Source organism: Mustela erminea, chromosome 10 (assembly GCF_009829155.1).
Source record: "Mustela erminea isolate mMusErm1 chromosome 10, mMusErm1.Pri, whole genome shotgun sequence".
Classification (NCBI taxonomy): domain Eukaryota; kingdom Metazoa; phylum Chordata; class Mammalia; order Carnivora; family Mustelidae; genus Mustela; species Mustela erminea.
This window is the reverse complement of record NC_045623.1, coordinates 96,447,182-96,587,858: the sequence shown is the minus strand read 5'-3', so window position 1 is coordinate 96,587,858 and position 140,677 is coordinate 96,447,182. Positions and strand designations below refer to the sequence as shown.

The 140,677-nt window shown below is 56.1% G+C and overlaps 3 protein-coding genes across 4 annotated transcripts; all 3 read right to left on the bottom strand.

Annotated features, from left to right (window-relative positions):
• Positions 1-20,405: 20,405 nt before the first annotated feature.
• Positions 20,406-36,871, bottom strand: TAS1R2 (taste 1 receptor member 2). The gene is made up of 6 exons (XM_032303557.1): positions 36,690-36,871; positions 34,754-35,054; positions 32,563-33,336; positions 28,359-28,568; positions 22,516-22,639; positions 20,406-21,328 (listed from the first exon to the last, which is right to left on the bottom strand). Exons 1-6 carry the CDS (start codon positions 36,869-36,871, stop codon positions 20,406-20,408), a joined length of 2,514 nt encoding a protein of 837 aa, XP_032159448.1.
• Positions 36,872-44,412: 7,541 nt separating this feature from the next.
• ALDH4A1 (aldehyde dehydrogenase 4 family member A1) lies at positions 44,413-71,470 on the bottom strand. The gene is made up of 15 exons (XM_032301995.1): positions 71,325-71,470; positions 61,818-61,914; positions 61,106-61,198; positions 58,683-58,730; positions 57,762-57,917; positions 56,116-56,265; positions 55,962-56,036; positions 54,725-54,912; positions 52,423-52,496; positions 49,981-50,177; positions 49,753-49,800; positions 48,793-48,945; positions 47,982-48,103; positions 47,159-47,277; positions 44,413-46,684 (listed from the first exon to the last, which is right to left on the bottom strand). Exons 1-15 carry the CDS (start codon positions 71,384-71,386, stop codon positions 46,572-46,574), a joined length of 1,695 nt encoding a protein of 564 aa, XP_032157886.1. The 5' UTR covers positions 71,387-71,470; the 3' UTR covers positions 44,413-46,571.
• Positions 71,471-77,429: 5,959 nt separating this feature from the next.
• Positions 77,430-121,147, bottom strand: IFFO2 (intermediate filament family orphan 2). Of its 2 annotated transcripts, XM_032301827.1 has the most exons (9): positions 120,132-121,147; positions 88,496-88,556; positions 86,981-87,076; positions 85,635-85,775; positions 84,246-84,385; positions 80,654-80,774; positions 80,452-80,544; positions 79,467-79,597; positions 77,430-78,261 (listed from the first exon to the last, which is right to left on the bottom strand). In XM_032301827.1, the coding sequence occupies exons 1-9, from the start codon at positions 120,794-120,796 to the stop codon at positions 78,156-78,158; spliced, it is 1,554 nt and encodes a 517-aa protein (XP_032157718.1). In that variant the 5' UTR covers positions 120,797-121,147; the 3' UTR covers positions 77,430-78,155. The 2 variants fall into 2 exon arrangements, with proteins under 2 accessions (XP_032157718.1, XP_032157719.1); XM_032301828.1 differs by lacking the exon at positions 85,635-85,775.
• Positions 121,148-140,677: the final 19,530 nt, after the last annotated feature.

The following is a 140,677-nucleotide window of genomic DNA, read 5'->3' as shown; positions in this document are numbered from 1 at the left end:
TAAGAATTTTTATTTATTCATCAGACATAGAGAGCACAAGCGGGTGGCAGGGAGAGGGAGAGGGACAAGCAGGCTCCCTGCTGAGCAAGGATCCCGACGTGGGGCTCCATCCCAGGACCCTGGGATCATGACCTGAGCCAAAGGCAGATGCTTAGCCAACTGAGCCACCCAGGCGCCCCCAACCCACTCTCTGATCCCATGACCAGCCCTCCTCCCTGCCTCCCGGCCTGAGCTCCCTGGACCCCCGCCAAGAAGTCCCCATCCCCAGGGCCACATCTGAACTGACTTTTAGACTCAGCTCCATTGTGTCCCCCCAAGACCAGGCACACTTGACCTCTGCGCTCTCACAGGCAAAGCATTCAGAGTCAGGCAGACCTGGGTTGGAACCCAGCTCTACCGCTCACCTGCAGGGCACAGGTGGGCGAGTCATTCTCCTCTGCACACTTTACCTTCCCCATCTGTAGCACAGAAGCCACGAGTCCCGCCTTGCTGGGACTGGGTGAGGATTTATGCCACCCTCCACCTAACAGCTACTAATTCCCTGAGGATTCCAGATACAAATGTCTGCAGAGCACCCACCACACAGTAGGAGGTCAACGACGCTGCCTCGCCTGCATTTTTCTACCTCTCTTATCAGGCTCTACATTTCCAGCACCTGGATCTTACTTTTGCTCAATTTTTTTTTTCCACTTCTGGGCCCAGAGGGTCACCTGCAACATCACAAGGAGTCCACGATTTGAATCTTAAGTGAAGAAGCTTGAGTCCCAGTGTGCTAGGATTTGGGCCCGAGTGTCCTTTGCCCTCTGGTTGCAGCAGTGACACAGGGAGAGGGGTCCCAGTTTGGGAGCCAGTGTCAGACAGCAGGTGCACTGATTGGGAGGAAACATACTCTGTCTGAACTCACAACAGCCTGAGTCATGGCGCGTAGTAGGCTGGCGCTTACATAGTGAGCACCTACTAAGTGCTGGGTTTGTCCTAGGAAGTGGGGTCACGGCAGTAAACAAAACAGATGAAGTCCCCGCTCTCAGAACATCTCCATTTTAGCACGGAGAGACAGATCCCAAAGTCAGGAACAAAAGAAATAAGCGAGATGATTTCAGATGCTGGAAAGTGGTAGGGAGAAGGTCAAGCCCCGTGATGCCACCGCCAACCAGCTTTAGCCAGAGCAGTGAGCAAAAGTCAGTGAAACTGGCAAGAAGACAGCCATGCGTAGATGTGGGGGGAAGTGCACCAAGCAGAAGCGGGAGGCGCATGTGCAAAGGCCCTGCGGTGGGAAAAGGCTAGTGGGTTCAAGCAAGAGGAAGGATGATTGTAGGGTCTCGAGCAACAAGGCAGTGAGGAAAGTAGAGGGAGAGCTCTGGGAGATGAGATCAGGGCAGGGCCACGGTGGGGCCTTTGACCTTTCTGGGAAACCTTCCTTCTAGGAAGGAGCGCTTCAGCTCCTTCACTGCTCTGGGCATGACTAAGTAAGTCTCTTCAGCTCTCTGAGCCTCAGTGTCCACATCTGTGGAATGGGAGACCACATACCTTACGCGCAGTACGGTGAGGACCTGATGACATCAAGGATACAGATGGCTCCGGAGGTGGAATAAATGATAAAATCAAAAGCTACAATGTACGGCCAGTGCCATCACCCCCGTACTTAGCGGGGTGGGCACGGGGCCCCGTGCGGGGACACCCACTGCCCGGTAGAACTTCTGCCGTGAGTCAGGATGGAGGGATGGATGGGACACAACCCAGGCCGCCCACTCCTGGCTCAGCCACTGACTTCTGTGTGAGCACCAGCTGATGGCCACCCCCTCCAGGCCTCAGTTTCCCCTTCTGTAAAGCAAGGGGACTGAGCTTGCTGACCTTTGAGGACCCTTCCAGCTGTGACCCTGTTAAAGACCTGTTCTTCCTCCTTTGTGAGGCTCGGGAGTGGAGTCTCCCGAGCCTCCCTGGGCGGGCCGGCTGGCCACACCTGGGGAAGGGCTCCCTGGGGCAGGCTTCCCCGCAGGCCAGTTTCACCCCCAGCCTTCCTCTCCCACCTCCTGGCTCTGGCCCTGCCGAGGTTAATCAGCCAGCAGCCTCTCCCCCACCCCCCTTGCAGGAGAAACAGAGAAGGGGGGTCCAGGTTCCCGGGGCCTCCTTCTACCCTGCCCCCAGCACACCCTGCACAGCTGTCTCCTGCATCCCCGCCCCAGGATTCCCAGGCCCCCCAGGGGCCCAGGAGGAAGTGGATTGCATTCTTGAGGGCCTGTGTCAGGCTCTGGGCTTACCACTCCCCGCCCAGAGCCCCCACCCCAGCCAGTTCGCCAGACCCCCTCCTGCGTGTCCCCCTGCCAAGGCGACTGGGTGGGCATGGGGCCAGCCAGGGCTGGGCACAACCCCTGAGCCTCAGTTTCCTCCCCTGCAACACGGACAATCCCTCCCTCAAGAAGGACATTCAAGAGGCAATTCCGTAGACAGGAAGTGCGGGGTACCTGGGATTAGCCACCGATACCCCTGGCAGCCCTGTCCCCGGGGTGAGATACACACCGACTTAATCCTCACAAGAACCCTGAGGGAGGGTTTCCTCCATTGTAGAGACAAGAAAACCAAAGCACAGAGAGCGTGAGTGGATTGCCTGAGGTCACACAGCTAGCACATGGGATTCAAAGCTGGGATTCAAACCCAGGCCTTTCTGGCCCCAAAGTCCATAGGCTTAATTATCCCTAAAGCGTCTGCTAGGTAAGGGTCAGCTCTGTTTGTCCCTCATGCTCTAGCCTTCACCTGCTGTCCACCTTTGCAGTCTCTTCAGTGTGAGGAGCCCTGAGTAAGATGGGAGTCACAGCCCGGCTCACCCCTGCACTCCTGGGGCTGCCACTCTGCCTCGCCTCGCTGTGCGTTGCTGGGCAAGGCACTGCCCTCTCTGGTCATGACTCACATCTTGGACCCTAACACCAGAAGGGGGTGCTGGGATGGAGGGGCAGGCAGATGGGCTTTTCTGAGCTCCCGTGCATGCGGGGGTCCCAGAGACATGGACAGAGCAAGGAAGGAGGCCGCTCCCCCAAGACACACCCGCAGGCACGTTTTAGACCCACAGGTAGAACAAAGCAGGAGGATGGAGTCCAGAGAAATTCTTCCTCACAAACTGACCCAACCCTGCTGGGACACATACCAGCCCGACACCCCCTAGGCTGCCTTCTCCAAGGTCGCCCCTGCTCTGTCAAGTGAGAGTCCAAACCTACTCCGTGTGCCCATTGTACAGCTGGAGCTAAGTCAAGACCCTCGGAGTCACGGGGAACCCGGGGCCTATTTCCAGGGAAAGCGCGACCCCCAAGGTCACCCAGGGGAGCCGGGCCGTGTGGCAGAGCTGGGACCAGAGCCAGGACCCCAGACTGGAGGTCAGAGTTCCTCATGGGGCACCGGGGACCTCATAGGGACACAGGGCACTATCACCCTTCACACCTGCCATGGCTCCTGTCTCTCTTGATGCTCTGCCTCTTCCTCTCCAGCACCTCTGCTCCCTGCCTCTCCGCTCCCCAGGCCCTTGGAGCATATCTGTGCTCACACCTTTCCTGGAATGCCCAGCCCCAAACCACCTCCCCTGATGTCCGGTCACCTACCATCTTGTTTTCTACTGTGTGTGTGTGTGTGGTGTGAAATTGCTCTTTTACCGGTGATTCCCGAAGATGAAAAACTGTATTTATTTTTGCACAAAACTTTGCTGACACAAAACCCACGCTGGTTGTTTAACGGACAGGTTCACTCTCCCCCGCCACCCCTGCCCCTACTTCACCACCGCCAGTCAGCCGCCTGCGGCAGGAAAGGCACCGGCCCCGCCCCTCCATCACCATCACAGATGCTTACCCATCATCATCCCAAGCCGCGGCAACCGCCCTGAGGCCTTCCTCTTGTCCTCCTTGCAGACCTGTCTCCTCAGCACCTCAGCCGGACCGGACACTGTGCCGGGAGCTTTCCGCACACCCTCTCATTTACTCCTCCCAGCGAGACGGCCCTACCCTGTGGAGGGAGTGTGCTTACCTGCTGTCCCCATTCGACAGATAAAGAAACTGAGACACTGAAGGGTTTCTTTCTTTACGCTTTTTGTTTGTTTATTCATTTGCTTTTTTTTTTTTTTTTTTTTTAGAGTTCACATAGGAGTGAAACCAGACTTGTCTTTCTTAGGCTGACTGGCCTCACTTGGCACCCTGCCCGCTCCGTCCCTCTGTGTTGTCCCTAACGGCAGGCTCTCCTCCTTTGCACGGCTGCATTGTATTCCATCGTCCACGTATATGTACAGATATGTGTACATATACGTATACACAGCCCTTCTTCTCACCCACCCGTCTGCTGAGGGACACCCAGCTTGCTTCCCTGATGGGTTTCTTGAATTCCTAAAGTGATGGAGTCAGGAGAGGAGCCCAGGCCTGTCTGACTCACTTTCTGAAATGCTTTACATCATCTCCCCAAAACCCAGCAAAACGGTCATCACTCTGCATCATCATTCTTCAAAGCCCTCCCAGAGATGTTAGCCCCAGACGGAGGAGCGAGCCTGGACGCTGGCCTCGGGCTCCCAGCCCCGCCTGCCACCACGGCCCCTCCTTCCTCTCCCCAGGTTACCCCCTTGTCCAAAGGCTGCCCAGGAAGGAAATCTTCCGCCCCAAAGGTCAGGCCTCCATGTGAGTGACTGCATTCAATAAGCATTCATTCAATTCAATCTGCATTTATTGAGCACCACTGGCTGAGCCAAAGGGACACAGAAGGAAACAAAAGGGGAAGAGAGGCTACTCAAATGGAATGTGGGGGACAGACTTCAAATCAATCATTCTAGGAGGGACAGAGCAACAAAGAGCGGGGCTGGTTGTAAAAGGAGAGTGGAACGGAACAACCTCACCTAGCCTGGGAAATCCAAGGGAACTTCCTGGAGGAAGACCCAAATGGCAAGTGGGAGTGAGCTTAGGCAAAAAGGAGAGTATGTTGGGGCTACCAGGCAGGAGTTCTGTTGGAGGACACGGGATCTGCAAAGGCCCTGAGGTAGGAAAGACACCTCCTCTTCGAGGAACCAAAGGGAACATCAGGTGATGGTGCAAGTGGACATGGGAAGGTGGGAACAACCAGGAAATTGAGGAAGTCCTACCAGCCTCCTGGAGAGTGGAGGACAGGTGGTGGTGGGGACAGGGGGCAGCTCTCTCTGGCGCTGGGAAAGGGAGTGCCCAGTCCAAGAAGATAGGGTCCAGGCAAGACAGCGTGAGGCCCAGAGCAAGTAGCCGGAAGGGCCGATGGGGCGGAGGAAACGTTATGGATGGCGCTTGGCGATTATGCAGGGTGAATCAATTGCACAGGCTGTTGCCTGCCTGGCACAGGGACACGAACACCGAAATGTCAGGCCTGTGATCTGAGAGCATCGCCCAGCAGCCGGCGAGGGAGTGCACGGCCCCACGGGTGCAGGCAAAGATGGGGAAATGAAAAGAAACCCCAACACCCCCTCATAGAAACGGGGCATCCCAGATGGCGCTGGCGTGGAAGGGCCAGGAGCGTGTGCTTTCCCGAGCTCTTGTGCACGCACTTAGCTCTGTTCCCGGAGACGCGGGCAGGGAGAGAGGGAGGCTGGGCCGGGGACGCAGCGTGAGTCTGCAGATACATTTTAAACAGGCAAATCAGGAGCAGGGAAGAGAGCGGAGAAACTGCCAGTCATCGACTCCCTGGGGGCACACTGCAGGGAGAGGGAGGCCCCTGGAGGGAGGGCCCGACGGGCCTGCCGCACCCCTGTCTCTGCTGCGCTGACCCGGTGCCTGCCTCCTCTCCCTTCCCGAAACGGGTGTGATGTGCAGGGTTGACGCTGCCGTTGGGAAAGGGAAGCAGCCCACGCGGGCCATCTGGGTGTCACAGGAATCACCACCATAGCCCACGGCGAGGGCTTCAGAGCCCTGACGCCAGGCCTGGCACCATCAGGAGCCCTCTCCGGGAGCCAGCACATCTCATCCTCACACCGTCTGGCGCTCCGAGAGGCATCAACATCCCCACTGCACAGACAGGGAAACAGGTTTGCAGGGAAGTAACGTGGCCGAGCCGAGGGTGCAAGTCTATGCCCCCGGATCCACAGCGGCCAAGGAAACACACCAGGCCTAGGAGAACCGGCTCCAGGAAAGAGCTGGAAGCCCCGGACACACAGTCCTGAGAGAAAGAAAGACGCCAAGGGGAAGGCTTGTCCAGGATCCAGATTTCCGAGCCCAGCGGCCCTCGTCTCCTATATCCAAGACCTAGCGGGTTTTCAGGGAGCTCCTGCCTTCGGGGAGACTCTCCTTTTAGGTTTGCTGTCAGGGCTCTGCCTGCTTAGACCTTCCTGTGGGTTTCCCTGTGACCTGGGGATAAAATCCCCAGAGCTCGGTGTGGCCTGGGAGCCCCTGCCCCTCGGCCCTCCTGGGGCACTGGCTGCTCCCACTGCCCCGTTCCCAGCCCCTGGCTGCCCCCTGAGACCCCACCCTGACCCCGCCACTGTCATAATCCCAGTGCTCACCTCTGCCTGACGTGTCTCGTTCAGCTTTCTCTCTTCTCTTTGCTGTCTCTCCTGCATCCTGGAATGTCGGTTCCCGCGTGCAGGGAACACGTGTGTCCTGCTCCCTTCTATGTCTCCAGCATCCAGAAGCGTGCCTGGCGCATAGTAGGTGCTCAATAAACACCTGTTGAAGAACGGAGGTGGGCCGGGCCCAACCAAGTTTCCCGCATGAGGTCAGGGCTCAGCACACAGGGAAACTGAGGCTCCCAGAGGCTGCCCCACGGTGGGACAGGGGCTTGGGGCAGGCTTGCCACAGAGCTGGGATCCTTCCATGCCCCACATGCCTCCTTTCCACGCCACGTGTCACAGCCTCCTCTCCCTCATCCCTTCATCTCCCTTTGCCCTGACACCTGCCCTCCTCACCCACCCCTGCCTCGGCCCAGACACTCCGGGGCATCACGGCCTGCCGGCCACGCTTGCTTGGGGCGGAGGATCTCATGACGAGGTTCAGTGCCGGACCTTTGTTCCAGACCCAGCTGCACCCCTTCCTCGCCGTCTGCTTCCAGGAAGTGCCTCGGCCGCCCTGAGCCTCCATGTCCTCCCCTGGAAGAGGCAGGCTCTGGGAGGTGGGCAGGTGAGAGCAGGAGTCCAGGGCCCGGCTCGGACAGAGAGCACTTCCCCTCAACTCAGAAGGACAATATGCCAGCTCTGCCCCTGCATCCCAGCTCTACATGACTCTTCCGTCCCGCCGGGTCTGGGCCAGGGTCTCGGGGCTCTGGATCCGCCTGCCTCAGCCCCTCTCTCCCAACAAGAGGCTCATTTGTCCTTCCAGCCTGCCCGTCCACACCCTCAGCGTGGCTCAGACCCCGGGTCATTCCTTCCGGGCTCCTTGTCCCTCAGCCCAGCCTGGGGCTTGTGGCCCCCACACTCGCACACGTGCACACAAGTGCATGCATGGGCAGCCGCGGACACACACGTGCACACACACAGCTGCAGAGCTGTGCCCGGGGAGACGCAATGCTGGAGTGCTCACACACACACAACACCCACTCACACGTGTGCACACGCAGACACACCCGTGTGCCCACGCCCACGCACCACACCTCTCACAGGTGCACGCACACATGGACCACAGGCATGAACGTCCACACACGCAAGCTCATCCACAGGAATGCACACACTGGGGCCCTCCTCTGAGGCCTCCTCTCCCCCACACACCACCAGCCCAGCAGACCCTCGTGCACGTCGGTTACAGGGAAGCACACGCGTGATTCGTGAACGCATTCGGCACCACGCAGGTAGAGGTGAGCAGACGTGTGCCCTCCACGTACCCCTGAGGACGCGTGCCCACATGTGCGTCTGCACAACCATGTTCCCCACTCAGCTGCGTGTCCCACAAGGGCCTTCCCCAGCGTGGTGATGGGCCACAGAGGGTGTGCCCAGAGTCTGGGCTGGACTCTGACGAGAGGAGACCCCAAACCCTGCCAGGCCAGACAGCCAGACTGCCTGGAGCCAGGAGCCCCAGAGACCAGCAGCTGGGGTGAGGCCTTCCTTTGCCCAGGACTGGGGTCAACAGCACCATCTGCTGTCGGTTTCTGGAACTGTCCTTCAGGGGGCCTCAGGCTGGCAGGCCCTCAGCTGGCTTTCCTGAAGGACCTGGGTCAGGGTCACGATCCTGAGAACAAGCTGGGGTTGAGGGGACATCCCGATACCAAGGTCTAGAATAAGGCTCATCATCAGAACCTTCCGGGAAGGTTCGTACCCAAACTGGACACCCCTCCACTTTTATGAATGAGGAAACTGGGGCCTACATCAGGGAGTCACGAGATCACTGGTTATCCTGGGAAGAAAGGCACAGCGCTGTCTTTCTTTCTTTTCTTTTCTTTTTTTTTATTTTACAGAGGGTGGGGGAACACAAGCAGAGGAAGAGGTAGAGGGAGAAGCAGGCTTCCTGACGAGTACAGACCCAATGTGGGGCTCGATCCCATGACCCTGGGATCATGACCTGAGCTGAAGGCAGACGTTTAATGCCTGAGCCACCCAGGCGCCCCTAGACAATTTCACCAATGGAGTGCTTTCTCAAATTCCTCATTTTGTCTCCCATCTTAAGACTGGGTTCAACCGACTCCATTGGAGGAGCCATGTAATGAAGCCAGCAGGCTGCGGTGAGGCAGCGGGGGACACACTGGGCCCTGCCCTCGCCAGGAAGGCCGACGGTGGTCTCACCCAAATGGTGCACACACACTTGACCCCTGTGAAAGGAGCCGCTGAGGTGGGGGGCCCGGGCAGGAAACCGCGGAGGGACCAGAGATGTGACGAAGACCAGGCCACAGTCCCATGGCTCAGGACCCTGGCCCAGTGCAGGAGGCAATGTGGTCCCCCACTCGGCAGACGGGGAGCCTGAGACTCATACGGTGGAGTCGTTCCCAAGGTCACGGCAACCAATGGCCAGCTGGGAATTGGTCCAGTTCCTCTGACCCCTGGCCTAGAGCTCTTGCTTTCCACATGACTGGCCCCCTCCTTCCTTTGGGCTCAGAATCATCCATTCCAGGGATGGGCAGCTCTTTCCGCATCCCTGGCAGCCATGGCTGCATGAGGCCCTGGGAGGGTCTGGCCAGCCTCCCTCCTAGACCAGAGGGCTTTAATGAGCTTCACGGTGCAGAGGGCCTAGAGACACGGTGGCCTTGAGTAGGTTTCTAAGCCAAGCCCTAGGCCAACCCATATCCCTGTCCCTGGTGGCCTCCTATGAAGTGGTCAATGTCACGGACTCTCAGGGGCTCAGGGATTCTGAACATCGGTGGTTAGATCACGGTAGCTACTGGTTATCAGGGAGTGTGGGGTCATCTTCCCACATGTGCACCCTTCTATCCCACTTACAGACCAGGAAAGCAAGCCATGGGAGCTCCAGGAGCCCCCCACCTGCACCAGGACTCAGGGCTGGGACCCTTGCCCCAAGTCCAAGCCCCCCTCCCCGGCCCCCTGTGCCAGACCCAGGCCAGGGCCATGCTTGCTTCTTTGAATCCATTCAGTGGTGTGGATGCCCCACTGCCACATGGGTATGCAAACACAGAGAAGTTCATTAGCAAGTAGTTATTAAGCACCTGCTGTATACCCGACACAGTCCCACATGCTACGGATACAGCAGAGAAGTAAACCAATGAAACTCTCTTCTACTGGGAGACAGACATGCAAGATGAATCAGTGAAAGACATGCCCCATGGTGATACAGACCGTAGAGCAAAGCAGAGCATGGAGGCAGGAAAAGGGGCCCGTATATGGGGTATGGCTGTGACCCTACACAGGAGGAGGCTCAGGGTGGTGCAACTGAGAAGGGACTGTTGGAGCAGGGACCCGAGGGGGGTGAAGGAACCAGCCCGGCAGACGTGACTTCCAGGCTGAGGACCTAGCATGTGCAAAGGCCCTGAGGTGGGAGAGCATGTGTGGTTAATGTGCTCAAGAAACATCAAGGGGGCCAGTGTGGCCAGAGCAGAGTGAGCAGAGGGGAGAACAGGATGGAGTGAGAGCACGGGGAGCAGGTAGAGTCTTGTGGGCCCTCATGAGGACTCTGGCTTCCACCCTGATGGGATGGGGAGCCATTCTGAGCAGGGCAAGGGTAAGATCTAACTTGGGTTTCAAAGGCTCTTTGATATTATGTGCATAACAGACTGTAGAGGGAACACAGGTAGAAACACAGGTAGGAGGAGACCGGTGAGGGGCCGCCCAGAAATCCAGGGGAGAGATAAGATCATATTCTGAAGGTAGACACACACACACACACACACACACACACACACACACACACTCATAGGGGAAGGCATGAATGAAATCACCCTCAGCCCTAAAGGAACCAGCTATACCAAACCAGTCACTCTATCTCACATGGTCCTCATGTGATCAAACTGCACCAGGACAGAGACCCAGCCAGGCAAGCTGATGGCGAGGCCAGACGGGGTTACCAAGGGACCCCAATGTGGACTTCCTGGATTACTGTTGCCCCAGAGGCAACAGAAACAACTTAAACCTTCAGCTCTTGTCCCATCCCCTCATTACCTAAGTGGGGAAACAGGCACAGAACGGCAAAGGGATCTGCCAGTCATTCAGGGAATCAGAACCAGGACACAGTCTCCTGGCTCCTCGTCCAGTGCTCTCTCTCTCTCTCTCTCTCTCTCTGTGCTGTGAGCCCAAGGTCTGCCCCAAGGACTATGGTGACAGAGGTCAGGGTCTTGTTCAGGCCTGCCCATCCTTTTTCACAGAAGAAGATTGAGGTGAGGAGTGAAAAGGAACATAGCTTTGTCCACCAGAGTTCACCCCCATTCTACACCATCCATGGTTTTCAGCCCAGCCAGAATCTGGATGGATCTTCTAATGACCTAGATCTGACAAAGAGCGAAGTCTACTCCCTGCTGGTGTAAGCAAAAACAAAGAAGTGACCTTGGACTTTGGCCCCTAAATCAAAGGCTTAATGAAGGCATTCAGCCAGAAAGAAAAGGATCAGCATTAACGTGGTCTTCACTGTCACCACCACCACCACCACTGCCACCATCACCAACATCACCAGGTTAATCACTGACATCACCAATTCAACTAACCCATCACCACCACCACTACCATCACCAACATCACCAACACACCCAGCCGATCACCATCACCAAGACCAACACAACCACCACCACCACCATCACCAATACAACCAGCCCATCATCATCATCACCAATACCAATAGAATCACCATCACTATCACTGATATCAACATCACCAACAACCATCACCATCACCACCAACACCAATACAATCACCACCACCATTACCAACATCACCAAAACAACCAACCCATCACCATTATCATCACCACCACCAACATCAATACAACCAATACCAACACCACCAATACAACCAACCCATCACCATCCCCCAACACCAACACCAATTACAACCACCACCACAACCACCACCACGACCATTACCAATATCACCAGAACAATCACTGACATCACCAATACAGCTAACCATCACCACCACTACCATCATCATCACCATCACCAATACAACCACGACCACCATCACCAACACAACCAGCTCCTCACCATCACCACACCAATACAACCACCACCACCACCAACATCACCAATACAACTAACCCATCACCATCACCACCACCATCAGCAACATCACCAACACAACCAGCCCATCACCATCACTACCAATAGCACGACCACCAGCATAAACACTGTCAACACAGCCATCACTGCTACCACCACCTTCACCCCCAGCATAAACACCATCATGATAGTCATCTTCATCCTCATCACTATCCACACCTTCCCACCATCATTACTGAGTAGACCCGAGTTGGGTTGCACCATGGAGCTGAGGGAGCCCCCTGCAGGTGACATTGAACCCAGAAATCTAGCTGGAGAAGTGAGAGGGCTGAGATCCTGCCCCCCACCCCCAACCAGGGAGGGCCAGATGGCCTGATTAGTGGGAAAGAAAATGGAGCTGGGAAAACTGGAAGAGCTTAGTGCTGGAACTGAAGAGTAGAAGAAGACAGAACCTCTCCAGTGCAGGTGTCTGGCTGACCACAAGGAGGAAGAACTAGGCGTCTGAGGTACTAGAAAGCAGGTGACAGTGGTTCTGATGGAGAGAGGAGACCAGCCCCCCCGGAGCCTGCTCACGAGGCAGGGACTCAGAGTGAATGGCTACTCAGTTAGGGTTCAGTGGGCAGGTAAGCCTATGCCAGGGGAGCGAATACCAACCTTGAATGATCGTGGCTTTCTACTCCTATCATGGCCATAACCAGCACCATCACAATAAGTGGCCTTGTGACAGAGCAGCATTATCTCATTACCCTGCTGTGAAGCCCTAAGCTGGTTGCTACTGCCTATCTGTGGCCGTTCTCCCTTCTTCCCTTAATGTACTGGATGGATGCCTTTCCAGATTCTTCTCCCCAGAAGCAGAGCCTGAGATGCACATAAAAGGGCATGTTTATTGGGCAAAGGAGTGGGGTTGTGCCCAAGGAGAGACCAGGCTACAATGCTGGCTCAACAAAGGTCTTGGCAGACCCCCACGAGGACCTCTTCACAGCAGTCCTGCATTGTACCTAGGAGACTTGGCCTTGATGTTCCTTGGTATTCCCACAGCATCTAGTCCCAGCATGCAAGCTGCTCTGTGGGGAGGCAGCTCTCCAGCCCGGAACCATTCTGGAGAGGGCTGACTATCGGCCAGCAGCCCTCCCAGCAGCTGCAGAAAGAAGTTCTTCAGTCCTTAAGGGGAATCTGGATGACGCATTATAACGTCCACCACAGATGCCCACTAAATATTACATTCCCACCTTCCCTCGCAGCTGGGTGTACTTAGGTGAATAAACTCTAGTCAATGGCATGTGAGAGAAAATTCTGTGTGTCCCTTCTAGGTTGTGCTTGAAAGGGAATTGTCATGTACTGCCCTTCCTCCTCTCCTGCTCCCTGGCTGGGATGCAACTGTGAGGGTGGGAGCTAGAGCAGCCACTTTGGGCCCAGACAGTTGCTACATGTAGAGGGTAGCAGAGTCACCCATCAGTTCTCCACTGCACACCTCCACATTGTTACCTATAAGAGAAATAACTTCTGTTGTGTTTAAGCATTTGAGGGGGTGTCTCTTTGTTGTAGTCTGTTGTAGTAGCCTCCCTTACCCTGTTTAAGCAGCCACCACGTACATCATGATAGTATGACGTGTGTTATAATGTGGCCATAAGGATAAAACAAAATCGTAAACAGATGACAGGATCAGAAAGTGTTGCCCTCCCTCATTCCTCCCCACCCTGGGGTCCGCTGTCTCCTCCGTGGTGGCTGTTGCTGTGGGGACTTTACCACGTTGCGTGTTGCCACTGCATCACTAGGAGGGCCACTCCATGGGTATCCCCACCCTGGTAACTAGAAGGATCACTGCTCCTTTCATGTGGTCACACCTAGATCCATCACCCCACAGGGACCCAGGACATCCCTGAGCCTCAGTCCTCTCATCCGCAAAGGGGGGATAAGAACCCCCCAGTGGGAGGCTATGAGATTAAACGGGATGATGTGGGCGAGATGCTAGACGCAGCCCCGGCTCTCGGGACACACTCATTAATGGCGCCCACCACTATTGTCGTGGCTCCTTCCCGCCCCCAGAACACTTGCGTCGATCAACATGGGAAAGCCGTCCCTCAGCATCTCGTTGGGCCTTGGAAATGTGCCTGGGGAGGCGGAGCGGGGGCCCGAAGTCCCACAGCTGGAGCCCACGCCTTTGTGTCGTGTGACACTCCCCCCCGGGGGTCCCCCAGGGAGTGAGAACAGAGGTCCCCCCTCCACCGCACTGAGAATCTCTCTGACTCTTGGATGTCCCAGCCACAGCCACGGCCACCAGGAAGCCGCCCGCCCGAGCACTCCTCCTTCCTTCCAAGTCGGAGCTCGTGTGGGGAGCGCCGGGCCCCCCTCGTTGGTGCAGGGGGCAGAGGCAGAGCCGCATCTGCCAGAGCTTCAAAGGTCTTTGACACTTGTTAATGTCTTGCCGCTTCTGTGCAAGAGGGTCTGGTTCGCATTAGCACCCTGGGCCCCGCGGTGGTCGGATGCAGGGCTTGGGCTCCGTCCAGAGAGTGTCAGACTCTGCGGGGGCTCCTCTGACTACTTATCTAACACGGAACATCGAATGGTTTGATCTGCCAATTAGGCTCACCCAGAGCTGCTAACTGGAAGCAGATGGGTCTATACGTTACTGTATGGAAGCCTCGCATCTCCCTCTCCCCTGCAGTAGCCCTTCTCCGCCCGCCCACCCTGCATACACCCCCGGACAGCAGCAGGTCTGAGGGCCTCCTGGGGGGGGGGGGTTTCTGGGGTGGGACATCTGACCGGGGAGGGTCGGCCTCGTCGGCTGGTCCCAGAGCTGGAGGATGCTGTGGTTGCTGGACGGGGAGTGAACCGGGATGAGAACCCACCCACGTGGCCCCCAATTCCCAGAAAAGCTACAAGCAGCTGCCGGTTCCCTCCTCCTAGGGCTTTAGGGAGCAGATCAGCCCTGACCACGGGGTTGGGCACTGACTGCAAAGAGGCAGCGGTGGTATGAATGAAGGGGACCCCCCGTGGTCCAAACCCACCCCACAGATCACTTCTCCGGCTGCTCCTACCCACTCCAGGATCCCTCGAGGGCCCACCTGTCACCAAGGAGCACTGACACCCCAAGTCCATGGCACCATGGGTCCAGGCCACCGTCCTTGCTCAGCTGGACCCGGTGGCTGAGCCCCAAGGGGCCTCCTGCCTCCTGCCTCAGACCCATGCTCTTCAGTCGTTTCTCGTGGGATAAAGTCCAAGTTCCTGACAATGATTGGAGCTAACACGTGACGCTCGCTCTGGGCCAGGCATCTTGTGTTTCCGTGGGTCGCTTGTGTGCGACTTGGGGGGTGGGCACCATGAGCATCACCCCATTCCACAGAGGAGAAAACTACAACCCAGGGCGGGGAGGGGTGTCCAGTGAACTCCAGAGTCACGCAGCCGGACGCCCCTCCCTCCCGCTTCTGTCTCTGTCTCTCTCTGCCCCCTCTGTCTCCTTCCCTCCCCCCCCCTTTCTCTCTTTCCCCCTCATATCCCTCCACCTCTTCTAATCTCTCCCTTCATCTTCCTCCTTTTGGTGTCCCAAGTCCTCCACTGGGCACAGGGACCATCCTCTTGGGCGACACTGTATGCTCCACGCTGCAGGGGCCTAGTAGGGCTCATGACCCTAGTAGGGCTCATGAACCACTAGCTGAGTGAATGAACTAATGAGTGAGGGAATGAATGCCCCTTCCAGCACCCTTCCCTTGCTTGCGGACCTAGGCCACTCACCTTGACCGTGACCTCCCTCCCCTCCCGACCTATGCCTGGTTCTCCTGGCTTCTGTCCACACAATCTGTTAACAGTTCTGGCCCATTTGTTGATTCCTGTACTCAACCAGCATTTGCAGAGAGCCTTCTCGGTGCCGGGCACTTTTCTAGGTGCTCGGACTGCATCGGTGAACAAAACAGACAAAATTCCCAGCCCTCAAGGAGCTTATGGTCTACTAGGCGAGGAAAACAACACACAAGCCAAAGAAGTAAAATGTATAGCGTATTAGTGGTGAGAGTTAAGGGAAAAGGCTAAGCAGGAGGAACCAGCCCCGTGACAATCTGAGGAAGAGCATTTCAAGAAGAGGGAACAGCCAGTGCAAAGGTCCTGGGGCATATACATGGCACATTTGGGGATGGTGAGGAAGCCACCGTGGCTGCAGAGGTGTGTGTGTGGGTGTGTCCATAGCAAAGTGGGAGAGGTGGCAGGGAGCCCTGTGGGTCTGATGCCAGCACAAGGACCACAGATCTTCATCTGAGACAGATGGGGAGCCTGGGCACTGGGCAAAGGAGGGATAAGAAGTGACTTAGGTTGTCAAAGGAACAGCCTGCATATTGTGGGGGGCAGGACAGAAGGGAGAGCAGCTAGGAGGCTGTTGCTGGAAGGCAGGCTTACCCTGGGATAGGGGTCTCCTCTGAAGGAAGTGCCAGCCATGTTGCTGACAGGCAGGACACAGGATGAGCGAGAGGAGTCAGGTGTGACTGAAGTTTCTGGTCGGAGCAGTGGAGAGGCTATCAAGTCTGCTCCAAACCTGTCTTTGCCTGGGAGGCCCAGCTCCAGCTTTCTGCCTTCCCTTGGTCACCCTCTCCATTCCCCCAGCCACCAGGGAAAGCACATGTAGCCTGGCCCGGGGCGCTGGACCCCAGACCGTAGCCAGCTGCCATCAGCTCCTACCAGCTCCCACCAGCTCCCTCCAGCTTGGTGCCAGCCCTGCAAACGGCCAGGCCACCAAGTACCCAGCACCTCAAGCAGCAAATACGTAGGAGGGGACATGACTGGTGAAACAAAGGCCACACAGAGCACAGCCTGCCCCTGACTCAGGTGGCCCCAGACCAGAAAGGCACATCAGCAGGACGAACGGGAGTTAAATTCAAGCAGTTCCTGGAGTACCAAGGATTTCCTCTGCCCCAAGACCGGCAACCCTTCCTCGGGGAGGAAGCACTGAAACTGGGCGTTGAGGGACCCGTGTGAGGCCAGCAGAGAGAAGCGAGAAGGGACAGCTTGAGCACAGGGGTGAAGCCAGGCAGGAGCCACCGGGAGGAAGAGTCAGGCGCCCACCTGAGCCCCGGGCAGTGAGGCTGGAGAGGCCAGCATGAGCCGGGTTTCGAACCACCTAAGCGGCATGCGAAGGAGGCCCCGGGGTGTTGTGTAGGCAATGGGAAGCCACCGAAGGGGTCAGAGCTGGGAGAGCCTGTGGCTGGGCGGGGTTCAGGGGACATTGCTCTGCTGGCCTGGTGTGGGGAGAGGGTTAGGGGCCCAGGAGGGGGAAGCTCGGGAGAGGTTTACAGGTCAGAGTGTGCCCCAAAGAGAGGACTAAGATGGCACCCAAAATCGGGTCCTAAGAGCAACTGATGACCTTCAGACCGAAAAGAGATGATCTGAGAACACAAAACCATACCCCCCCATTCTCCAATTCCCAGCTCCTGACTTACAAGCTGGGTGACCCTGAGTAAGGGCATCAGCCTCTCTGAGCTTCCGTTTCCTCCTCAGCAGGATAAAGATGTGTTGGGCTGCCAGGGACAGAAGACCCAACTCCAACTACCAGAAGCAGTCACACACGGGAAGGGACCCAGGAAGACTTCAGCGGGGTTGCTGGCTTCAGGCAGGATCCGTCAGCTCCAGAGCTTCCAAGGACCCAGCTTCTCCACCATCCCACTTTACCTTCTGCAGAGTCCAGCTCCCCTCCACGGCTGACTTGCCCTGTGGCCTCACAGGAGCTGCTGTGTCTCAGCCTCACTAGTTCCTACAGAAAGATTCCCCGTCCCAGAAGTCCTGAGACTCCCTCTGCTTAGAGCCAACCCCTGCCTGGGTCGTCCGCTGTACCCCCAGGAGCCAGGACAGAGTCAGCTTCCCCAGAACAATGTAGATCTCTTTCGGGAGGACAGGGGAGGTCACGTAGGATGGGAGAGAGGAGGGTGCATCAGCATGTGGCCACGGATGGGCCCAGGTACCCATCGGGCAGGGGCGACTCGGGGAATAGAGCTCGCGGTGCGAGGCACCTGTCACAGGGTCGGCAACCCTGGAGAGGCAATCATTCTTGTTGCCACTACGTACAAAAGACCATCATGGGAAAGAGGAATGAGATTGAATTTGTGGTCCCCAAAGATGAAACTAGGTCCATAAATAGAAATCCCAAAGAGACGGGTTTGATTCCATCTAACAAAAATGTCGAGCAGCTGTCGTTGGCCTCTGTGAGCCTCCCGTCACTGGAGGGGAACAAGACGGATGCGGAGCTCAGCTCAGGCAGCGGTAGAATGAGGCGTGGAGCCGTTCTCTGAGGTCGGCAGGATTCCGGGATTCTCGCTCTAAGGGAGGTCCGCAAGGCAGAACCAGGAAAAGGAGGTCATTATCTCTTAAAAAAAAAAATTTTAACCAAGGCCTCAGAAGCATGTAAGAAAAGAGAATTAAGAGCTTAAAAGTCCCTGAGCCTGACAATCTGGTCCCGAGGGCGAGGGGGACGAGACACAGACACATCCAAGAGCAGACGGCAGAGCGGCTCGCTGCAAGCTTGGGGCTGGGTGAGGTCTCCTCCTGGGACCCAGGAGCAGGGGACGGAGGAGGGATGGGCACACACCGCGGCCCATCCTGGGGGGCTTCCCCTGCAGTCTCTAGCCGGGAAGCCAGGCCAGAGCTCAGGACTGTGGGAAGAGGACAGAGGTGAGGAACAGCCAGGAACAGCCTCTTGGGGGACCCAGGACATCGTCCTGTGTGCACAGACGCTGGCGGTGGGCACCAGGAAGACAAGGTCAGATGCCCATTCAGGGTCCCCAACATCTAGCCACAGTTAGCTTTCCAAGCCTGGTTCTCACACCAGCACCCTCAGCCCCCAGCCTCCTGGCACCCCTCCTTTGTCCCGCTGTCTCCACGAGCTTTCCCCACACTCAGACTCCTTGACTTCCGGGAACTTCTCTGCCCTTCATTGCTTTTTCCAGATGCCAGCTTTCCCCCAGGGTCTTCCCCGGGCACCACATCCACCAGCCGTCTCCCTAAAATCGGAGGCTCCCCAGCACACCATAACGCCTGGTGGAGAGACTGCGTCCCCCCTAAATGTGATTACGGCCCCCCTCCCCTGCACCAACTCCCCAAGCAGAGTGTCTGGATCTTACTCCACAGCAGGTCATGGCTCCAGGAATGGGCTGGGAAGGGCTGGGGAAGTTACGTGACCTCCTGGAGGGCCCTTCTCTCCCCATCTACAAAACAAGGACTCTAACGGTATGGGATGGATGGAGTTTGGTGAGGAAAGAGAATGATGTAGCAAAGCCCGCAGGGAGGGTGATTCACGCTCACTGCTGTCCTCAATGATGAGCACGAGTGTTTGTTCTGCATTTCTCAGAGCCGCTCCGGCACCCAAGGCCGTGAGAGATGCATGGAATTTACGATGCCGTGGCTGCGGGGAGCGGTGGAGGAGAAGGGCAGGGAGACGAGTGATTTAGCTGCTCCCTCAATACGCACGGAGCCCCTGCTACGGGCCAGCTCTGGCGAAAGAAACGGGGACTGTCCCCACCGTGATGGAGAAGCAGCCCCACAACGTGAAGGCGGTTCCCCCAAACTCCAAGGAGTTCAAACCAGGATCCCACCACCCACCTCCTTGAAGCATGAGAGAGGTAAATTCGGGACAAGAAGAAGATGGCCCTGCCCTCCCGGCTGCAAATGAGCTTCCAGAAGTTGCTCCTGCCAGGGATGGTGTGGGGTCAGTCCAGAAACTGCACCCGGGGGAGTTCTGAGACAGTCACAAGGCCACCCCAGTCACTGAGTCTTCAGGAAGCCTGAGGCTCTGACACTCCGGCTCCCACCTTCTGGCTGGCCGCCCCTGAGCCGGTCACTCAGCCTCTCTGGGCAGCAGCTTAGAAGCCTCAGCCCTGACATTCTGGCTCCCTGGGGAGCCTGGGAGGCAGAAAATTTGGGGCTCCTCCTGCCGTTGCGGGTGATGGGCATAGGCACAGCCACACCCAGAATGGCACCTTCTCCAAGCTTCGGCAGTGCCGAGATGCCACTGCCATGGCCCACCCTGGCTCCGGAGCACACGTGAGACCCAAGCACCCGCTAAACACCCAGAATTCGCTGGGGGCCAAGCTAGTTTCCAACAGAGGCTGGTACCATAGACTAGAGTGTGTTCCATGGACATCTGTGTGTAAAAAGGAAACACAGCCTTCTTTTGACCCTGATCGTTCAAGGGACATTGGATTTGCAGTGGTTGGCATTTATTGAGGACACAGCTCAGAAGTGGCAATGCTGGGATAGAAACTGAAGGAAATCTTCTTTCTTGGAGGACCTCTGGAAATGAGAGGGAAACTCATTCACTTCACCCAAGTGTGTTTTATTCCCACACATTTATGAAGCGGCCCCAGTGTCCAGCCGTTACTCAGAGAAGCTGGGTCCCGAGCTCTGAGGGAGTCTGGGCGGTGAGGCACAGACCTGTGGGCAGACCTGACTGCCCTCCCCCCTCCTATCGGGGAAGACATCCCTCCACACCAGCCTCAGCCCAGCCCTCTCCAGGGTGTCCTTCCCTCACTATGCAAACAGGACGGAAGGGGAAGGAGCCTGAACCCACAGACACCAACTGTGACCACCAGATGGCGACTGTCAGCTGCCTAAATGCATCTCTGCCTTGGAGACCAACAGGTCACCCTGGGTGGTTTTCCTAGAATGGGGAAGAGCTATAGGGAAAGCGGGTAAACGTGGCCAGGATGCAGAGAACCTGAGGGGAGGAGGTCAAATCAAAGCAGGGTGAAGAGGTGACTGTTAGAGACGGTGTCCCTGTGCCCAGCTGGGTTTGAATAAGCAAGCCCCCAAACCACAAGCTCCATCACCCGAGGCTAAAGCCTCCAGCCTCCTGGGCAGCTCCACAGTTGGAGCTAGTCCTTCCCCATGGTGTAGCCCTGAATCATGCTGCTGAAATAGACTTGTGTGTTGCGCTCCGGGTAGAAGAGGACCATGTAGCATTTGGGACCAAAGTAGCCCAAGCTGATGCCCAGAAGGTTGAGCACGGTGAACAAGAGGTCCAGGATGGTCACCAAGACCCCCTCGTAGACAGACATGAAGGTGCAGAGGGAGATGGAGGAGGTGAAGTAGAAGGTCATGCAGAAAGTGATGAACTTGGCCTCGTTGTAGTTGGTGGGCAGCTCCTTGCCCATGTAGGCGAAGCTGAAGCCAGCCACGGACAGGAGCAGGTCCAGGCTGGTGTTGAACAGCAGCGCCTTGCGGTAGTTGCAGGACAGAACCATGATCTTGGGGTCATCGGGGTCGGGGCGGGCGGTAGGGTTGGCGCTCATGACCAACACGTTGCCCACCGTGATGACCACCTTGAGTGCTGTGAAGGACGCCACGAAGACATAGGGCCCGTGGTAGCGCACCCAGTAACCGTAGGCGCGCGGGAGGCGCCGGGCCATCTTGAAAATGCAGACAATCTGGAATGAGCGCACAGTGATGCAGGAGATGCAGATGGTGAAGCAGAGGGTGAAGAAGGTCTGGCGGCAGAGGCACGTGAAGAACGTGGGCTGCCCTACGTACGTGGGGACCATGGTGTAGGCCAGCAGCAGCGGCACCAACATCAGGAAGCACATGGGACCCCCGGCGGAGCGAACCATGGGTGTGTGCAGGTGTCTCCAGAAGACCACCATGATGGCCAGCGTGCTGAGGAAGCCCAGGAAGGACAGCATGGCCACGATGATGGTGGAGGCCTCATGCCATTCGAGGAAGGCCAGCCGCCGCTTGAAGCAAGACGTGTCATTCCTATGGGACCACTCGTAACTTGGGCAGGACTGGCAGTCATATTCATCTGCAAAAGCCCAGGGAAGCTTCCTTCAGCCACACCCACCTTGCTGACAGCCACGTCCTCTGCACCTGCACCAGGTCAGGCCTCAGGGATGGGGGCTCGGGGGTGGGCAAGCAAAGGGCAATGCCTACAGTCCTAGCCACCCCTCTCTGCGTCCCTTACATCCACTAGCCCATCCACTCCTCACTGCGAGCCCATTCCACAGATGAGGAACCTGAGGCTCATCCAGGCAGCCACAAAAGCTGTAAGTTACAGCCGGTAAGTTACAGAGGCAAGATTTGAACTGAGGTTCCCTTGACTCCGATCCTAACAAATGCAATTCCTTCCTTCCAGGACCGTACCCTATGGTGGGATAGACATTTGCACTTGGGCAAAGAATTCATTCAACCAATGCTTTCCCGAGCACGCTCCACGGTGATGAGCGCCTGAGGTAGGAGGCCACAGACGTGGGTAAAACCTAGCCTCCTGTCTTCAGGCTACTGGTCAACCAGGAGAGGAAAAGCCTGTGAAATCATCCAGCAAACTTTGGTTGAGCACCTACTCTGTGCCCTGGGTTCACTAGGTACATGATAAATCCTCTGGTCAATGTCTATATCCACTCAATTTACTAATCAGGGAAGTCATGAACAAAGTAATTGGAGCCCCAACTGTGAACCGTGCTCAACACTAATACGGACAGAGAGAAGACATTGTCCCCACCTTCCTGGACTTTATGGTCTATAGGGGGAACTATTAATTTGTCTAATCAAGGATGTAACTTAATAAATATTCACTGAGCCCACATTATATGCTCTGAACTATGCTAGGCACAGGGAGGTCAGAGAGATAAATCAGATCCTATCCCCACCTGCCGGAAACATTTCTTCTATGGACAGAGACATTCATTCATTCACTCATTCATCCATCCAGTGGACATTCTCTGGTCTGACTCCCCTGGGTCCTTGGTTGGCTACATGTGTGTGGAGTGGGGATCAGTGGAAGCCTTGCCTGGTTGAGGGCTGTTCCTTCTCCCACCCTCCCTAACAGTGTGCACTGAGGGTTTTTCTCTACACCAGCACGTAAGGAGATACCCTGGAATCAGACACGGTCCCTGGGTGAGATTCCAGAAACCCTGCCAAAGATGAAAGGCCCTGAGAGCCCAGGAGAGGGCGGGATGGGGTGGGGCAGGGGTGCAGGTCTGCAAGTCCTACCTGCAGTTCGGTTGAGGAAGGTGCCAGGAAGGCAGTCAAGACACTCGAAGCAGCAGGGATGGATGCCTATGGGCTTCTTCCTTTGCCCAGGTTGGCAGTCTTTGGAACACATGGACACTGGGATCTAGAGGGAGGAGGACAAGAGATCCTGAGCCCAACTAGTGGGATGCTCAGGGGAGGGGAAGGAGGAGGAACTGCCATTAGAACTGGACCTTTGCAGGGACCCTCTTAGTTTGGCCTGCCTGACACCTAAGCTACCTTCTAACAACAAGCACCCCACTGTTGAGACGGAGACTTCCTGAGGTTGCCAGGCAGATAAGATGTGACTCTGCGGCTGCTGACAGCTGCCTATCTCCACGGAGGGGGAGCACTCCCAAGGAAGGAACTGAGATCTGGAGAGAGACCCTGAATCCAGCCATGCCTGAAGTCCGCACGGTCTACCCCTGGAGTTTTCAATGATGGGACGCAACAGCTTCACACTCTGCTTCCATCAGCTTCTGCCATGTGGGTCCAAGAGTAGCGTGAACATGGCCTTTGTGGAGGGGCAGGGTTTTCAGATGAACAGAGAACAGAGATGTTCCCTACCTCTAGAGAACAGAGGAGCCCCCACTGATGGTTTATGGAACACAGGAATGAATTACAAGCAGACGGGACAGTAAGGGCAGGGGAATAGAAGGGAGTCAGGAGGTCCCAGGAGAAGGGTGGAGGGTGGGAGAGCCACATCTTGAAGTCTCATGTGGGACACACTAAGAATGAAGGGGAGGTGGGAAGCAACGGTGGCTCCTGGAGGGGGGCAGCCTGTTTAGATCCAGGTGGGACAAAAATCATTCTGATGCACAAATAAGAGGGTGTTACAAGAACATGCATGTGAAGGGCCAGAGCCCAGACAAGGGGAGCCACAGTAGGACCACTTGGCCCCAGAGTCCCTCCCTTCTTGCCTCTGACAGGTCACCTGCCTTCCTGCTCCTCCCTTGATGTCCCTCCTGCTCATGGCCATCAGATGACACCTCCAGACGTCTTGTTCTCCTGCCTGAAGCTCCTTCCTGGAAGAACCTCAGGGGCTCTCCATCAGCCAAAAATGAAACATCTGATTCCCTGCCAGCCTCTCCAGGCGGTCGGCAGTCTTCTCCGCCACCCGCGGGACCACACACGTGCACCCCAACACACATGCATGCCTTATCCAGAACTACGGCTTACCACCCCCCTCACCATTATTGGTCCCCACCACCACCTTCCAAACCCATCTCTTCACTATTCCCTAAGTGAAGAGTCCACTTGTGGACTCTCAACCTGCCATTCACTCATTCATTCATTCATTCATTCATTCAAAAAGGTACCGAGCTCATACCAATGCCAGGTGTTGGGAATACAGCAGTGAACCCGGTGAGGCCAAGTCTCTGTTCTTAAGGAATGAATACTTTCATGCAGAAAAGACACTATATACATAGAAATGCGTAACTTGACAGGTGGTGATCAATACCGGGCGGGCAAGGAGAGCCATGCAGTGGGGATGGACAGTGATAGGCTGAGTGCACATTTGAAGGGTGAGGGCAGGGCTGGCCTCTCTGAGCAGCTGCCCCTGGAGCAGAAACCCAAAGGCTGTGAGGGACCAACCCACGAAGAGGTCTGTGCAGGCTGAGGGAACAGCATATGCAAAGGCCCTGTGGCAGGGGGCACGTGGCATGGTCGCTGAGCAGGAAGCCCCACAGAAGTTGAGTACAATGAACACGAAGGACAGGACAGATCGATTCAAAGAGGTGGCATCCATACTCAGGCTTTTACTCCAAATGAAGTGAGAAACTATGATAGGATTCCACGCAGAGGAGCGGCAGGACCCGACTTCCTTTCCACAGGACTGTCCTGGGTTTCTTGTTGACCTTAAACTATGAGGGACGAGAGCGGAAGTGAGAGCGCAGGTAGGATACCGTCCCAATAGCCCGGGAGAGAAACGTTGGCGGTTCTAGATAAACAGGCAGCCACAGAACAGAGAAGGGGACAAAACACTTGCGAAAGAGATGAAGACCTGAGTCAATGGGAAGACATTCCACGTTCATGCCTTGGAAGACTTAACACATGTCAATACATGTCAATACCACCCAAAGCAACCTGCAGATTGAGTGCACTCCCAATCAGAACCCCAGTGACTTTATGTATGTATATATGTATGTATTTATCTATTTATTTTTGCAGGAATAGAAAAGCCCATCCTGAAATTCCGATGGAATCTCAAGGGACCCTGAAGACCCAAAACACTTCCTGAGAAAGAACAAAGCTAGAGGACTCACATTTCCTGATTTCAACACCTACTACGATACTATAGTAAAATAATAAATATAAATAAATAAAAATATAGTATCAAAGCACTGGGGTATGGACATAAGGACAAACATACAGACCGATAAAATAGAACAGAGTCCTGACACGAACCCTCACCCATAGGGTCAAGCGATTTTTGACAGGAGTTCTAAGACCATTCGTGGGGGAAAGATCATTTTTCCAATGAACGGTGCTGGGAAAACTGGATATCCACGTGCAAAAGAATAAAGTTGGACTGAACGCTGTATACGATTACCTCAAAATGGATCCGTGACTTCAGCGGTAGACGTAAAACCACAGAAACAGTGAAAAGAAAACATAGGGAACAAGTCTCATGAAGCCGGATCTGGCAATGATGTCCTGGATAGGATTTTGTGAAAATCTAAAAACTTCTGTCCATCAAATGACACTACCGAGAGAGTAAAAAGGCAACCCACAGAATGGGAGACAGCACTTGTAAATCATATGTTTGACAAGGGATTAATATCCAGAATATAGAGACAACTCCTAGAACGTAGTAACTCAATTCAAAATGGACAAAACACTTGAATAGGAATCCCGCCAAAGAAGAGATAGAAATGACGAATGAGCACTTGAAAAGATGCTCAGTCATTAACCAGTAGAGAAATGCAAATCAAAACCACAGCGAGAGATGCCTCCCACCCATTAGGATGGCTACTTTGGAAAAAGCAAAAACCCAAAAGAAAACAAAACAAAACAAACAAACAAACAAACAAAAATAACAGAACACAAGAGGTCTTGGCAAGGACGTGAAGGAACCAGAACCTCTTGTCCACGGCTGGGAATGTGAAATGGTGCAGCCATTGTGGAAAACAATATGGCGGCCCCTCAAAAATTAAGAAGAGAATTAACACATGATCCACTTTCCACTTCCGGGTCATGCTCAAAAGAATTGAAAGCAGGGTCTCAAAGAGATATTTGCACACCCAGGCTGACAGCGGCATTATTCACAATAGCTTAAAGGTAGGCGCGCCCCAAGTGTGCCCATTGATGGATGAACGGAGAAGCAAAATGTGGTATTTTTTATTGGATTATGATTATTCATAATCATATAATCATAATCCATTGATTGAATGGATTATTTGGTCTAAAAAGGAAGGGAATTCTGACACACACTACAAAATGGGTGAACCTCGAGGACATAATACTGAGGGACATAAGCAGGTCACAAAAAGACAAATACCATGTGATTCCATTTACAGGAGGTTCTTAGTCACATTCACAGAAACGCAAAGCAGACAGGTGGTTTCCGGGGCTGGGGAGAGGCGGGAATGGGGGCTTGGTGTTTAACAGGTATAAAGCGTCCATTCTGTAAATGACGAGGTCCGGAGGTAAAGGCTGGCGGTCCTAGCACAACAATGTGAATGTACCCAAGACCACCGAACTGTGCCCTTCAAGACGGTGAAGATGTAAACTATTTATGTATATCTTGCTGCAATAAAAAAAATTTAAAAAAAAACTTTGGAAAAAAACTGGGCAAGAAGGTGAATGTTATGTTATAGGTTTTTTTTTTAACCATAATTTAAATTCGTTTAAATTAATATATACCAAAGCGAAGGGGCGCCAGGGTGGCTCAGTGGGTTCAAGCCTCTGCTTCGGCTCAGGTCATGATCCCAGGGTCCTGGGATTGAGCCCCACATGGGGCTCTCTGCTCAGCAGAGAGCCTGCTTCCCCGCTCCCCCGCATCGCCTGCCTCTCTCCCTACTTGTGATCTCTGTCTGTCAAATAAATAAAATCTTTAAAATATATATATACCAAAGCTTATAGAACGCAGTGAACATAGCACTTAGAGGGATAGATAGAGCTCTAAATGCCTACTGAAAGCAGAAGAAAAGTCTCAGATCAGAGGGAGACACGAGAAGTAGGGGCTCCACCTGGGACCCCGCTGCAGCAAGCAGGGACTGTGGGGGGTCCGTTCAGTTCCCACTGGAGGGACTGGGCTGGCTGCTGCCCTTCCACTGGGCTGGGGGAAGGACAGCATCACGGTGAGCACAGCAAGGTGCAGACATCCCTGTGGGCTCCCTCACGTCTTCTCAAACCTCCTTTTAGTCCTGCCATAGCAACAGCGACAGCATCGTGTGGGAGCTGCCTATCGGCATCTCACCTAAGCAGCACTCAGTCTCTTTCGCTCTCTGCCCTGGGGCCGGGGTGTGAGATGCTCGTGGGAAACTGCTGGGCACTCATGCATGTGTGACTCGGAAGCACAAGGGAGTTAATGCTCCATGGGGTGACCCTTGACCACAGCAGATGGGGGTGGGGTGGTACAGACCCATGGATCCATCCCATCCTCTTCCCTCTCTTGGGGACAATTCTAAAGTGGCGGTTCAGAAGGTCCTGGTAAGACTCAGCTCACAGCACAGCCAGAGAACATTCTCTTCTACTGATGTTCCGTGTGTCCCTAATGAACTCTCCCCCATCACCTACTCCTGTTCCTGCATATCTTGGAACAAACTGTCTGTGCATAAACCCTTGCCTCAGACTCTGCTTTCCAGGAGAAACCCAGGCAAAGACACTGTTATTTGTTGAATTGCCTCCCCTCAAAATTCAAATGTGACCTTATTTGGAAATAAGATCATTGCAGATATAATTAGTCAAGATGAGGTCCTAGCGGAGTCAGGTGGGCCCCTACTCCCAAGCGACCAAAGTCTTTATAAAAAGGGACATTGGGAGACAGACACACCCACAAGGAGAAGGCCATATGGAGGTGATGGCAGAGGTCAGAGGAGTCAACCCCAGCCAAGGAAAGCTGGCAATGGCCAACCAACCACTAGGAGGTGGGAGAGAGAGGCCCAGAACATTCTTCCTCACACGCCCTAGAAGAAACCAACTCTCCTGACATCTTGAGCTGAACTGCCAGCCCCCAGAACTGGGAGAGAGTACATCTTCATTGTTTCAGCCCTGCCCCCCGCCTCCCCACTGTGGTCTCTTGGGACCGCAGACTCATAAATTAATGGAGACACCAACCCAACTGACTGCATCAAAATCCGCCCGAAGTGCAGGAACCAGCAGCACCCAGCATCGCAGAAACAGGGTGGAGAGTGTGGGGGGGTAGGGAGGATGCCGATGAAGGCCCTTCAAGCTTTTATATCCCCTCCCCCTCCACACCAGACTGGGTCTCCGACCCTCCCCACACCACCGCCATCCTGACAGCTTGTCTAAGAGGGTAAAACAAAGGAGCTTTCCCAAATCACAGATGGCAGGCATAGCGGAGGGTCCGGGGACCGCACCAAAAGCGTGAGCATTGGTTGATACGAGAAATGACATCCTTAGCACACGCGTGGCCAGCAAACGTTCACTTGGCACAGCTCCTGAGCCCCTGGGTCCAGAGAAGCCAGAAAGCCCTAGATGTCCCCAGTGCTTGGTCACTGGGAGGGGCGAGGCCCAGACACTCCCCACACATATAGAGCCCCCACTGGCTATTGGGGTCCAAAGGGCCCCGGCCACCCCAGCCCGAGCTGGCGCCCAGCCCCAGGCCTCGGCGCCCCCGCAGCCATCCGAGAGCTGACCGTGTTGTTGGCGGTGTGCCAGGAGACGTTGTGGCCCATCTTCAGCTGCCGCAGCGCGGGGTAGTAGGAGGCAATGCTCAGGAACGGGTTCTGGCTCAGGTCCCATTGCCATTGGATGACCTCCAGGCTCATGAGCAGGTCCCCTTGCTTGTCAAAAAAGATTTTGTGGCCCAGGAGGGTGAAGTTGACCTTCCAGATTTCCTGAAGTAGCTAAAGGAGCCAAAGGGAAACGAAGGAGCATGGCATCAGAGCCCGGGCCAGACCTGGGGGAAGTTCTTCCACCCCACTAGCCTTGACTTCCACAGCTGCACAAGGGGGCCATAGGACTGTGCAGGCGGCCTTCGGGGGCAGTGGCTGAGAGTGCCGGCTCTGGTCTCAGAGACCTCTGGGTTTAGACATCAGCGTTGCCACCTGCTTGAGGCCTTGGCTTGGACCTGCCGTTTGACCTTCTTGAGCCCCGGCTTCCTCTTCAGCACAGTAGGACAACACAAACCATGTCTCTTGGGCTCTGAAGCCATCAGTGAGTTAACCTGTGTTGGGAACTTAGCACAGTGCCTGAAAACTAGTAAGTTCTAGGGGTGCCTGGGTGGCTCAGTGGGTTAAGCCTCTGCCTTCAGCTCAGGTCATGGTCTCAGGGTCCTGGGATCGAGCCCCGCATCAGGCTCTCTGCTCAGCAGGGAGCCTGCTTCCCCCTTTCTCTCTGCCTGCCTCTCTGCCTACTTGTGATCTCTGTCTGTCAAATAAATAAATAAAATCTTAAAAACAAACAAACAAAAAACTAGTGAGTATTCACCGCCCGCCCAGGTGTTGATAATATCCCTTCTCCCTGGAAGTCACCTCGGCCAACCCTCGGGGACCCAATATCTGGATCCCAGAGCCTGCTGCTTCTCTTACGCACAAGGGTCAGCACACCTGTCCCTGTCCCCTGGGTGCTTCCTGCCTCCCCACCATTTGAGGCCACTCTCCAATCTCTCTTCATACCATCCCCCATCACGCTGAGTAGGCAAAAGCTGGTACAAACTGAAACATGCTTTGAATTGGGCATCCTGGGGCCTGAATTCCAATCTGAGCTCTTTCCTCAATTTGCTGTGTGACTTTGGGCAAGTCACTGAACCTTTTGGCTGACCCCAAAAGAAGTTCCAGCTTAGATACTCCATCAGTCTGGCTCCTAGATTTTCCCTCCATAAATTAGAGAGTCTATTGAGCTATATCTCAGGAGTCCGGACCTCACCTCCCCTCTGGGACCGACAGACAGATAGCCAAGGACTTCGGGGCCCTAGCCTTCTCCCCACCCTGTGCAGGGAGTGAGGTCCTGGCTCTGGAAGCTTCTCTGGAATTTGCTCATGTTGCTAGGACTGAGGGAAATGGTTTTGGGAGTTGAGAGGAGGGAGACTCCTCCCAAGTGGTCCTGCCTCTTTGGACCGGAGTCAGAATGATGGAGGCCCAAGGTTCTGGTGTCCAGGTCCTATCCCCACACGGACCTGGCCAGGCCGGGCTGAGCAACCTGGGATTCCAGGGCTCCAAGGTAAGGGGTCGCAAAGGATCATCGCTGGGATGTCTGGGTGGCTCAGTTGGTTAAGCATCTTCCCTGGGACGGAGTCTTGAATCAGGCTCCTGATGCTTCTCCTTTTGCCTGCCTCTCCCCCTGCTTCTGCTCTCTCTCTCCCCAACAAATAAATAAGTAAATCTTTTAAAAAGGAAGGAAGGGAGAGAGGGAGGGAAGGAAGGAAGGAAGAAAGGCAGGCAGGCGGGCTTTTTATAAAACAAAATGATTAGACCTGAAGAGTCTGAGAAGTACGTGCAAGTCCCACCCTCTGTGATTCCATAAACTTCTGAACATTTTCCCTGGGACTGCCAAAGCCCCCACCATTCACCAGCCAGGATTTCCCCAGCCTGCCCTGAGCACACCCCCACTCCCCAACGCCACGGGCACTGCGTCCCCCCAGCTCCATCCCCAAGTCTCCCCATCACCCAAGGCCTCTCCCTCTGCCTCATCCCCCCCACCCCAGGGCTGCCCTCCCCTCCAGCCCCCCCACACCATCCCGGCCCCTGTGCATTGCCACCCCACCCCCCACCCCCCCACCCCATCACTCCCTAGCGAGGTGATCATCACTTCTTTGAACCTATCTGTGGGAGAGCCATCATCAACTCACTGTGTCTACTCACAGGGTGTCTGGGGATCCAAGGCAACTGACATAAAGGGGTTAGTTAGCACACAGTAAGTGCTCATTCACTCGTTCCTCAGTAAATATTCACCGAGAGTCAGCTCGGAGCCAGACCCAGTTCCAGCAGCTGCGGAGACCGGAGACCGCACTGAGCAGGACTGAAAGGTCCCTGTTCTCTCGGGACTACATGTGAGGGGAGGAAGGAGGCAGGGTAGGGAGTAGCCAATAAACACGAAAACAAGTAAATAAACACAATAGAAACAATGTAGGGTACGTGTTATGACAAAAATCAATCGGGTGGCTCTCCCAGCCATAGTGGAGGGTCTGGCACAAGAGGGTCCATTAAGGCAAAGCAGAGGGAAAGCTGGAGCCCAGCTCGCACTCTTACCGAGCCACAGCCCCTGTACGGCATCCAGGTCTAACATGTCCGCACAAAGCGTGTCATTTCCTAATTCCCACGGTGACACTGTCCATGCCTGTGAAAGGCCTGGGTGACATTCACACGGGCTGCGCTGGGCTCCCTGCTCCACCGGTAGGGGAGGAAAGACGTCGACTGGTCCTTCATCACGGCTCTTGGCACTCACAGCTGGGAGAGCTGAAGAGTGCGGTGGGCAAACCATGGGGGGCGGGGGCCAAAGGGCCGACCAGTGTTCAAAGCCGTGGTCTGCCCCTTACCACTGAAACCATCCCTCATGGGTCACCTTGACTCCCTGCCTCAGCCTTCCTCTCTGTAGATTACCAACCTCCTGGGACGGCCATGAGTTAGGGCGATGTATACCAGGCCCTCAGCGCCTACTGAGGCTCAAAAAATGGTAAAGCACAAGACATGTGATAATTACGTATATTATTAACATAGCAGCGCATATAATAAAATATAGTATTTCGCTGGCTGGCACTAGAATTTTTTTTTAAGATTTTATTTATTCATTTGACAGAGAGAGACACAGCAAAAGAGGGAACATAAGCATGGGGAGTGGGAGAGGGAGAAGCCGGTTCCCGCTGAGCAGAGAGCCTGATGCGGGGCTCAATCCCAGGATACTGAGGTCACGACCTGAGCTGAAGGCAGACACCTAACCGACTGAGCCATCCAGGCACCCCTAGAACTCCTTTTAAAGAATAATTGCATTTTTTTCAAAAAAATCAAGCACTTAGGGTTGCAAGGTTGGGCTCTGAGATTATGGGGTAAAGGGATACAAATAAAGAGGTAAAGAGAAGAGAGAATTTTTTACAGAATTAACTAAGTTGCTCTGTGAAGGAAATGAACAGATATTTGGGATCGGGGGATCCAGGAAAAGGGACGAAGGGGAGAATAAAGACAGAACATAGGCAAAGTTTGGGGGAGCCTGAACGCCAAACTATGAAAAAGCCAAGGGACCATTCAAGCAGAGAGATGCTGGAGAGCAAGGTACGAAGTGAGTATCTCTGATGTAAAGCCCCTCCACTCTGACAGAGCCTCAGGAAAACCTTCTAGCCCCACGAAGGCTTCCTGGTTTAGACTGTGTGTGTGTGTGTGTGTGTGTGCGTGTGCGCGCGCGCGCGTGCACATGCACATGCACGCAAATCAGAAAAACACAAATTGAAACTGCAAGTCTGAATCCAGACAACACAAACCTAGAACAAGAGAAGATACATAACCCTGAAGCAGGGCCCTGGAGAGTGGAGAGAATACACCAGTCGACCCCCAGGGTCTCCAGCCCGGCGGGAGAGAGAGAGACGCCGGCAGGGGACCTGGGATGCCTGTGGCTTCCCAGACTTCCTTCCAGGGAATCTCACCCAACTCTCCTCCCAGCACAAGCCATCTTGGATGGCAATGATTACATAAATTGAAAAAAGGAGTTTTGTTACCATCAAGGACTTCTGTCCAGTTCTGTGCTTCTGGACGCAGGGCGTGGTCCTATGGCCTCTCCCACCAATTTGCCCAGAACGCAGCAAGAGATGGGAAGGCTAGCGCAAAGCACGGGCACCAGCGGTTTCCATGGCAACCACTCCATACCTGCCCCAGGGTGGGGGGCCCTGACTACCCACGGGCGGGGCCTCACCTCCCAGGGGTAGACCACCCTCTTGGAGCAGGTGGTCCGGGTGCAGCGGAGGAGACTGTGTAGAGCATGGGCCACGGCGTAGACAGCCGAGTACACGCTGTAGGCCACGCGCTCGCCGGAGAGCGTGAGGATGGTGCTGAAGGACGCGGTGGTGTCCTGGCAGCTGTCGCACTCCTGGTTGCAGGTGGCCCCCAGGCTGGTCCGGGTGGGTGCGGGTGGCCCAGCCTGCGGGGGGCGCGTGCGGAACTCGCTGAAGCCCGGGATGGGCACGCTCTGGGCGGTAACGCCCAGGAAGGTGCCCGTGTTGCGCAGCTCGGTCAGGTTGTGCAGGACCGGGTCGATGGCCCAGGACTCGGAAGCGATCCACACGGCGCCCGTGAAGTTCTGGCGGAGCACCTCGCGGAAGAAGTTGTGCAGGGCCAGGTCGGGCGAGAACAGGACCACGATGCGCGCCGAGCTCTGCTGTATCTTGTCCACGATGGCCTCCAGGCGCTGGCGCTCCCACGGCGTCACCTCCTGGTTGGGCTGCGGCATGGGCAGCGTCTCCTGGAAGGCGATGCAGATGTCGCGGGTGGCCAGGCGCGCGTTGAGCAGCTGGCCGTTGTAGCGGCCGTAGTCGTCGCTGCTCACCAGCAGGATGATCCAGTTCCAGCGGAAGTAAAGCATGAGCTGCACCATGGCCTCGACCTGGTGGTCCGCGCCCGGCACCGTGCGCAGCAAGGAGGGGAAGCGGTTCTTGTCGCGCAGCTCGTCACTGATGGCGCTGTAGGTGATCTGCCCGACAGGACGGCCGCCAGCATGAGCGAGGGGCTCCCCAGGCCACCGTCGCCCCACCTGGGTCCCCACAGCATCGCCCCATCCTTCCCGCCGCGGTCCCTGCTGACCGTGGCAGCCAGGGGACCCAGCGCACAGGGGTCAGTCCCCTCACCCCTCTGCTCAAAACCCTTCAACAGCTCCAAAAGTCACTCAGGGACAGCCAGCGTCCTTACGGGCCCCCAAGGGGCTCCATCACGGACCCCAGCCCTCACCTCTCTGACCTCATCTCCTCCTACTCTCCCCGGGGTCCCAGTTCTGCTCACGGGTCCTATGAACGCACCGGCCTCTCCATTCTCTGTCTCCTCGTCCCGGAGGGCTCTTCCTGACACCCACATAGCTCGCTCCCCCCTTCACCTCTCTCGGGTCTTGGTCCAATGGTCACTGAGACCCGCCTGACCACCCTGCTGGAAACTGCAGTGCCCCCTACCCTTTCTACCTGCCCACGGACCTGTCCAGCCTTCCTCACCCTGCTTGCCTTTTGCTTCTGTGCACTGCCCTCCCCACTTCCCAGCAGCCTTATCATGTGGTTACTGACATGGCCTGTCTCCCCCAGGAGATGGGCTCTTATGTTTCATCCCTTGCTGTATCCCCAGCCCCACAACAGTACCTAACCCCGGAGGTGCTCAGTAAATATTGGTCAAATGAATGAAAGAATGAGTTACATCCTGAACTAGATGCCTCACGTAAGTATACTAACATTTACTAAGCACCTACCATGGGTCAGACCCTTGGAGTTTATATAATAAAAATGGCAGCAAAAATGATAGTATTTGTAACTATCTACCTTCTGTGAGCTATCTTCTTATGCTAGCTGTTCCTTAATGCATGAAAATCTCAGACCAGTGCTGGTCGCAGCGTTTTCAATCATGAGGACAAAGACACCGTAACAATACCAATACGAATGGCCCTTTTTTGAGGACCTACTGTGTGGCAGACCCTATGCTAGGCAACCATATGGGATAATAGAACTTTCTGAATCTTTGTTTTTGCGCAAGGTACTTTACATAATGACCATTGCATCATCAACGAGCCACTGTACCCCACAGACTCCAGAGAGGTTAGACACTTGAACCTTCAGATAATCCTGGGATGGAACTCTTAACTCTTATCATCCTATTGTACAACTGGGGAAGCTGAGACTCAGAAGGGTTAAGAGATTTGCTCAAGGCCTCACAATAGCCAAGACTCAGAGCCAAGGTGCACAACCCGAGCTCTTAACCAATCAGCCAGGCTGCATTCCCAGGGCTGGGGTTGACATCCCAACCCTGCTTCCCGCCTCCTCCTACCCCCATTACTATGGGGGGAAGTGAGCCCTCTGGACAGCCACTCTTCCGCGCCCTCCCCACCTCCTCCCCCCAGGAGCCAGGGGCCTCACCTGCGGAAGGAGGAAGAGGGATAGGAAGTGGGCCACGATTGTGGTGGACTCGGAGTTGTCGGGGCCAATGACGGCCACCACGCGGGGCACATAGTGGCTGTAGTCCTCCTGGATGGGCAGGGAATAGTCTTCCCGAGCCAAAAAGTAGAGCACGGGCTGGATGTTGTTGGAGATGTAGCAGACGTCCACCATCTCGTAGCCCAGCAGCACACCCGGCAGCAGGCTGCTCTGATTGTTGATCTCCTCCACCGCAAAGCGCATGGCCTGCAGTAGGTTGTAGCCCAGCACCTTCATTTCATACCTGGGGGGGAGGGGCCACATGGGGTGGGGTGGGAAGCACGTGCAGAGTGAGAAGGGAAAGGGACGCGAGAGCCAGCTTGTTCCCTCTGCCTCCCATAGGAAAACCCAGGAGCTGTCCCAGAAGGAGCCGCTCCAGAAGATTCTGGCATTTTTATCACATCACGATTCCCATACCATACCAAATCTCTAGAATCACCATCATCCCTATGACCACCTCTGACACTGTGATCTTTGTGGCTACCATTAGTCACTACCATTGTCACCACTATGGCCTTCCCCATGATCTCTACCACCACTCAACCAATACCCACCAATGTGATCACCATTACCCTCTACAATCTCTGTCATCACTAGAGTCGCCGTCATACCTACTATTCCTAGGAACAATATCATCACCTCTGCCATCACTAAAACCACGTGTCTGTGACCACCACTACGAATGCCACCATCACTGCCAGCACCATCATCTTCATCACCATCATCGCCATCATCAACTTCACCAACATCATTGTCATCAAGGGTATCACCGCCATCACCACCACCACCGTTACCATCATCTGCATCACCTCCATCACCACCACCATCATTGTTATCATCTTCATCACCATCCCCCCCACTGTTACCACCATCATCATCTTCGTCACCATCATTACCACCATCTTCACCACCATCACCGTCACCACCATACTCACCACCATCACTGTCACCACCATCACCACCACCACCATCATCACCATACTCTTCGCCATTTGCATTATCACCAGTATTACTGCTACCAACATCATCAACATCACCACCCTTACCACTGTCACTTCATTGGACTCCCCACCATTATCACAGGCATCAGAACGTTCAAGAATGTGCCCAGTACCATCCCTGGCACCATCAGCCTCCCATTCTCAAACCAGCACATCACCTCCCCCACCATCACGTACAGGGTGCATTTCTTAGAGTCAGCCCTTTATCATATCCTTTGCACACTCTTTCCTTCATCCCTCTCTCTCTCAGATTATCTTCGCCTTCTCTGCACCAGGTCACTAATTCAAATCTCATGCTTGCATGAAGGCGGTTCACCTAATCTGGAGCGGTGCCGCCACCTCCATGGGGCTCACAGGGGAAGGGCGAGCAAGGGAAATCCCTTGCAGTCCTGGAAACACCCCCCACCCACCACCACCACTGCCTAACCGCAGTCCTAGGGAAATGCAAACCTTCCCCTCCAGCCTGAGAACCTGCTACAGAAAAACCACATTCCTGCCTTCCAAAGGCATACCTGTTGGTTTCTAGACTGGACCTTGACACAGACTCCCTTGCCAAAGTAGATGGGGGTGGTTTGGATTGTCTCTACAAACCCCCGCCCCCAGGCTCAAGTATCCTATAAGTCTTTACTAAGAGATGTGACACAGGACATTCAGGTCTCCGTGTTTCAGGACTCAACTGCCAAAGACCTTGGTAACGTGAACTGTGTGGGGTTCCCCCTGCAGGCCAGTAGGGGTGATCCAGGACGAGGGATTGGCAATGAATGAGGAGGAGCATTTTGAGCCCTGGGTCACGGCCTGGTCCCCCAAGGACCACGGAACCAGCTCAGGCTTCCCACCCCATCCCCATCGCCACATCCAGCCTCACATGGGAGACTCACTCCTTGCACTGGGGCACCTGCAGGAAGTTGAGGTGGACGATGCCCTTCACGTTGGCATGGAGGGAGAAGAGACCACCCAGGAGGTAATCCCCAGCCAGGTAGAAGTCCGAGTTCTCAGCCGGTGCAGCCAGGACCCACAGCAGGATGAACAGGGAGCAGACCGCCCTGGCCCGGGGTCCCATGGCTGGGAAGTGGGGGTCCCCGGAGGTGGCCCTGCCTCATCAGAGAGCTGGCAGCTTGACACCAGGGGATTTGCACAGACATTTACATAGTGACCGCCCTGCCTTGGCCCTTGGGGCGGGGAAAGCACCTGGGACAAGTAGAGAGGTCTAAGAACTCAGGCAGGAAAAGGAGGAGGCTGGAACTAGGAGGACCGCCTCCCAGGACGTGGTGGGACCTGGGTGGTCTGGGAGAACCCCATCTGGAAGTAGAGAAAGCACGTCCTGCTAACTTGGACACTCCCTAGCCTGCCACTTGTTGAAGACCGGTCTCGCGCCCCTAACGTTTCCAACATTTGGGAGTCGGGGACACAAATACTCATCCAGGAGACAGAGCAGGCTGACAAAAGGATCCCAAGCTTCAGACCCTGATCAAGTGGAGGCTGGCATGTGATAATTCACATATGGCATCTGACCCACAGCAGGTGTTCCGGAAGTAACAGCCGTTGTCAATAAGAACCAGGCGTCGCGCTGCGTGGTTGCCGTTCACCGTCTCGTTCAATGCTCATGATAACCAGGACCATTACCGGTCCCATTTCACAGATGAGGAAACTGAGGCACAGAGACGTTAAGAAACCCACCCTGGGCTGCACAGCCAGCAAAGCCGGGATTCAAATCCCACAGTCAGATTCTAGGGCCTGGCTCTTCATCTCCATCTTCACATCGTGAAGTTACTTCCTTTGAGAAAAAAACAGCAGCAGCAGCAAAGAGAATGGGGGGTGGGCAGCTTCCCTCTGCCAGCCCAACAATCAGTCAGCTCTGCTGAGTGAGCCCCCTCGGGGCACCCCCTTTGCACCCAGCTCCAAGAGGCAGGGTACGGTCCAAAAGGAAAGCTGAACATTTCCAAAGTCCAAGGTGACTACCCCAGTGGGATGGAAGGGGGATGGTCCCAGCAAACCAGGCACCCGTTTGAATCAGAGACCCTGGCCATGTAATGCCGTGTTGGTCCTGGCCAGCCCAGACGATGCGTGGCCCGGCAGGAGCCTGGGGGCACCCGGAGGCTCAAAGCAGACAGGTCCCATCAGAGCCCCTGGGGTCCAGGGCTATGAGGAGAGGAGGCTTCAAGACACCAAAAGCTGACCCCAAACCCCACCGTCCTGCCCTGTCCCACTCCAGCCAAGCCCGGCTCCTCCTTCAAGGGCTTCATCATGGGGCACGGGTCCCAGTCGTCATGGGCACGGCTCACAGCCTTACGTGGCTGACAGGTTCCCACCGACGGCTATGTCCACATCGAGGCAGCTGGAGACAACATGACCCCGGCCAACCTGGACTGAACTTCAGCTGTTTGCTGTGCGCTCCCAGGTGGTACTAACCTCTCTGAGCCTCTGTTCTCTCCCCTCCTGAAATGGGGATAATAATTCCAGCCTCGTGGGATGGGTGTGGGGATTACGTAAAATGGCACGTGGGAACCGCGGGTGCGGAGCAGACCCTAGAGAAAGGTAAATCGACCAAAGAGCAACACTTTCCTTTCCCGTAAAGGAAGAAACTGCCATGGGGTTGGCGTGGGGGCGGGCGCCACGGACGCCGTACCTTGTGGGAAGAGCCCAAAGCTTCACGAAGCTTCCCCGTAAGGTGCTGGGTATCTTTGGCAACTTCGGGGGGGGCACCCCTCCCCACCCAGGCCCCTCCTGGGGTGGAGTCACCCCACAGACATTTAGAATGGCCGGAAAAGCCTCCTGGTGCTGTGGAAACGTGCAGATTTGCTCTGTGATCTTGGGCCTGTCCCTGCCCCTCTCTGGGCCGATGTCAACCAGCACTCAGGAGGGGAGACCCAGCCCATAACACAAAAGGAAGAGCCGTGCCTGGCTCTCTGGAGGGGTGGGTTCTGGGCCTGGCTCCCAACTCTCCGGGCCTCAGTTTCCTCGTCTGTACAAGGGGAAGCCCTCTTTGGATTGTCCTTATCCTCCATACCCCCCCCAACCCCGCCGTCAGCAAGTCAAAAGTCCCAGCCTGATTTCATCCTTGGTCCCCCCCCCCGACCCACGGCGTTCTCTCCAGACCCCTCCCCCTCTTGCCACACCCAAGTTCAGACCCACCTCACCTCCTTTCTAGACCTCTGTCACCCGACCCTGACAGTTCGGAACACAGCTCTACCCCAACTCACTCTACCACCTCCTGGATTCCCCATTGCCTGCATGATCACGGCTGGGCTCCTGGCCTTGGCATTGGAGGCCTCCCCAGCCTGGCCCCAGCCCAGCCATCCTCTGTGACCCTGCGTGTGCAGCCTGCCCCAAACCACAGCGGCCTCCTAGGAATGGGGTCCCCAGAGGCTGTTCCCAGGATGGCCTGCCGGAGCCTCCGAGACCAGTCACCTGCCAGCCAGACACTTGGGCAGTGGGGAGGGTAACAAAAGAGCACATTTCCAGGGTGTGGTATAGGCCAGGCATCGTGTCAAGCACTTTATGTACATTATATCATTTAATTCTCTCAAATACTCTGTGAAGCAAGCATTATTTTTTTTTAAAGATTTTATTTATTTATTTGACAGACAAAGATCACAAGTAGGCAGAGAGGCAGGCAGAGAGAGAGGAAGGGAAGCAGGCTCCCTGCTGAGCAGAAAGCCCGAGGCGGGGCTTGATCCCAGGACCCTGAGATCATGAACCGAGCTGAAGGCAGCGGCTTAACCCACCGAGCTACCCAGGCGCCCCAAAGCAGCCATTATTAAATCCCACTTTAAAAACAAGCAAACTGGGGCACCTGGGTGGCTCAGTTGGTTAAGTGACTGCCTTCAGCTCGGGTCATGAGCCTGGGGTCCTGGGATCAGGTCCCGCATCGGGCGCCCTGCTTCCCCTGCTGACCTCTCTCCTCTCATGCTCTCTCTCTCTCTCTCTCTCTCAAACAAATAAATAAAATCTTTAAAAAATAAAAAATAAAATAAAATAAACATAAAAACAAGGAAACTGAGGGGCACTTGGATGGCTCAGTGGGTTCCGCCTCTGCCTTTGGCTCAGGTCACAGTCCCAGGGTCCCGGGCTGGAGCCTCACGTCAGGTTCCCTGCTCAGTGGGGAGTCGGCTTCTCTCTCTCCCTCTGCCCCTCTCCCTGCGCATGCTCTCTTTCTCTCTCAAATAAATAAATAAATAAAATCTTAAAACAAACCAACAAACAAGGAAACTGAGGCTGAAAGGTTAACCAACTTGCCAAGAGTCACACAGCTAGTAGGATTTAGAGCCAGGCTGGCGCTGGAAAAGGATCAGTCAGTCATTCCAGGGCACACTACACACGGCAGTTCTGAGGAGGTACAACCAAGATGCTGGTTGCTGAAAGACTCTGGAACATTCTGGAGACTTCCAGCAAAATCAGCCAGGCTGGGGGTAGGTTGGTGGGTGGGTAAGGAGATGGTAGAGAAAGAAAGCATCCCTGGGTGCAGGCCATTCACCCGGCCGGCACTGGCGAGCCCACCATGTGGCAGGGCTGGGTGGGACCCAAGGGACGCAGCAGGGACACACAGGGATATGGCTTCTGCAGGGGAGGCAGGGTCTGCACCACATGGCCTGGGAGGACAGTGGTGGCGATGCGCACTCATGGACGCTCATGGCGTGCGGAGCACTGAGTGGAGCCCTCCCCATCTCCGTCATGCTTCCGATGTGCTACTGTTATGTCTCCACTTGGCAGATAAGGAGGATGAGGTTCAGAGAGGGACAGTAACTTATCCAAAGACACACAGCGAATATGTGGCCTGGAGAAATCCGAGATCCTGGTGGGGGCTGCAGGGGGTGGTGGCACCTGAGGGGCTCCAATGAGAAAGGAATAAGGGGCCCCCTTGACAGGGATGATCTCTCTGAAGGCCGAAGTCTGAGGAAGGAGCACTGGACTGAGAGTCAGGAGTCTTGGCTTCCGGGCCCACTCTGCCCAACTACCCCTAGGCAAGTCACCGCCACTCTTTGGGCTGCAGTCTCCCTCCCCGTGAAACAGACTCAGGGCTTCTTAGCATTTCAGGGGCGAGAATCCCTCTGAGATTCTGTTGAAAGCCCCGGACACGGATGCATACAGAGGGGCAAGTGGGTGAGGCTGGGGTGCTGGCCGCCCTGAGGACAGGTGCCCGGGGACCCTGCACCCCTGGCACTCTCATTCGGGGTGCACACACTCCGAGGTGGCCAGGGCCCAGCACGACTGAAGCCCTGATGGCCCAGTCCAGGTCCAAGTCCCCACGTTCACACCTGCGTGGCCATCGGTGGCCAGGGTGGCAGAGACCATGACCGGTTTATGCAAAGGATGTGGAGGAGAGGGGACAGGGACACAGGCGTCAGGAAAAGCTGCCCATTTGCTTTACATCTGCTTCCCCCAGGGCTCGCAGAAAGAAACTGGCCATATTTGCTTTGGGTTCGAAAGAGCTCCCTGAACCTCCCTCCTCCCCCCACCGTGGTGTCTGGAGGGGGGGTGGGGCACAGGGGCCTCCCCGAAGAGAGGCCTGACCCCCGTGACTGGGGCGCTGCCTCAGCTCCTCCCCTCCACCTGACCCTCCAACCTCTCTACAGATTTGCACATGGTTCCCCTTGCTGCTCTGCACCCAACCCCCTCCCACCCCCTCTCCCAGCATTTTCCTTCTCTTTCTTTCCTGCCTATGCCGCCTCCTCCAGGACAAAATTGGGCAGCTGGAAACCTAGCTCAGCAGGGGACACGGGCGGCAGGACCTCCGCCCCTGGGAAGGTCTGGCGGACGCTTGGCCCCAGCCAGCCTGGTTCAGAGACAACCCGGGAGAGGGTCCCTGGGCAGGGGAGCCTCAAAGCCAGTTCCCAGGGACCCCAGCCTTAATCAGTCACTCCTCTGAGCGACGTTCCAAAGGCAAAAGTAGAGCGAGCAGATGGTGTGGCCCCTGGAGAGGCCCCTGGGTGGAGGAAGAAGCAGAAACCGTGTCCCGTGGGAGCAGATGAACAAATGAGGACGTTGAGCCCAGGGAGGAAGCCTCAGGGAGCTCTTGCCAGGAGTGGAAAGGGCCGGATGGGGAAGGGGGCGGTCCTGTTCCTGCACCTGTAAGGGCCCAGCCTAGCCCTGGGGGCCAGGGGTCAGGCAGTGGGCTCTGCCTCCTCTCCGATTCCCTGCCTCTGAAGCGGCCACAGCCACCCTCGGTGAGGGCGAGTAAATAAGATGAACACGTCAGAAATCTGCCTGGTGCACGAGAGCAAACACCAGAACCACAGTGTCAGTGGCGTTCTTGATTTTAACCCGGATAGAAGGTTGGGCTCTAGGACTCTGTACGACCCTCCTAGGGCTCGGATCTGCCCAGCCTGGCTGCCGACCCTGGCTCTGCCTCTTACTGGCTGTGTGAACATCCCAGGCACGTCCCTCTCTGAGCCCCACTCTGCTCCCGATGCCTGCCTCGATGCACACCATGGAGCGGGCAGGCACCCGACAGGTCCTCAGCTCCCTCGCCCTGCCCCGGCCCCTTGTGCCGAGTGCTCCAGGGACGGAGTGTGACTGCCTGGGCTCATGGGGCCTGGAGGGAGGGCACGCCAGAGCCCTTGGGCAGAATTCCGATGTATGCCGGACACCTAGGGGTCATGTGGCCCCTGTTCCACCATCCAGGGAGGCTGCCAACACCCCGAGAGTGGAGGTGGGCCGCCTGTGCTTCATCCGTCCCCTCCCTGGATGGTTCCCACCTGGAAGCTGCTGGGTTCCTGCAAGGGACCAGGCCAAAGGGACCACGGGGTGCTGGTATGGTCACCAGGAAGAGTTCTGTCCCTGCCCCGAGCGGGTCTCCCTCCCCGGGGCAGTTTCCTCATCTGGGAAACGGCTAGAACACTGCCTCCCTCACAGGCCCGTCTGGTTCCAGGTAACCGGTGGGAGCGGCTGACCCGGTGACAGGTGCTCGGTGGCGCCAGGGCACAGGAAACCAGGACAGAGGTGGGAGGCAGGAGTGGATAACGGGTACTTATTCACCCAGCGCCTCAGTCTGTAGGGAACGGGTCACGTGATCCTCAGCTCCCCGAGAAGTGCCAAGCCTCAGGGTGGGCGTGGGAGCCAAGGCTCGAAGAAGGGGCACTAAGACGGGTCGGGAACCCAAGCCCACCTGACCCCAGGGCTGTGTGCGCTCCCAGGCGCCGCTGCGGCACTTAAGAGCAAAGCCCTGGCAGGCGGACACAGGGACCATGTCCTGCTGGTGTGTAATTACTTCACCCACCCATGCCTCGGTCTCCCCGTCTGCAAAAGGGGAGTAGCACATAGACCTTCGGGGGCTGCAGTGAGGCTCTTTAGACATGGCACAAGGCCCGGTGCACGGGCTGCAGCCACGTGACATGGCTCTGGCTCTTTCCCCAGCCGGCTTGATAGACCACGTGCAGGGACCACGCCCGTGGCGGCTCCATGGAAACCAAGAGACCAGCTGGTGAAGACGGTGGGTCTCCATCCTGCCTCTTCCTGGAGTGCCCCCACCCCCAGCCCAGGAGCTCGGGGTCAACCTGGCGGCTGAGAGCCAGCACAGGTGGCTCATTTCCCTAGAGCACACGGCCGGCTGGCAGCCCTCGTGACAGCGGTGGCAGGGATATCCGGCCTCAGTCAAATGGTTCACGCTCCAAGCCCGCACTGGTGGCGGCCCCCTACCACCGCAGGGAAATGAAGAGGCTCCTCGGGTCACTGCAGACACGGGCACTGGCTGGGGTGGCCATGCCAGGAGGGTGGGCACCAGGCGTCAGGCCCCCGTCCCCATTAAAAGGAGGCAAAGGCACCTGGTAGGGGGGTGGGCAGTGGAAGAGGGGCCGCAGGCAGGGAGCAGGGCCTGTGGGCACCCACCCACGGGCTCAAACCCCAGTCCCCTATGAACCAGACATGTGACCCCTACTAGTCCTTCCACAGAAGGCAGGTAACGGCCAGTAAGGTCAATGTCAGACTAGATGAGACCAGGCAGAGAATGCCAACTCGGCCGTGTCCGTGTGACCTTGAGCAAGTCAGTCCATTTGCTAGAAAACATTAACAGCTCTACCCTTCGTCTATAGATGCAGCTGCCTCCTCTGTCACCCAGGAGCCCCAGCCGGGGCCCTCTTGGGGCCACCCTATGTCCCAGAGTGAAGCAGCCCCCTCTGGCACAAAGCCCCTGGGGAAGCCAGGTGGGGGCGCTGCCAAGGGCAGAGTCTCCATCCCTCCGCACAGCTCTGGGATCCTGTCCCCAACAGCCCCGATCAGTGGGTCCCGGGACAGGGTGGGGTCACGTGGCCAGGAGCTCTTCCTCTGTCCTTTGCAGGCAGCCAGGACAGTTTCCCCTCCGAGTCAGCCGGCCCATGTGGACTTAGACCCACAGATTCTGGGCACAAGCTAGCTGGCCATGGTTCCTTGCTGCTCCCCGCCCCACCCCAATTTGGTCAGCTGAGGTCTTCCCAAGGCAGGTCAGTGCCATGTATGAACATCTGGGGGGAGGACAGGGAATGGGTTTGGGAATCAGAGTCCCCACGACAGGCCACAGCCTTGGCAAGTCCCTTTACCCCCCTGCACCCATTTCCTCTTCTGTGAAATGGGGGCACAGCAGCGTGCACTCCACCCAGCTGCTGTGAAAAAACAAAGTCCCCCAGAGAAAACGGAACAGAATATAGACTTCTTGTAAGGAAACTGCTAACACAATCTTGGAGGCTTGGTAAGTACAAAATCGGCAGAGCGGGTCAGTGGGCTGAAGGCCCAGGGAAGAGTCACAGCTGAGTTCAAAGGCTGTCGGTTGGCAGAATTCCTTTTTGCTTGGAGGAGGTCAGTCTTTGTTCTATGAAGGTCTTCAACTGATTAGACGAGGCCCACCCACAGTACGGAAGACAATGGGCTTTAACCTGGGAGTCCATTGATTTAAATGTCAATCTCATCCAAAAACCACTTTCATAGAAATATTCAGAATAATGTTTAACTAAATACCTGGGCACCACAGCCCAGCTCAGTTTTCACGTAAACTTAAACCATCAATCACAACATGGTAACGGTGGCTGTTACAATGTATACATGGCTGAATCATTCATTCTGTATTTAGCATTGTTCTAAACAATTACATGAATTAACTCATTCAGTCGTCACGACAATCTGTGTGCATGTGTGCCCGTGTGTATGTGTATTATTACCCAGCTCACAGAGAAAGAGACAGATCAGAGGTCGAACAACAACAACTTTCCGGAGGCAGAGAGCGGGATTTGAACCCACCCAACTCCAGAGTTCTCATACCTCCAGCCCACATTCCCAAACCTCAGTGCTCGCCCTTCCCTCCACCACACCGAGGCCCCCACACTCCTGACACCAAGGACACAGAAGCAATATACACCCCACACATCAGCCTTTGTCTGAAGAAGCTGGCCTCCCAGCCCCCGCCAGAAAGACCAGCAATCTAAGTAACAGGCATTCACGAGGGTGTCTGCAGAAAGAAGCCCACCGCCACCTCGCAATTTCACATCCGTGGAACCAGGACCACCTCCAGCACCTCCCCCCAGGTGATGGCCCTGGCCTCTCCCAGCAGCCATGAGGAACTTGGAAGGAAGCAGAACTACTCCCTGTCCCAGCAGCATGCCCACCAGACTGCAGGCCACAGTGTACAACCACGGTGCTTGGGGGACAGCCCCACAGGGGACCCATGCCAGCTGTCCTCGGCAAAGGACCAGGACCCTTAAAAACTGTCCTCTGAAGTCACCCCTTATCGGTCCCCAGCCCCCTGCGATCCAATTCAATGTCCCCCAATTCAATCCAATTCTGAGTGTCCCCCAGCTGGCTCTGTCGAAGATCGGGCCGCCTGGGGGCTAGTCCACACAGAGCTACTTCTGTGCCAGGGAGGGAAGGTTCTACAGGGCAATCCTCAGCCCGGGCTGGATGGGAACCCAAGGCTAGTTCTTGGGGCTGGGAGAAGATGGGAGCAGTCTCCCCAGGCCTGTTCTACCATAGCTGGTGGGGACCGAGCTCCTGCTGGAAGCCCTGGGCCCACACAGGTGGGGAGCCATGAGCCAACGGCAAGCTGAGTTGGCATGAAGGCCCCCCTCCCCAGGGGTTTTACAAAACCACAGCCCAAACGGGAAGGCCCACCCAATCCTGTACCTGGACAGAGAGCCTCTGCTAGCCCCACAAGCCCACACAGAGAGACCGCCAGGAGTCACATGGGCCTCCGGAGAACATGGGTGCCCTGGACAAAGGCACAGGGGTGTCTAAGGCACCAGACCAGGCCCAGGTACCCACTGGCCCAGGTGGGCATGGGCCAACCGCTGGGGAGGAAGGTGGGCAGCCCAGACCAGGGAGGGTCAGATGAGCTCGTGCGCCCATGCCCTACAGACACCCTGGGTCATAGCTCCTGGAGCCCTGGAGGAGCCAAGGCCAAGGCCAGGAGTCTCTGTGGATGCTCAGGTTCAACCAAGGGGTCCAGAGCTGCCCCCTGGTCCCTAAGGGATCTTGGAAGGCACTTTACTGCCATTCCCCAGGTGCCCGAGCCTCTGGGCTACAGTGCACAGAGAAAGAAGACAGGCAGAGAACCTGCCAGACAGAATCTCCAGGACAGCCGTGGGAGAAGGGGTGGCAGCCCCGTTCCCCTCCAGCAGGTCTCAAATCAGAGCTGGCACCTGCCCCTGAGGGGTGTGGGACAGGCCAGGATTTTAAAGCCCAGTCGGGGCAAGGGGGCAGCCCCATGGGGAGCAGGTCGAACGGGCCGGAGCGGGGCGAGGGCTCTGAGGTGGGTTGTCCAGACAGACAGGTGGACAGACAGCAGAGGCACCGGGTGAGGCTCACTGCATGTAGGCGTAGCGCCAATCCCCCAGGGGCTCGTGGGTCTCCTTGATGACCTGGGGCGACGTCCACCGCAGCACATAGTGAGGCCCCCCCGGCTTGTCATTGGTTCCTGTGGGAAAGACAGCTCTGCTTGCCTCCGAAAAGATACGGCAGCCCCGGGGCAGCCCCTGGCAACCCAGACGAAGGAAAAGGGAGTGGGTAGAGCTGACCGACTAACCGGGCACCAGCAGTGGCAATAAGCAGCTCAACAGAAACTAAATGTGTCCACGAGGCCAGGGCTCCTGAGCAAGGCCAGGGGAGACAGGACCCACGTTCTCCAGGGCCACGCGCCCTGCCTGCAAGGGGGTGTCCGGGAGCACCGTGAAGAACGCGCTCCACTGGGAGCCAGGAGCCCTGGGTCTGGCCCTGGCTCTGCGCCAAGGCACCTGGGACCTCAGTTTACCCCTCTGTCAAATGGGAAGAACTACCTGCCTTCGCTCCGGCCCACAGTGTTGGCTATTACTCTTAAGACTCCTGATGTGAGGGCTGAAGAGTCTTCTGACAGAACTTGCCCCCCGCCCTTGCAGAGGAGGAACCCACTCACCAGAGGCTCGGGCCCCCCCAAAGGGCTGCTGGCCCACCACCGAGCCAGTGGACTTGTCGTTGATGTAGAAGTTGCCAGCTGTGTTCCTCAACAACGTTGTGGCCTCCTGAACAACATCCCTGCACAGCAGGGCAGTGGTCAGAGGGGAGCCGGCTCCCTTGCCCCCCCCGCCCCCGGTCTGACCGCCACCAACCAGCGCAGCCCGCAGTGGCTCCCAGATGATGGGGACCGGCCTAGCCCATACCAGCTGCCCAGCTGACAGGATCTGGCCACAGGGCTCTAGACCCCTTGGGCAGGGTCGGGGAGCCTCTGAGCTCCCCCGTTCTGGGAAGTGGTGAGTACGCCTCCCTCGCAGGGCTGCCGCAGGAGCTGAATGGGTAGGGGAGGGTCCTGCCACGGGCACTCAGGGAGTGGCCCATCCTGGTCCCATTTTCCTGTCCCCTCCTCTGCCCTGGGGAGCTGGAGGAACCCCCCAAGACCCCCACCCCCCGCCCCCAAGTTCCAATCTCATCTCCACGATCTCGAGGCAGACGGGGAAGCAGCTAGTGCACAGAGGAAGGGAAAGCCAAGGGTTTAGCATTATGGCCTCCGGGATCAAAGGCACCCTCAGCAGGTGCCTTCTGGGACCCCAGAATATGCATCTCAGTGAAGAGCCCAGGTGCCAGCGTCCCCGTGCTTGGGAAGCCTGCCTCCTTGCCGGTTGGGGTTGAACTGAGGGGAAGGGACGGCATTAGGACTAGGATCCTCATCCAGGAGGTTGGTTTCGGGACAGGATGGGGTGTCCTGACACCAGGCCAAGAGCAGAAGGGCGGTGGCCACTCACTTATCCTTGGCGAACACTGCCCCCGTGAGGCCGTAGCTGGTGGTGCTGTCGACCAGCCGCAGCGTCTCCTTGTACTCTTCGTCCGGGTAGACGTAGACGGTCAGCACGGGCCCGAAGATCTCCTGACAGAAAAGCCCAGGGTCACACCCGCCCTGGACCTGAGCCCCAAGGCCTCCCAGTCCCCCTGCTCTGGTCTCCACTTCTCCCCCGTCTCCCCGGCCTCGGGCCACAGCTCAGCACCTGTAAGAAGGGCCAGGTGCCTCCCACTGCTGGGCTCCCTCTGGAGAGCAACACATGGGTTCCTGCCATGCCAACCCCATCCCAACCTGGCATGAGGTCCCAGGATACTTTCTCCGCGCCAGCCAAACCCCCACCCTGGCAGTACGTGGCACAGGAACAGCCCAGCAATATCACTGTCCTCTGGGCCCTGCACTGCCATCCTGGGCAAGTGCTTTCACCCCTCGGAGCCTCAGTTTCTCATCTATAAAATGGGTATATCACCTCTCCTCTCAGTCCAGGGCCCAGCTGTGGCCGGCCCAGAGTTAAGATGGGGACTGTGGCCTCGTGGAAGTGCTAGGACGCTGCCAGCCTCCGCAGCGTCAAAGACAGAGCCCTGGATTGGGAGTCAGGAAGCCAGAAAGCCAGTCCTGGCTCTGTTCTCACTGGGAGGGAGGTACCCCCTTTCCAGAACCTCACAGTCCAGCTGTGGGTCTGGGTAGCACCGCAAGCGGGAAGCCCCACACAAGGATCCCACGTGCGCTGGGCTCAGCGGAGAGTCTGGTCTGTGCCCCCAGCTGCCCGCCCCACTCACTTCCTTCATGATGGGCTCCTGAGGGTCCTGGCTCTCAACGATGCAGGGCTCCACAAAGTAGCCCACGGAGTCGTCACACTTGCCCCCCGCCAGGATGCTGAGGCTGGGGGAGGAGCGGGCGTGCTCCAGCCATTTCTTGATGCGGCTGAAGGACTGCGGTAGGAGGGAAGGGAGGTCCCAGACTGGCCGGGAGGCTGTGCCCAGCAGCAGGGCCCCCAACACGCTCACCCCAGCACATCTGTCCCCGAAGGGCCCAAATTCTGGCATGGGGGGATGGGGAGAGGGCCAAGCCAGGGTCCGGCCGAGGCATGGCAGAAACAAGGGCAGACAAGCATGCGTGTCTGTGTCTGTGTGAGTGTGTGTGTGTGGACCACAATTACACTTACAGAAACACAACACACACAAGAATGTACACATGGGCATGTGCGAGGCCACGAGCCTTCATGCTGACGTACTTGTGTATGGGCACGCCTGTGTTAAACACACACACACACACACGCATGCACACACACACATGAATGCAGACGACGTCCATCTATATACATACGGACACACGTGAACACACATGTGCACGTATTTAGTGTGTCATGTATGTGGGTGTGTCTGCTCCTGCCGCTGACCCAGGTGGCTGCCTACGCACCGAGCCTGTCTGTGTTCATGGGCACACATGCACACAAGTGTGAGGGCGCGGGCTGTGGCCCCGCAGGCCTGTCTGAGCACGTGTGTGGACCCACACTCAGCAGGGGCTGGTCAAGCCTGGCCGCAGGGAGCAAGCTGTCTGCTTACGGATGTTTCTGCAGGTTTCAAAGCTCGGGGTTGGGGCGTCCGTGCGGCCGTCGGACTGCCTTGCCTGAGGCAGTGGGGCTGGGTGACCCCCACCAAGGCCCCCACATCTTCTCCTCCAACTCCCACCCGGGGCCAGGGTCTGCCCCCCCCAGAACACCTGCTTCTTGCCCGTACCTTGGCATCAATCACGGCTGAGAAGAAGGTCCCAAAATCCTCTGCTGGCTGGAGGAGGGGAGGCCCCAAAGGAGCTCCAGTGAGTCAGAGTGAGTCACCATAGGCCCAACACAAAGGGAGCCCCTCACCCCCCCACCCCGCCGCGCACCCCAGCCCCGCCTCCCCCCACACACCAGCATCCAATCCCATCAACCTCCCACTGGGCTGCGGCAGGAGGACACCACTCACATTGCCCACTTTGATCCTGCTGTGCTCCTCCAGCAGCCGCCCTTTGATCTGCGGCCACAGTGACCTGGGCACGTAGAGGCGGGAGCAGGCGGAGCACTTCTGGCCGCCGTACTCGAAGGCCGAGCGCAGGGTCCCGCTCACCACGCTGTCCACGTCGGCAGAGCGGTGCACGAAGTGGAAGTTCTTCCCGCCACACTCTGCAGGGGAGGGGGGTGTGAGGGGAGCCGGCTCCCCCGGCGGCCCGCCATCCCACCTGTGCACAGGTGCACGCAGCCCCAACCCCGGGTTATGGCTGGACAGCGCCCCGGAAGCCGGCGAGCCAGACCCATCTCCCACCCCGTGGCTGGGGAAACCAAGGCTAGGGCAGGGGCGTGCCCATCATCAAGGCAGAAGGACCAGGATCTGAGCCTCGCAGGAGCCAATCCATTCCCAGAAGCACACACAGCTTTCTCAGCCCCTTCCCGACCCCCAGGCCGGTGAGAGGAGAGGGCAGGGCTCCTCCACTCCACGCTGGCTTCCAGGGCTGGTCCCTCTTTCCTACTCATGGGAACTAACCAACACCCCCCCCCCCCGTTTTCTCAGCCCCGGGGCCCTGGTTCCTCCCTCCCTGAAACACAAGTGACCAGCAGCTCCCAGTTATAAAGCACTAATCACCTGCCAAGCTCTGCTCAAAACACTTCCTGCTTTGTCTAAGGAAAGCCTCACACCAACCCTCTTATCCCCATTTTAAAGACAAAAAAATTGAGTGCCTGGCTGGCTCAGTCAGAAGAGCACGCAACTCTTTATCTCTGGGTCATGAGGTCGAGCCCCATGTTGGGCGCAGAAATTACTTAAATAAAAACTTAAAAAAAAAAAAAAGAAAATGGCGCCTGGGTGGCTCAGTGGGTTAAGCCTCTGCCTTTGGTCCAGGTCATGATCCCAGCCGGGGTCCTGGATTCAAGGTCCACATCAGGATCTCTGCTCAGCAGGGAGCCTGATTCCCCCTCTCTCTCTGCCTGCCTCTCTGCCTACCTGTGATCTCTCTGTCAAATAAATCAATAAAATCTTAAAAACAAAAACAAAAACTGAGACACAGAGAGATTAAGTCTGGAGGCTGGGAGGTGGCAGAGAAGTGGTAGTCTCCCTTCCTTGGGGCACAGCAGGAAGGGGGCAGGGAACAGAAACCCAGATCCAGCGCACTGTTCGCACCTTGTGAAGGGTGGATTGGGATGGAGATGCCGCCCCTTCCTTGAACCCCCATCAGAGCGCCCACCAGCTCAGGAGTGGGTCCAGTTTCCCCGTGGGCCCCACTTCATCCATTAGAGCAGGAATGCTGAACCACCAGCCCCTGCTCTGTGGCTACTGTGCTGTGCTGTGGGACCCTGGACAGCCCTCTCTCAGGGGCTTAGCCTTTTCCCCAAAAAAATCCTGATCCATGGGAGCCTCCACAAAAATGGGGTTCTGTGAGCCAGAGAGTCTGGGAAACACATATCACTCCTGACTCCTAAAGAAATGTCATACCTTTAAAAGCATTAAGGGCTCTGAGAAGTCCTGCAGTGAAGGACTCTGTTTTGCTTCTACACAGAAATCTCCTCAACCATGTGGGTGTTTCTTTGTGGGAACATTCGTAGTATTGCTGTTAAGCTCCAGCCATGCTGAGCTCTCGGGCCCCTGTCCTGCTGGCCCCTGTCTCCTCCCTATGCCACCTACACTGGCCTCATTCCCACCCCCTGGCCTCTGCACCAGCAGGTCCCTCTGCCTCCATCCCAGTAAGTAGCGGCTGCCAGATGCATGTAGCCATTTATATTCACGCTAATTTAAACGAAGCAGAACAAGCCGTTCACTTCCTTGGTCATACCAGGCGCCTGTCAAGTGCTCGACAGGCACCCGTGGGCCCCTGCCCAGACCGCATGGACACGGAACTTTCCCATCACCGTACGAAGCTCTACTGCACAGCGCGGGGGCCCGTAACAGCTTGGCCTCCCCAGATCTTTGTGAGGCTGGCTTCCTCTTTGGGTCCAGGTCTCAGCTCAAAGACTCCTTCCTTGAGAAGGACCACCCCTCCGGCCACCGCGCCCAGCCCCAGGGACTCTGCACACCGCCTCTCTCTCCGTGGATTCTGCCCATCACTGTGTGCCCACTATCTGCCTGCTGGCATGGAACACGAGCTCCTGAGGGCTGGCTCTGCGTCTCTTGCCCTCATAGCACCCCTGGTGTCAGAATGCCTATGTAGTTCCTTAGTGTTTCATCTGCTGAATGACAAATGAATGAACTACACATTCAAGGGCACAGGCCCCAGGACCTAGCAGAGCTGAGGCTCCACCCCTAAGGCCCCTCCCTGCTCAGCTCCTCCAGGGCTGCCCCCCCACCCTGCCGTGGGGGCATCACCGTCTTCCTCTTTCATGAGTCAGGGAGGGGTACCCGGGAGCCACAGGGAGGGCACCAGGGAGAAGGGACCCTCACCTCCGGCCAGGCGTGGGAAAGTGCGGAACCGGTCCAGGTTCTGGGCCACCTGCTTCCACAGGTGTTTGAAGGTGCTGAAAGCAGAGGACAGGGCAAGGATTAGGAAGTGAGGCTCAGGCCCCTGGGACAGTGAGGGTCCTGGGGAGTGGGGAGAAGGCTCTACTAGAGGAAGGGGCCCCAAAGCCCAGCAGGTGGGGGTAGGGGTCAGAGCGAGGGTTGGACAAGAGAACGGAGTAGGCAGGGGCAGCTGGCAGAGTACATTCGGGACCCGTGGTGGGGAGCAAAGGTAGGCTTGGCCGCAAGTTAAGGCCAACAAGGCCAGGGGCCCCGATTCCGACACTCATGGCCACAGGACCTCACACTCATCACTCAACCTCAAATGGCGCTGCTCCTCGGGGACCTGGAGAGAACGTTCCCACCTGGCAGCGCTGCTCTGCGGTGGCTCCAGGGGGAGTCACGCGCCTCAGTCAGTGCCAGACACGCTGCAGGTGCCCGGCAGGGGACAGACACGGCCACGGAGAGTAGCGCCCCCAGCCCAGCGCCCCGGCTCCAGAGGCCAAACCAAGGAGGGTCCTGGGAGACGGAGCGCAGGCCCCCACCTCCTCCCCAAGCTCCAAGTGTGACCAACCTCAGCACCACAAAACAATAAAAATGCTAATCACCAGGCAGCCTGCGACACAGTAGCTAATACTAATTTATGACTTTCCTACCTTTACGCCCGCCGCTCATCAGAGCATGGCTAATGGGGGCCAGGCCTGCTCCACCCGCTAACAGGCAGGGACCCGTGGGGCCCACGCTGGCAGAGGGGGCCTTTTTGGAAAACGGTCCTCCTCAGCAATTTTAATGCTGCCATCACGCCCGGCAAAGCCTGGGAAGGGGGGTAGGAGGGCCTGAGGCCGGGCAAGGGAGACAAAGCCACGGCAGGTGTCCCCAGGGTCACCAGGAAGGATCCCCTAGTGCAGACCCTGACATCTCCACTCAGATGACTCTCAGGCACCTCCCCACACTCAAAGTGACCAGCATGGGACTTGTCATGTCCACCCACGCCTTCCAGATGCCCCTCTACCCAGCCCCTGGACTTTCCCATGGACCCCCAACCATCCACTGATCCAATCCCATGGACACACAATCGCGTCTCCCTGCCACCTGCTCACCTGAACCCAACCCCACCGTCTCTACCAGGGTTTGGTCCTCTGCTGTTCCCTCCTGGACAGGGGTGGCCTCCTCACTGGTGTCCCGCTCTGGCCATTGGGGACTTATGCACAGAGAAGCCAGAACGATCATCTGGGACAGAGACTACAAAGGCAGGGCCGCCCCAGCGGGGCCAGACTAGGAAAAAAATGACCATGTACGCAGGGGCCCTGGGCCCGCTGAGGCTGGCAGGGATCGGAGAGCACTAAACCCCTACCTCCAGCCAGGGGTACCCCATGGATACGCAGGCCCAGACAGGCAGGTTCTCAAAAGCAGCCTGAAATCTCAAAAAAATTTCTGCATGAAACCATCCCAACTGTACAAGGTTGGTCCATCTCAGTTAGGGATCGAGTAGACAAGGCCACTTGCCAGGTCCAACTAGAGAGCTACTACCACTGGCAGACTCTGCTTGAAAAGAAGCTGCTTCATGAACACCCTGGGTGAAAACCTTCGGTAGCCCCCAATCACCTTTGGGATAAGGTCTAGACATCTCTGTGGGCTCACAGGGCCTTACAGTCATGGGACTCAACCCTCCAAGAATCAGGACTTGCCCACACGTTCACCAGACCTACATACCTGCTCGTTACTGAATAAACGATTGAACCATTTCCTGCGCCCACTCTTCCCGTGGCCCTGGCACCCCACACTCCAGCCCCACAGAACCACCACCGGCTCCCCAAGCATGGGAGCTTTAGCCTTGAGGTCTTGCACGTGCTGTTCCCTCTCCCACAGCACTCTCCCTACCCCCTCTTTGCTTGGCTATCACCTCTGCCTACATACCACCTCCTCCAAGAAGCCTTCCTGCTTCCTCCAATCCATTCCAAGCTCCCTTGTGCCTGTGGCATCAAAATCAGCACCACCAATCGCCTGTAGGCTGCTTCCAGCCTGTGAAGTCCTTCCTCTTGGATCATTCACTGGAACCTCACAATCACCCTGCGAGGTAGGGACCCTGTTCCTCTTGAACAGGTCAAGAAATGAAGGCTCAGAGAGGTGAAGCGGGCCACCCAAGGCCACACAGTGAGTCCGTAGGTATGATCTGTGCCTGACCTCTGGCTCCCAGATCGCCTGGAACGTCCCCATGCCCCCGGCCCACCATGCCCCGGGGACTCACGGCACGCTGCCCGTGAAGTTGATACCGCAGAGGTGCTCCGAGCTGGTGACCGTGTCGCCAAACGTAGGCCCGTCAGCTGGCACAAACTGGATGATGTTGGGGGGCAGGCCTGCCTCCCGGAGGATGCGGTAGACGGCATAGCTGGCCAGCATGGCGGTGTCGCTGGGCTTCCACAGGACCACGTTGCCCTGCCCGGGAGGCACAGCAATGACACACAAAGCAGGGGTCACCACCCGACTGTCCCTCCACCCTGAAGCATGGCTATCCCTCAAGTGGAGCCACCAGGCCCTTCGGTAGGCCAGGATGTCCCACGGTTCCAGGTGTCGGGCACGGTGTTCCAAACACCCTCACCAGTGAAACCACACCCTGCCCCCTCTGTTCCCTCGCTCAGGCTAAGGTCGCCTTCTTCCGGAAGCCTGTACTGACAGGTCCTGCCAGCGCGCCTCCGGCAGGTCTGTTCTGGGTGTTTCCACGTCGCTGGGCGCTCATTGGGCATGGCAGGCAAGTGTTCATAGGGCTGTCTCTGCATGTGTCCTGGCTGAGGACACGGGGGCACCTGGATGTGTGCATCTCTGTCTGTGCACAGATGCATGAGGACAGCCCTGGGCAGGAGCAGCCTCGAGACCAGCCAGCTGCCCCATGTGGGGCCCAGGCCCCTGCCACCTGCCAGCCCTCCTCCTTTGCCCCACGAGCCACCCAGACCCTCCAAGAGCATGACTCCATCACCCCCCCACTTTGGTGGGGGTTCACGAGGGTGACAGCCACCTTCTCCCTGACAAGGGCAGGGGAGCCAGGGACTTGGAAGCTAAGACCGAATCTTTACTGGGTGGTCACTTCCCAGACTTGACAGGTCACTTGTAGGGCACACAGTAGACACTAGAAAGGGATCTGCCATCACCGTCAACCTTCCCTGAAGCCCGTACCAGGCCAGACATGTCCCACGTGCGTGTCCCACACAGGTTCCCCACAACCCTGTACTCTGGACTCTCCTACTAGATTTCTACTTTAAGGAGGAAGAAACCAACTCAGGAAGTTTGGGGGCTTGCCTGGGGATTCCCCAGCATGGGGCAGAGCTGGGATCCAAATCAGTCTTGGACCCCAAAGCCTTTCTAGGGGCCCGCACGGCTTCCACCTTCTGGGTGTCTCCCCACAGCCGGGGCTGGGCCACTGCTGTCTGCGGAGGCAGGGAGGAGAGCCGCCCGCCCGCCCCATCGCACCATCCAGGTCATCGTCTCACCATCAAGGCCGGCGCCCCTGCCAGGTTGCCGCCGATCGCCGTGAAGTTAAAGGGGGAGATGGCTGCCACGAAGCCCTGGGGGAGGGGGAGGGGGTGAGGCCAAGCTCTTGGCTTCCTCCAGCAGGCTTCTGCCCGCCCCACCGCCTGTGGGTACCTCCAGGCCCCGGTACACGACGCTGTTGGTGCTGGGCGGCACACTGAGGGGCTGCTGGCCCTCTAGCTCCATGGCAAACTTGGCATTGAACCGGAAGAAGTCGATGAGCTCGGCCGCCGCGTCGATCTCTGCCTGGATCACCGTCTTTCCCTGCGTGCAGGACCACCAGAGGGTCAGTGGTGACCGACGTGCCTCCCATCGGCCCTCTGCCAACACCGACTGTGCGCCCACGGTGCTGGTGGCTCTCTTCTCCCCGGGGGAGCAGGTGCCCTCACTGGGAGCACTTGGAACAAACAGCAGGAGGCCTGAAAGCGGCCAACATTTCCTTCACTGCCCGTTCCTCCCGACAGACAGGAGGGTCCAGGGAGGACCTCTGGGCTGCAAGAATGGGTTTTTTTCTGAATCGGGGCAGCCCCTGCTTGGCACAGGGTCACTGTCAACAGCTACCCTGCTCGGGACCTGCAGCCACAGCAGCTAAGACGCCCTGCCTGGCTCTGTGAGGTCACCACACTTCTGAGAAGCTCCTGAGACTTTAGTCCAATAAAGCACCTTAATCTGGCCGCCGAGTGTGTGTGTCACCAGGGACACTGCGGAGCCCACAACCACCGAAGGGGCTGCTGAGAACCAGGAGACAGACCCTTAGCCGGCAAGGAGCTGTCATACCACCTCCGTGCAGCAGAGGGGGCTCTCAGCACAGGACGGGGGTGGGGATGGCGGACGGGGGTGGGGATGGCGGGGGGTGGGGATGGCGGGCGGCGGGGAGTCAGGGGGGTGCGCCGGGTGGGGTGGGGTGGCGGGGAGCTGGCCAGGACCAGGCGACCCAAGAGCCTAAGGCTTCCTCCTGGGGACACGGAAATTAACCCTCTCCCCCCCAGGCTCCCTTCCCCACTTGGAGCTGCTGGTGCTCTCCGTGGCTCCCCACGCACGCAGTCCGGAAACATCCCTCAGGACCTATGACTGCCGGAAGACGCGCTGTGAGCCCGGGAAGAGGGAGAACAGCTAACTCCATTTCTTCCCCCAAAAAGAGCTTGTAAAGAGGTGATACGCACGCAGGAACTCACTGTACCCAACAGGACCTGAGCTATAATGGACAAACGAACAGCACGCTATGGGAGCGCAGAAGCGGGACAAATCCTTTCGGACAGAGAAGATTCTGGAAGGATCACAGAGGAGGTGATGTCCGGGCAGGAGCTCGAAGGGAAGAGTTCACAGGACAGAGAAGAGAGAGAGCATGCCAGGCAGGGCCACCAGGGAGAGGCAGGGAGAAGGGATGCCTGGGGTCCAGATCTTGCTAAATCCAGACTGGTGACCTCATAGGCAGAGCAGCCGGCAAGCTGGGCACGGGCTGGAAACAGAGGGCCCTGAGCACAGGACTTGGACATGATTGTCACGGACAAAGAGACCCCGGCAGTTGTGAGTCTCTGCTAGAGGTGTCAGAAGGGCCCCTCCGAGGGCTGCGGAGGGCTGTGGAGGGCTGCAGAAGGCTGACTAAGCCTAGAGGCTGGCACGGGGTCTCGGGACATCTCTCGGTCTCCAGCACAGAGCTCATCCCGGCACCCAGAACAGCCCAGCTCAAGGCTACTCTATTGGGTGGTGCATGACCACAGCCTCCCACCCCACCCCAACGGTGCCCACGAGCACCTCACCTGTCCCACCATGGTCTTGGCCAGGACCTCTGCTCGGCACGGCCCGCTGAGCATGTCTGCCGCCTTCAGGAAGATCTGGGCCCGGTCTGCAACGGGCTTCAGGTCCCACTCTTTCCTGGCAGCCAACGCAGCCCCAATGGCTTTGTTGAGTACACCCTAATGAAGAGGAACAGGTTCAGGGCTGTCTCCCACGGCAGGAAGGGCCCCAGGGGAACGGGCAAGGGAGAATGGAGGTCACCCTCCACCCAGGGACCCGTGGCTCCCTTAGCCTCAGTGCTCCCCCCCGCCTCCACATACACAGTAGCAAACACAGTGTCCCACCTGCCAGCTCACCCCAGGCTCTGGGCCTTTCTTGCGGCCATCTGGAGGTCTGAGGGACCTGCCAGGAAGGTCTGCATGCCAGGGACTTGGCAGCAAGTCCCCCAGCTGATAAGCTAGCTCTGCTTTCTCTTGTGGTCTCCTTGGAGCCTCACCTTCTTCCCAGGGCCCCCAAGCCCACCAGCCAGAGCCTCCAGCCCTCAAGGTCAGGTGCACAGAACCATAGCCTGAGACTTTCAACCTGACACCAGCATGCCCTCGCTGCCCCATGAGGCCAGCTCCTAGACCCCCTGCCATGGGGCACCCCAAGCCCTCCAACTGCCCCCCACGATGCTGACCTTCTACCTTCCCATCCTTGGTGTTTCCAGTGTCCCTGACTCAGCCTTACAGAATCTACACCCCTTGGAAACCAGGCTGCCTCATGGCCATAGGCATGTCGGGGGGGATGTCAGCCCTGGCCCGTGCAGCTCTCAGCTGGCTTGAATGAAAGACTCCGCCCACCACGGCCAGAGAGGGAAGCAGACACTGAAGCCCGCCTCCATGCCAGCAGCCAGGAAGGCAACAGAGGGCCAGCAGCCCAACCCGAAGTCGCCAGGGCCTTACCTTGTCTGCATAGCAGAACTTGGCCACCTGGTGTCCGTGGTTGAAGGGCTGCCAGACGAGAAGAGAGCGAGATCACCGCCCAGCCGGGAGATGCCAGGACAGGTGGGCACGTGGCCGGCCACAGAGCTCACCTACCAGGCAACAGCCCTCAGCACCCTCGCCCTCTCCCCTCCGATCCCCACATCCGTCTCTCTGACTAAGGGTTACAAAGCACCTGCGGTTCAGTGAGTAAGTCCATCCCCGCTCTGGAAGGTTCACAGTCCCGGAGAAAGGCATGGACCACACAGTCTTTCAGGGCAAGTGTGGACTTGATGGCCAGACAGACACGGGTTTACTTCCAGCTCTGCCGGCTGGAGGCCGGAGTAAAGTGAGTTCCCCTTTCCACGTCTCCCTCTGTGGGAAATGGGAACACTCCCCACCCCACCCCACCCCCGCCTCACCGCATGGGGAGTAGGGCCAAGTGGGTTCACAGGTGAAAACGCTGCCAGAGCGGGTGTGGCTCGCGGCTGGGGCTCAGGTGTGGGCACGGTCCCCTGCGAGGCCGCACGCGATGCGTCGGAGTTGAGACCCGCTCGGGATTTCTGCGGTCCCCCCAGAATGCCTGGGGGACAGGCCAACAGCTTCTCTAGCCCCTGGCCTGGGACCCAGATATACTCATTGAAAAGACCCTCTACAAACATTTACAAACAGAACCCAACAGCGCCAGATGCTAGCGTGAGCAACAAGACAGGGAGAAATTTCCCTTCTTTCCACCACACTCAACACTTTTGCCACCGAGCAGTCTGCCAATGGGCCGTTTGCGGCTTTCCTTTCTAACACGGCAGCCACAAGCCATGTGCCTGCTGACATTTCAACCCCATTCCTCGGCCACACCTGCCACATTCCACGGGCTGGACGGCCATGCACCGCCCATGGCCGCAGTAGTGGGACAGCATGCACATACTGGTCACCAGAACTGCAGAAAGTTCTACTGGGTGGTGCTGGTCTAGGGCTCAAAACAAAGTGGCCCTTTGCCCCTCATTCCAACCACCAGCAGAGTCACCTGTATCCTGTCTGCCCCCGAGTCTGGCATGTCTTGTGATGCTCAGGGCCTGAGGCGGCAGCTCGGACCCCAGCCCTTCGACCCAGCACGTCCCTGTGGACTGCAGCTCCCTGACGCCAGCAGCCACATGCCAGCCACTGCCTCCCATGCCTGGGCTCCCCCAGTTCCCATGTGGCCAGGTCAGTGAGGCACCACAGGCCATGAGAATGGAAGTGCCCGCCCAGAGGGTTATCGGAATCCTAGCTGGCAGGTGGCACAGCGCTGAGGGGCCGGGTGACCTGTGTGATGTGGGGCTGTGCTCCCAGGGCTCCGGGTGTGGTGCCCTCTGGTTGCTGACCCAGTAGTGGGCGCTCTGGCCTGCACGGAGTGACAGTGTGCAAAAGGCATCCTTTGGGCATGAGCTGAGACTCAGGCAGTTTGTCCTGATGCCCTCGGAAGCAATTTCTCTCCGGGCCCCCTATGGGGAAGGGCTGTACTTCTCCCAAGGTGCAGCTGGAATTTATTTCGAGAACACTCTAACTGGTGTAAGTGACGTGCTGGCTTCCCTGCGGTCACCAGGAGGCCTCAAGGCAAGCCCAGGCTGTCTCCTGCACCCAGGGCTCCACGGTTCTTTCTATGACCAGAGGCCGCAGCGAGATGACCCCACTGCACTTTGAATTACCATGCCCCTTCCAAATCCTCCCCAGAAAACGCACCAGAATCAACACCAACAGGGTGTGGTTCTGGAGAACAAGGATTAATCAGTCCTATTCCAGATCTAACTGTGCCGCCCTAGCTGGGTCATTTAGTGTCTCTGAGCCTGACCGTTGATCTCCAAAATGGGCAGCTAACTCCCCTGCTCTTCCTCCCTCAAAGAGAAGTGGCAAGAGAGGAGCCCCTGCAGATGGGCAGACCTCTCAGATGTGTCTGTAGGAGTGTGGCTCCAGCTGGAGGACTTCTAGGAGGAGGGGACACCTGGCCGGACAATGGGCCCACGCCCTGGGGGCTCGCCTCGGAGGAGCTTATCTTCCCTGAGAGCAGCAGTTCCAAAATAGAGGGCAGGGCTTTGGAGACTGTCTGATTCTCTGGAAGGATTATCTTCAATCCTGCCATTCTGCCCTTTCTCTCTACCCTCTAGGTGGCCAATGGGTCCACCTTTCTAAAAAGACAGCAAAGCCGGTGGCCATCACCGTTTTAACTCCCTCTTGACTGGTGTGAAATCGGCATCTTTCATGACAAGACCCCCAAGACTACTTTTGGAGGTTTTATACTGGCGCACAGAATTCAAAATCAGGGAACGGACTATAAACTCTGCGGGCAGAGAGTCCCGTGTGATCTGCTGCCCGAGAGACGGGACCCCAGGTTCGGGGAGAAACTGAGCCCCGCCGCCCACAGGACTCACCGACACCTGGTACCGCACATCTGACGTCCACACCTCCTCGTCCCCCACCACACACGGAATGGCTTCCGTCCGGCCCTTCAGGTCCTTCAAGGCCTGTAGAGGGGACATCTGGGGGGTTGGGTATTTCCTCCCCGCTCTCTGCCCCACCTAAAAACCCCAGGGGCAGAACGTGCAAACACAGATCCCCAGGCAGGAACAGAAATACTGAAGGGCCAGGCTCTGAGGCCAGAGAGCATCTGCTCTGCTTGGAGGAGCAGCAGGACTCAGCCCCCCTCCACCGTCACTTCCTGTCCTGCTGGAGGGGAGGCCAGTGCTGTCAGGGCCTCGAATTATAAACAGAAGAGAAAACCCCGCATCTGAAACGTACATGACATCTCACAATTTTTAAAATGCTGACAATTAACGGGACAACGTTTGTAAGCAGAAAACAAACGTCTGTGGGCTTACCATCCCTAACCTGGAGGGAGCCCCAAAAGTGTCCAGACCCCAAAGTGGCCTGGCTTGCCACCCCCCTCCCCCCATGCTGCCTCCAGCCTCTCCCGTCCTCCAGACGCATGGCCATCCCTGATCTGGTCTCCTTCCAAGGCTGGAGGCAAGCACATCAGCGGGTGAGGGCTGTAGGCACAGAGAGGCATCCTGGGGGTGCTGCTGGAGGCTGTCCTCACGCCACCCCCTACTCCCACTGGGTGCCCCTGCCCCCACCGGCCATTACCTTTTGTAGCGCATCTCGCTCGGGGCTGCCCCGCGTGAATGCCAAGACCGGCTCGTTGGCCACCTTCGGTGGGGACGACGTGTGCTTCCACCACAGCCTGGGGTCCAAGGGCAGGGAACAGAGGCAGACAGGTTAGTGGTGGCCGCCACCAGACCCGGCCCCTCTATCTCCAGTGGGGAAGGGAGATGTTCTGGGTTGGCCCAGGATTCTGAAATCCAGAGCAAATATAGAACTGGGGGGCAAGAACTAGCCCTGGGGTCCAAAATCCAAGTTCCAGGCCCAGACCTGCCCCTGTGCGTCCTCGGGTGTGTGAGACCTGCCTCCTCTGGGCTGGTTTCTATATCTACTAAGTGAGAACCATTCTACGAACCCACAAGTCCGTTTGAAGCTTAAGTTCAGTCAACACAAAACTACTTCTAAGTGTTTTTTCCATGGAGAGACGGTGGACTCTCCCGTTCCTTCCCCAAAATGCAGCCCTTATCCCAAAGGGCCCCAAGTGACTGCTTTCTCTGGGCTGAAAAGGCAGCCTGTTCCAGAGCTCAGCCCATCAGAATGGGACCCAGCTGGGATTCCCTTGGCACCAAGGGCTGAGCTCCCGTGGGCAGGAACATTCAATGTGGGCCAGGAACTTGGAGGAGTGCCCTGAGTTCAGCTCGCAGCCATGGGGAGGTGGCTATCGGGGTTCAGGGTCTGATGCCAGGGTCCTGAGTTTCAAGAGCTCTTCATCCCAGAAACCTTGTTCAGTCTTGAACCTTAGGACCTCACTGACGGGTGGGTCCTCCAGGCCTCTGTGTCACTTGGGCAGTGACTGCTGCAGGGCACTTTTTATTCCTTCTCCCTGGGAAGGGGTCTGGAGGCTCACAGACCCAGTCTAGAAGGCCTGGAGGAAGGACAGGAAAGCAGGGGCCATCGGGACTGGCCCTTCATTCATTCTAGAAGGTTCCTGGGTATCTGCTATGCCTGACGCCGCTGTCGACACGGGGGACAGAGCAGTGACCGTGACACCAAGGCCTCGGGCCGCATGGACTGCAGAATTTCTTTCCCCTCGGTGCTCCGGGCTTCGAAGAATGAGGAGGTGGGCCAGAAGTGGTGGCAGCAAAGCAAGGTTAATGACAGGATAGCAAAGAGATCGCACAAAGCTCCCAAGGAGGGAGGGGACCGAGAGGGTTACCACCAGTTTCTAAGTCCAGCGGTTTTTACCCTGCCCCTGCCTGCCAGTTTTTACCCTGCCCCTGCCTGCGGGTAGGGCTGCTGTTTTAATGTGATTAACACTCTCTGAGCCTATCATCCAATCCGTTTCTTGCCCTCTACCTCTCTCCGGTGGGGAAAGGATGGAGGGCCCCCTCCGGGTGGTGTAAAATCCTTTTAAGGGTAGTTTCCTCCTAGGGTGGGAGGGCCCCTCCCATTCCTACCTGCCTTTCTTCCAACTACCCTGCATCCCAAGCAGCTGACCTCCAGTGCGGACCACGGCAAAGAACACGGTGAGGACAAGGGGTGGGAGAACAAGTAAGGGGAAGGGCAGGGCTGCTCCAGCCAAGGTGATCACGGAGGGCCTCTCAGGGGAGGTGTCCTCTCCGAGCACCATCTGGGATCTGAGAACTGGGAAGAGCATTCCAGGCACAAAGGAGAGCAAGTACAAAGGCCCAGAGCAGGAAACCAGACCGGAAGCACTGAGAGGTCCCTGGGCGGTCCCGGAGGGAAGAGGGCAGGGCCGGGTTGCCCAAGATTTTGCCTAACGGCTCTAAGTGAGGTAGGCCTTCTCCCTCCTGCCCCACCCCACCTCCCAGGCAGCACCCACCCCACCCCAGGAGGCCAGTCACATTCCTCAGGCCCCACCCATCCCCTAACCGGGGCTAGAAATGTGGGGCTAGGCCAGCCTCCCACCAGCCCTTCCCTTGGGTTACTCTCAGGAGCCAGGGAGACAATCACACAAAGCTACAGGTTCACCCCGTAAATTCAAGTCCACACCGACCACCCCCCCCAACCTAGAGCTGGGGAGGAACAGAGCCTCCACACCAGTCAGGAAAGGGGGAGTGGCATGTACCCCCAGGGGCCCTCTGGAAGTTTCCAGCAGCAGCACATCACCAGCAAGCAGTCAATCAGCTATAGCCAGGAGGGGGCCCGCTGAGGAGGGGTGTGGGCTGGGAGCCTGGACACCACTCGCGGGGCATGCAGAAAGCCCAGCTCTATTAGCAGACAGTTATGGGACCAAAACCCCCACGGGCTCGGAGACATCAGTCCACTATGAGAAACTCGGCAGGTCTCAGATTGCCCACCTGAAAAGTGGGGGCAGTCCGTGTGCCCTTCAGGGGCATTGTGAGGTTAAAAGTGCTTGCCTTTCCTCACCCCTCGGGCTCCATACTTCTAAGAATACTGTCTTCTTAGATGTGTCTCACAGATGTGTACGTATATATGTATACATATGTATACATACACACACCCAGAACGTTAGCACACCAGGCCAGGTGTTCAAGGGCAAGATGGTTCTCAGACAGCCCCCAGGTCACAACAATCGGGCCGGCCTAGGCCCTCACTAGACAGTGTTGGAATAAACTTAGCACCGCATTCCACCCAGCCTAAAATGCAGCAGCTGCCAGGGAACCCCGTTGCCTCCCAGGCAGTGTCAGATGCAGAAGTCCTGCATTCTCTCTCTACCTTCCCTAGGGCCGAGGCCCACTGTGACCTCAGGATCATCACACTCCCCACTGGCTTCCCCTCTGCCTGGAAAGTCTCCAAGCCCCAGCCCAGCTGCTCATCAGTCCGAATGTGGGGAACAGAATTCAGAGATGAGCCTGAGTCAAATCTGAAGCCAAAAATAACCCGAGGACACCTGACAAAACCAACCCTCCCCCCCAACCTTTTGTTTTGGCTCATGGGCCATGTGGGATGAGCACGAGCTCTTCCCTGGGCTCTGGAGAGGCAGAGAAGAATCGCTCACAGAACCTGGAGCCTCTGCGAGGGTCCGCTTGAGGCCCTTCCAGGCGGCACTCATTCCTTTCTTGTGCGCACACTTTCACCGCACATCTCAAGGGCACAGAGACAGCTTGGGTACCACCAGTGACACCTGCCTACTCGGTGGCTTCTCATCTCTTCTCCAACAAAAAACACCGGAATCCTTCCTGAGGCCTCCAGGCCTATTTCCCTCACCCCTCCCCAGTGCCCACTTTGCCGCGATCCCACCACCCGGGCCTTTCTGGAGTCCCCTCCTCTGGGGACGCCACCCTCCTGCGCCTGGATGGGCCGTGTATCAGGTCATCTCAGAGCCTACGCTCTGGTCACAGCACCACCAACACTGCTCTGCCTGTCCGTGGCTCCTGCTGGGCCGTCAGCCACCACCCCCGACCCTGACGGCGCCACTCACCCACGGACACCCCACCTGGCCCTCCGGAGCACTGGAGAAAAACCTTTTAAAACAAAGAACACCCTGGTAAACCTTTTATCAGACTCATCAAGAAAAAAAAAGAGGGGGGCAGACAAAGAGAAAAACAAGGAACACCCAAAGTGTTGTTGGAACAACGACAGGCCCCCCGGGACTGGACTCCCAGACCAGTGCTCTTCTGCTAACACCTGGGGCTGGATGCAGGTCCCGAGTGCCTGGGGTCAGGGTGAGCAAGCACGCGGAGAGGAGGAGAAAGGAAACTACCCTTGCTTCATTCAGCTTCCAGACTTTCCCAGCTGTTATCTAGGACCTGATAAGGCCAATCCTCCTTATCATAGAGATAAGCGCGGTGAGCAGAGAGAAAGTGCGGGGCCCCGGCAGATTCAGGCCAAGCTTTATTGCCCCAGAACTTTATTGCCCCAGAAATATCAAGGAATACAGATTAAGTGCTTACAACAGACCTGGCGAGACACCAAGTGATTATCTCCTGAATCCAGCTCTGATTGCATGAGAAAGAGGCCTGGATTACTATTACTATTACTATTACTACTACAGATGAGAAAACCGGCTTCCGGGATACTGATGCTCGCGCTGGCTCCAGGGCACAGCTCCCCGCCCCACAGAGCGGCACCTGAACCCAGGGCCTCCTCTCTCACTCGGCAGAAGCACCTGCCGCCTGTCAAAGAGACCCAAGCAGCCGGGCCAAGGGGACGGGCTCACCCTCCTCTCCACCCAGCTTGTGTCTCCTCCCTCCCAGCATTTCCCAGCTCACAAGAGAGTGGGGCGGTGGTTTGCTGTTCGTCGGCGCTGTCTACTCCGTGCCAGGAAAGGAAAGGTGGGGGCAGGGTAGGAAACCCCCAAGATGGGCAGCTGTCTGCCCCCCCCCCCGAGGTGGGTCAGCAGGGTCCACCCCAACAGAAAGGGTTCTGCCTCCGCGTCATCAGTGAGGACAACGGAAAGGCACTGAGGGCACCCGAGCTCCACACCTGCCTCTATCATCCCTGTGCTGCCTGGGACCCTCGTGTCTGAATCTTCCTGGTCCAGGGTGATCACTCGGGACAGCCCAGGACTGGGGAGAGGGATCAAAACAATAGAGCAACATTGTTGGGGCACCTGCATGGCTCTGTCCATTAAGCAACTGCCTTGGGCTCAGGTCATGACCTTAGGGTCCTGGGAGAGAACCCCAAGTCGGGCTCTCTGCTCAGCAGGGAGCCTGCTTCTCCCTCTCCCTCTCCCTCTGCTCCCCCTGCTTGTGCTTTCCCCCTCTGTCCAATAAAGGAGTAAAATTAAAGGAAGAAAAAAAAAAAAAAGCAACACTGTCCAGGAACAGATACTCTTCAAAGTGGTTTGTGTGTATGGACTCATCTCCTCTCGAGGCAATCCTAGGAGAGGGCTACGACTGTCTTTACCGCCTGGGAAAATGAAGCAGGAGGGAGGCTGAAGAGCCTTCCCAGGACCACAGAGCTGCTAAGAGGTGGGGCCAGAATCCACCCCACGCTGTCCTCTGGGCCGTTCCAACTGCAAGCATCCAGCACCTACTATGTGCCGGGCCAGGGTGGGGGGTACCAGAGGAAGGTGCTCAGGGAGCACCAGGGACAACCGCAGCCCAAGTGGGTATTCCGTCAACCTCTGAAGCCAGTATTAGCATCACTTCGTGCTGCTAGTTACCTAGTGTGCGGCTAGTGACTTAGTGAGCCCCTGTCACACCATCTCTAACCCTTCTGCTCTGCGGCAGATGGGATTCTCCCCATTATACAGACAGGACAATGAAGGGCCAGAGGAGAGCCACACCACCAACGCCACAAAGCGCTGGGTGTGGGCTCACCAAGGGGGCAGGTGAGAACATTCCAGGCGAGAGGCACTGCCTGGGCTCTGCTAGGAGGACTGAGAGCAGAGTTTATGTCCAGGAAGCAACGGGACGGGCCAGCCCCTTGCCCAGCACAGCCTGGGACGGGCCAGCCCCCTGCCCAGCCCAGCCTGTGCCCATTCCAGGGACAGGCAAGCTGGGACATGTGTTGGGGAGTTCTGAAATGCTGCAAACTAAGCAGGTAGGTGGGCTGCGAGGAGTGACCCAGGACTCTTGCAGGGGACAGGACGGTAGCCAATTCCAGCCCACCCAAGCCCTGATGGTGGGGGGACCCCTGGCACCTAGCAGCATCTGGTACAAAAATAATAGAGAAAAATTCACCATTGGTATAAACCTACGATGTGCCTAGGCTACTTTTTTTACTTATTAAATCTATACCTAAATATAAATCTATATTTAATATCTATATTAAATCTATACATAAACATAAAATATACATATACATAAATATAAATGTATCTTGGTTCTTTCCAACAAGAATGTGCAGAGACCTAACTGAGGATAACTCCCTGATAAAGTCAACGAAATAGAGAAAAAAACAGGTCAGGGCCCAGGGAGACAGGAGGCAGTCAGCTGGAGGCCTGGTGTTTACTAGCTTAAAGCCTTAGACAAGTTTTCCTTAATTTTCAAGGGCTTTAGTTGTTTAATCCGTGAAATGGGGAATAGTAATGCCTATAAAACTATCACAGGCTGCTAAGAAGCTCAGTAAAATAATCCACGTCATTAAAAGGTACAAGGCCACGGAGACACTAAAATGGACAAGTCTATGAAATAAAAGTAAACTACAAAAAAGTGTTTGCAGATGAGCCCACCATTATACTGTTGGGATTGTTTTTATTTTAAGCGTATATATTTATGGAAAGTTAAAAGGATATTAATCGAAGGGAGGGCAGTGGTTACTTCCATGTGGTCAGATTCTAGGTCATTTTCATGTTTTTTGCTTTATCTGCACTTTTTCCAAAGGACACACGTTAATTTAAAAAAAAATAAAAAGAGAACGCTTGAGGGTGCCTGGGTGGCTCCGTCGGTTAAGCACCAAACTCTTGATCTCAGCACTGTGAGATAGAGCCCCGCACTGGGCACGGAGCCTGCTTGGGATTCTCTCACCCCCTCCCCACCAATCATGCATGTGCACCTGTATGCTCTCTCTAAATAAATAAATCTTTAAAAACAAAAAAAAAAAAAGGTGGGGGGAATGCATGATTAGGAGTATTTTTAGAGGGGGGATGCCTGGGTGGCTCAGTTGGTTAAGCGGCTGCCTTCGGCTCAGGTCGTGATCCCAGAGTCTTGAGATCGAGTCCCACATCGGGTTCCTTGCTTGGCGGGGAAGCCTGCTTCTCCCTCTGCCTCTGCCTGCCATTCCACCTGACTGTGCTCACTCTTTTGCTCTGTCGCTCTCTCTCACAAATAAATAAAATCTTTAAAAAAAAAAAAAAAAAAAGAGTATTTTTAGGGGTGCCTGGGGAGCTCCGGCTAGGTGAAGTGTCCAACTCTTGATTTCAGCCTAGGTCATGATCTCAGGGTCATTAAGGTGGAGCCTGCTTAAGGTTCTCACTTCCTGGGACGCCTGGGCGGCTCAGTCGGTTAAGCTTTTTGGCTCAGGTCATGATCTCCCGGCTAATAAATAAAATCTTAAAAAAAAATTTCTCTCTCCCTCTGTATCTCCCCCACCCCTTTAATAAATAAATAAATAAATAAAATTGGGGGGCAAAAGTTTTTTTTTTTTTTAAAGATTTTATTTGACAGAGGGAGAGAGGGAACACAGGCAGGAGGAGCGGGAGAGGGAGAAAGCAGGCTTCCCGCTGAGCAGGGAGCCCCACACGGGGCTCAAGATCAAGACCCCGGGATCATGACCTGGAGGAAGGCAGATGTTTAATGACTGAGCCACTCAGGCACCACCCCCAACATCCACAACAACAAAAAGATGTTTTTTTAAAAAATCAGTTGAGATTCCTGGCACTCCAGGCAAAAAGGGAAACACTATGAACATCATCACCCACACCAGGTTCCTCAAAAGAGGTGATTTTCCTCAGCATTAGTTCTATGAACAGGACACAGAGAGATACTATTAAACATGTTCTAAACGGTTTCTCCATAAATGGCCCAGGAGCATCCTAAATATTAGTTGAATAAACAAAAAAAATGGCCCAACATCAGACCTGTTTTTCTAGCACAACGGCTATCTGCTAGGAGCAATTTTGGACAGAGACGTTGGACAGTGTCTGACATTCCTATATGGACGGTGCCAACTGTGGAGTGCTCGTGGCATCTTGTGGGCAGAGGCCAGGAAAGCTGCCGAACATTCTCCAAGGCCCAGGGCAGCCCCTAACACACAGGGTTACCCAGCTCAAAATGTTAACAGTGCCAAGGTTGAGAAACCCTCTCTGGGGCTCTGGGCCAGCTGCTCTATGGAAAGAGGTAACCTGAGCCTTCAGATCTGGTTGCAAAAAACGCTTTAGCTCCACTCAGGAGGCTCTGAAATTAAGAGCAGGAAGCGGGAGCCTGACTGCGATTTTAGCTCTCCATTGTTTTTAACTGGCAGATCAGTTTCCCATCTGTAAAAATAGGGATAATACAGTGCTTACCAGCACACTGCCAGGTCTATGGTTCTTGATCGCTTGATAGAGATTACTGCTATTGTAAGCTTTTTTTTTTTTTTTCCCCTAGAATATGGATTGCTTTCTACCAGGTATTATAGGTTTTTATGGCTAAGCCTTCTCCCCCGCATCATTAAACTGAAAACTCACCGAAGTCCCCATCCACGTATAAGTCCCCTGGGTACCCCTCTCTTCCAGGGTTTAGCACATGGCACATGGTAGGTGCTCAGTAAATACATGAACTTATGGTCTTCCTCCCCCATGGTCAGGAGTGAGGGTGGGGGCGGAGGTTGGTGTCCAAGTCCAGGGAGAAGCTTGCAAAAGAGACTGCACTGAAGGTGTGGCAAGTGTGACCCCCAACCTTGGCTTGGGAAAGAAGTCCTCCCCCATGTGCTCTTCCTGTGCCCTTACCTATGAAGCCCCCACCCACAAAGGACACCCAGAAGTGTTGAAACTGACCCATGCCCAGGGCGCACCCCCCCCCCCACCATCCCTTGGGAAACTGATTAACTCAGAAAAGTCATAGCTCAGCAGGGAGACAGAGTTGGTCACAGTCCTAGGGGTCAGGCAAACAAAACTCAAACTGGGGGCGGGGGCTGCCCAGCCCTGAAAGAGAGGCCCACAGAAGTACCTGCCTGTCAGACTGAGCCTCTCTGGGACAGGGTCTGTGTCCTGCCTACCTCCCTCCACCCTCCACCCTCCACCTAGGGCAGAGGGGCTCTAAGAACATGTCACTGAGAGGAACCTGGGTGGCTCAGTGGGTTAAGCCTCTGCCTTCGGCTCAGGTCGTGATCTCAGGGTCCTGGGACTGAGCCCCACATCGGGCTCCCTGCTCACTGGGGACCCTGCTTCCCTTTCTCTCTCCGCCTGCCTCTCTGCCCACTTGTGATCTCTCTCTGTGTCTGTCAAATAAATAAATAATATCTTTTTTAAAAAGAAAAAGAACATGTCACTGAGTGGGCATGGGTCCAGGAACCCAACTCCACCGCTGGGGCATTTCCAGGGCTGATCTACCCCAAAACTGCACCTTGCTTTCCTCACCTGTAATTCGGAGTATCTCCCGCACAGCTTAAAAGAGAGTGATAAACGACTCTCTGCGTGGTAATAACTGGGTCTTAGGTGCCAGGCACTGTTCGATGCACTTTCCGAGCAGTGTCTCTCTCTCAGCAATCACAGTGCGGCATGCATGGAGGCCCTCGCCCAGCGTCTGGCCCATTACAAGCACTCCCAAGTATTACTCTTCCACCTACCGGGAGGAAGGGTCCCTTTTCTGCCCAGGACTTAATTTGGAAAAGGGAGAAAAGGAAAGAGCAGTCCCGGTAGAAAGGGGACAGGAGACTCAGGGACTCCCAGAGGCGAGTCTTGAATGTGAGACCGTGGGAGGGGGGCTGAGAAGCGCTGGGCAAAAAATCGAGATGCACTCTGTCGGTGGGTTCCCTGGGAGGAGGAAGACGCGCGCGAAGAAGGTGACTTTCCGAGCGTGGGAGCCAGGAGGGGTCCACCTCGCGGAGGAGACCGGGGGGTGGGTCGCAGCGGGAGGAAGGCCTGGGTGAGGGGCAGAAGGCCAGAGGAGGCGACCCCCGGCGTGGGGAGCCCTCGCGATCGCCGCGGGCATCTGGCAGGGAGGGGCCCCCAGGCCCGCCGCAGACCCGGGGCGCACTCACCCGGGTTCCCTCCAGGGGCGGGCCAGCAGGGCACGGCGGAGCGCAGGCTGGAGCGACTGCATCCCGAGCTCGCAGCGGAACTGTTCGCACACGGTGAGCCCCGGAGTTGCTCACAGACCTTGAGCCCCGGGCGCGGCCAGAAGGCGGAGCCCCGCCCGGAGCGTACGACCTTGGCGGGAGGGGGGAAAGCGGATCCCTGGGCAGACTTCCGCGTCAGACTCACCCGAAAAGCCTCCGTGCTTCCTCTTCGTAATGCGATCACTCTAATTAGAAGGCACTGGAGATGCAAGCAGGCGAACTAGGACAAGGCAGCCCAAAAGGGAAGCTTTGTTATTTACACGTTTCCCCCTCGTCTTTTATGGTATGGCCCAGCCGCCCTGCGGGGGGCGGGGAGTGGGGGGCGTGAGCCCCCTTGACCAATCAGAATGACACACCGAAGACTGTGAGCCAATCGGGTGGGCGGTCCTCCTGTAGCCTTCTCCGGGCGTGGCGGAAAGAGCCAATGAGAGAGCCGGAATGGGACAAGTGTAAGGAGCCGCGGAAGGACGGCGGGTGGGTGAGTCAGGTGTGGTGAGCGTCCCGGACTGACGGTTCCGTCTCCCGTTGGCCGAGTGGCCATCAGACTCTTGGACCCCGTGGGGCCACACCGCGGCCAGCCCCGTGCCTCCACCCGGGGGGCAGCAGCCCCTGGGATGAGCCCACAGACCCTGCCTCCAGCCTCCGCCTGGTGGGCACCCACCCACCCTGCACCTCCGGTCCTGGCGCTTAGGTAAATCGGCCTGCTTCCTGGCCAACTAGGATCAGTGAGAGAGAAAACCCAGCCGGTCCATGCTTAGCTTTTCCTTCAAAGCCCCTGACTTCATGATGAAGAAGAAAGGCAGATCAGGGCTGATCAGAGTAAAACAGCCGGCCAACCAGCCCATAAAGCCCCTAGATTTAAATGCCAAATTGGCCACCCTATCGGGTCCCCCTCCCCGCCCTTTGGGAGCTTTGTACTCTATCATCCAATAAACTTTACGATCGTTCAATAAACCTTGCTTTGCTGCCCACCACTCTGTGTGGTCTACCTCTTCCTTCTTCCAAGCGGCCTGACCAAGAACCAGGGGCACTGGAGGAAAAGAAATCCTGTAACACTCAGAACTGGTTGTCCCTGCGCTCCATCCCACCACTCCCCACCCCCAACCCGAGTCAGATTTTTGGTTTTCTCTTGGAGAAGTTGTTTGCTTGAACACTTTATTTAAAATTGGGATTCTGGGAATGCCTGGGTGGCTCAGTGGGTTAAGCGACCTACTTGTGATTTCAGATCCTGATCTTACGGTGGTGAGCTCGAGCCCCACATCAGGCTCTGCACTTAGCCGGGAGTCCATTTGAGGCTCTTTCCCTCTGCCCTTCCCCCTCTCCCCCCACCCTACCCCACCCTACCCCACCCTGGTCTCTCAAATAAATAAATACTTAAAAAAAAAAAAAACGGATTCTGAAGACTTCCTGATGGCTGGCTCTTCAGGATTCATTCCATTCCTAAATTAATTGAAGCTTTTAGAGCTCTCTTCCGAATTACCCGTTAATATTTTCTCCAAAGGCAACGGAGAACCTGGTGAGGAGTGAGAGTGCTATTGCTGACTGTGGTTCCTCCTTAGGACATTGGCAAAATACCTTATTTCCCTGGGACTCGGTTTCTATAGTTGGGGGGGGGGGGTATCGCCCGCATTATTTCATGTTACTCCTCTTTCTCCAAGTCACACCCTTTAAGACACTTTGGGGAATTTAAAGAGTGAGGAGAAAAGGAAGCTCTGTTAAGCGTAAGGTGTTTTTTTTTTTTTTTTAAGATTTTATTCATTTATTCATGAGAGACACAGAAAGAGGGAGGCAGAGGGAGAGGGAGAAGCAGGCTCCCACAGAGAAGGGAGCCCGACACAGGGCTTGATCCCAAAACCCTGGGATCATAACTCAAACCAAAGGCAGATGCTAACAGACCCGGCAACCAGGCGCCCCTAAGCGCAAGTCTTAAAGATGGTAAAGAAATAGACTGGAATTGGCGTCTGTCCCTCTGAATCCTTGGAGAAAACCCTAGTGGGGAGCAGGGCAGCTCACAAGAGGCAGGGTCTCCCTAAATTTGGCCATTAATAGGAAGAAACTAGAACACTGGACAAGGTCAAATCTAGAGTCCCAGAAGGTGGCCCCTCGTGGGCACCATAAAAGGAGGTTAAACAAAGGGGGGGGGGGTATGATTAGCAGGACCTCAACTGCAAACCAGGCGATGCCAGTTACTCAGCCTGCGATCGCTCTGGCTCGCTCTTTCCCTTCCGTAAAGTGTGTATGGTAATAAAGTCTGCTCTATCACCCTCCAAAGATTTCACCGTGAGGTGCCCATATAACAAGGGATGTGAATTTTCTCTATTTTATCACCAGCTGGCTAATGGCTTTGTTTTGGTGTTTATGCAACCCTCAGGCCTCTTGCCCTTTGCCCATCACTATTTTATCCTCAATTTAAAAAAGAAAAGAAAAGAAAAGAAAAAGCACCATCAATTCTAAGACATTTCACTTTATTTAAAAGAAGCCAATATACAGGATATAAAGGGCATGATATTTACAACAGTACAGTAAACAGGTTGGTTTCCGGTAGGATCAGTAGTCTTTCAATGAGTATAAACCCCCCCTTTCCCCTTGACACTAGACCCAACTGGCAGACAAAGAGCAACAGTGGGGTGGGATAGGACTGAGGGATACAAAGTTTCCCTGGATGGAGCTAAAAATCAGGTAGATGCTAAAACGTCCAAGAAGGGGTCTTGCTGGGGGTGGGGATGACGCCTTGCCTCATTTCTCTAGAGGGCCCGGCGGTGGGAATGGCGAGGGATTTGCCCAAGACTAACACACAGCCCAGGGCCAGTCCCAAACCTGGAAATCCTCCAATCAAAGAAAATTCCCCTTCCGAGAGAATCAGCCTTTACCCATACCCACCCAGCTGCCTCCAGACTCCCCATGTCAGGAGGATTGCTCGGGCTCTCAAGATGGTGGAACCCAGCATCCGGGTTCCTGCCCCAGACCCTCGGCCTAGAGTGGGCACCGCTGGGGCTGGGTGGTGGGCAACTCCCAGCCCTTCCATTCCTGCTCCAGTTCCCGGACCACCCGGGACTCAGTAGGGTCCAGGCCCCAAGGAAACCGAGCGCCCCCTGAAACGACAGTCCCATAGTCACCCACGGTCCGCTGCTTCTCAACCTCTCCCAAATACAGCTGACCTGGCAATGGACCTTGGCACACCAGACCCATGTCACCGAACAGAGCCCACCCTCTGAGGCAGAGCTTGTCCCCTACCCGGTGCCCCCTCTCCCCTCCTCCCCACCCACCTCCATTCTGAATTCCCCGCTGCCCACCCACTCCCACAGGTGCCCCCCACCCCGAGACTTTCAAGGACCGAGGAGCTGGAGGGTGTGTCAAGGAACAGGGAAATGGGGGTGAGGTGGGACGAACATAGGCTCTGCTAAAGCTGCTCACAGGTGCAGGGGTGGAGGGTGGGGAGGCCCAGGAGACGGGAGGGGCACTGATCAAATTCAGACCAGCAGTGACACGCGTCTTGTTCACGGGAGAACACCGGGCTACCAGAACTGCCTACCCTAGATTTAAAAACCCTTTCCTTTCATAAAAATAGATGAGAATCTCTTACTTTATAAATAGATTACATTTAGCTTAAGTTACACCTTATTACCCCCTCCCCCACACCCTCTCCCCTCTTCCAAGCCCGAGTGGTTTGCTTCTCTGAAGGTCAGAGCTAAGTCCACGATGGACTGGCCCTTCAGAGACCTCAAGATATATTGCTACAAGAAAACAAAATGTGTTTACTTGCCAATGTTTTGTGGGTTTTTTCCCCATTTGGAGTCTCAGAGGAGCATGTGTGTGTGTGTGTGCGTGCGTGCACGTGTGTCTTCCACAACCAGGGACTCCCTGTCCCTCCCCAATCCTCTCTTTTTATAAAACCCCCAAAAATAGGAGAGTGAGAGAGGGCAGCACAGGAGAGCCCATCTGAGAACAACCTTAAGATACCAATGTCAATATGACACTGGGCTTAGAAATAGAAATTTGAGTATTTACAGCTTTACAAAGGACGGAGCAGTTCGTCCCAACCAGACCGGGGGCTGCCCCAGCGAGCGTTGGGGTCTCTCTTGGCAAGCTGTGGGCTCATGGCAGGGGCACGAGCAAGGGCCCACTGGCAACAAACTCAAAAAAGAACTTGGTGGGGAGAGAGGCAGCCGGGCTAGTCAGCCACATCCTTGCCGCCCCCAACACCCCGCGTCCACCTGCCCCAGATCCAAGCTCCCCAGGGCAGAGCAGCTCTGGAAAACCAGCAGGAAAAAGCTGCATGGCCAGCGTCCATGTCTGACTATTGCCATTTCCACACTCCCTGGCACCCTAGTTCCAGAGGCAAACGTCCTATGTACATGAGCATAAATAACACCACTGGATACCGACAGCCACGGTCCCCTTCGGTACCTCCGAAATACTTACACTGCTGCCTTGTCTTAACACTACAGACAGCTCTGTCACCCTCCCCACCACCTTGAGGAGCAACCCAAGCCTGGCCTCTGCTCTGCTTCCCAAACCAGGTCATTCCATGACCCCCCTCAGCCCCAGACAGAGGAGGCCTGGGGATGCGGGTTGGGGGGGGGGTCCTCCCAGAAACGGAAAATCTTTCCAGCAGCTGAGGTCCACGCCCAACTTTGGTTAAAATAAAACTAAAACTACAACTACAACACTAAGTACAATAATAATCAGGTATGTTTGAACCCTGTAACCTTTAGAACAAGGGTCAGTGAGGAGGAGGGCCAGGGGCTGTCTCTCCTCTGAAACCACTGTCCCTCTGCGTACCTACCCAGGGGCTGTCTAGCTGGGAACGGAAGCCTCTGGGCCAGACTGCCACAGGGGACCAGCAGGTTCCCTCGACAACCACAAAAGGAAAAGAAAAAAAAAGAGAGAGAGAGAGAAACTCACAATAAAGGCCACCAAGTTCTGATAAATAAAAATTACATATGGTCACTAACACACATGCTCTCTCTCTCATATATATATGTATATATATATAATATGAATATTATGTACAATGGTTTTAAGACCGCAAAACAGGTGGAGAAACGGAAGAGAGAGAAGGCCCTTACAGTCGCTGGTACCCTGAGGAAGAAAGACAGGGGGCTGCCGTCGGATTTACAGTCAGAGGCCCTCCTCCGCCTCCACAGGAGAGAGGTAGGTGGGGAGTTCTGGGCCTCGGGCGCATTTTGCTTCTTGGACCTCCAGGGGGAGCTCCTGGGCCAATTAAAAAAAAACAAAAACAAAAACACAAAAATCGGCCATCATGCCCCCAGGAGTGAGTATAGGAAGAAATTTTTTTTAAAAAAAAGCAAAACCTGCTCATCTGGCTCCACCCTGAGATTTGGCGGGTGGCCTCCACAAGGGGCCTTCTGACCCAAGCATTGGGGAGATACTGGCTCAGGTTAACTCCCCACACTGGCGGGTCAATCAAGTCAGGTAGGGAAACAGGCTTGCATATGGCCATGAGCAGAACAAAGGATGGTTCTCACACTCCAGCTCCACTCCTGCCTCCTCCGATCTGCCCGCAGCCCTTGCTGCCTCTCTCCTGTCCCTTTCCAGTGCCCGCCAGTGGCCGAACAGCCCGCGACTAGGTGCAGTAGAGAACCAAGCAAGACAGCAGCAGGCGGGGCCAGCCCAGCCCCACTGCGGAGGGCTGGATACCAGGCCTCGCCCCCTCCAGGCTTTCTCACAGAGAAATTACAAATCTGTAGCCCCTTATCACTGGCTGGGAAGGGAGAGAGAAACATCAAGTCATCAGGGCAATAAAAGACCCCTCCCACCCCACAAAGGTCCCAAGAAAGCAAGCAGTCAGGTGGGCCGATGGCCCTGCAGCCCTCCCCCCCCCACCCCCCCCCACCCCCCCCTCCCCGCACCGACCTCACTACCAACCTTGACAGAACCCCTACTCCCAAGTCAGTGCTCGCTGCGAGACAGATCGCCCTGGCCTCCGCCTCCCTGCCAGCTCCAGCGGAAAACCAGGAGTCTGGGCAACGGCCTACCTTCCACAATGATATAAGGCAAGCTGCTTTTTTTTTTGTTTTGTTTTGTTTTTTTTGCATAGTAGTTTAAACACAGTGAGACTCCACTTTCCCGCACAGTGCCTTGTCCCTCCGCTGCGCCACTCGATCCAGAAAGAAAATAAAATTTTGTCTGCTCTCCTCCTGCTATCTTTTCTCTCTTGTCAGTAAGTAAAAACACTGGGGAGACCCCCACCCAGGCCTGGAAAGGTTGCAGAGGCAAACAGCTTCTTCCTAGGGATGGGGAAGTGGACCACCCCTAGGCCAACTCAGGTCAGGCAGAGGAGGGGGGGGGAAGAGCTCAGGGCCAATCAGAGAAGCAGGTGGGAGGGGAGAAATCCACATTAGATCAGGCCAGGGGCCCCCCCTGTCCCCACCTTAGAGTTTTGTATAAAAACACCTGCTAGGAAGAATTCTTTGGAGCTCAAAGTGGCTCAGCTTAAGGGAAAAGGCACAGTTAACACTGCATCGTCCGGACAGAAGTCTGCATTTGTAACGTGGAGAACAATAGAAATTGACAGCACCATTCCTTGGGTGGGTGGATGGAGGCGGGGCACTGGTTGGTGGTGGGTTGAAGGAAGGAAGCAGCGGTCCCCCGGGGCCTCCAGAGAAGGGAGGGCAGAGGGAGTCTGTGTGGTGAGGACTGGAGCCCCACTCCAAGAAGCCTTCCTGGCCCCATGGGGAGAGGGGCAGAGGCGCCATCACCAAGACCAGCAGGCACAGGGGGCCTCCGTCATCAGCTGACCATGGGTTCCACATCCGCCTCCCGCTCAAACTCATCCTGGATCTCGTCTGTACTTCCTGAGTCACTGCTGGCCACGGAGCTGGGAGATGGTGAATTCCTGAAAGGCACAAGAGAACAGGGGTCATGCAGAGGGCAGCCTGGGGACTCCTGAAGGGATCCAAGGGTTGGGAAGGACTGAGCTGCCCCTTGCATAAAATCTAATCATTGGTGATCCCGCCCTGAGACCCCGCCTTCACTCTGCTCTCCTTAGAATCTTCTAAGCTCACGGAGTTGACTGTGACCCTCAAGACCTCTCAGGTTCCCCTGCATGGCCTCTAAGTGCTCTGGGCACGGACAGTTCCCTGGGAGCAGGATCCATGGATCGAGCTCTGGTCCTACTCTCTAACCACCTAACACAGGTCCAGGCACACAGTAGGTGCTCAGTAAACCCTAATTAACTCACAGGAGGCCACATGGGACAGCGGCTAGTAGTACTGGGTCCGGATCCTGGCCCTATCCTGGATGAGCAGGGGGAGCCAGGAGCAAGCTGTTTAACCTGTTCCTCCATCGGAACACGGAGGTGACGGAGGTGACGACAGTGGATTCCAGGGACAACAATGAGCTAAAGGTATGACATCCTGAACCCAGCCCCTTCCCCCACTGAGCTGCCCCTCCCTCTTTTATAACCTGAACGACGGTCATAATAATAAGAACAAGTACAATGAACACATCTGTGCTTCCTGCCCAGCATCTCTCATGTACCATCTCATGTTATTACTGGCCTGTTTCCCCTAAAAGGCTGTGTTCCTTGAAGGCAAGAGTTCTGTCTTTGTTTTGGCATTCCCTGGCAAACACAAGGGGCCTGAGGCATGTCAGTGTCCTGGGGACAGACCCAGTGGCCCTTGGTGGGAGGACAGGAAAGGAATGGAAATTGCTTCCCACGGACACCAGGAGCCCCATCAGCAGTGATGCTGACAAGTGCCCTGCGTCCCTCTTCTACCCGGCGACTGGGCAGAAAGTGGGGCATGAGCTCCAAGAGGGCAGGGGTTGCAGCTGTTCTGTTCATCACTGTCCCCGAGGCCTGGCACAGAGCAGGCCTTGGAAATGACAAGCTGCTGAGTCAGTGGGGGCAGGGCTGCTGCGGGAGGTGCGCGGGATCAGATGCCCAAGTCCTTCCTCACACAGCAGGTGGCTAATACTGGATGTGTGAATGGATGGATGGATGGGCTGGGCAGACAAAATGGACCAGGCGATAAGACGCAGCCCCACAAATCCCCGCCAAGGACGCCGCCACTGCACCCGCAGGGAGGAGGGGCCAGGCACCTGTCCGCAGAGCCTTTGATGAGCCGGCGGCAGGTCTCCATCTGCACATCCAGCCCGCGTTTCATGCTGCACATCTCCATGTACTCGTGCAAGTGCCGGTTCATGTCGCTCTTGGCCGTGGCCAGCTCCAGCTGAAAGGCCACAAAGCAGGAGAAAGGTGAGTCCAAGTCCCCCACACTCAGGAACCCTCAGCCACTTCCTCCGCACATCCTTGGTGGCTCTGAGGCCACCCTGGGACACCACACCCTGCACTCTCCCCAGGCTGGACCCCAGCCTCAGAACTGCTTGCAGGGAACGAGGGGCAGCCTGCATGGGGTCCCCCAACTCCACCTCCCCCAGCTTCCTGCCCTGCTTTATACAGACTTGCTTAGGACAGTTCTCAGGTCTCCATTATGTTTCTGACCCTTCTCCTCTACCAATGACAGAGCCCCCAGGGAAGGCTTGGTCTTCTCCCTCTCCAGCAGTCACTCTCACTGAAAGATGTGGCCAAGCACAGGCTCTAGGGTGCAGACAGCCGGCCTGCAGGGTGCTTCCCGACAGGGGACCCCGGGCCAGCCAGGGTCTCAGTCAGTCTTCTCTCCTCTGCTGCTCTAACAGGGTACAGTACCCACTGGGCAGGCCGGAGACACCCAACCACCCCTAGGCACGTATAGGGGCCTGTGAGTACTAGCGAGGCTTCCTGAGGGCCTAGCGTCCCTCGATGTCACTCAAACGTCTTCTCTCGTTGTTTGGGATCACCCTCTCTGTTGCATAACATAAAAAACTCTCTAGGACAGACACGGATCACCACCCCCATGGGTTCTATCTTACACCAGGGAAAACTGAGGCCCTAGGAGGGGTAGGACCCGCAGGGAAACACAGGCCTCCAACCTGTGAACTTGTGCCCACCCCACCCCACCAGCCCTGCTCCCCCGTCCCCCTCGACTGTCATCAAGACCTCACATCCCAGGAACCTCACCAGGGGCTCGAGAGCCCGAGCCCTCACCTCGATCTGGCCAATCGTTTCCTGGTACTCCTTGTCTCTCGTCTTGAAGAAGGATTCTGTCTCGTGGATCAAGTTGCCCAAATTTTCCTCTTGCTGGGGACACAGAACAAAGGGGACCAATGAGTCGGGTGGCGCAGGCTGCCGGAACGAGTGGGGATGGGGCGGGCTGGCCGGCGTCTGAGCAGCCGGGCTGGGGGCTCACCTCGCCTTGCAGGTCGATGCTTGGGTTGCAGTTGGTGAAGTCTTCCCAGAGCAGCAGCGTGTCTTCGTTCTCCTCCCACGTCAGGCTGTCACAGTCATCGTCAAAGTCAAAGGTCTCCCGCCTGTGGGATCACAGCAGAGGGCACCGCTGACCAGGAGCCCAGCTGCAGAGGCCAGGACCGGGGAAGAAAGGGCGCCACCCCAATGGGTACGCTCGTGCCGGGGGTCCGTCCCACACAGATAGGGTTGCCAGCCAAAGGGGACACATGCCCTATCCAGCAGGGGTTGGGGTGGGGGGCTGGTCAGCCCTTTTAAAACACAAAAAAGGATCGCTATATTACTTATACCATTTAAAATGTCTCTTTGTAAAGATGCCAGTCTTTAATCAGCGAAGACTAAAGATATTTTCCCCCCAAATCCAATCTGGTGACAGTTTCATTCACATAACAGCTCATTTCTGGAGCCCCTACTTTCTAAGAGGCGATTTCTATAGCCTTCTCCGCAACTCAGGTTGATAATATGCCCATTTTACAGATGAGGAAATTGCAGCTCAGAAGAATAACCCACTTGTCCAATGTCACACTGCTAGCCTGTCACAGAAACTGGGGTGGAAAACCAGACATCTCCTACCGCCTTTTCTCCCCTGAGTAGGACACACCAAGCACCCATTATGTGCTGGGTGTGGGACCAGCCGCCAAGCATATGTTGCACTGCGCTTTGTTCCCTCCTCCCAACATGCCTATGAGACAAGCATGATTCTTGGACCCATTTTACAGATGAGGAAACTGAAGGCTGCAGGGATTAGGTGGCCTTCTGGACCAATGCATGATGGAAATCGGGCCCGGATTCAAAGCCTGAGTAACTTCGGGGCTTCCCGATTCACTGGAACTGGAAGCAGGGTAACGGACCATACGGGCTTGCCTGGGATGGAGGGTTTTCTGCCCTTGTTCCCCCAGCTGAAGGGAAAACTCGATCGGATGAGATGGGTGATGTCTGCAGGGCTTACTTAAATCATTTGATCGATCGAATCAGCCACAGAGGAGAATGGGGGTCCCAGGGCTCTCAGCCGATGTCTCCCCACCCCAATGCTCCAGGCCACTGCTCCCTTCCTTCCCATGATGGATCAGGCTTAGGGGCCACGGGGCAGGGCCCAAGAAAAATTTCTGGTTAAAAGCTGCCTAGAGGGGCGCCTGGGTGGCTCAGTAGGTTAAGCCTCTGCCTTAGGCTCAAGTCATGATCTCAGGGTCCTGGGATCGAACCCCACACCGGGCTCTCTGCTCAGCGGGGAGCCTGCTTCCCCCCTCCCCTGCCTGCCTCTGCCTACTTGTGATCTCTCTCTCTGTATCTTTTAAAAAATAAAATAAAATAATAATAATAATAAATAAAAGCTGCCTAGAGCACCTCCTGGAGGCTGGTCCCCCACCGAAAAGCAGTTTCTGCCGGAGCCTGTAGGTGGCTCCGTGAGCCCGGGGACCAGAGCCGGGCCAGGGCTGCTGAGGAAGGCGCTGCTGGCCTGGACTCGTTCCAGATTAGCCCCTGGGGTCCACCGTCTCGGCAACACATACTCGACCGCTGACTTCACTTCCTTTCTAGCGTCTGGGATCTGAAGGAAACCCCAGCTGAGGAATGGGGAGCCAGAAAGGACAGGAAGACAGGCCAGAGAAAGGGGTTGCGAGATGGGGAGGGCGGGGCTGAGGAGCTGGCCATGGTGCAGGGAGAGTAGTGAATTCCTCCCCTTCTCCTTGGTCTGAAGCCGAAGCAACAGATTTTGATCAAAACAAAACAGCCCTGACACGGGGCACATTATTCAAAGACTTCAGTGGAACTGGCCGGGGGCAGCCTCTGGCTTGGGTCTCAGCCTGGCCAGTAGCCGATGGAGATGCTGGGGGTGGGGCCAGCACCCTGAGGCGGGGGGGTGGCAGGGGTCAGCATGGCCTTGGCCAGCCCTTCAGGGGTGGAGGGGCAATCAGAGGATATATATAGAATATATATTTATTATTATTATTATTATTATTATTATTATTATATTTTAACCCAGGCCATGTCACAACCCAATAAATCCCATTGGATACTGAACCCAATTCAGGCCGGTCAACCCCAGGCACCCTGACTTTGCATCAGACCTCCTCTGTACAGCAGTAGCACAGCTGGTGGAGGCCCCAGACCCAGCTCTTGCGACTGTCCCTTTCAGCCCACCCCATTCCCAGGCAGCCTATCTATCCCTTGGGGATTTTCTGCAAATGGGGACCATTTCTTCAGTGAAGCCCTTTAATTCACCCGAATGAACCCAGCCTGGGTGTGTGGGCTGGACAATTCTGCCTCAGGCTCAGGAATGCCCAATGCCCGCTACCACGTTTAGAAAACCTGGATCCCACCAAGGGCTCCCTTCCAAAGGCCCTGTCATCACCAAAAGATTGAGAATATGACATTTGGACGGGATGTCAGAAGACGGAATCAGGAGTCCGGGAGTCTCTTTGTGACACTCTAACAGCAAGCCCGCAAGACACAGCGTCACCTCAGTTCTGTTCCCAGGGAATGACAAGTACCAGGAAGTGTCACACAAACCCACCCCAGCCCTGGTCAGACTCCTGCCTCCCTAAGTCACCTGGCTCAGCGGCAAAGAGACCAGGCCAGGGAGGATGGTTGCCAATCGGGCGGAGGGGGACTCTCTTCCGAGAGCAAAGACAGCTAGCTGGGGACAGAGGACTCCACCGTGGGTCAGGGGCCCAGCTCTATTCTAACTCCTGGCACGCCCCTCTGAACTTGACTTTCCCCACCGGAATGTGAAGGGGCTGGGCTGAGCAGCCTTTGGACTCTGTAATGCTAAGCCAGCCCCACGGCTCTGCAGGAAGCAGGAGGGAGACCCAAGACCTGGCTTCTGAACCAAGCATGAGGTCAGAGGCAACTGCCTAAAAAACAGGAGCTCCTAGGGAGGGGTTCTGTGGGGTTTTGTGACGGCTCCTTAGAGCCCAGGGCTCAATCGTAGCTCTGCTGTTGGGAACCCAGAGTCCTAGGGCAGGGAAAGTAGGAGTTCTCAGGGCCCAGGGGCCCAACCACAAGGGGCTGCAGACAGGGAACAGGTAAGAGCAGTCGGAGGGGCAGGAGGAAATAAATGTAGGCCCCAGAGACCCTGTCCCAGCCCAACCCACCAAGTCCAGGCCCTCAGACCAGCCCCCTAATGCCCGCAGGTGCACCCTCCTCTTCCCTCCCGCAGCCCGAGTCAGGGGACCTTGTGGATCAGCGTCAAAGGTGGGTCTGGATGGAGAATACAGACTGGACAGACCGAGGACACCCGGTGCATGTCCGGAGCCGGCCTCAGCCCGCCTGGTGGGCCCTGGTACGGGGGTCGACCCAGCGATCCCACCTCGGGGACAACCAGTGGGAGAGTAAGGCTCGAGCCGACAGGACCCAGCACTACCATTAAGCCTCTTCTGAAAATGTGAAAGTCCCCCAATTATGACCATTGAGGATAAATCCAAATTCTTTCAGAACCCCATGCTGGCCAGTCAAAGCACTGCCAGAGCAAGCCACCAGTTGGCAAGCTGGTGGCGTGGAGTGGAGCCCCGGGGGGCTGGGGCTGCAGAGATACTCACAGCTGGTTGAACATGCGTTTCATCTCATCTGTGATGTTCATGGAGCCGACCTCGTCATCCGAGAACCGGTTCACCTCCCCGTCCTGCTCGGAGATATCGTCATCCGAAGCCACCTTACGCTCTTTCTTTTTGGGGACCACCTGGCAGGGGAAGGAAGAGATGGAGGTTAAGTGGGAGGCTCTGCCGGGAGGGAGGGAGGCTGGGAAAGGAGTCGGCATCCCACAGGGATGGATGGAGCGTGGCCGGGGCAGCCACTGCTGGCAAAGATGCGGAGCTCCTCTAAGAAGCAGGTGGCGTTAGCAGGAAGCGTGAGGCGGGACACATGCAGGAAGAAGGACAGACAGCCTGGACCCTTCCCTCCCCCGGTGGGCGGGCTGGCTCAGCTCGGCCCTTCACCAGAGCGGCAGCCCCACAATCTGGGGAGAGGAGTGGGCCAGACCGGGGCACAGAGTCCCCGGGGATGTCTCAGCGCCAGCCAGAGAGACAGGGAACCCCTCACAGAGGCCCGGAGGGCTCCACGCTTTCAGAGCCCTCCTGCCCACATGCAAAGGCAAAGGGCAGGCAGCCCGAGGGTCCCCAAGCTTCCTCCATTCCAAGCAGACAAGACACAAGCACACCAAACAAAGCCTGGAGTGGTCATCCCTGCTTCCCAGCAGAGGGGCGGCAAGAAGGCACGGAGGTGGACGAGCCCAGATCGCTCACGCTACACCCAAAGTCACACACTTAAAGCGACAACACGCTGGTCTGCCCTGGGTTCAAGCAAAAGCCAAACCACAACCCAGAATTCAAGAAGCAGCCTTTGGAGAATGACACGTGCCCTTCGGGCTGCTGGACTAGCCCCCAGGCCCTCCCTAGAGGACAGCCCACCAGGACTAACTGCCCCACCGCCCTCTCTCGGGACACAGCCTTGCTCCTTGAGGGCTAGGGGTACGCCCTGAGGGATTCTTCGGTGGGAACGCAAACCAGAGGCCACCAGATCCTCTTGGGAATTCTGAGACTCATCGGCCCGGTGCTCCCACAGACCAACCAGGACTCTCAACCTTGGCGACGGCGCCCCGCAGGCCTGTGGACCAAGCCCCAGAAGGTCAGGAGACCTGAGTGCCAGCCCCAGCTGGGCCTGTCCCTTCCTGAGCCCGTCACATCACAGGCTCCTCAGCCACAGGATGAAGCATTAAGCCTGACGAGCCTACGAGTCGCCACGTCCCTGACTCTGTGTCATCCTGGGAGGCCAGAGCGGGGGCCAACGCTAGCTCTGGGGGCAGGGGAGTGGACAGAACTGGAAGGGAAGAGGGCCTGGCCATGCAGGGTGGAGGCCGGGCACTCCGGGAGGGGTCGGTGGCGGGGGTGCGGGGGGGGGGGGCGGCCGGTGAGCAGGGTGACCCTATTCACCTGGAAGATCTTGGACACGTCTTCCGAGTTCCGCTGCTGTGCGACATCGCACAGCTTGGCCGTGATATCGATCCGGCGACAGATGTCCATGTCCACCTTCATGGCCTTTTCTTGGATCTTTGTGTCCAGGTCTGTCATGGGCTGCAGGGAGGACAGCGGCGGGTTATGTGAGCGAGGGCTGGAGCCAGCAGAGGGGAGGGCACGGGGCGGGCCGTCGCTCCCAGGCTCCTGCTGGCAGAGGGGAGCACAGCTCCAAGTCCAAGGGGGAGCCTGGACAGGGAGGGCGGGGCCAGCGCTGCTCAGGTTGGGGGAGGGGGTGGAGAGGTCACAGGAGCTAAAGGCTTTGACTCCGAGGGGACAATGTGAGACCATGTTTGCCGGCCTCCCTAAGCGCTGGAAGGCGTTCTCTCCACAGACACAGTGCTAGTGTTTATTTTGTCAGAGCAAGGAAAAAAGAAAGACACCTCCCACTCTTGAAAGACTTCCCTTCTCACCCACCCTGTGTGCCCTGCCTGTCCCCCCACACAGAGGGGGGCCAAGGTGCCGAGGTGGCGCGCTCTCCCCAGGATTCCTCCCATGGTTGACCGCGGGGCCTCACCGAAGACGAGGGGCTCCCTTAGGAGCCCGGCGAGGGGAAGCCAGGTGGGCTCCCCCTGCAGCAACCCCCTCCTCCCCCTGCCAGAGGCTTCTGCCAGCCACACCCAGCTCCACAGCCCCCAGGACCAGAAGCCACACCAGGCTGAGTCACCCGCCATCGGGCTCCTTCTCCTTTCTGGCTGCCCTCCCTACGTGCTGCCACTGCTTGAAGGTGGCCGGAAACCCGGGTCCCCAGCAGGAAGGAGGCTTTGCCAACAGCCCTCCGCACCTACAGTCACTCAGAGAGGTTCCAGTCTTCAAAAGAATGCCGATGCTGGGGTTCCCCAACTTTACAAAGCAGCCCTACTGCAGACCGCAGGCCGGGGGAGCCCCCACAGCTGACACAGACCAGACCCGGGGGCCTCCACGGTGCCCAGACATCGAGGCCACGGCCACCCCCTGCCCTCAGCGTGGTGAGCCGGGACCAGTTGGAGCAAACACACAGACCGTCAGAGGAGCCCGGGGGAGGGCGGGATGGGTTAAGCAGCAGATTGATTAATGCATCTCTACTCAGACCAAGGGAAGCGGAAGTGGGGGTGGGGGGGGGCTGGTCTCCGATGCATCCGTCATCCTCACGGGGCAAACGCAGCCAGCCAGGACTCTAACTAGAAGCCGAGCTCTGGAGCCTCGGAGTGAATGAAGCATTTTGCATGATGGGTGTTGGGGGGAGGGGGCGTCATGATGCCGGGGCGGCGGCCAGTGGCACTTACGTCACTCATGAGCCCCTTAAACACCACGAGCTCGGCCTTGAGCCGCTCGATCTTCTCATTCATCTCCTCCTGGATGGCTTCGGCCTCCTGCGCCGCCTAGGGAGGACAGAGATGGGGAAGGGTGGTTTAGGGGACCAGGAACCCTGAGGGCTGGGAAGGGCTGGACACCTGCCGTCCAACCAGGCCAGGCACACGCATGCCAGCAAAGGGGTGCTGAGGACCTCCCCCCAGCCCGGCTTCCTGCAGAGCCCAGTTCACTGGCAGGGTACCACTCAGCGTGAAACACTTCTCCAAGGACTATTTATCCTATGGAAAAATCCCCAGCAGATATTAAGGGAAAAAAAGAACCGGTTAATATAACAAGTGATTCCAGTAGGTTAAAATGTGAGGTGGGTCCCTGTGAAATTGCTGATATTTGACCATCTCCCACCCCCAAAATGGCAACGCCATTTTGACACGTGGAAGACACGTGGAATACACGTGTGTTTGTCCAGAAAAGACAGGTCACCCGGCAATCTGTCAACTGGGTATGTGGGGAGGGGGGTCGAACTGGAAGGGAGTTTTATTCTTTTCTCTACATTTCTGAATTTTCCAAATATTTGACCGCGAACATGTCATGTTTGTAAACAGAAAGACTTCTGTTACAAAGCAAGGGAGGGGGATGCCTGGGCATTTGCCTTTGGCTCAGGTCATGATCCCAGGGTCCTGGGATCGAGTCCCACATCGGGCTCCTTGCTCAGCAGGGAGCCTGCTTCTCCCTCGGCCTCTGCCTGCCATTCTGTCTGCCTGTGCTCACTCTCTCTCTCTAACAAATAAATAAAATCTTAAAAAAACAAAAACAAAAACAAAGGGAGAACAGACATTATCCTTTTCTGTCTGTGTCTTGACATTACTTGATTCTATCTCTTAGAAGATCCATGCCTTAAATATCGGAAAGCAATGTTTAGAAGAGTTTTAAAGAACTTTTCTTGTCTCCTCATGGGGACACTATTCGGAGGCGGAGAAGGTGAAGTTTGCGGCCTAGTGCACCCAGCAGGTGGGTGTGAAGCAAAGCCCAGACCCAGAGCTCCCAAGCCAGAACCACAAGAGAATATTCACACCGGGAGCCCCCCACTCCAAGGCATAAGGCATTCAGCCCCCAGTCAGTTCTTGCAAGCTGGGATTGGGCAGCTCAAGAGACCATCCAGTCCTGAACTCAGGTGGGAAGGTGAGGGTCCGAAAGAGTCACAGGACCATTGCCGAGCAAGCAGCGGTCAGTGCTGGGACTTAGACCCAGACTTCCCTCTTCCGGTCCCCGAGCTTTTCTACAACACTGTGCCAGGCCCTTCCTTGGTCCGAAGCAGGGGACAAGGAAGAGGCCTTGTGGCTCCATTTAGGAGCGACTAAGGCAGCAGGGGCAGCACACTGCAGGGGCTCAGCGGGGACTGGCCTCCAACTTTGCCCCTCGGAGACTGTGCCCCTGGGCCACACGGTTCCCACAAGCCTCTCGTGGTCAGGACCTCCAGGGGCACTCACCTCCTGCAGCGTGTCCACCATGGTCTGCAAGTTCATGCGTTTAGCGAGCTCCTCCTCCCACCTGCAAGAGCCAAGAAGGACAGGTGGTCAGACGGTGGCCTCCCCGTGCCAGTCCAGCCCTCAGACACCATGCCAGCAGCCACCATGGGCCTGTCTCCAGGCTGGGCAAGCAAGGTGCTGCCGTGAATCCCTCCCTGCCTGCCCTCCGGGAGCTCCCAGTCAACAAGAAGGGGACAGCCAGGTCAACACATAACCATAATTTCAGGCAGCGGTGACAGCCGCCAGGTTCCCAGCATGAGCACTGCACCCCGGGGAGACGAAGGCGGGAGGGACCACCATCTCCCCTTCACACAAACTATAAAGTGCCCTGCAAATGCCATTGCTCCTGCCCTTGCTAAATGATCCCGTACGGCAGTGGGCGCTCAGAAGCCGGGCTGTAGCCAGCGCCACAAGAAAGAAGCTTCTATTGTGCCAATGATCATCGCGGTCTGCAGAAGTCTTTCTGTCCAGCAGCAATCCTCACTAGCCAAGAAATCCCCTACCCAGCTACATATCCCTGTCTCACAGAGAAGGAAACTGAGGCTCAGAGAGGTTACGTGTCTTACCCAAACACACTCAGCTGGCTAGCACATGGGGCTGGAATCCAAACACGGGTCTGTTTTATTACATTAAAACAAAAACAATAAATACAGCTCGCACTTAGTCAGCGCCTCTGCCAGGACCCGTTCCAGAGCTTTCTGTGTATTGTCTCATTCCAGCACACGCTGGTTAAAGCCGGACAGGAAAGAATAAAGGGCAGGAGGCACACAGGGGCTCACAGGGTACCCCCAACATGAACTGGAGGTAGAATGGGTTGTTAATAATCATAATCACTGGGGGCGGCTGGGTGGCTCAGTCAGTTAAGTGTCCAAGTCTTGATTTCAGCTCAGGTCATGGTCTTAGGGTCATGAGATCGAGGCCCACATGGGGCTCTGTGTTCAGCCAGGAGTCTGCTTGAGGTTCTCTCTCTCCTTCTGTCCCTTTCCCCCATCACCTCTCTCTCTCTCACCCAAATAAATAAGGCTCAAAAAAAAAATAGTAATTAGCATCCCAGCACCAGCTCACCCTAACTGAGAGCTTACTTTGTACCAGGAACGATTCCACGTAATATCATTCACTCTTCCTGACAACCCTCCAGCACAGCTGTACAGCTGGCCCACGTCACGGATGCAGAAAGCCGGGCACGGGTCAGGGGCCCAAGGTCAGGGTGAGGACAGGTGGAGTCAGGACTCGAACCCAGGCTCGAGGCTCCAGACTAAGCACAGGCAGCCTTGCCAAGCTCCCCAGAGACCCAGGATCCATCAGAGCCCCCCCGCCCCACCTGTGCCCCCCCCCCCCACCGCCAGCTCCCTTCCTTCCCCAGAGGGAGCCTGGGACAGGTTCCTTCCCCCCCCGCATCCTGGGACAGACAGATGAGCTCCACGCGCTGCTCACCCTCTGTCCACCTCCCTACATGGCCTCCAAGCAGGCAAGTCTGGAAGCCTTTTAGGATGCTGTCGGGGCCAGCTAAAAATAGGCCAGAAGGGAGGAAGGGTGCGTTACGTCACTGGCTTTTAGAAACAAGAGAAAATGGACACTGTTTGCACACACAGAGGAAAATTCCTCCTCTCCCCCGCACGCTCCCCTTCCTCCCGTTTCCTCTCTAACAGCCCCCTCCCCCCGGCATTGGCAGCCAGGCCTAGACCTGCCATGGGCTCCGGGGTCCAACACCTGGCAGGCACGGGGCCGGGGCACCGGCCAGGGATGAAGGACACAGAGGAAGCTGAGGAGGGGCAGTGAGAGAATGTGAGGGTGGAACCCAGGTGAGACCATCTCACGGAGCACCCCCCCTGTACAAACAGGGAAACTGAGATCCAGAGCGTACAGGCAATTTGCCCGAGGTCACCAGGTACGTCCCAGGCCCACCATGGGAGAGAGGGGTCCCAGGTGGGGAGAGAGAGGTTCACAGGCCGCCCTCCACCTGCCCGGCAGCACGGGGCTCCCGGGCCTTCTGTCAAGGGAGGCCAAGGCCCAGAACACGGGTCCGAGCTGAATCATCTCTCCGGGCCCTGCTCCTCTGAGGGGGGCAGGGGACTCAGCTCCAAGCCGCCGAGATGAGCAGGTGCAGGAAGGGCTGTGACCTGCCTTCCGCAAACAGCAGGAGCCACAGAGGAGGGGGCAGCGAGGGGCAAAGGTGGGGCACCCAGGGGCCCCTCACCCCTGCACACCTGCTTCCCAGACAGGCTCCTGGAGATGCAGCCCGGCCCCTCTCACTTTTCCTTCATGCAGGCTTCTAATGAGGTGCCTCGGGCTCCACAGACCCTTGGTACAGAGAGGGAACATGAGGCCCAGAGAAGGAAAGCGACTTGCCCCCAGTCAACCCCGACAGAAAACACGAACCAGGCCTTGGGATCTCCAGACAGCAGCAGGAGCGCCCACCCCAGATGGGCCAGGCCGGTCTGTGCCCGGTGCCCTGCGCCCCGAGCTTAGTGCCTCACACACATCAGTTCTCACGAGAAGTATTATTAACCAGCTCTGGTAGAGAATTTTCCCCAACTCCATCCTGCGGGTGTCAGAGTTGAGGTTCAGAGAGGCGAGGCAAGTAGCCTCGGCTCCCACAGCTAGCGAGCAGGGACAGGATGCACGCGCTGCCCGTGCTCTCAAGCAGCAGTGAGTCTCAGGCTGTCTGGGCGCAGCAATCCCCTGGGGGTCGGGTCCAGGTTCGGCAGGCCCGGGGTGGGACAGACATGCCGCATTCCTGATGAGCTGCCCCTGACACACGCCCCAAATCTCACTGGTGTTTCTAAGCTGCACCCCGACAGATGAGCTTTGCACCAGTGATTTCACGGGCCTTTGTATTTCCAAAGCCGGGCTGGGTGGGCAGCCGGCGGGCCTGCTCCCAGAAGACCTGGGGCAGAGCCCCGCGTGCCCGCGGCAGCTGGCTGGCGGGCCCTGTCCGAGGCCCACAGTGCCGCGCCTCCTGGCCGCGGTGGAGAAAGCTGGCTCTGCCCGCACCGGCGTTGACGGTGCAGAACAGCGGTGCCCTTCAGCTGCTCCGGCTGACTGCGGCGGAAGGACAGCAGTGACAGACTGCTTCAGGGATCCCAGACGCCCCACGCTCGCTGCAACCCAGCCCCGGAGGGAGCAGGCGGCTTAACCAAAATCTGGTCAACCAAGATGCGGCTGCTTCGATTTCAACACCTGTCCCAGGGACGGCCCCCTCCCCCGCCCTGGGTCTGCCCCGGGAATGCGGTTTCAGTAAGGATGGGTGTTTGGGGCAGAGGCGCCCACATAAGCGAAGATGGGCAGCACGGAGGCCAGGGAGCAGCCACTGCCACGGAGAAGGGGACACACCCACTGCAGGCCAGGGCTGGGTCGACATCGTGTCCTTTGCGGCTCTCCCACCCGGCCCCTGCTGAGCAAAGGCGCTCACACTGTCGGCTGTGAGGGTACGGGGAACCCCCAGCCCCGTTTTACAGGTGGGAAAATGAAGGCCCAGAGCATGGAGATAACTCCAGCCAGGACCGAGGTGGCCTGAATCACTCGGAGCCACCCCTGCCCCCCACCCGACTCACTGGCTCATGAAACTTCCAACTTCCCACATCCCAGGCCGCATGGCCATGGGACCTCATCCCACACGGCTCTCACCCAAAGAGCCAGCCACGATGAGGGGGACAGGGACAGACGGCCCTCCATCTTTTCCACCTCCAGAAAGTGCTCAGGGCCCCACCCCGGCATGCGTCTGCTGTGCCCCAGCCACACCTCGGGAACCGGCTCTCGCCCCCCCCGCAGCCTCTCCCTTCCCCCCTGCAGACACCCTCAGACAGCGGTCTCCAAGGCCAGCTCCTCCGAGGGCTCTCCGTCCACAGCCATGCACGGCGGCATCTGCAGCTGGCAGGCAGACGACAATGGAGGAGGAGGAGGGTGAGAAGGCAAACAGAGCAGTTAACCCGAACCAAGCACGCACCCCAGCCACGCAGCCTTCCTAGGGGCGTCACAGGCAAAGCTCACTTAAACGAAACTCACGGTCGCCTCTAGGCCCCATTATTATTTCCATGTTACTCATGAAGAAGCTGCAGGCCAAGACCATTACCCCAGATCCCACAGCTAGGAAGGTGGGGTCGTGTCTATGTCATCCCTTTACTCAGAGCATCTCCAAAAGTGAAGGCTGGAAGGGGCCAGAGTTCACCTAGTCTACAACTCTGAGGGTAGAGTTAGGGAAACTGAGGCCCAGGGTCACGAAGGGAGTAGATGGCTTTGTGCCCCCCATTCCCTTAGCCCGGGCCATAGCTCACAAGGAGGGAGGGGGCGGGATGTGAGAATGAACACAGACTCAGCCTCTCCGAGCACCTGCCTCCATCTCTCAGAGCCTGGGTCTCTCCACCTGCACATGGGACAGAATGTGGCCCCAGCACATACCAGGGCCACTCAAGAAAAACCCATCCAGTTCCCACACTCTCTGAAGGTCACGTGACCGGCCCTCAGCTCTGGCTGCACTGGACCTCAGGGCCCATCTCCCGGCCCCAGCCCAGGTTCCTGCCCCCCTGCAGCTCATTGCCCCAATCTCTCCACTGGCCTGTGCTCAAAGCCTCCCACTGCCTTGGAGTGAACAGGAAATCAAGACCCCAGCAAGGAAGGGGCTGATGCATGGCACCCCCGGAGCTCCTGGAGTGCGGCCCAGCGTGACCCACGGCTCAGCGGCTGGACAGAGTAGCGTGCAAGGGCCGCCCTGGTGAGGGTCTCTGCACCAGGGCAGCGGGTAAGCAGGGGTTCAGACCTGGGAGTCCACAAATCGGGAACTTGGACGTGTGTGCAGCAGCAGAGAGAGGCCCTCCAGCTCCCATCACAGAAGTTTTAAGACCCCTGTGCCCTGGCCAGATGGGGCATGAAGGAAACAGGAGTGAGAGGCCTGTTCTGGTGGGCGGAGAGGCTCAGAGGAGGGACACCATCATACAAATCCTCCGAGGAGTTGGGCCTAAGCCTGGGGGTCCGGCCCTTCTGCCAGGGCCGAGAACTGGCTATAATTACCAGTGCTGCGCCCACTGCCGTACTCCTGCTCCTAAAACCAGCCGGCGCTTGATAAGGAGCCTAATGGTTGTATGGATTTATTGAATGAATGAATGAATGAATGAATCCGAACCACATCACTCCTCAGCCCTCCTGCTCACTTCTGTCTGGAACATTCTCTGCCTACACACCACCCGGACCTAGGGGCTCCCAGGAGCTGAGTTCCCAGGAGCTGAGTTCCCAGCCCTGGGCTTCCGCTCAGCTCTGTCCACTCCAGGGAGAGGAAGGCCGGGGGAGGGGCCACCAGGGCAGGAAGGGGGCAGGGAGAAGGAGAAAGCTTCCCTCCCCCACTTCCCACCGCCCTAGGGGCTGAAGAGGGGAGGCAGGGACGTTAGGACAAAGAGGGCCAGGAGAGGAAATGACCCTACAAAGTGACTGAGGTCTGGGACCTCGGCACCTACCTTAGCAAAAGGAGAACACGTGTGAGGCCAGGGGCAGGGACAAGGGTAGCGGCACCCGCCCCACCCAGATGTGGTCTCCCCGCATTCCAGAGGAGCCAGCAGCAACCACAGGACGGACAAGTAGTCCAGCAGGCCACTGGCGGAGGTGGGGTGAAGTTTCACCACCAGCCTCCCCACCCCCACCTCCCATCCCCCAGCCAGGGTCTCCCCCCACCATCAACCCCGATGACACACAGAGCCTCAGGAAAGGGGCTGACAAAGCCTGGCCTGCTGGGGGGTGGGGCGGAAAGCCAGGCTGAAGTCACTGGCAGAGGGACTGACTCACAGATTTTTCACTTCCTGTGCCGTCAGAGAAAGGAGGTCTGAGGCCCCCGGCTCCAGAGGAAAGTGGGTACAGCCCCAGAAAAACAACTAAGGCTTCAGGGAGAGTCCGGGGGGCTGCTGGGGAGAAAGTCCTGGAGATGCCTAGGCACCAAAGTGCTCAGTTTGAATCCTTCCCCCCTCCACTTCCCAGCGGTGTGACCTCAGGCAAAACAATCACCCTCTCTGGGCCTCAGTTCCCTTATCTCTGACATAAGAAGCACTCTACCCCTTTGCAGGGTGGTTGTGAGGACTACATAAAGGTGGGCAGTGGGGGCTAAAACACCCAGTCCCGCCCCCGGCGAAGAGCAAACTAAATGTCTGGCAGCTCAGTGTGAACAACGATGGAACGCCACAGCTGGCTCCAGTGCCCAGACCTCAGAGAGCAGGGAGGGTGGCCCAGGAATGGTCCACACCTTTCCACGGAAGGTAAGTGGCAGGCACACCCTGGCTGACTCACTCAGGTGAGGCTAGGTTAGAGCCCGCAGTGGAAAACTTCGTTCTGGGCCAAGCAGGAGTCTGGCCTCCGGTGGAGGGCCGGTGGCAGAGAACAATTTCCACCCAGAAGGACGGGGAGCTCACCCCTTTGCCGCACAGCTGGGGGCAGAATGCCGTGACAGCCAGGGGCATGCCCGGGCCATCCTCCTGCCCACCTGTCTCCCTGGGCTCCGCCTCGCTTCTGTGTAAGCCCCACTCAGATGGACCGTGTCCCACCCCTGGCCACACTGCAGAGCCGGGGTCCAGACTAGCATGGGGGACAAGCCCATAGACAGACCAGGGGGACCCTTTCTTCAAATCCAGCCTCCCCAAAGCCCACGGGCAGGAGATCAGAGTGGGCCAATGGAGCCCAACTTACAGATGAAGATCCAGAGCCCCCTACCCTTTTAACTTCCGCTGAGCACCCCCCGGAGAGCTTCAATGTCACACTGAGTCAGCTTCCCATGCCCCAGCACCCCCTTGTCTCATATCACAAACAATTCCCACTTGTGGCAGAAAAGAAACACAGATGAGCAGGAAAGGCAGTGGGGGTGGGCGAGGCTGAGAAGACAGCCCTCCCCCCAGGCCACTAACAGCTCAAATTCCCCTCTCCATCCTGACTTCTTCCTCTCCTGTGGCTCCCTCCAGGAGAAGGAGGGCTGGGTGCTCCCCTCTATGAGCAGAGAGCCCCCCCCGACCTCCCCGAGCCCCGGGCTCACAGGTACCTCCTTGGCATGGCTCCCCTGAGGCTCACTGCCCTCCCCCTGCCTGTGCTCAGCCCCGGACCCCAGGGAAGGGACCCTGCACACATGTGCCCATCAGCATCCTGTCTGCCCAGCTGTACTCCGCCACTCGGAAGGAAACACAAATTAAATGCCAACTGATTGTCTCCACGGAGGAGGTATTAAATTAATGTGCACACTTACCCAGGGCAGCCGATTCCATTACGGACGGGCAGTAATGGCCCGGAGAAGGCCCCCGCGTAGGCTGTGAGCTGCTGGTGGGCCATGGAGCAGCGACCATGCCACGTGTGCACCCCTGCACACACACGCGCACTCATGTACATGTGCACACGTGCACACACAGGGCAGCTTTCAACCGGAAAGGGCGGTCCCGTCCAGGGAGCCCAGCGGACAGGGCTTGCCAAGAGCAGCCTGGGCCTTCCAGAATGAAGGATGACAGGAGTCTCTGTGGACCGCACTAAGAAGGGCAGGCAAATTGAGGACGCCGGCTGCTACTCTGTGATTCCTGGGGGCCTGCTAACCACTACCTAGGAGCCTCAGGTGCCCCGTCTATGAAATGGGGGTGGCGGTCCCACCTTGTGGGGTACATGGGCAGACTCAGTAAGCTCAAGGGAAGGGACACAGGCATGCTTGACGGACGATGGCCATTCATACAACTCTTGTCACCCTGCCTGCACCTGCCTTGGGGAGGGAAACACAGGGTGGCACGACCCAGGCCGTAGGAGCAGGGGCACTTCCCCGCCCCCCGACTCTGGGGATCTGGAAGCCCTGTAGTTCAGCTGCCCATAATTCTGCCAGCAAGCTGGTGAAAGCAGACCCCTCCCATGGACCGGGAGGTGAGCTGCATGAACTTGTCCACACTCTCCCTCCCTGGTCCCAGTCGCCAGGGGCACCCTGTGCGGGGCAGCTGGCTGACTTCTGGGGCTCTGCCTGGGAGCCACCAGGCCTTGAGACAGCTGGGAGGGAGAGGCTGGCAAGTCCTTGACTGGACCCCATTCCCCAGGCCCACATGTCCTTGGGCCACACAGCAGTCACCGTTGTGCAGGAAGCCCTGAATCAGATCCTGTCTCTGTCCCTAACCTGCTGAGTGACCCTGGGCGAGTCCCTTCCCTCCTGAAGCATCACTTGCCCACTCTTAAAGCAATGGGGTCCAGCTGGATGAATTTGAAGGGCCCAAGCGGCCAGGCCAGGAAACGTTTTCTGTGGTCTCCCAGCAAAAACGCCACGCTGACTACAAAGCGATCTGATAAACCAGGAAGCCTCAAGCCAGCTGGGGTATCAGTCTTTGAGCTCAAACCAATGTATACCAACATATGTGGCAGAGAGAAGGGCAGGGGCTGGGAAGGTCCTGGGATCAAACCCCAGCCGCATGTCCTGGGACAAGCGACCAGCCCTCTCTGGGCGTTGGCAAGACCACCCAGGTAGGGTTGGTCTCGTAGGGCTTTTTGCAACTGTTCAGTGGACTCGTGTATGGTAAGAACCTAGAACAGTGCCTGGCACACACTGTCCCATGAGCATGCACTCGGTGTCCTCGTCCTCCTGACCTCCCAATGACAGACGGTCAGGGAGTTCCAGAGACTGACGGAGTGGTCCTGGACTGCACGGCAGGTGCGACACTGGAACCCAGAACTGGCTGACTCCGGAGCCACTGTGCCGCCATAATAATCAGGATGTTGGTGATGATGATGAGCTAGAGGCCACCATCATCTGGCTGGGCGACTGGAGGAGGCACCTGGGGGTAGCGGTGGCAGAAAGAAGAGACCACGGCCAGCAAGAGACCCAGCCAGTGTCCTGCCTCTGCCCTCTGGCTGGGCGACTGGAGGCACCTGGGGGTAGCGGTGGCAGAGGGAAGAGACCACTGCCAGCAAGAGACCCAGCCAGTGTCCTGCCTCTGCCCTCCACGCCCCCAGACCCTCCCCAAGAATGAACGGGCATGTACCAGCCCTTTGTCCCAACAAAGGCCACCTGATGGCAAGAGAGACCAGGGCAGGAGACGTCTCACCAGCCTGAGCCCAGTTAGTCTCACAACACCACGCTGGCAGGCACAAGGCATACTCGTGGGCTCAGAGAAGCCCCCAGTTGCCCACCCAATGCCAATCTGAGGTTCTGGCCGATTCTACGAGTCCCATGTTCCAGTTACCCGGCGTCCATATTCGCCCAGATTCCTAGCGCCACTCCCACTTTGGTGGCATGTACTGAAACCCCTACAGAGACCAGGCAGTTCTGCGAGCCTATAACCCTGAGCTGCGCGCCAGACAGCACCCTCCTTCCATCACCGCTGTCTGAAAACCACACCCGAGGGGGCTCTACTGTGCCCCCCCCCCATAAAAACCAGACCACTTCTAAGAAGGAAAGTAACTCAAAAGGCATCTCCTGGAGAGGAGGAATCTGCATCCCAGATTGTAGGCCGCTATTTTCTAACCTCTTCCAGGCTCGCTACACCTTCATCACCTCCTCCAGGGAGCCCTTCCTGACTTCCCCGGGTGAGTCACTAAGTCCATCAGGGGGTTCCAGTCCTGGTACATGCCTTCCTCATGGCATCCAGGGAGCCGTAAACGGCGACTTCCCTGCCTCTGCCATCACACTCACTCTGCTAGAAGGGGAAGACTTATACTGACTGGGAAATGCTCATTACGTGCTGGTCTCGTCACTGTTCTCCCACCTGAGCTCGTGAGCTAAGCGTTTGCGGGCCCACTTCACCGAGGAGCAAACAAAGGTCCAAGGGCAACGCCTGGCTCCAGGTCAAGCCCAGCCCATCTGACTTTCCAGCCTGAGCAACCTCTCAGGGGTTCAGCCCCATGAACCCCTCTCCCCACCATGCCCTCCAGCACACTCCAGGTTACCACCTGGGGTCTGATGCACAGACGTGGACTTGTGGGGTCTCGGTCACTGACTTGGAAAAGAGTTGCTTACCTGAGGCACCTACTTTGCCTGTTTACTCCCTTCCAAGACCCCAGAACCCAGGCGGAGAAAAGCCTGAGCGTTCCACTACCAGCGGCCAAGTCTAATCTGTGGGCAGCCCCACCACCCAGCCACCCTGACCACTGGCATGTGACCAGCAAAAGAGCTGCCGGATTTGGAGTCAGATTGAAACAGGTTCAAATCCCAAAATGACCAGCCACAGGCTTCCAGGCAAATGATTTCTTGCCCCCGAGCCTCCTTACTTGAACATTGCGACACGGGGATCATGGAGGACCCTGCTCGGGGCTGCTCCAGTCTAGGAAAGAGGTGATAGATGTAGGCGCTGCTTCCCTGTCCTGTCCTGCTGCCACAAGCCAGCTCTGATCTCTCCCTGGGTCTCAGTCTCTTCATCTGTAAAATGGTCTGTTTCCCGTGACTCTGGGGCTCTACAGAAACCGTTGGTTTGTCATCAGGTCCCCAGATGCTTTGCTTCACCAGGCTGGGATGCTGTGAAGGGCAGGTGTGTGTGTGCTGCTGTATCAAGTCATGAAGCACTTAGTACAGAGCCCAGCTCCCAGTAAACGCTCAACTGATGGAAGCTATGATTAGCCATGGGATGGGGTCTTCCCGCCACGGAGAAGGGGTGGGTGGCAGTCCACTAAGTGAACTGGCCACGGTCCCGGGGCACCAGACAGGGTACATGGAGGTCCAACTGAACCCCTGCTATCAATGCCTGGTAACACACAGAGCCATTGACCAAAGACACAGGAGGACTCATCATCGCTCTGGCTTCCAACCCAGCACCACATCCCAGCAGCGACAGAAGACCTGGCCAGTACCAGGATGCCACAGAGGATGAATGTTGGGTGTCTCAGGGTGCCAGAGCCCAACAGCCTCACAGCGTCCACTGCTACCCAGCTGCGTCTGGCTGTTGGCTTGTAGACCATCTTCCTTCCCCCATGACAGTTTCAACAAACATTTCCCAAGTGCCTGCTCAGGGAGCCAAGTGCTGGCGTTGGGGGGCGGGGGACACAAAGAAGTGGATTCAGGGTATCTCCTCCCACTGCAGCAGAGAGGCCAGTTCCAGAGCTCTCTCTAGCTGGCATCTCTGACTCCCTTAACCTCAGGTCCTCAATCCCTCGGCCCCCAGGGCAGGAAGGTCTGCGCACCAGCTGCCTTGTGACCCGGAAACGGGGAAAGAATGGGCCGTGGCTCCCAGGCTGTCAGGGCCAGGCAGCATCTTTGCGCTGCCCACAAGTGGAGAGGACCTGCCCCTGCCCATCAAACCCAGGAATCTACCCCCACACTGGAGACAGAGGGAACCACGTGGCCGGGGGATAGGGCTGGAAGGGAGACTGATCACTCTGTCCCTTGCTGTATCGTTTTTTTCTAAGTCATGGTAAAATGCAAATATAAAATTGGCCATCATAACCATTTGTAAGAGCCCAGTTCGGTGGCATTCAGTATACCGACTGTCCACCTCTGGAAGCTCTACACCTGTTAAACACTAACTCCCCATACCCCCGGGCACCCAGCTTTCTACTTTCTCTCTATGAAACGGACTACTCCTAGGGACCTCCCGGAAGTGGAACCATCCAGTATTGGTCCTTTTGTGATTGGCTTAATGCACTTAGCGTAAGGTCCAAGGGATTTACCCATGCTGGAGTGTGTATGAGAATTTCCTCTCCTGTGTCTTTTCCATTTTCAGTGATGCAATGTGTCCATTGGTCAAAAAAATCAAAGGCATTTAAACTTTAAAAACACAAGAACACCTGCTCTCTCTCTCTGTTTGCTTTAGGTTGCATGTGTATTTCACAACAGTTACACAGAAATAAAAAGAAATCAGATAAATGAAACAAAACAATTAAAACCGCACCCAGTCCCCTCTTCCCCGAGAGAATCACCTTCACATAGGCGGCATGTCCTTCCCTGTGCCTTCTTATGAAAGCTTATCTTTCACAAGTGAAACCAGGATCAGACTGACGTGGCATTCAAGCATGGTTTTTCCACTTAATATACACCAAGCATCCTTCTGAGCGGGTCACATGGCGGGTGGCCGTGACCCCACTGATCTAACGGGTCCTGCACTGTCATTCCCAAGTCCTAACAATCTCAGCAACGCCGAGAAGAACATCTTGGTGTACACATATCTGTATATCTGTCCAGTTATCTGGGTGGAGTGAGTGGCTGGATCAAGGGGGGACTGAGAAAAGGCTTGTGTGCCCCTCTAAAGCGCCGTGTGTGACAAGGCTGAACTCATGAGGGGCTTGGCAATTACTGGAGCCTGGATAGCTGATTGGGGAGCCAAGGAAGAGGAGGGTCCCTGGGTCCCCATCCTAGTCCCTGCAGCAGTACAGTTTTATGCCTCAGTTTCCCAATTAATCAAAAGGCTGGTGGGGGGAGACCCCGCCATAAACACTGCCCTTCCTTACCCTCATTGGGGTGGCATTCTGCAACCCCCCAGGAGCAACACACTGGGCGATCAGGTTCATCTGAGAAATGGACTCGACCCCTCTCTTCCAAAAGGGTAGAGGTTTTCTACCCAGTGTGTGATAAGCCCCGGAGCAAGCGGCCTTAGGCCAACATGGGGCAAGATAAAACAGCAACCGCCACGGCACCCCAGTGCGCCCCCAGTGTGCCAACCCGCCTCACACCAGCAACGCCTTTGCACATGCTGTTCTCGCTGCCTGGAAGGCTCTGTTCTACATGCCGCCTTTGTCATCTCTCTCCTCCTCATCTTATACCAATGTCAGGACCTAGCTTATATACCTCCTACTCCAGGAAGCCTTCCCTGACTCTGGTCGAGGTCAAGTGCCCTACCTCTGCACTCCAAAAGCCCCAGTCACTTGCTACTCAAGTAGTCTCCCTATTTGACTCTCACAAGATCAGGCCAGTCTCTGGCTCCCAGCAGCAACTCTAGAGCCCAGCACAGAGCCTGGAACCGTAGGCACCAAAAAATGTTTTCTGGATAAAGGGTGCATCGAAGGCCAACTCCAGGGCCTTTCTTGGGACCCCCAGTCTGGAGTCAGCGCAGCACTGATTCACTGTGTGGCCTTGGGCATGACCTCCCTGCCTGCCCCTCCCCATCAGCCTCAGTTTCCCCAACCTCCACAGTCCCGGCCAGCTCTGCTCCTGTCCTCCAAGGATGCTCTTCCCCCACCTGGTCACCTGGGCCTACCTCCTGTGAGGCAGATGACAGGAAGGTGAGCTCACAGCTCTCCAGCCCTAGGACCCCGTCTTTCTGCTCGGGCCTGGCCGAGCCCCTAGAAATGCCCCCCCACCCCCACATCCCTCCCCAGCATCAGGCACTCGGAGCAGCTCTCTGATGCCGGGACTCTAGCTGTTGCTAGAGTCCTGAAGCCAGCAGGGGTTCCAGGCACCCAGGCCGAAAAGCAGGAGGCCCAGGGGCTCTGAGCCCAGGAGGCCGGGGAGGCCCCACCCAGAGCTATGTTTACAGCCTGGAAGAAAAACAGCAACTCCTGATGCTATTCTGGAACCCTAATGTGCACTCTGGGTCTCCCGTTGTTTATTCCAAGTGACTGTGCCGCCCCGCAGGTAAGCGCGAGGCACTGTGGGTCTGCCACTCCGTGTAATCGCCCCATCAAAGCCACATCACTCACTGGGAGGGTTTGTGCGCCCGGAGCAGCCCTGGGCCCGCGGCCTCAGAGAACAAGTCATCCTTAACATCTGCGACCTACACAAATAAAAGGCTGAAGCCAAGGAGGGCCCCCTGGACAGGAGCTGGCACGCACCCCCCCTTGGATTTAAACCAAGCCTCTGCAGCCTTAAGCAAGTCCCCTCCTCAGGCCTCGGTCTCCTCATCCATGAAATGGGGGAGAACGACCACCATCTGGGTTATAAAAGGACAGACAAGCATGTGTACAACAACAACAACCATAAAAACCTCCAAACGTGGGACCCCAGGATGTCAGAAGGGGATGCTCTGAAGTCTAGCCATTAGTCCACGGGAAGTCTGAAGCTCAGGGGGTGAAATGACAAGCCCAAGGTCACACACCCCGGCGGCAGCAGAGCAGGAACCAGAACCCAGAGCCCGGAGGCTTCCTGCCTCACTGCAGTAAGGGGAGGAAGACGCTCCTGAGCAGTCGCCGGGGAGGAAGGAGGGAAGAGTGACACCGACCCAGGAAGCTAATTACACGCAGGGCTTGTGAAACCGAGGATGGGCAGGGACAGACACTGCCTGTGCACACAGCATCCTAATTGTCACAGCTGGCCGGGGAGGCTGCAAGCATGGCCGGACAGGTGATTAGTGTGCCCTCGTCTGCACCCAGAGAGGGATTAGTGACTAAACACAGCTCGAGGGGACACACTCATTGCTTAATACCAGCCTCCTGTCGTCATGCGGGCCCAGCCAGTGGGGAGGACACTAGGACACTGCACACGCATGCACACACACACACACACACACACACACGCACGCACGCACAGTGTCCCTCTTGCCCATGCAGGGGGCAAGGGCACCCCTCTCAGAGGACAGAGAGGTCAGCTCCCCCAAGGATAGAGGAAAGAAATGGAGCAGACACCCAGAGAACCCCCATGACAGTAAAGCCTCTGACAGAGAACTTACTAGAGCCTCTAGTGTCTGCAGATAGGGAAACTGAGGCTCACAGAGAAGAGGTGGGTTGTCCAAGGCCACATAATCAAAACAGCCCACGTCGTGAAGGGATAGTTCACGACGGACACTAGGAACTCCTTCAGTCCTCGCGACGGGCTTAGGATGTGGGTGCTCATTCCTCTGCCCATTTTATAGATAAGGAAACCGAGGCCCAGGGAGGGGAAGTGACTTGTGCAAATTCACAGAGTTCAAACCCAGGCAGTCTGGCTCCGGCCCCCAAGCTCATTAAACCAGGTTCACCTGCTTCTGCTGACCTGATGGCGTGGCAAATGCTGGGGGACAACATGGTTTCTCCCGTCCCAAAGCCTGGGCTCCTCCCTCTGCGCCAGCTGGCCTCCTAACAGGAGGGAGACGGTCAGAAAGTATGTATCTCAGTCTCCCAGGGGTCAGAATGGACCCGGAGTTGCATCACCTTCAAACCTCAAGGGCAAAGTGCTGAGGCTTCCATGCTGACCTGCCAGGCCGGGCCCAGCCTGGCCCTGACCATGTAGCCCCAGAAGTTCCCACAGGACTGGCTCAGCCTCCAGAGCCCGTCGATGGACAGGAAGTCCTTTAGAGACCAGAGATCCTCCAAAGGGGGTAAAAGGGGTCCCGCAAGCATTGCTCAGATCCTGCCAGGTGGCCCACCAAGGAGGAAGCAGAGGGTCACCAGCCCCAGTCCGGCCGGGGAACCAGCCCAGCTTTTCCTCTCAGCTCAAAGCCAACTGGGGCCTCTCTGCTCCCTGGACTTGGCCCCTCCCTCCCAGCCACATAACCCCTGGCCCAGACTGAGCAAGAAGCCAAAAAGGAGATGGTCCAAGACAGAGGGACAGGAAGGAGCAGGCTGGGGGAGGGGACGAGGCCCTTCACACAGATCCCCTGACCCTTATCTCAAAACTCCTGGACATCAGACAGACTAGACTCAGCCACTTCTAAGCTGGCGACCTAGTAAAGGGAGCTCTACCTCTCTGAGCCTCGGTTTCCTCATCTGTGAAATGGGGCCAGCAACAATTCCTCCCTCCCGGCTTGTGGGAATGGTACAAGCCGGTGAACACCAATCGTCATCTTAGTGAGCGGGCCCCACTTCCGGCAGCTGGGAGGGTGGTTCCAGGCCCAGGGTCCAAGGCTTGGCTGGGACGTGCTATCCTTTCCCGCAGACAGTTCATCCTCTGGGCTCCTCACCCTCGCCCTGGGATGGGGGCGCTGTCCGGTATCCAGAGGCTCTAAGTGCCCGGCAGATAGTAGGTACTCAACTGGTATTTACTGGATGAATCTGCTTGGGAGCTGGAGGCATGGGGTAGAGCAGCGAGAGGGCCCGGGTGCGAGTCCTGCCTCTCCACCTGCACTGACACGCCGTGTGACCCTGGCCCAGCACCTCTCTGGACCTAGCTGCACAAGGAAGCCCTGACCGCCCGGGGAGCTCGGGTTTTCCCTTCTCTTGCCTCTGGGAAACCCGTGGGCCAGCCACCCCTGGGGCAGCCTGCCCAGAGGTGGGCCCTTTCCCAGCAGGCCTGGCTTCCTAGAGACAGACCGCCACGTGCATGCCCACCCCTGCCAGCCCACAAAGGCAGCAGGCGGCTTCCTCCGGGTGACTTTGCCTAGGGACAGATGGAACACCGTGTGGCGTCTGTCAAGCCAGATGGCCTGGTCGGCCTGAGGGGCCAGGACACCAGCTGGGTGTCCAGCCCCAGCAGGCAGAGCTGCTTAACCCCTTCTAGTCCCAGCCGTAGGAGTCAGTGTCCCCTTGGCAACTTAATCACTGTTGTACACCCGGGCCTCCCGCCCTCCAGCCCTGGAGCTGAGCAGCCTCCCTGGGGCCAAAAGGGAGTCAGCGAGGCAGTGGGGTGAGAGGGAGCTATGAGACAGGTGGGAGTGGGGGAGGAGCCGCCTCGGGGCCCTGAAGGCAGTCCCGGACCGCCAGGAATATGCCAACCCAAAGGGCAAGCAGGGGAGGGCACTGATTTCCTGGCCAGGGCGCCAAAGGGAGTTGTGCGGAGCCAGCCGCCCTGCTTCCAGGACACCCATGTGGGGCAGGGACTGCCAGGCCAGAAGGCTACCAGCCACCTTTACTGGGCCAGGAAAGCCACTCCCCAGCCCAAACCCCAGAATCAGGACTGCCTTGGCAAAGAGGAGACCCACAAGGCTGGCTGAATGGTCCTAGGTGTTGCTCAGCCTCTCTGGGCCTCCGTTTCCCCATCAAGAAAGGGCCACTTCCAGCTCCAAGGGTTCCATGACTCCAGGAGAAGGTATGTGCCACCCTCCTGGGAACTGATGGGATCTCAAAGGGACCAGATTGTTCCTACCCCAAGAGCGTGCCCTAAGAAGTGTGCATGAGTCAGGAGGGATTTTAGGAGGGAAAAGCGTAAGCTCAGGGATTCAGAGGGGAGTGGTGCTATCTTCCCCAGGCAGTGGATGCCCACCCATTCCCCTACTCTGTGAAAGGCCAAACAGGGGGATGCCACAAATGGGATTATGGCCAGAGACCAGGAAGCATTCTCCAATGGAGAGAGCCACAAGGCATGTCCAGGGGAAGACTCTGGAATGCCCTCCCCAAGCAGTAAGATCTCTAGGCAGGATCTGCAAAGGTCCCAACCTCAAGGAGAAGGAGGAACAGGTGCCTTCTGGAGATCCCTGGGCATAGCAAGCTGGTGTCCACAAGAAGAAGTAAAGCAGGGCGTCAGAGGCTCTGCACTCGGGGACCAGCCAATCTGGTGTTCCAGACAGGCTGTCATCTCGGGGCGCAGTACAGCCACACTCAGCTCCAGCCGGCGACCAGCACACTGACCCAGCAGGCATCTTTGGGTGTCTTTCAGGACACAGGCTGCAAGGGACTCCAGCAAAGCCCAAGTACACATCAAAATAGGTGAGGAGGCAGGGCTGGGCAAGAAAGCTGCTGGCCAGGAGTGGAACCTCAGCCGGGCAGGGAGATGAGAACATGGGGTCGGGGGGCCACAGGCCTGACCGTGAGACCTAGCTTTTCCACCAAGTTGCTGTGCAACCTTGGGCAAGTCACTGCCCGTCTCTGAAATGTGTGCTGGGGGAAAAACAAAACATCTGTTAGGACTCTTGCAGCTCTGACTTCACAGTCATTTGGCAAACTGGGTAGGAACGAGAGTCTGCCTTCCTGGTCCATGCAGCGTCATGGTGGGGGTCCAAGCACAGGGCCTGAGCACAGGGGCCCCGCAAACAGATGGATGGATGGGTAGATGGATGGATGGCCAAGTGGGGTAATTCCCAAAAAGGAAGAGCAGAAGGTCCTAGGCGTCCCCTAGGATGATTCCTTACACTTGCCCACAAGGCCTCCTTGGATCGTTTTCCCACAACGACCCATCCTCCAGCCACCAATCCCCTTCTCTGTCTTACACGAACACACGCTCCAAGCACAGTGGCCCAGCTCTGAGTCCCGAGGACAGAAGCTCTAGACCCCCAAAGCCATGAGACTCATCTGCTCCAGCCAACCCCCAGGGCATCTTGGCTCTCTGAAGTGCACTCTCAGAGCTGGGTTTGAAATAAGATGCAACATCATTGGACCCCAGGGGTGATCCTTGAAGCCCAAGAGAAACCCAAGTTCCCGCGCCCGCTCTGCCACTATCTAGCTATTACAAGCAGCAGGCCACTCCAGCTGCCAAGACTCTGCGCCCTCATCTGTACAATGGGCACGACCACAGCCACCCTTCAAGAATGCTGTGATCTCAAGAGAACGCATCCGTGAAGTTTTGAACCATACTGGGCACAAGAGATGCTCCTTGGAAACCAGGCGAGGGGCGCTCTGGGATAATGAGATCCCGGCTTCGTTCTTGGAGGCACCGAGGATGAGCCACGCCTCCCAGCGCTTCTCTGTCTGGGCCCCGCAATCCCTTCCGTCTCCTTTCCCACCTTGGGGGGTGATGTGCCTGGGCTCAAACCAGGCAGAAGCTACAAAGCAGCCTTTGTCTCAGACGAAACTCTATACCAATGGCCCTGACGTCACCCCTGGAACAACAATGCTAACACGGCCTTCGACGTCACCTCTTTGCCAAGGTCTGAGAGCACAGGCTTCACCCACAAGGCCCCACAGAGGCCATCTGTGGGCTGGATCAGAACCCAGAAGCCATCCTCCCGTGGCATTACAGAGTTCCAGAAGCAAGAACAGCTGCCCCCTCCCCCACTGCTGAGAGGGCCAGGGAGGCCTCAAGTCCCTGTCTCCCAGCTCCTCCATCTCAGCCCAGGGGCCCGGGGCTTGGCGGGGGGGGGGGGGGGGGGGGGGGGGGGGGGGGGGGGGGGGGGGGGGAGGAAACGTGCAGCCCATTGCCCAGCCTAGAAGACTGAGCCTGTGAGAGTGGCGGGAAATAGTCCCGAAGAACCTGCCAGACGCAGGTTCAAATTCCAGCTCCACCCTTGCTTCATGGTGCGACCTCAGGCCAGGGAGGTGACCTCCTGAGGCTGCCTCCACATCCACACAAGGAGTCTGGGACGGAGAGGGCCCCTCCTCTGGGTGGCAGGAAGAGGGACACACTCTCCCACCCAACAGGGCCCCTGGAAGCCACAGGCTCCAGGCAACACACTCTGCTGGGCGGCTTTGAATGCTAGGTCCTGCCCTACCGGTGACCCTGTGCTGACAGTCTGCTGGGGAAAAGAGGGGATGTGACCTCCTCCTTGCTGGTCAGCTTTGCTGGGGAAAGGAAGCGCCCTGAACACAAAGGGCCAGGCTGTAGCCAGAAGCGGGAGAGAGGAGGCAGTTCTTACTTATGGGGTCTGGGACAGAAGGGACAGAGCAATTACAGCCAGGAGGTCAAAACCTGGCATGCACTATTTTGCTGAACCTTCATTACGACCTTGTGAGTTCAGGATATTATCCCCATTTTACAGATGAGAGACCCGAGGCTCAGGGTGGTCTCAGTTCAGAGTCGGGGCTCCCACCCAGGTGAAAGCCTGTGGATTTATTATGCCTTAAGGCACAGAAAGGAACAGCCTAGGAGTTGGGGGTCCCCTGAACTTGCCACCAGGCAAATCCTGGCTCGATCCAGGCTGAACTAGGGCCTCAGTTTCCCCAGCTTGGATAAGCCGTGATGGTTTGAGTGTCAGTATTTTCTTTGAAGACAAGTGTAAAACACCAGTCACAACAGAATATTAAGACTCTCCGTACAGATCGGTGCAAACACAAAAAGTACTACTTACTGACCACATCCCCAGAGCGCAGAGCTCCATGGGGCTGTGGGACCCGGCTTTCCAGTTCACACAACTCCAGCTCGGAAGGCAACGTTCTCCCACTTTTCCACGTCAGGGCCCACCCCGGAGGAAGGAGGATGGGAATGACCCTCCTGGGGCGAGGCTTACTGACAGCCCTTGGGGGCGGGGGGTCTCGTCATCCCATTTATACAAGAGGAAACTGAGGCACAGAGAAATGACACAGTGGAGCACATGGTGGCAGACAGGGCCAGTCAGGCAGTCAGTCAACTCCCCAAGACCACCGGGCTGAGGCCAGGGAAGTGCCTTTTGTTCTAAGGAGACAAGCCCAGGCTGCTCTCTGATGTCTCCTCCACATGCTCACCTGCCCCGGGACCTGCATGCTGGCTCGGGGGCGGGGACACCGCCTCACAGGCTCTGAGGCTTCTTCACCAGGAGAGCCTCAGCCTCCAAAAGTTTTCAGAAGCCCTCCTCAAATGCCCTTCAGACCCAGGAAGGATCGCTTAGCTCGGGGTTTCAAAGGAAACCCGACTCTGCTGTGTGACCTCAAGAGAGCCACTCTCCTTCTCTGGGCCTCAGTTTTCTCATCGGAAAGTGGTCACAGGTACGTGCGTGGGGGTGGAGAGAAAACTAGAAAACACTGAGGGACGGACTCTCAGAAGGTCTTTTTCCAAAGACAAAGGCACATCTACTCATCGGCCTGGAGGCAGGGGGACAGACGGACAGACTGACCTCGGAGAACGGCTCACACCATCTGGGCCCACTGGGGGGTAAGATGAAGTCACAGGCCTGAGGGAGCCGGGACAGGCAGGGTGGGCAGGCCTGGGAGGCACAGCGAGCAGCCTAGCCCCCCCGGCCCCCATGTCTCTGCCTGTGTCTAATCCCAGGCTCATCTTTGAAGGGGGCTGGGAGCTGGAGGCTGAGGTCTCCCATGACCAGTGTTGACTTCCAAGAGGCAACAGCTATCCCTTTCAGCAGAGAGCCTCTCCTGCCTCCCTACTATGATATACGAGGGTTAGTACAAAGGGACTGGGGTGGCCGAAGGCAGGGTCCTGACCCCAAGGGCTCCAAGTCTGCAGGGTGCAGGCCGAGGCTCCCGGACACGCGCCCGCGCACACACAGGCTCACAAAGCCCCAGCATCAGACAAAGAGCCCCCCACAGAGGCCTGGCATCGGGTGGCCCAGGGACAGGAACAGGACGCCCCTCACAGCCCTCCCCTGCCTCACACAGGGGATGCGGAGGTGAGAACCAGCCACAGTAAATGAAGGCCAAAGCAAGAAAGAAGGGAAAGGGGGAGAGGAGAGAGGAGGAGAGGCAGCAAAATGGAGCAAAGAGCACCAGGAAGGGCGGGCGGAGGACGAGAAGACAAGAAGGGGAAGGAGAACGGGCGGGCAGCCGAGGTCCTGCCTGAGCAGCAGGGTCTGGACTGCGCGCTGGCATGGCGACCTCACTTCCAGGCCTTCGCACAAGCTCTTCTCTCCACCTGGAGCCCCCTTCCCTGGTGGAGCCCCCTTCCCTTCTCTTCCACTCTTGCTAGACCTCCAAAACCCAACTCAGGTGACAGCTCCTCCAGGAAGGCTTCCTTGACTGGCCCAAAGCTGGCTCAGGCACCTTTCACAATCCCTGGGTTTTAAGCACTGCAGGGTCCCACCCAGAGCTTCAGGGCTGTGGTCTGACTTTGCAACCGGCTTTCCCCAAAGCTATTCCCGTCAGTCTCCCCCATCGCCGCCCAGCATGGCCTTCTGCCCATTACCGCAGCAGGCCAGGGGCGCAAAGGAGGCGCGGCCGGGCCCTGGGAAGATGTGCCGACCCTGCCCCGAGAGGAGCCTGTCTGCCGGGGAATTTCACAAGGTCCACTTAGACCAGAGGCTCTTCCCCTCCCCCAAGACGGCAAACAGGCGGCAGCAAGCCAAGTACCGTCTTAAATAACCCAAGTAATAAAAATGGCCAGTTAAGAGGGCGGAAGGCAGTGTCTCCACTGCGGGGGCGTCTCCTCATCGAGCAGCAGATGAGCGGGGGGCTGTGTGAACGGGCACATCCCGAAGTCAGAGCACGCAGGCCGGAGTGCGCTGAGCCAGCATCTCAGAGAGAACTCAGAGACAGCCCTCCCCCAGTGCAGCCGTGGGGTGGGGGAGGCGGGCTCCTGCCCAAGCCGGGGTCCAAAGGCCATTCAACCCGACCCTGCACCCTTGTTCCTCTCCCCAGAACCCCTAGTCTCGTTTAATAACCACAATGGCAGCTGCCAGCACCGCCGTCCCATTCACTCTTCCTGCTGCCCACGCCCCTTTCTCAGAGAAGTAAATGACTCTCTAAGTTCACGCAGCTGAGAAGCGGCAGAAACACTCTTCAACTTCCTCCCTTCCGCGCTTCCAACTTGCACACGAATGCTCTGCTCTAAGCCGGCGAGTTCTGCAGGTTTCTGTCCAACATCCCGGCACACAGCTAGTCCCTGGATCCAGGGGCCACAGGAAGGTAAAGGCAAGAGGAGGACGGGAAAGGCTTCAAGGAGCCCCAGGCTGCAAGGGAAGCTGGGGAGGAGGCAGCCGCGTGCGTAGGCAGGACCCAGGCTTTTAATCCTTTCGACCCCAAGGGCAACCACTTGATAGTTTATAAAGTGCTTCCACAGACATCGCTTCATTTAATCTTGCCAATAGCTCCGTGAGGTCAGAGGTACTAACCCCACTTCACAGAAGTGAAAACTGAGGCTCAGAGTGCAGCCGCTGTGTGCAGTGGGTGTGCCCCTTGCTGGGATACAGCATAAAAGGCTCAATCCGGGGCCTGACTTCCTAGATGAAACCTCCGCTTCCCACCTGCTAGCTGCCTCTGGAATCAGTTCTGTCCATGTCTCTCTGGCTCCGTTTCATTCTCTAAAACGGGCTAAGGACAGCACCCAACCCACAGGTTATTAGGAGATTAAGTGAATCAAACATCCCTAAACGGCTTTCAATGCGGCCTGACAAAGAGTAAATGCTAATTAAATATTTGTTTCATTAATTAATTAATATTTATTGCGCCCTTATTGTGCACAGGAACCATCTGAGCTGGTACCTGTCACATCTGCCTGTGTCCCCAGACTCGGGGCTCCTCAGGGCAGGGCCTATGTCTGCTCTACCCCACTGCCCAGCACGGGACCTGGCTCGCAGCGCCTGCCCAGCCACTGCTGGGAGAACAGAGCCTCTGCTTCTCAGCCATCCACACCCAGCAGGCTCAGCTTCCCCAACAAGAGGCACAGAATGACTGTAACAAGTTCACAAGTTGCCTGTGCTGAGACAAGCTTCCGGAACCAACCAAAAGCACAGGTTCGCGAGACCCAACCCCAAGGCAGAGGCCAGTTACCTTCCAGTCACCAGAAGGGTCGTTGCTCTCTCTCCTGCTTATAGCAGTTCATGAGAACCCCTGGCTGCTGCCTCAGACAGGATTAGGTGCCGGGCATGATCAAAGGAGCCTTAACTTAGAATCTGAGACCTTCATCCAGCCCTGGCTTTGCTGTGTGACTCAGAGCAAATTACTTTCCTGCTCTGAGCCTCGGTTTTCACCTACATAGTTGGCACAAGTGCCAGACGTGATAATCCATGCTCCCCAGCCTCGCCTCCCCCATCCCTCCCCCCTGCCAGGCCCACCAGCTACGGTGTGCCGGCCTCTCTGGCTGATCAGGAGCTCCCCGCAACCCACAGTCCAGTTCCCACCAGGATCACCTCCAGGGGGCGGGGGGGGGGGGCTGGACCGCCCTCTCTGGTGGCCCAGGAGGCTCACCTGCCTGCCGTTGCCAGTGACTCACTGGTTTCTCAAGAAATAATTACTGTCAAGTGACAGCAGGAAGTCTTCCCAGTGGAGCAGCCGCCCCCTGTTCTGCCACCTCTGGTGGCAATATTGTGACAGGCGCCGGGGACACCCCATGCCTCAGCCTGCCTCCTCACCCCGGACCAAACTGCAGCAGCCCTCGGGTGGCATGGAACCTGGCCAGCCTGTCCCCGCTAGGAAGAACACTGAACTTGGGGTCTAGAGACCCACCATGCACTTGCCGCCAAGATCCAGGGCAGAGGTCTTCTGCCTCTCAGAAACTCTCCCCTTGGCTCAGTTGAGCTTCCAACTCTTGGTTTCCGCTCCGGTCATGATCTCAGGATCTCATCAGAGATCGAGCCCCGTGTCAGGCCCTGTGCTGAGCGTGGAGTCTGCTTGTCCCTCTCCCTCTGCTCCTCTTCCTCCTCTCTCTAAGAAACAAAAGATCTTTAAAAAGGAGAAAAAAGAACCTCTCACCTGTAAAATGGGCATAATTCCCACCCCTTGGGGTTGTCTGTTAATTAAATCTCACTTAAAGAAGTCATCACAGAGCCCAGAGCATAGTAGTTACTCAATCAGTGGCGGCTATTAAGTCATTATGATTTATTTTTAAACCTTTTTCAAAAGGCTTTCACACCATTACTTCAGGTGATTTTTATAGCAACCCTGGGAAGCAGAACTCATAAGGAAACGCAGCCCCATTTTACAGAATGACAAACTGAGGTACAAAAGATTGTATGGTGCGTGGATTCCAGACCACTCCGATGAAGTTATAGAGAGAACAGGAGTCCCAGGGCACAGGCCGATCTTCCCACCATGCCCATTCCCAGGGGGGCAACCAGAAGCTCAGATCCTACCTAGGACCATGGCCTAGACTCCACAGGGCTCTAGCTGCCCCGTGCCACCAGCCACGGGCTCAACTAGGCCAGAACCCCCCAAGGGGACCAGAAGCATTTGCCAGGTTTACTGCTGGGTGACAACTACCATCTCTTGTACCAGGAACTAGGGTAAGTAACCACATCTTGCCCAGCAAGCTAAAGGTCCCGACCCCATTGGAGGCGGGAAGGTATTGCTCTGGTGGTCAGGCAGCAGCGTCAGAAATCTTCACCAGCCACCCCTCCTCTGGCCCCGAATCCTCTAAGCACCTCACAGCCAGCAATGCCCAGAGGCTACATGACACCCCGATGCCACTGGCAAAGGCACAGCCCACCCTCCCTCCAGCTTCCAGCCTGGTTCCTGACTTCTGCCCACTTCACAAAGCCAGTCCCCCTGACCCCTTAGGGTACCTGCATCACAGCGCATCTGCCCTATAAATCTCTTTTAGAACCTCCCCATTTATGAGCTGCACGACCCCATTTACCCTGCCCGTGACTCTGGGATACTGATGAGGAAACGCAGACCCAGAGAGGCAAAGTGGCTAACGCAGTCTGGCTCAGCTTTTAATGCCCATGTCAGGACCCCAGGTAATGGGTGTTATTCAAATCTGTTAAAACTGATGTGTGTGGTGGGGGGACCAAAGCTCGGGTCTCCTGACTCCAAATGTCCATCACCTGCGTCGTGTGGTTCCCAGCCGCCCTGGGGACGCAGCGGCACGCGCAGTTGCCAGACACAGCGCCCTCCCTCACTGCGAAATGCTAGCTCAGCATAGACCCTGGCCAGGCCTGGGCTGGGCTCTGCCAGTACGGCGACCCAGAGCCGGCCCCCACAAGCTTACAGTCGGTGGGGGAGCAGACATCCCAGGCCCCTGAGATTCACAGTGTGCACTGCCGTGACGGGAGAGGCAGTGGGTGCTCAGGGACGCCTGATGCTGGGTGGATCCTGGTGCTGGCATCAGGGGATGATGGCATCTCTTCCCTGCCCCAGGCCTTCAGCCCTCCGTGACATGAGAAATCAACAGAACACCAGCCTGGCTTCACCCTCCCCGATGTGATCAAAAGCCAGGACTCCTGATGCAAAGTCCACAGCCCGCGGTATCACTGACACACAGAGTAGTTTAAATCAATTCCCCTGGAAGTCGGCGCATCTCCTTGCAGCAAAGAGCATGTTCAGATTCTGGATCTACCCTTCTGTGTCCTTCAAATACTGACACGTGTGGGGAGACGGGCCACGGGCCTAGAGGGGCTGAGACCCTGTGAGCCCGGGTGTGCATGTGCACATGTGTGCACACGCCTGCGTGCGATGGTTGGGGGGGGCGGGGGCACGGGCCACGCATCCGGTGGCCAAGGCCAAAGCCCCGCCTCACATTCCTCAGGGAAGGAATCTTCAGCGTCAGCTGTCTCCCAGCTTCCTGCTTCCCTTTCTTTTCTGGGACCTCATTCCCCAGCCTCTGACTTGAGGCTCGGAAAATCCCTCCCAAATATGTCCCCAAAGAGAGTGCCAGCACAGCCAAGAGACTCCGGGACACTGAGGAGCTGGATGGAGGGGGTTTGTGTGTTTCTTTCAACGGAGGTTGGAAGAAAGGGCGGGGGCGGGGGTGGCCAGAGATTTCCGGAGGCACAAATCAACCGCTAAGAGTAGGAAGAACACCCTCCTTAGACGCCGGACAAAGAAGTAGCCCTTTTTCCCTCCGCCCCCAACACCATGTCTGGCGCCTTCCACAGCACAGAGAGAGCAGCGACGTGTCCTGAAATGGATGTGTGGGGTAGTGCCAGGAAATCCCTATAAAATGAAGGCAACAAACATTGTGGGGGGCCAGAGAGGGGACCCACTGGAGCCTACCAAGCCCCAGGTGCCTTAGCACAGGACCTCCTCCATTCCTCCCCGACTCCTAGGGGAACAATGCTATTCCCCCTCTGTTACAGAAAGTGGTGGCTCCGGCGGCTCAGAGAGGTTAAGCAATTGCCCGCAGTCACACAGAGTAGCAGAGCCAGGACGTGAACCCTTTCCCCCCCATCCCAGGCTGCCTCCCTGAAAATCAGAAACAAAGAATCCGTATTGGTGACAGCTTCAGAGATAACAGAAGTGGCAGGGAATGAAGCCTTGCGACCAGCTTTCCGGGGCAATCTTCTGGCTCTGGGGCACTCAGGGGCCAGCACACACCTGCTCAAGGGCCTCCCAGGGCGTCATGAGGAAAGGCAGGGGACACTCCAGCTGGCTTACCCACCAGCCCATTTTGGAGCCTTTCATTCAGGCTGCCAGCCCAGCCCCTTCCGGCTCATGATCAGAAATAGCTGGGACAGAAGTCCCTCCCATCCCTGAAAGTTGCTTTTTAAAAAATGCTTAAAGGCAGACACACAAAAAGGTAGAGGAAACTCTACCAAACCCCAGCAGAGACCGGATGACATGAGCATCCCCTCAGAGTCGTGGGGAAAGATTCCAACAGCAGGCAAGGTCTTCCCAACTTGGCTTTGTGGGTCAGCTCCCTCCGGGCCTCAGTTTCCCCATCTTAAAAATGAAAGTAACTCAGCTGAATCAGCATTTTCTCTCTCTCTTTTTTTTTTCTTCTAAGCTGTAGAACTCTGTTTTCCAATGGAAGCTTCCCCAGAAAACCAATCTGGCAGGCATGGAAATAGAGCTGCTATGGTTGATGGGAGCCAGATCCCAGGTGCTCAGCACCCCCCACTCACTGTCCCCAGAATTGCCCCCAATGCACCCAGCTCTGGACCCCATGGCTCTAAAGGGCCGTCTGGGAACCATCAGGCTAAATGATCACTGTGGTCTCTCCTGGCTCTCAAGCAAAGCTCCGATCACCCAACCACCCCAACCACCGGGGAGAAACAAAGCAAGCCCTTCATGCTGACTTGAGTCAGGGGCACAGACACTTGGCAACCTGCAGAGGGAGGGAGAGAAACCCAGACAGTTCCAAACCACGCTGGGCCTGGGGGAGGAGAGGGGAAGAACTGCCAGTCTGTGAGACAGGAAGAACAGCCCTGGCCCGGACCCCTTTGAGTCACAGACCAAAGTATAGGGCGAGTTGGGAGGGGTCACCAAAAGGAACCCCCTCCCGTAAAAGTGGAGGACCTAAGGCTCAGAGAGGGTAGCAGCTGGCCTGAGGTCACACAGCACCTAGTAGCAGAGCCTGACCTGGAGTCAGGGTCTCTGAGAAGCAATGCAGAGAAATCCCCCCTAGTTTAAAGTTCAGACAGACTCAGCAGGAATCTCCAGGGGAAAGCCCCCAGCTTGCAAACTCGGAGTAGGACATTTTGGTGGCACTGAGTGGTGACAGGGCAGAGATGTTTGTTTTGGTTTCCAAATCAATGCATGACAACCTTGTCCACGGTACAGTTTGGGCAACCACAGTTCCCTCATGGTAAAGAGCTCAGCGCTGGTTGGCCAGAGGGGAAACCCAAGACGTAGCGAACAGAGCCCAGGGCCCAGGGCCCAGGCACCCCAGGCCAGGAGCTCTGGTTTGGGTCAGTGTTTCCAAAACATGGCTCCCATATCACTCGAGGCCCCTGAGACGATGTGAGGTGGCACAAATGACTCTTTGCATTTAAATTCTACAGACTGCAGAGGTGAACCAATAAACTATGGTTTGTCTGCACAGCGGAAAATTGTTCACAGGTCTAAAGGAATGTACTATTGAAACACACTATGACGAGGATGAACCTACAAAACATTATCTAGGTGCAAGAAGCCAGACACAGAAGACTATAAATGATAAGACGACACTGACTTGGTGTGTCCAGAAAAGGCGAATCTATAGAAACCGAAAGCACATCAGTGTTGCCTGGGCTGGGGTGGGAAGGCGGATTCACTGCAATGGGCATGAAGGCTCTTTTTAGGATGATGCAATTTTTCTACAACTCAGTTGTGGTGATGGTTGCACAACTCTGCATTTACTAAAAAAAAAAAATCACTGAATAGTGAGTTTAAGAGGATTTTATGATGTGCAAATTACACCTCAAGAAAGCTGGTGAAGAATGTTTTTCTTAAGTCAAAATAGGGATGGTGGTGGTCCATGGTTCTGGCCACAGATCCCAGAGGAGGAACCCAAATGCCTCCAGCTTGGAGAACACAGAGTTACACGCACCAGGCACATGTACTCTGCAGAAGCAAGTGGGGGTGTCTGAGGCTGTGACTTCCTCCAGGTAGACGGGAGGAAACCCTAGAACCTTTCCTTTCCAGGCACAGGTCCCTTCCACTGGTCACTGCCTGGGGTTCCTTGCTAGACAGCCCCAAAACATCTAATGCCTTCGGTGGCCCAAGCAAACACCATGGTCCCATCCCTTAGGCAGTGACTTCTCTCATGTCCAGGGGACCAGAAGCGGACTGGGAGCTCAAAGTCAAGATTATATTTTGTCAATGCTGGAAAGACCTTTTGAGATCATCTAGTCCAGTGACTTTTAAATTTTTTCTTTTAAGGTGTTGAGATGCCTGACCTCCTCCCGAAAGCAAATTCTCATGAGAAACCCAAATACAGAAAGAAGTAAAAACAGAATGTTATGGGTTTACGTTCACACTAGAAGTTCACATACAGAAAGAACAGTTAGTTACCTATTCTGAGTCCCATCAGTGAAGCTGATGAGGCTATTTTGGTTCATTAACATTTAGAATTGGGACCACAGATGACAGTACCATATTCTATTTAATCCTATCTCCAGCTTTGGCTGCAGAGTTTCATGAAAATCCTGACTCACACAGATAAGTAGCTACAAATGGGAATGGTTTTTAGCGGTTTGCTCTGCAATCTCAGAGTACGCTTCAGACAAACAGAGAAAGGCAGGCAGGTGGCTTTAACTTGAGGCCGACTACTAACAAGTTAACAATTAACCATGAGTTGACATGAAGAACTTAAAAGTGAGCACATTTTTTATAACCATATTAACACTGCAATATAATTTAAAATATTAAGTCTTGGGGCATCTGGGTGGCTCAGTGGGTTAAAGCCTCTGCCTTCAGCTCAGGTCATGATCTCAGGGTCCTGGGATCGAGCCCTGCATCGGGCTCTCTGCTCAGCAGGGAGCCTGCTTCCCCCTCCCTCTCTGCCTGCCACTTTGCCTACTTGTGATCTCAGTCTGTCAAATAAATAAATAAAATCTTTAAAAAATATATTAAGTCTTACATAACAGTCCAGGAAACCCAAGACCATCTCCAAGGCAGCCTGGGGCTTCCAGGAGCACGGTGCTAGGCCACTCACCCCTCACTACACAGAAAGGGGAAACTGAGTCCCGAAGAAGGGAGTATACTTGCTTTGGACAAATCCAACTTGAGCCCTGAATCAACTCCGGAAAAGAGGCACCTCCCCAGCTCACCAAAAAAAAATGGAGGAAGAGAAGGCGCTCACACAGCCCCAGGGGACAGGAGGACAGGCACCCACACTCCACCTGCCCCAGCAGTGCCCATCTCATTCCAGGCCAGCGCCAGAAGCTGACATCACACCCCACACCCTGGATGCAACTTGAACAGAACGTTGCTCAACGCCAACCTATCTCCCTCTGAGATTGGGCACGGTTTTTCCATCTCCTTAGTAGCCACATCCAAAAAGCACACACAATAAAACAAACACAGCACAAGCCTGAGGCATGACGACACAATCAACAGTGGGACACAGAAAGGCCCATCCCTCCGTGTTTCACCATCGAGAACAGTGCCTGCTCCCCTACCCCACCCCAAGGAAGCTGCCCACAGAGGCAGAGGTAGCCTCCCCCTGGCCGTGGCGGGGCATGAATCCATTCTCAAGTCCTCAAGAGAAGATGGCCTGGGAGAGGGGCTCATCCCCAGCGCAGTGAAAGACCTCCCCACGGAAAGCCAGGCCCTACATGAGAGACCCGAGACTCCCAGGACCTCTGGTCCATGCTGGCCTAACAAAGCCCATCGTCTTTAATAACATCAACTGATTGCTTTATTCCTTCCAAAAAGCATCACCAACCTCCTCTCCCCTTCTGCAACTGGAGGTAGATTTTATTATTCCTATCTGTCTAATGAGCAAGTAGGTTTCCAAATGGTCCCACTATCTCCCTGGCAGGTGCTGGAGGAGACCCATATCCCTGAACAGATCTCTGGGCTCAATGTTAGCATCAGGACTCAAGGAGTGGAAAGAAAGAGCCTTCTCACAACACCCTCCAAGCCCTAGAGTTTGGAGCCAAAGCTCCCAATGTAGACTTGCCCATGCTAGGACAGCACAGGGCGCTGCCCCCACCCAGGCCTGTGAGGCTACAGAGAGACCCCTCTCTTCTTATTGGAAAGCTGAGCCATTAGTCCTGTCAGCCGGACTCTGGCAGGAAGCAATGTCAGTTTCCCAGCTGGGGACACGGGACCCAGCAAGAATGTGCAGGCCGGGCCTGTAGGCAGTCTTCCCCGCACTCTAGCCAGGGATGGTGGTCTGGGTCCAAACAACGTCCAGTCTTTGGCCCAAGGTTCTCTCCTCCTGCAGTCCTTTAGGGCTGCATCTGTTGGCACTCAAAGCCATGACAGTAGGGGGTGGGGAGAAGAGGCGTGAAGAGAGGGGTTTTTCAAAGCTTGTGGCCAGTCCAATGGTAGTCTGGTTATCCAGACCCAACAAACAGACCTTGCAGAGCTGGAGCAACATGGCAGACTCTGACCCCAGTGGATTTGCCCATTTTCAAACACATGATCTCATTTAATTTAAGGGACCAAAAAAAAAAAAAAAAAAAAAGGCCAGTGGGTTGGTGAAGAGTTTTTTTCTTTTCACCCATGGAGGGAGGGGAGCCCGCCTCCTACATCCTTGGGGAAACACCTACAGCGGGAGGCAAACTAGCCAAAAGTCGTTCAACTCACTAGTTCAAATCCTGGTTTTGCCACTATCAGCAAAGCCCCTTTTGGCAAGCCCCTCGCGTCGCTGTGCCTCAGTTTCCTCATCTACAAAATGGGGATAAGAATGCCTTACGCTCTGCGTTGGTGTAAGGATTAAATGAGATCACATAAAACACCAGTGGTCATTATGCCACCTAGAAAACAACCGGCCCCGACCAATGACTGCACCGACGTGTCCCCTACGGTAGTCAGCACCCGCCCCCATCCTTGGAACTAGTAAGTGAGTTTTCCATGCGTGTGTAAGGCCCTATGCAAACACAGCTTCCAGCCCACCTGCCAGGACCAGCTGGCCGCCCCCAGCCCCTCCCGAACGCACGCATTCCGCCGCCTCCTGGACCTGGACGCCCCCTCCCCCGGAGCTGCGGGGTGGGGGGAAGGGCAGGTCCCCACTCACCTCCGCTTGTACTCGTCGCGCTCGCGCTTCACCTTAGCCAGCACGTTGTAGAGCGCGCGTATCTCAGGCGTGATGGTGTCGATCTGCACGCCCACGCCGTCGGGGTGCACCCACGACACGCCGGGGCCCTGCACCGTCTCCACGCCGCCGCCGCCCGTGCGCCGCACCTGCGTGTAGCTCCAGATGGTCCCGGGCAGGCGGCCGTAGTGCTGCGGGTGAGAGCCGCCGCCGGGGGGCAGGCCGCCCAGGGCAACGGTGTTGGCGTTGGCGCCCGCCGCCGCGCCGCTGCCGCTGCCGTGCCCCGCGCCGGGCGCTGGCGGCCGCAGCAGCTCGGGCCCGGTCTGCACGGCCTGCTCTCGGGAGAAGGTCTTGTAGCGCAGCCGCCGCTCGCGCTCGCTCTGCTGCTGCTCCAGCTGCTTCTCCAGCAGCCGGTTGCGCCGCTCCAGCTCGTGCACCTTGGCCAGGAAGCAGCGGAAGCGCACGTTGAGCCCCTTCAGGAGGTGGATGTTGGAGCCCAGGTCGTCCCGCAGCGCCGCCGTCACCGGCGACGGCCCCGGCCCGGCCCCGCCGCCGCCGCCGCCCCCGCCGGGGCAGCTCCCGCCGCTGCCGCCGGGCGGGCAGCCGAAGGCCAAGGCCATCTCCCCGAACAGGAGCGAGTTCACCATGCGCCGGCTGCGCGGCTCAGGGCCCCGGGCCCGCGGCTCCAGGTGCGGCTCCAGCTCCGGGCAGGGCTCCCGGCGCTGCCGGGCCAGGGCGGGCGCGGGCTCCAGCGCGGCCGGCGGGCGGGCGGTTCCAGATGCGCGCCAGATGCGGCCTCCGCAGCTACGGCGGGCCGGACCGCCCCCCGGATGTGGGCTCCGAGGCGAGGGACGGACTCGGGCCGCGGTGGAGGCCACGAAGGCTGCGTGAGGTGGCGAGGGTCGTGGGTCCCAGCTCCCCGGCTGTCAGAGACGCTGTGGTGGGGCCGCGGCAGCCGCACGCAGAGGACTCTCCGCCGGCACTGCCCCTCTGCGGCGGGCCCCGCCCACTGCAGACACAGGCCCCGCCCCCGCCCTTGCCCCGCCCATCCCGCCTCCCTCTGCGGAGCTCCCAAAGCCCGAGGCCCCGCCCCTTAGTCCCGCAGCGCCGGGCCCCGCCCACGAGCCCGTGGCTCCGCCCACTCCGCTCTCTGCCGCTTTTCTGGACTGGGTAGAGCGGCTGTCTGCAGCTCTGGCTCCGCCCAGCTCCCGCCTGGACCACGCCCTCTCCCGCGCCGGGTCCTGCCGCCAGGCTCTACTCGGATTCTTTGCCTGGAGACGCGGACCGCAGAGCTGCACCAGGTCCGCGGTTAGCTGGAACCGCCGCAGAGCCAGCCCTGCCCCTTAAAGGAGCCGGCAGCCTGAGCAGCGCACGTTTCCCCGTTAGGGCGCCCCTTCCCCCCACGTCCTCTAACCAGGAGGCTCCTCTTCTCTCCCTTTCCCACCCCTATCCCCCCGGCCCTAAATTCCCAAGGCGTGTCCTGGAAGGGCTGGGGGGCCATAGCGTCCGAAGGTGCATCCGCACCCCACCCCCACTCCAACCTGGGGCGGCCTAGATCGACCTTCCCAGGATAAGGCAGCGCTTCCGCCGGCACGTCCCCCACGTGGTGGACCCGGGCAGGCTCCTCCACCGCTTGCCCCAGCAAATCGGCGCGAGCCTGTAGTCCCGAGATCGGCTCCGGCACTGCCGATCCCTCTGGTCTCCCTGCCCACCGCGGCGCGGCGCCGAGTGGGGGGTGGGGGAGGGGGAAGGCAGAGCGAAGACCCTCCAGGAATATGACACCAGGGCAGCTGCGGCTCCCGGCCCTGAATGACCACCTCCCCACCACTGCACACTCACACGCTGAGATGCAGGGGACGCCACAGCTGGGGTACATTTCATCCAACCACTTAGGGGGCAGCAGGCGGGCGGAACCAGCCTGGGGGGCGGAGCCAACCCAAGAATTCAATCATTCATTCCTTCATTCAATCTTTTCGGATCTACCACCCTAAAGACCAAGTTCTCCAGGAACTTGAATCAACTTGCAAATATCTATCATTGTCTTCTTAACGATCATAATAGCTCCCGTTACTGAGCAATTCCTATATGTCAGGTGCCATACATTTATTATCCCCATTTCACAGAGCAGGTCAGTGAGACCAGAGGAGCAACAAACCATCCCAAAGCACATGCTCTAACCCGCAATCCCACACTGCCGGCCTCCTGTGCATTTTCCCATTTGATCCTCTCCATAAACCTCAGAGGGGAGGTGACCCACACCTTTGAAAGCCTGTGGCTTGCACTGTGCATACTTAATCAGACATGCGGCATGTTCCGGATTCTTCCAGCCGCATTTTTTGAATTGCAATTTAATTTTGTCGTATTAACTTTTGTGTTTTGCCTCTTGTGTAAGCTTCAGGGCAGGTACTGTGTCTTACAGGGACAATGGTTTGGTGTTCTCAGTGACAAAAGAGACACAAAAGGAGACTTGGGCTTGCTCTGAGATGAGGTTGTGGCTGTTGTGTTCATCTCCTGCTTTTGATTTAGTCACAAGAGCAAATCCTTCCCGTGTTTCCTTCCCTCAACCACAGCTCCATGCCCCCTGCCAAAATGGGCTCACCTTTACAACACTCAGCACCGAAACTCACCTGTCTCATAACCTTCCTCTGCTTTGCCCAACCCAGTGTGGTCACTGTTCTCCACTCTTTGTTCCCTCAGCTCTTGGTGATTTTGTTTATCTGACCAAAAGAATCAAACCCCCTTTGCCTTAAAGCAAGACTTCAGGGACTTCCCGCTCCAAGAAGTTCGAGGATGGAATTTATAACACTGAGATGGACAAAAGTTATATCTTTATTTTTACTTATCTCTAAATGATATTTAGCATCGCCTTTGATCATGAGTACAGGCAACCAGTAAAAGACCCTGCAATTTTGTCACTAATAGAAATCAAAGATATTTTCCTATCAATAACTACGGAGACTGTAGATATCTCAAAATACCATTTAAGCTACCACAACTCTGAAATTAAGATCATATTAGACGCACCACTAAATCTTATTATTTAATGTGTTAGTAAGAAGCACCTATATCACAAACTTTTTTAAATATTTTGATAGATGTATTTCAGTAAAAATTGTTTCTATTGCAATCCTAATGCTTTTTTTTTTTTTTTTAATTATTCTGCAAAGAGGTCCAGAGGCTTTACCAGACACCTAAGGGACCTGTGGGACAGAAAGGGTTAAGAAGTCACACACCTGGAGAGTGGCTCCCCTTCAGCCTGGTTCCAGGGAGGATATGTCCTACCCAGCAGTATTGCCAGGAGTTGGTGTGGGGAGGTGGGGAGCCAGGGAGCATCCAGCCCTGTCCTGGGCATTGGAGAGATTCAGACATTCCATGAGCATTCATTACCTGAGGACTTGCTTCAGCACAGACCCTGTGCTAATAGAAGGCAAGAGTTTAAGGAGACTTGCGAGAGCTAATGAAGACAACCGAAAAGATGCTCCTGAAGCAAGGGGTTGGGGGGTGGGGGGGACAAGAAGGGACACCTGGCCTGGAAGAGGTTACTGGGCAGAGACCAGAAGATCTAAAGGAAATGGAGGAAGTAGTACCCAGGCTGAAAGGAATTTCCATCGGAACCATAGAAATAAGATATATACAAACAAAATGGCTAGAAAATAGTGCTGTGGTCACATAGGAGCAAAAATGTTGTGTATCTTGCTCTTTGTGGGTAAGATAAGAGGGGAGGCTAACCTAATGTCCCTCTTCTAATCGGGTAACCAACCATCTTCATTTGCTCAGGACCAAGGGTTCCCCCTTGATGCAGGGTTTTCAATGCTAAAGCCAGAAAGTTCCAGGCCCACCAAGACAAGCCCATGGAGCTCTGGAGACTTCTGAGGCCAGTCCAGAGAGGGGTAGGAACTAGCCCCAGGTCACCCGGAAAATTGGTGGCAAAGCTTGGTCTCGAATTTTGGTCCCACTACCCAGCCAATGTTCGGTCCTACCCCGAGCTGCTCAGGGAGATCCATGTTTCCATCCCCTGGACACCCACACCTCCTCCATCTGTCATCCAAAGGAAGCACAGGTGGGTCCTCACTGGATGGGGGGAATCACTCACACAGACAAAGGAATATCCCCAAGAGGAATGCCAGCCTCCCTCCACCTGCTGAACAAGGATGGGTTTTTTCATCAGTGAAAAGGGCATAACTTCACCCATGAGTCCATTTTTATAGCCTCTGCCTGCCGTCACAGCCATGCTGCCAGCTCTGGCAAAGGGCTGGGGACACATGGTAGCTCTTGATAAATGGTTGCTGAATGAATGACTAAAAGAATTAGTGAGTGGACAGGGGCGCCTGGGTGACTCAGTGGGTTAAAGCCTCCACCTTTGGCTCAAGTCATGATCCCAGGGTCCTGGGATAGAGCCCCGCATCGGGCTCTCTGCTCCGCGGGGAGCCTGCTTCCTCCTCTCTCTTTGCCTGCCTCTCTGCCTACTTGTGATCTCTGTCTGTCAAATATATAAATAAAATCTTTAAAAAAAAAAAAAAAAGAATTAGTGAATGGACAAACAACCTCATTCTCTCCACCCCACTCCCCTGCCATTTCCCCTGGTAACCACCCCTCAGCCTTCCAGGTCCGGGGTGGAGGGCTTCCTTTAGGCTCCATTAGCACCATGCCTACCTGCCCCATGACAGCCCCAGGTACCCTCTCTTGTCATTGCCGACGTTTTCATCCACATCTTTACCCCATCCCCATCCCAACCTTCCAACACTTGCTAGACCAACTTACATAATTCACTCGTTTCAGTGGATTTCAGTAAATGGACCAGGTGGTGCCACCATCACTATAAATCCATTTTTGGAATGTTTCATCTCTCCCAATAACATCCCTAGTGCCCATCTACTGTTATCCCCTGTGTCTACGTCCTGTCCCACAGGCCCCTTGGGCATCTGTCTCTATGGATTGGCCTTTTCTGGTCATTTCACATAAACGGAGTCCTACAATACGTGGTCTTTTGTGTCTTACTTCTAACACTGAGCATCACGTTTTCGCCATGTTGTAGCATTCGTGGATGATCACTCCTTGTTACTGACAACCTCTTTTTAGACTTTGATGGTCTGGATCCTTCACTACCTCATTTACACTTCTGCACTTCAGTTCCTCCACTGGAAATAGGACCAAGTGAGAATATCTCCCTCGCAAAATTAAATGAGCTAATACATGTAAAACGGGCATGTAGTCAATGCTCAATAAATATCAGCTATTAGGGGTGCCTGGGTGGCTCAGTGGGTTAAAGCTTCTGCCTTCGGCTCAGGTCATGATCCCAGGGTCCTGGGATCGAGCCCTGCATCAGGCTTTCTGCTCGGTGGGGAGCCTTACTGCCTACTTGTGATCTCTGTCAAATCAATAAATAAAATCTTTTTTAAAAAATCAGCTATTAGGGGCACCTGGGTGGCTCAGTGGGTTAGGCCTCTGCCTTCGGCTCGGGTCATGATCCCAGGACCCTGGGATCGAGCCCCACATCGGGCTCTCTGCTCAGCAGGGAGCCTGCAACCCCCCCCCCCACTCTCTCTCTGCCTGCCTCTCTGCCTACTTGTGATCTCTTTCTCTCTCTGTCAAATAAATAAGTAAAATCTTAAAAAAAAAAAAATCAGCTATTAGCACCATTAATTTTTTTCCCATTCTTTTGCTTATGCGCCTGCAGAAAGCCCACAGATATATAAAGAGGTAGTGGGAATGAGCATCTCCCACCATCCCAGACCCAGGGACTCTCTCTGGCATCTCACGTCAGTGCTGCCGCCAGGGAGAAGAAACTGCTCCCTCTCCCCTGTGTCCTCCTCCCCTGACACCCCCTTCCCCCGCAGCTGCGGCTTCTAGAACATTCCCATTCTGTTTCTTCCTGGTAAAAGGAAAGAGAGCAGTAAAATGTGATGGCACAGATGAAAGGGAGTGGCTGCAAGCTCTGTGTGATGCTGCAGGTGAAAATTAATTCTTTCAGCAGCACAGGCAAATTCTTGAGATGTCCTGTCTCTCCTCCCAGAAAACAATAATGACAACAACAGCCAAAAAAAAAAAAAGAAGAGGAAGAAGAAGTAGTCTTGGCAGAAGGGTGACTTTGGCTGTGCCCACAGCGGCAGCACATTGCCAGGCCTCATCCCTCCTGGGCACCTCCGGGCTTATAAGCGGCTTAAGCTGCATGTTGTTTCAACAATTATTCTGGGTGGGTTTGCCTTCCTCGAAAAGGGCGTGGGTTTCATCTCCGTCAGGCGCCAGGGTGTCCCACTGGCTGCCCTGACGGCGCTGATCTTGGTCAGCAGCCTTGGGGGAGCCCCGGTTGCTTCCAGAACCTTCTCCAGACCTGTCTCATGAAGGCCAGCCTGGGCAGCACTGTATAATCTCCCTGTATGGCAGTGAGGGGAGGAGGATAGGATCCAGAGCCAGGCTCCATCCATTAACCGTGTGACTGTGGACAAGTCACTCAGCTGCTCTCTGCCTCGGTTTCCCCTTCTGTAAAAGGGGAGGGGGGTCGTTGGTGAGGTTACTATGGGCATTAAGCAAGTCCATATGTGTGAAGAGCTCAAAGCGGTGTCTGGCACATATAAGTGTGAGCTATCACAAGCCAACATTCCTTGAACCCCCACCAGGCGCCATTCTAGGTGTTGATCTGAGTTCCTTGTAACATGAAATCAAGGCAAGCGTGGGGGAGGCCTGACTATCACCATGCTGCATCACCAAGGGGGAGCCGTGACTTTGGGTGGTCCTCGCTTTCAGGCTCTACTGACTGACTCCCACGTGACAGACATCTGTCAAGCATCTCCTTTATTCTTTTACCAAAACTCCATGTGTTAAAGATTCTTCTTACAGATGGGGAAACTGAGACTTTACTGGGGGCTGGGGCATGAAGGAGCTACCCAAGAAGACAATTCATGTGAACCCAGCTTTGAACTCCAAGACGTGCCCTTGCCACTCTGGCTAGAGCGCCCTCCTCAACAACTCAAAGGAGGTACGCACCAGTGTAGACCAGAACGGTGAGCTATTGCGGGGATTTCGGTCATTCTCTTCCTCAGTGGAAACCTTCCAATGAATGGAAAGAGGTATAACAAATGGAGGTCCAGGGGCATCATCAAATCAGCCCAGAGCAAGATGAGAAGCAACACCATGCTCTCCTGCCTCTGGGCCTTTGCATATGCTGGTTGCTCCTCCAGGAGCACAGTTCACCTTTCCTAACGGCCAGCTCTTACTTACCTTTCCGATCTTAGTTTGATAATACCTCTCCTTCTTCAACTGCTGTCTCATTTTGACATGGCAAGGAGTTTTACCTTACGTTCAATATCGGGAACAAATGTGGCATGTCTGGCCCAGTGCATTTCTTCACGTGTGCACCCCCAATGGACCCGTCCCCCTAGATCATTGCCCACACACCCGAAGACCCCCAGAGGGAAATCAGATTCTCACTTTTCTCCCCAGGATGCCCTGCCAGCCTCGCGTCTGTGGACTCACGCAGCACGTTTTGGGCTGCTCTTGCTGGGTCTTGTCTGCGTGAGCTCTACCCGTGGAGCTCCGTGTAGCACGTTGTTCTCACCCTTTGCTGTGTACGTAGTCTGGGGTCTGGGCTTTTCCCTGGTTATTTATCCTTTCCACCGCGGGTGGACATCTGGGTGGTTTGCAGCTGGGGGCCTTTCAGGATAAAACTGTATGTACTCTCTCATATATGTCTTTTGGTGAACGTGAGCTCTTGTTCCTCCGGGGAATAAGGCCAGGGACAGGACGGCTGTGCCACAGGGCGTGTGCATGTTTAGGATTCATACATACTGCCAAACAGCCTTCCGAGCTGGCTGTGCTATTGACACCCCCTCGGCAGGGCGTGAGGGTTCTGACTGCTCCATATCCTAGTTCCTCTTTGCTAGTTCGTCCTTCTCATTTTAAACTTTCTGGTGAATGTGAAAGGTAGCATGGCCCCCGGAAGCCACTGTGCACCCCCCAAACCAGATTAGGGGGCTCCTGTTCTTCCCCGTGTGGGTTCATTTGTCTGTGGCCTTTCCACTAAATTACTGTCACCCTCATGTCCTGGAGGGAGGGCTCACTCAGGAAGGGAGGACACCATCTGTGGGACTCTTTGCTCCCTTGCCAAGAAGCTAGACCCTGTCACCCCAGTCCCCAGCCACTCGTCTTCCAGGGCAGCCAGAAGCCCAGGACTGAGGACGCAGGGCCCCTCTCTTTCAGGGGCCCTAATTAATTTCAAGCCCAATGCTCCAGGAGACGGCTCCTTACCGGATGTGTGAGACCGGACCTCTCTGAGCCTCAGTTTCTCCACCTATAAAATGGGAAGGATACCTCTGACCCTTAGTGCTCTAGCAAGAGCGAACTGAAATGCCACCTATTGAGTCCTGGGAAGGGTCCCCCGGCAGGGGGTGGCTCTCCGAAGTCACTCTAAAGCCTGCAGCTTCTCAGAGGAGATGCCTCTCCTGGCTGTCTTATCACTGGAAAGCTTTATAAAGTGCCCAAGTCATCCATCTCTGCACCAAGAGATGGGTCCCTGATGTCAAGGACCGACGGCTACCAAGAGCCTTCTCCCTGCTCCCCGTGCAGCATCTCGCTCATTCCTCGTGCTCTCCTGTTTGGGTCAGTCCCAGCAGCTGACTCTGTGTGCAGGGCCTGGCATGTGCATGGTCATTTTCTACCCCAGCCTCATCAATTTGGGGGAAGGACCTCCATTCCTCTCTTACAGATGTGAGACTGAGACTTGGAGAGGAGCAGCTAGATTTTCTCCCCCTTTCCAGGACCCGGAGATCATAGGTCTGAAACCTTAGGTGCGGGTCCTGCGTGGATACTGCATTGACCACACCCACATCGGGGAGCGGAGCCCACCAGCCGCATGGGGACCAAGATGAGTGCATTTTGTAGGGAGGTCCCTGGCAGCTCCAGAAACCACATGGCAGGGCAGAGCTGTCCCTAGCCCCTCTGGGGTCCCTCCTGTGTTCTCCGCCAGCTGCTTTGCTCCCATAAGCAGCGAGTGGGATAAAAGTACACTCACATCACCTCTGACTTCTGGTCTGCAGTCAGCGGCCTCACGTGTCAGGGAAAGCCCTCACAGCTAGGCAGGGCAGGTCCTCGGTGGCCTGACGGACCTATTTCTGCTGAAACAGATGTCCCAGCAACGGAGACACCTCCTGGGAAGTCACCTCAACAATGGAGTGAGTCAAAGGCTTTCTTCCCGGAGGACTGCCCCTTCCAGTGCCACAAAAGGAGGAATGTGTCTGAGATCATCCCGGGCCCTGATGACAGGACCAGCTCCCTAATTGTCCTCAGCCCAACTTCGAAATGACTCTCTGCAAAAGTCACCATGTCAGCTTTGGGGACTTCCCAGATGGCTGTTTCATAACCATAGGGTGTCAGCAGCCTTCCTTGGTCGGCACTGGCCCTGCACCTTCCAGCCCAACTCCGGAGAAACATGGGACCAACTAAGGAAGCCCCGGTGACATCGAAACACGGGACCGACTGAGGAAGCCACAGTGCATCCGTAACAAGAAATACACAAACAGGGGCACCTGGGTGGCTCAGATGGTTAAGCGTCTGCCTTTGGCTCAGGTAATGATCTCCAGGTCCTGGGATCGAGCCCCACATAGGGCTCCCGGCTCAGCAAGGAGTCTGCTTCTCCCTCTCCCTCTCCCTCTGCCTTTCCCCCTGCTCATGCTCTCTCTCTGTATCTCTCTGTCTCAAATGAATAAATAAAATCTTTAAAAAAAAAAAAAAGGGGGGGGGAAGGAAGGAAGAAAGAAAGAAATACACAAACAATCCAGAGGCCAGAGGCCAATACACGCTGGTATAGCATAGGAAGGGGTCCATCATTTAGCACTGAAATGAAGAGGCACACAATAAAACACTATACAACCCATTTTAAAAGTGTTTATCTTCTAGGGGTGCCTGGGTGGCTCAGTCATTAAGTGTCTGCCTTTGGCTCAGGTCACAATCCCAGGGTCCTGGGATTGAGCCCTGCCTTGGGCTCCTTGTTCATCTGGAAGCCTGCTTCTCCCTCTCCCACTCCCCCTGCTTGTGGTCCCTCTCTCACTGTGTGTGTGTCTCTCTCTCTCTTTCAAAGAAATAAATAAAATCTTAAAAGTGTTTATCTTCTTAAAAAAAAAAAAAAGAAGAAGAAGAAGTGTTCCTCTTCTGTCTGTGGGGCTGCCTGTGTGTATAAACAGAGAAAAAAGTCTGTAAGGACATTCTAAAGGTCAACTGATGGTTCTTACTTCTTAAAAATATATATATATCATTGTGTATTTTCTGAATAATGTAACAGTTGCCACAAAGCTCTGTGCCCGGGACGAGGGTAAGCACTTCATCGGTATTCTCTCATTTAATCCTCACATCAAGACGACAAGACCAGTAAAATTCTTTCCCCATTTTGCAAAGAGCACGTATTACTCTTAGAAAGAGAAAAACAGAAAACCGTTTTCACTTTGAAAAAGGAATTGATTGCATACAGGGACATAAAAGGCCCCGGCCCCGGTGGGAGATCTAAAGACGTGCCGGTGTGACCCTTGACTTCAGGAAGGATCCAGCCCTGGGTACCTAAACAATCCTAGCTCGCATCTGGTAAGTGGGACAGAAGAGGCACGGGGCACAGTGTTAAGAGACGATGGCACGAAAGACATAGCTCTGGGGGCGATGGAACAATTTATTGAGCACCTGCTATGTGCCTTCTGCCCTGAGCCTCTTAACTTCTTTCAGGCTCATGGTGGCCCTCGAGATGGGCATAACCCCTTTCATTGCCCTCACAGGAAACCCAAGGCTCAGTGAGTCTCCAGAATCTTCCCAGAGCCATGAAGCTAGTGGCAGTGGAGACCGGATCCGGACCCCAGCCCCCAAAGCCAGTACCTTCTCTCCCACTCATACACCCCCACCAGCCAGCCCCAGCGGCGCATTCAGGACAAAGCAGCTTTTGAGTTCAGACTTGTTCATACGTAATATTTCCACAGCAGCAGAGGCAACAGAAGGCAATTCTCTCTAGAGACCTCTGTTTCCTCACCTTGAAATTGGGGGCAGTAGTACCCCTTCACAGGATGGCGTGAGCAAAGGGAATCCGGTGTACTACAGGGCAGAGGCGGTCAACATAATTACGTATGTAAAGCATCTTGAAAACATGTCTGGTGTTGGGGGCTCTAGACTCGGGCTGCCTGGGCTTCGTCCCTTCCCTGCCACTTGCTGTGCCACAGGGGACAAGTTACTCAACCCCTCTGTGCCTGACTTCCTTCAGCTATAAATTGAGGGTGGTAATAAAAGTCCCACTCTTATGCTTGTGTCAGGCTGATTAAATAAGGGAATGCACGTAATAGTGATTCGAAGCAATGCCTGGCACATAGTAGGCACTTTAGGTAAATAGCTGTTATTATCATCGTTGCTGTTTTGTACTCCAAAGACTTCTGAAGTCATCAGACTCTGACCCTTGCTGTTGGAGCTTTTCAAGCACCCCTTTAAATGAAAGCACCCCCTGGGAAGGTTAGCAACCACCACTTTCCACCCCGACCTCTTGGAGAGGGGCAGGAGATGGTGTCACGGAAAATGATGAGAGATGGAGACTGGGGGCCAGAGGGGCCTTGGAGGGCAGAACCTCTCTGAGGAGAGCCTCATTTAGGAGGAAAGGCCACCATTTAGCACCTCACACATCCCGATCCAGCAGCTTGCCCTTGGGCGGAAAATAGTAATGATGCTAGCTGACCTTGCCCAGCAAGAGTTACGGGTCAGACATATTGCTCTGCTTTACTCGTGCAGAAAATCATTTAAACCTCATAGTGATGCCATGAGCACGTGCTCACCTCCCCCTTTTACAGACAAGGCCACTGAGGCCCAGAAAGCTCATACAACCTGTAAATGACACACAACTAATTTATGGTCCCGCCATAAAGGACTGTACCTTGGGCCCTACAAAGTCCACATTCTCTCTTGAACCCCACACTCTGTCCCTTTGACTCTTCCCCCTGATACAGTGGTTGGACATATATTTCCCTTTACCCCCTGCTCCCCAAAGTCAGACAGGTCCCCACCTCCCCTGCCGCTGAGACAAACCTCTGCCATTGGGCTGGAACCCATCCATGGGACCATCTGATCTCCCACTGGTGATGCCCACAGCAGGTCAAAAGTGAGGTCCAGGGTGCCCTGTGAAGTCAAAGGTAGTCGGAGCTAGGCGTGAGTACACTGGGCTAGGAGAGGCAGCGGGGGCAGGATGGGATGTTGTTCTGTAAACCAAAGTGCTGGGGAATTTGAAAGTAAGGACAAGAATCATGGGGCTGCTGGGAATCTCGGGAGGCTTCCTGGAGGAGGTGGCCTTGCGCTGGGTCTTGAAAGAGGCAAACGTGGAATGCTTCATGGGGATTGCAGCCTTTTAGCAACCTCTCTGCTTAGGCCAGATGTAGAGAAGAGTTATTTATGGAATGTCTACCCAATACCTAGATCATTCATTCCCAACAGCGACCCTGCTCTCATTGTGCCCATGCTATAGATATATAGGGAGGCTTCATCTCACAAGGCTGAGTCACTTGTCCAGGGTGGCCGTGTGAAGGCTGAAGCCCAGACCTATCTGACCCCCTAACCTGTGCCACTCCCCAATTCGAAACTGCTCCCAAAGGGTTACAACTGTTCCCACGCCCCATCCCACCTAGCGGTCCGGGCTCCATTAGCTTTCTCCTTTTCTTGCTACATCGCCTTGGGAAATATGCTGAAATTCTCTGATCCGTGCTTTCCCTACCAGAAAATACAGAGCATAAGAGTCCTTACTTGGAAGGATTTCTGTGAAGATTCTTTTTTAAAGATTTTATTTATTTATTTGATACAGAGAGAGAGAGAGGTCCCAAGTAGTCAGAGAGGCAGGCAGAGAGAGAGAGGAGGAAGCAGGCTCCCCACTGAGCAGAGAGCCCTATGCGGGGCTCGATCCCAGGACTCTGGGATCATGGCCTGAGCTGAAGGCAGAGGCTTTAACCCACTGAGCCACCCAGGTGCCCTAATTTCTGTGAAGATTAAATAGAATACTGTATCTTATATCTTCAATATAATCCCTGGCATGTTATAAGTACCCAACATGGATAGCTACTTTATTATTATTACTATTATTACTATTACCACTATTAATGATGATGGCAACTATTTCTATTACCACAAAGACAAAGAGCAACTCTAAAGCAGGGATCACCCCTTCAGATGCCTGCCAAGGCTGAGCCAGTAACACGAATCTATGAACTGGGCACGTGCAGATCAGCCGGGGTGGGGGTGGGGGGGGTCTGCCGCAGAGTGGAGTGTGCGTGCCCCTGCTTAAAGATGGTCTGCGGTCTAATAAAAAACAAATATTTGGTCTTTGTCTCTGGTTCCTCGTTCTTCGGACAGAGCTCCCAAAACCCTTGGAATTTACTGTCCCTTGTACACTTAGGAGATGAGTCACGGGGGGAAGGAGTGCAGCATAGCTTCAGGACAGGGGGCTGGTGGTCAGAAAGCCCCAGGTATGATTTAGAGGGTCGGGACTCTGATTCTGCCCTCCCCAAGCCCCTGGGAAGGGAGAGGGGCTGGGAGATGGATTGCAATCACCAACGGCCAGTGAATTTACTGCATCACACACCTAGCTGATGAGACCTCTATAGGACCCTTAGCAACGTGTTTCAGAGAGCTTCCGAGTCTGCGAGCACATGAGCGGTCCCTTGCGCGTCTCTGCCATTCGCCCGTTCCTGAGTTGTCTCCTTTAGAACAACCCAGAACACATAAGGGAAATGTCTCCCTCGTTCTGTGAGTTGTTCTAGTGAGTTATCACACCTAAGGAAGGGGTCACGGGATCCCCCCACTCATAGACCATTGGTTAGAAGTACAGGTGCCCCCCAGGACTTGCGATGGGCATCTGGAACCGGGGCGATCTTACGGGACGGAACCGGAACTCCAAGTACTTTCATGTCAGAACCGAGTTCACTTATTGGTTGCTTAGCTGCTACCAGAGGATTGCAGGATTCGTGTGGAAAACCCCCACACCGCTCGGTGTCAGAAATGGTATCAGAAAAAACACACCACATCTTGAAAAATGTAGAAAGTGGCTGGAAGAGGCACAAGGGGCTTCTTGGGGCCCTCCGTGCCGTGCGATCTCCCTTGGCCCCGCTGCTGGTTACCCAGCTGCTCGCCATGTGATGGATGGATGAGCTAGTGGGTTGCGTATTGTGCGTGTTTCTGTCTGTATGTCAGTACCTCATAATAGGTAATAAATCCCCAAAACCGCTTTTTCACTTTTTAAAAAGGATTTTATGTGTTTGACAGAGAGAGAGCACAAGCAGGAGGAGCGGCAGGCAGAGGGAGAGGGAGAAGCAGGCTCCCCCGCCAGCAGGGAGACCAATGCAGGACTCGATCCCAGGACCCTGGGATCATGACCTGATCCGAAGGCAGACACTTAACCAAAAGAGCCACCCAAGGTGCCCCCGTTTTTTGGCTTTTAACCTTCCCATTTAAATAAAACAAAGCTAAGGGCCAGATCTGGGCCCCAGGCAGCAAGTTGGCCACCCCGGAGTTTAGATATGTTCTCCCAGATGGGGAGCGCCCGGACCCAAGATGACAGGGCACATCAGGGAAGACTTGGCAGGACTGGGATGAGACCTCAAAAGCTGGTCTGGTCCAGCCCCTTTCTCCTGCACACAAAGTATAATTATCCCCATTTTTCAGATGAGGTCATGGAGGCCCAGAAACCTCCGACGAGAGGCCACGTGTCAGAAGCCACCATCTTACCGGGGGCCTTAAAATTCCCAGCCACCTGACTGCTGTCTCACGTCCTGAGCCTCCTGAAGCCCTAAGTGGTCTCTGCCTGGAAGGGGCCACTGGGGGCCCGAGGCTGTTCCCATTGGCTTTTCCACCAGGGCTAAGTTGCTTTTCTGAACTTGACTTACCCTTGTTGCAATTTTAATTCTTATTTTAGAGATGCTTTTAGAAAAGATGCTCTGAGGCCTTTGGGCACTAACGTCTCATCACTCACCATGACCATGATTTGTATTTTATTAACAATAGTATTCCTCTGCTCTGGACATCGTCTTGTTTTCAGGTGATTCCAGACAGTTAGGAGGGGTTGACTCCCGCCCGATGGACTGGTCGGAGGCGGCATTTTTCTCCCGAGAAGGTCAATGACCTTGATACTCACTCAGAGCCATGCTGCCCAGCGGTACCCAATGCCACTCCCAGACACGGTGCTGGACGCTTAGGAGACCACATCAGCACTGGGCCACGGGAGACACAGAGACAAATAATCTTGGCTTCTACAAGGAAGTACCATCTTATTCATTCCTTTTCCACCTTTGTCCTGAGCTGGACCTGGAGAAAGTCTCGGTCTTGTCCTCTTTTGTCCTTGACAACTCTCTCTAGCTCTAACCAGGACAGAAGAGCCCTCCCACCCCCTGCCCTGGGGCTCGATCTGGTGAAAATTTAATGATGGCCATTTGCTTTTTTAGGCTATTTTTACAGTCGCCTCCTATTTCTGTTAAGGCGTGTTGGTGTGATGTAAAGTTTCCTTCTCAACTACATATAAGCAAGGAAAGGGTGAATCTGAAGAAGGTATTAAAGAAAGCATAGTCTGGGTTAAGGTTGGCAGTCTGGGGCCCGAGGGCCAAATCCAGCCCACTGCTTGTTTTTGTACGGATCACAAACTGAGAATGACTTTTACATCTTTTTCAAGACTTTATTTATTTATTTTTCAGAGACAGAGAAAGAGCACAAGCAGGGGGAGCAGCAGGCAGAGATAGAGGGAGAAGCAGGCTCCCTGCAGAGCAAGGAGCCCGATGCAGGACTCAGTCCCGGGACCCTGGGATCACCACCCGAGCAGAAGGCAGACGCTTAACCAACTGGGCCACCCAGGCTTCCCTGACTTTTACAATTTTTTTAAAAAGATTTTATTTATTTATTTATTTGACAGACAGTGATCACAAGTAGGCAGAGAGGCAGGCAGAGAGAGAGAGGAAGGGAAGCAGGCTCCCCACTGAGCAGAGAGCCCAACCGGGGACTTGATCCCAAGACCCCGGGATCACGACCCGAGCCAAAGGCAGAGGCTCTAATCCACTGAGCCACCCAGATGTCCTTTTACATTTTTAAGTGGCTGGGGGGAAATCAAAAGAAGAATACAAGATACATACCTGAGATTCAAATTTCCGTGTCCATACGTACAATTTCGTTGGCACACATCGGTGCTCATTCATTCTCGTTTTGTTTGACGGCTTTCCCACTACGATGGCAGAGTAATTACAACAGAGACGGAAGAGGTCGCAACATCTGAAACGGTTGTTATTAGACCCTTTACAGAAGAATTTTGCCAGCCCCGGGTGGAGGTGATTGGCCAACATGGCAATGACCCTCGTGATGGTACCAGACTGAGAGAAACCCTCATCTGGACTCTGGGAGGTTATGGTCATTTCTTTCCACCCATTTTATAAATGAGAAGGAAACGGGCTCGGAGAGGTTTAATGATTTGCCTGAGGTCTCCCAGCTGGGAAGCTTCAAGCTGGGATTTGAACCCAAGTCAGACAGCAAAGGGCTTTAGGTAGGCAGGGCTGAAGGTAACATATGCTTTGCTGACTTTCATTCCACACCCCCTGCCCCATTATCCTCTCCACGGCCCCAGAACACACCTGGTACTTTTGTGCCTTTGTCCATATACCTCTTCCTCCTATTACGAACCCCCCGCAAAATGGTGCCTCCTTGAGGAAGTCTTCCCCATGGCCCATCCCCCAGACCCAGGGCAGGCTCCTCCCCCCTCTGTCCTCCCCACACGTGCACCTACAAGGCCCTGGATTATTCATCCTCATTTCCTGACGATACGGCTCACCTCCTCAAGCTCAGGTAAGGCCCCTGGAGGGTGGGGACTGTGACTTATACAAAGAGCAAACGAGTTAGCAGGACAGGGCAGGCCCTCCGTGCCTAGAACCTGGACTATCGCCTCACCTCACCTCTCCCCTGCTCAGGTTTTATGCTCCAGCGATACAGAACAACTTGTAACTCCCCAAACCCAAAATCCTAGATCAGGCCTATCCACCTATGCACGGCCTCTTCCTTTGATGGGACATGCTCCCTACCCATTCTGCCTCCAACTCCTATTCATCCTTCAAAGCCCCAGTCAGGCGTCCATATGAAAACTGCTGTGTTTCCCACTCCTACCCCCAACAGACCTAGGCTCCCCTAGGCTGCCTCCATGCCCCCAGTTCTGGTGAGGCTATAGAGGGGGAGGCTTGCAGTCAGACAGCCTGGGTTCAAATCTGGCTCTTCTCAGTTCTAGCTCTACCGATGGACAAATGACTGAGCCTTGTTGTGCGGCAGCAACAGGTGTGGGCCAGGGTGAGGACTGGATTACAGAATGCCTGTGAAGCTCCTACATACAGTAAGTGCTCACTAAATGCAGCTATGGCTGCCCTGTCTTTGTAATTGGCAGTTTCTTTGTCCCCCGCCCTCCAAGTGTCAGGGGTTCTGCGGGAGTGGGAACTGGCTCTCAGCACTTAATACAGCAGCGCGTCTAGGCCAAGTGCACAGTAGAAGTGGGCTCCCCCCTACCTGTCCCTCCTCTCCCCCTCCTCAACCCCTGCTCTCAGCTGAACAGAGTGAACTGGCCTGGGGGTGGGTTGGGGAGGGGTTGGCACTCCTCCTGCCCAAGTACAGCTCTGCTTTCTCACTGGTGTGTGCGTATGTGGCGGGGCGGGGGGGTTTGTCTGTGACCGGAAACCCGGGGCCCCAGGCTCCAGGGCCAGGCCAAAGACTGCCCTCATAGCAGCCCTTCAAATCCCAAGGACGATACCCCATAAACACAGTTTATGGGCCGGGAAACAGATTTAGAGGCTTGTCCTGTTCATGAGTCAGTGGGACCTCAAAGGAGGCCACACTAGCATCCTTGCTTCCCATCCAGTCCCCAGGTCCTCTCCCGAGAGCGGGTTCCCCCGAACCATAAATCTGGAGAAAAGCAACCCAACCAAAGACACGCCTGGATGGTGTCCTTACAGCTGGGCTCGGGGCCAATGCCATAGCACGCAGAGCAAAGTGAGACCTCCCCAGTAAAGCCGGACTCCTCATAAGTCTAGATGGTAAAAAGTGGGTCCCTGCTAACAGGGCTTTGGGAAAGGCAGAGTAGTGCAGTGACCAAGAAGGCGGGCCCTGGCTTCAAGTTCAGATATCACAGCTAATAGCTGTGTGACCTTGGGAAAATCACGTTACCTCTCTGAGCCTCGGTTTCCACCTCAACCAGGTGAGGCCCAGAGCCACCGTGAGGATAACACCTGGGAGGCACTTTGCTCACAGGGCCAGGCACCAGGTAAATCTTCAATTTATCTAGTTCTATCATCATCTGGAGAATCCTTGGGTTCTTCTCTTTCCCTCCCTGGACCTCCGCTCCTTCCAGGACAAGGCCTCCCTTCTCAGAGCAGAGCAGAGCGGGGGGAATGGAGAGACAGCGCCCCGGGAGCAAGATGGAGACAGGCCAGCTGGGGTCACGAGGGTGGCCTCCTTAGGACTGTGGTCATAGCTAGAGCTTGGGAGCGCTGCCTCCGACCCAGTGTAAGGATTCACTGCCTGAGCCCGTAGTTTCCTAGAGAGATCATCCCAGGAGATGCCGGTGGGGGATTGGGGAAGGCAGCCAGCTAAGCTCTGGGCAGCTGGAGCTCAGCACCAACCAGGAAATTCTGGGAGTCAGTATCAGCCCACGCTGGGCAAGGCAAAGTCTTCAGACACCAACCCATGGCTGTCATCAAGTGTGTTGGAAGCGGGGTGAGGGCCTCCGGGGGCTGCCACTGCGCCAGCTGTGAGTGCCTATTCCCTTCCAGGCACTCGGTACCCTCTGCACCATTTCTCACTCGGTCCCCCCACAGCCTGGCAAGGTGGACATCATTACCTCCCTCCCCTTCTCTCTCTCTCCTTTTCAATTTTTCCGAACTTTCCATCGATCACAGCGAAGGTCCCTCCCCCTTTTAAATAGCCTTATCGAGGTATAACTTACATGCCACAAACGTGTACACCACAAGCTATTTTATTATATTTACAGGATGGGACGTCGTGGAAAGCTGCGCGTTTACAGTCGCTCCCCGTCCCCCCACCCCTACCAGCCCCAGGCAGTCACAGATCCACGTTCTGTCTCCATCATTTTTTTCTCTTTGCACATTTCATGTAAACGGAATCATACCCTGTGCGATCTTCCGGGTCCCGGTTCTTTCACTTGGCGCGATGTTCTTGAAGTTTGTCTGTGTTGTACGTGCTTCGGTATTTCTCCTTTTTGTTGTCAAATGGTATTCTGCCGGGTGGATATGCCACATTTCGCTTTTCCATTCACCAGCTGACTGACATTTGCACCGAATGCATTTTTTGGCTATGACGGCGAATGTTGCTGTGAACACTTGAGTACAAGTTTTTGGGTAGATATATGCTTTCATTTTTCTTTTTCTTTTTTTTTTTAAGATTTCAATTTATTTATTTGAGAGAAAGAGAGAGCATGAGCAGGAAGAGGGGGAGGGACAGGAGGAGAAGGAAAGGTAGACTCCCCTGCTGAGCAAGGAGCCTGAGGCGGGGCTCGATCCCAGGACCCTGAGATCACAACCTGAGTCAAAGGCAGACGCTTAACCGACTGAGCCACCCAGGCGCTCTGCGTTCATTTTTCTCGAGTCGGTCCCAAGGAGCAGGATTGTTGGGTCCTAGGCTAACTTCATGTTTACCATTTTGAGAAAATGTTTCTCCAAAGACACCATACACAGGGGACAGCCCCAGCAGCGATGCACGAAGGTTTCAATGCTGGACTCTTGCCCAGCGGAGTGAAGGGGTATCCCACTGCGGGTTTGATTTGCCTTTCCCTAATGACCACGGATCGGTTGAGCAGCTTTTCGGTGCTTGTTGGCCAAGTGTGTGATTTCTTTGGATCTGCATCTATTCCAATCATTTGCCCGTTTATATTAATCAAAGCATAGCTGACATAGAAGAGACGATATTAGCTTCAGATGTACGACGAGTGACTCAACATTTATCTCTATTACAAAACGCTCCCCACGATAAGTGCAGCTACCATCTGTCTCCATGCAAAGTTCCGACAGGACGACTGACTATATTCCCCAGGCTGTTCTTTTCATCCCTGTCATTTACTTATTTTTTAACTGGAAGTTGGTACCTCTTAATCCCCTCCGCCCATTTCACCCATCCCCCTACCCTGACCCCTCGGGCAACCACCAGCTTGTTGTCTGTGCTTACAAGACTGTTTCTGGCTCTTTCCGCCACTCGTCCATCTGTGTTGTGTTTTCAGATCCCGCGTGGGAGTGAAATCATACGGTACCCGTCTGTCTCTGACTTCTTCCACTCAGCGTAACGCCCTCTAGGTTCATCCACACTGTTGCAAACTCCTTTGCCTGTCTTTAATTAGCGACGTGTCTTCTTTGACATCCCCCTCTGACAAGAGAAAGCCGTGGCTCAGAGAAGCAGAGCCGTGGCTCACAGGGCCGTAGCTTGGGGGTGGCGGGCAGCCTGACCCCTAAGCTCTGTCCTTGGTGCTACTCCAGGCTGTGTCCAGACGCCCATCTGACCTCTTTCCCCAA

Excerpts from the sequence above, each read along its gene's own strand:
- TAS1R2 (XM_032303557.1), bottom strand. The coding sequence starts at position 36,871 with ATGGGACCCCGGGCCAGGGCGGTCTGCTCCCTGTTCATCCTGCTGTGG. Across the intron at positions 35,055-36,689 it reads CAGGTGCCCCAGTGCAAGGA|GTATGAAATGAAGGTGCTGG; the intron begins GTGAGTCTCCCA and ends CCTCCCCCCCAG. Across the intron at positions 28,569-32,562 it reads GGGTGGTCTACCCCTGGGAG|CTACTTCAGGAAATCTGGAA; the intron begins GTGAGGCCCCGC and ends TGGCTCCTTTAG.
- ALDH4A1 (XM_032301995.1), bottom strand. The coding sequence starts at position 71,386 with ATGCAGTCGCTCCAGCCTGCGCTCCGCCGTGCCCTGCTGGCCCGCCCC. Across the intron at positions 58,731-61,105 it reads ATGTGCGGTACCAGGTGTCG|CCCTTCAACCACGGACACCA; the intron begins GTGAGTCCTGTG and ends CTCGTCTGGCAG. Across the intron at positions 54,913-55,961 it reads CAGGGGCGCCGGCCTTGATG|GGCAACGTGGTCCTGTGGAA; the intron begins GTGAGACGATGA and ends CCTCCCGGGCAG.
- IFFO2 (XM_032301827.1), bottom strand. The coding sequence starts at position 120,796 with ATGGTGAACTCGCTCCTGTTCGGGGAGATGGCCTTGGCCTTCGGCTGC. Across the intron at positions 88,557-120,131 it reads CGCGACGAGTACAAGCGGAG|GTGGGAGGAGGAGCTCGCTA; the intron begins GTGAGTGGGGAC and ends TGGCTCTTGCAG. Across the intron at positions 80,545-80,653 it reads GCATCGACCTGCAAGGCGAG|CAAGAGGAAAATTTGGGCAA; the intron begins GTGAGCCCCCAG and ends CTGTGTCCCCAG.